Genomic DNA, 144,179 nt, shown 5'->3' with positions numbered 1-144,179 from the left:
TTGGGCCTGTGCTTTTAAGAGGCATCCTTTTCCCTACTGCTGCATGTTTGTGCTGGAAACAAATTTCACCTCTGGTGACATCTGGTTCTATTTTCAGGCCCAGTTTCTGATATGATGTGCTTATCTTGGTTTTGAGGGTGGTTTTCCTCCTTTTTCCCCTCTGGTGTGGCACACTCCTGATTACGTAATAAGGATTTAAGGACTGTGCTGTTGACTGAGACCAAAGAGCAATCTAGTCCAGCATTTCGTTTCCAAGAGCAGCCTGCCAAATGCAAAAGTATACTTCCTGTAAACATCAGTGCTCCACTTAGTTCTTGTGGCTGATACCCACTGATAAGCCACACATTTGTTTAATCCTTTTTTAAAAAGACAAATAGCCATCTCCACATATTGTGGCAGTCATTTCAATAAGTTAGCTATGTGTTGAATGAAGGTTTATTTATTTTGCCTTTGCTGAATCTATAAGAACATCATTCCAGTGGATGGGTCCTACTTTGGCAAAAGTCTTGATAACTTTCTGAACCTTCCAATTCCATGAATTCCCCCTATTATTTTAAACCATGGGAATGGCATTTAATTTGTAGAGGTAAAGGAGGATTAATTGGCTTTGATTGACTTGATAGAAGAAATTGCAACCTGCTGGGCTTTTAGTTTGTTCCAGGCATCCCACGTTTTCTCATATGCTGCTTTCTTTTGCATTGAAGAACTACAAGTGGGTTGGAACCAGATAATCCTCCTGTTTAAACCCGTCATGCTGTTTTGCAATTTCCTTGCGGGGGGGGGAGGGGAAATGGCTGTTTCTCCTTGTATGGGCATCAACTGCCGTCGCCGCCGCCCCCCCCCCCCTTTACTATTGCAGATTGGCTGTTCTTAGCTTTGTTGAAAGTGTTTCTTGCCAGAGTGGCTGTTGGCAGAGTGCAAGGGGCAGATAGAAGAGACTGTTTGATGTGATTTGACATAGACAGCCTAGGATTGGAGGTAGCTCATCTTTAGGATAGTCAATCTCTCTCAGCTTAACCTACCTCATAGGAGAGTAAATTTCGGAGCCAGTTTGGTGTAGTGGTTAAGTGATTGGACTCTTATCTGGAGGAACTGGGTTTGATTCCCAACTCCTCCACTTGCAGCTGCTGGAATGGCCTTGGGTTAGCCATAGCTATCGCAGGAGTTCTTGAAAGGGCAGCTGCTGTGAGAGCCCTCTCAGCCCCACCCACCTCACAGGGTGTCTGTTGTGGGGGGAGAAGATATAGGAGAGTCAGAGAGAAGGGTGGGTATAAATCTGCAGTCGTCTTCTTCTTCAGAGCCACCTTGAACTCCTTAGAGGAAGGGTGAAATAAAAATGTGACCTTGCTGAAAGGTGATTTTATATCTTTACTCCATTGCTTTCATTTCTGTCTTATCCCTTCCCAATGGTTTGGAGCAGATTGTTGTAGACAAATAGCCACTTAAAGTAAATATGTTTAATTATGGCCATTTAAGGACAGTCCAAGGAGGAAAGTAGGCTTTTCCTCCTTACTGTTCTTCTGGAAAACGCGCAGCCTTGGATATTGATGGACCTGTAAAGGTAGCTAAAGATGTGGGGCAGTTACTTTTGCACCTGGTGTGTCTATGGTACAGGCAGGAAGATGCTCATCAGGTTGTTACGGTATAAGAGAAGAGGGTGCTCAGCAAAGGTGTGAAAGGCTTTGTTGATGACAGTATCAGCACCTTGAGCAGTACCCAGATGATGACTCAGATGATGCATGCTTTGTGAACATCACATCCCAGGTTTGTAGCTCAGTTATTCAGGCAAAGCAGGAACACTATATAAGGTCCCAGGTTCACAGTTCAGAAGTTGAGTGCGTGCTTTGCTTCTAGTGTGGTGTAGTGGTTAAAGTGCCAGACTAGGATTTGAATCCAATGTGCTAAGGAAGCATTCTGGATGACCTCGGGCTGGTCAGCCTAGCCTACTTCACAAGGGTGGTTATTGAGAATAAAATAGAAGACTGGAGGACATATATAATAAGACATTTTGGATCCCCACTCGGGAGAATAGAAGAGTATAAGAATAGTCTAAAAATAGACATTGGTCCCTTTAAGTAGTTGGTATCTTAGTGTAATTAAGGAATATGGGAAAGGGGATTTGTTTAGTTGTACGGGAGGGTGTGGCAAAGGAATATTGCATGACAGCAAAAAGGGTCTGTTGTCCTGGCAGTGCATAGTATAATCCCAAGACCCCAGGCTGACCTCATCTGCTTTTGCTGATCTGCTGTGTCTGGACCACTCCCTCACCATGGAAACTGACTCTGTGGGTCTGAGTCTTCCTAGTCTCCGTCAGCTGCTTCATCCAGTTTAAAATTACCATAGCAGTGATATGCTTTGCTGTGCAGGTCGATTCCACATTCTTTGCTTCTACCCAATTAAATTAAGAGGATTGACATCTGTCTCTGGACTTCTTTATCCAGTACTCCACATTATTTAATGTCCTTCTAAGTTTATATCCTGCTTTTCAGACAGCCATCTTCTCCCAAAGCAGCTCATGTTAACAAAGAAAGGCAATTATATTGCATAGTTATCTTGCCTGCGTCCTGAGGAGCAGTTTAGGATCCCTCTTTTTTACTCTTTTCAATTCCTGCCCTTTTCTTTTCTACGTTATGGTATTGTGTTCCTAACCTTTATAGTTTTAGAGAAAAGGTGAGGCATGTGAATAGTCTGTTGTGAAGGTTAGAAATGTAACATTTACTGAAATTTTCAAGCCACAAAGATTAATTTCCCTATGGTGTTTTAAAGTAGAATATGGGGAGGGGAGGATTGGAATATAGATAGTACTTTTCTTTCAAAGCTAATGTTCTGACTAAACAACATAGCATGGGTCAGTTCTATTAGCACCTAAAATAGTAGTATTTGGCATCTTTATGGAAATTAGAACTATGAATGTCCTTTTTTTAAAATAAGAAAAATTGCAAGTATAGCCACCACTTGAGAAATTGTTGCAAACTGCTGTACCCTATACCACCTTAGCCATCTTAGCACATGTATCTTAATTGCTGCCATCTGAAAGGGAAGAAAAAGAAAAGTTGAAGGCAGAAAGAAATATATGTTGTAAAGAAAATCAAGTGTCTGATTCGAACAGAAGTACTCATATAGTCACAATAGGCAGAGCTATCACCATATGTAAATATTAACTTAAACTTTATAACACAGAAAACACCAAACTCTTTAATAATGTATTAGCATTAAACATATTGTAGTGTATTGATTGTTGCCAAAATTATTTAAATTTAAACAAGAACACTGCTTGAAAATTTTGTGTGTGCGTGTAATATACATAGAATGATCATTATCTAATGCTGTAGAAAGTGTTATTTACTACATATTTACTTTCATTTCCCTTATTTGAAAAGGAAAAAATAGGAGTGTTTTCAGTACTCCCCCCAAATTTCCCAATTTTTCACCACAGAAATGGAGAGTATGCTTGGAATTTTCATACTATCTGTTTGGATTGCATGAAATGCTTTTTAAGACAATTCAGAAACAGAAAATATTTCATAGGAGTTGTTCTTCCTCTGCTTCATAAACTTTCCCAATTTTTCTGTCAGAAAAATTTGGGAAAAGACCATGAAGTCCCTCATACCTCTAGAGAAGGTAAAGAAACCAGAGGCATTAAGAGAGGCTGCAGTTGGATCATTCCAGACAGTCTTTTTCTGTCTTTTTCCTTCCTTGCAGATTTTCACCTCATAGGTGTTTTGATCCCCCTCCCTGCCAGCTGTGCTGCAAGAAATAAGCTCAACAAGGAGGTCATTGAGGGGAACAGGGTTGTATGTGTGATTTGCAGCAGTGCTGATGCCTTTCAAGACCCTTCCTACCATTCTTTCCTATGTGTATTCCCTCCTTCCCCTTTTGTGTTATTTTTGAGAATGTCTATCCGATCTGTTTTTATCCCTCTAGAGAACTGAGTGCTGCTTACATGAGTTTTAACTCTTCTCCTCACAACAACCGTTAGTTAGGCTAATATGAGAGTGTGTACACCTGGCAAGGGTCACCCAGTGAACTTCATGGTACAGTAGTAGGTCAAGTCTTAGTCCAGCACTCTATTCCTATTTGCTGAGGTAACTTGTAGCCTCCTTTTTTGTAGTGTTTCTGAGTTAGCTACTGCTGTCTCTGAATAAAGGGTTTTATCAGCTAAATTGTGGGGTTTCAGCTATTCCCCTCCACACACCATTGCATCACATTCCTGTCAAGCATGCGGGTTCAATGGCGAGTTGAAGTTGATACAAAGACTACGTTTATTGATAGACTGATACTTTAGCAGAAGCCATTTTTTGAGAGTAATGAAACTGATACATTGATACAATACTTTTAAGGCATACTTCAAAGGGATTCCAAGGGAGGGGGGTGCGGGAAGCATTCACACCTAAACTGTTTACTTTCCCTGTCTCATCCTCCCTCGGGAGACTATATGGGAAGGTGCTGATTACTTTGTTCCCTTCACACTACTCTAACTTAACAGCCATAAAGCGGGAAAGGAAGAGGGGAAAGAATAATAAACAAACAGACTTGGGTCCTCCATGACAATTCACAGATCAGATTTGGGCAGACCCTAAAACAATCAATTGACAATAATATTCAGCCATGCTTGACAATTCCCTGTTGAATGCCGTGAGATTCTGTAAATGGCTGTTTTTTGTCCTCCTCCTGAGCTGCTTTGTTGTCCTCCTCTTGAATGCTCCTGCTTTATCACTGCAGGTTTCTTGGCTCTTTGGGGACCATCATCATCAAATGCAAAGACCTGCGGATTATTCAGCTTGACATTCCTGGCATGGAGGAGTCTCTGAACATAGCTAGCTCCATTGAGGTAAGGTGATCCATAAGAGTTGGCAGGATGGAATGAAGACCTCATTCCTTCCAACTGAGATCTTTGGAGTCTGAAGTGGTGCCTGGTTCTCAAGTGGGATATTTTTGGAATGGTAAAGCTTGACCAAGAATTTAGTCAAGCATTTCCATTTCCTTTCTTGATTTTTAAAGTGGACCGTGAGTGTAATTGGTTGCGTATAGTTGAGGTATTCCATTTATTTAGTATAGAACTCATTGTGTTCAATATTAACAGATACACATTCTCTTGCTCCTAAAGGTAGTTTCAAATGTGGTAGGCTGAAACCTGGGCACATATAACCATCAGTTAAGCTGCTGTGATGATGTGCACCAACTTCCTGAATGCTGGGGAAACTGTCAGTAGTAGAAAGTTGACAAATGCTGTAGCTTCAATAAACAATTTGAAAAGAGCACGTGGGCTGGGAAAATTCACGTTTTCAGAAAAAGGACAAAAAGAGAATTGTGCAGCATTGTGCATCTGCCTATACCAGTGTTATTTTAAGAGTAGTTCTGTTCAGGCCAGATCTTGACTACTTGTTTTGAAGGTTCCATTGTATCTACTATTCATAGTAGCTGAGCCACTCCCAGCTGCTGTGTTCCCATGGCCAAAGGCTTTCCTCTTCTCATATGAACCTGCCTATCTGTTGCAGTTTTCATTGGAAACTTTGGCTCTGTCTCCAGAGATTAGATAGGGAGAGATCATAGACAGGGTCTTTTAATGAGGAACACTGTAATGGTTTTATTTAGGGAATTTATATCCCACCTTTCTAATATCAATAATACTCAGTGAAACTTCTACAAGATTACTTTGAGAATGCTTACACTGACTATTTGTTTCCATTCTCAGAGTTGGGGCCATGGCTCAATAGTAGAGCATCTGCTTGGTGTATATTTATTTATTTATTTTAATTTGTATTCTGCTCTTTCCCGCAAGTGGGCTCAGGGCAGATAACAACAAAAGTTAAAGCAATTAAAAACTACAAGCTAAAACCATAGAATACAATAAAACAAATAACACATATGTCACAGATGGTGGTTTCCACTGGGCGCATTCTATATATCAGTACAGCAGTGGGCCCAGAGATGAAATAATAAATTAAAGTAAGACAATATAGCATCATGACAGGCAAGGGAGGTCAAGCAGATGGAAATAAGGATGTCCGCTGCCTCAGCCAAAGGCCCTAGGAAGTTCCAGGTCCAAACCCCAGCCTCTCTAGTTAAAAGGACCGTATAATAGGTGATGAGAGACCTCTTCCCTGAGGCCTTGGACTTCCCTGAGTAGACAGTGTTGACCTTGAGGGACCAATAGTCTGATTCAGGATAAAGCAGCTTCATCTAGTTTTAACCTTTAAAGACTTATATGACCTGATGCCCATGTATCTGAAGGGAGCTCTCTCTTTATGAACTGGTGCTCCAACTGCATTCATCAGGCCAATTTATCCTCTCTGGCCCATCTTATGTGAAAGGCCATTCCAGGGCTTTCCTAGAGGTTTGGAATGGGCCACTGGTTGCTGTGTCTCTCTTTTTCCACCAGCTCAATAAAATGGTCATCTTTGAGAGGGCCTTTTATCTGAACTAATCAGGTAGTCGGACAGCTGTCAGATTTGGTGGTTTGTTGGTTTTAGGATGCTGGTTTTTCTAGCATTGGAATACTAAATTTTAGGGCTATTGAACTGCTTTATATTGGAGGTGTGTTTCTATAGACACAAGCATTCTTGTGCTTACTGTGGAATGGCAGAAGGTAGCACAGAAGTGGGTTGATAAATAATGTCAAAAATATACACAGAAATTCAATAACAGCAGCCAACAGAAATCTGAAAATACACATTACAGCAGTAAAAGTTAAACTTAATAAAACTTGTAACCACTAGAAAAAGCAAGAATGCTAAATCAGCAATAAGACAATAGGGGACGGGCTTTAGATGAACCAGTGGTGCAGAGTGAAAACTGCATCAGATCAAGAGGCCTTTTTGGAAAGCCAGGAGTGAAGAGCTCTGGGATGTATGAAACTCACTTCCCTACAGCAATCTGGGAACCACAGCTGAGAAAGCTCTGTCCATTTACCTACCAGCCTTACTCTAGCTGATGAAGGTATACAGGGCAGAATACTGGAAGCTGATAGTTTGGGCAGGCCTGTGTGAGTGGAGGAGGTAATTCAGATGTCATGATCTAAAGCTGTTTAGGGCATTAAATGTCAGATTAGGACTTTGAATTAAGCTAGGAGACAAATCAATAACTGGTGCTTTTGGACTAAGATGAGTGTTTCATAGTCCTTGTGATGGGTTCCAGTTAAAATACATACTGGCATGTTCGGGACCAGCTAAAGGTTCCCACAATCCTTTGAAGGCAGTCCTAGGTAGAGTGTTTTATAACCGTCTAATGTGGATGATAATGGAATACATTCTCTAGAAGCACCACCTCTCCTGTGGTTTGCAGCAAGATAAAGTAGCTTTATTTGCTGTAGTGTTTGGTTGTTACTTCCTCTTTAACCTACTGCTGCATACTAACTACTGAATCAGAGTAGTGATAATTTCTGTGTATACAGCAGCAACATACAACATATTTTTTAAGATGTTGATTGTTTAAATTTGACTAATTTCAGGGACAAAGTATATGCTATAATGCTTTCAGTGCTATAAACTGTGATACATAAAACATGGTATTTGCCTTCCTATTTCTGCCTAAATAATGCTGTTTCGTTTGTTCACTACAAAAATTGTTTCCTATTTTATGTTTGTTACCTCTCAGACAGCAAAGGTGCTAAGGTAGCACAGAGTCAAGCAATTAGCAGTGCTGCTGCTCAAATATTGGGTATATTTTCAGCTGTGCTTGTGCATAACTAAGACATTTTTATTTAACTCATAAATATGCCAAGTAGTACAATGGTAGTCTGTAAGTTATAAAAAACCTATTTTATGCCGTTAAAGCAGTAAAATCAGTTTAGACTCACTAAAGAAGCTCTGCATTTATTTTAGTTTTCTCCGACATTTTCTTATCCTCACCCCTTATGATTTTAGAATTTTTGGACATTTTATATCTCTAGTTCTTAAGAGAACATAGCTGATAGGCGGTGCATGTGGATGGACATTGTGACCAGTAAAGGTTATAGAAACAACACTAGAGGTTAAGGGATGAAGATGAAACTGAGCTTTAGAATTCCTGGTTGGGCTCATTGACCTCTTGAGGAAAAGAGCATTCAGCCAACAGTATGTTTCTCTTTCTTCCCGCAGGCACTGTCCACCTTAGATTCCATCACCCTGATGTATCCTTTCTTTTACCGGCCCATGTTTGAAGTCATTGAAGATGGCTGGCACTCCTTCTTGCCTGAGCAAGAGTTTGAGCTTCTCAGTTCAGTAGTAAGTCCTATTTGATATAGGGGTGTGTGTGTTTTAGAAAGATTTTTTTATCGTACTGTTTTGTTTGGCTCTTGACTGTTAGCCAGCATTTAAAAGGGATGTGCCATATCTCAGCTGTGCATTATGTTCTAGCCTATAGACAGGGGCTGATCCTGGGCCCCCAAGGTGTGTCTTCCTCTGCCTTCCAACAGTTATCAAAGGGCCACTGTTAGAGGGCAGAGATCAGCCAGGTACCCTCTCCTGTGCCTGAAGCCAGTTCAGCTAAGGACTCCCTCAGTTGCAGAACTGTTTGCCTTGACTGTTATCATTTGTATTAGATTTTGATTCCTGCAAGCCATTTTGGTTGCCTGTGGTATCTGAAGAGCATGGGGAGAAAGAACATCTGCTTGTTTACTATTTTGATTTTTGATTGATTGTCAACACTCTATAATCGGCCAAAAATGCAACTCTGACTAATCAGGCAGCAGATTTTATTTTTAATTATAATTTTTAAAATACCAGAGTAACTGTTGATACATTCAGGAGCTCAGAGAAATAGTTGGTTGCAGGAGCCTTCTGAGAACAGGCATTCTGTGTCTGGCATGTATCTGTGTTACCTGCTTTTATGCGCAAGTGGTTTAAACTCAAATGTGACCTTCTTGGGCATGACTAAATATCTAGCAGTATGTAAAACTGGGGAGGAGAATGTGCAAAACAGTCTTCAAGAGGACATTTTTAAAAAGCAATGAGAACTATAGTAGAATGAACAGCCCAGAAGGGCACTTGCAGAATGGAATTGTCTTCTGCAGTTGTAAATATCACATGCTTTTACTGCATTGTCTTTACTTTGTAACCCACTTTCTTATAGTATATCTTGCTTTTGATAGTTTGTTGTTTTCCTTATTCTCTAATGCTGTAAGCCTGGTCTTACTGCACTGTTCATTGGTTGTCTTATGCAGACTCATTGCACTGTTTATGTCCTCTAATATATCTCCAGTCTCAGTGAGAAAGGCGGATTATTAATAATAATTAAGAAAGAGCATAGTGAGTGAGCACATGTGAAATTGGGGAAAGCAAACAATATTGAAAAGAAGTCCCCGTTGGAAGAGTAAGAATCCCAGGTATTGGGGTACCTCCGCATCTTGAAGTTGATTGTTTAAAATGGCATTTATTTTTATTGATCCACCAGGAAACCATCATCTTGTTGGTTATCATCATATTTTACTAATTATTTTTATCCCCCAGACAAATGAATGGAGACTGAGTTATGTCAACAAAGACTTCTCCGTCTGTCCATCTTACCCACCAATTGTCACTGTCCCTAAATCAATTGATGATGAATCTCTTTGTAAAGTTGCCACATTTCGCCATGGCGGACGCTTCCCGGTGCTCAGCTATTACCACAAGAAAAATGGGATGGTAAGTTGGAACTTGAATATATTCTGCATCAGTATGCTTGGGTTTTCCTTGAATAAACTCAATTATTAACATTGATTTGGAAAATTGTCAACTCTGGGACAATATTAATGTATTCATGCCATGTAGATAACTGTCAGGGAACAGTAAGTATCATTCTTGTAACTCCCTCTCTTTCCTTTTGGGCCACAGGCAGCTTTTCCTCTGTTAAGTTCAAAATGTTGCCCTTGTTTTATTCATACAAGAAAGAGAAGGCATCTCAAGTGCAGTCTTCTAAGTGTCTGTAAAGGATTACATGTCCCCTTGAATGGGTTGTCTGGCAAGGTGTATCCCTGAGGAGATGTCTGTGTTTGCACTGCTGCTAACAGGCCATAATTTTGACAGATTGCAGTGATACCTCAAGTGGACATAAATTTGGCCTTTGCAACCACCACAGTCATTTTCAGAGGTGCCAGGAAGCATGTACACCTAGATCAACCTTCAAGGCAGATTTCACATTGCAGTGGGGTTTTTTTAAATGAAAACATCCTGTAGATAATAAAAACCCTACCATGGTGGCATATCTGAGGATATTCATTAGTTGGATATGAGCTACACAGGATTGGCTTGCATTCTGTCTCTGGCAAGCCACTGGCTAATTCTGCTGTCCTCCACCCACTGCCGACCCCACCAGGCAAGAACCCCACCAGATGGCCACTGATATCTGAGGAAGACAGTTCTCAGCTGACAGATTCTCCTGGAGGCTTACTCATCACTACTGCCTCTCCTCAGGGCCCGTTGTAGGAAGTCTGCGACAGTCTGTCTCACCCCTTCCCACATATGAACAATGCTACCATGAAGCAAACAGTAAATTTTGAGACATGTCTGAGAAATAGTTTCAGTTCCGTCTCTTCAGTTGTCAAAAAGGGATGTTCATTCATAGCAGAGAGGGGCCAGTTCAACAGCAGTAGATAAACAGACTGACATTATACAATGAATCAAGCCCCCTTTCCACCTGCAAACACTTTCTATTCAAAGATTTCAGGTTTTCACAGCTGGTAACATCATTAGGGTTTGTAGAATCTTTCGGGCTCAAGTGCCGTGTTCTACTGGAGAAAGTTTTTCTTCCAGACGTTTTGTTCTCAGCTGTGGAGAACATCCTCAGTGGCGTTGCAGCCAGAGCAGGCGCTCTGACCTTCTTGGCTTTCTATTCAAATTGGGCTACAGTGGGTTCATATGATAGAATGGACTCTATTCTGTCCTGTGGGTCCATAAGACACAATGGGCTCCATTCTGTTCTGCCAGCCCATAGGACAGAATGGACTCAATTTTGTCCTATGGGCCCATTGGACAGATTGGAGTCCATTCTATACTATGAGCCCACTGGGCAGAATGGACTCAATTATATCCTGTGGTCCCATAGGATGGAATGGACTCCATTCTGTCCTATTGGCTCAGGATACAATGGAGTCCACTCTGTCCTATGGCCCCATGAGATGAAATGCACTCCCTTTTGCTTTCCTCCTGCCTGCAAACAGGAGGGAGTGAAAGGGAGGCTTGCAATGGCTCCCTCCCTCTTACAGCCACTAGCAAAGTGGGGCCGCCTGTCAGCTGCTTGCATTAAGAGGCGGGGAGCTGTTGGAAGGCTCTGTTTTGCTCCCTTCTGCCTGCAAGTGGGAGGGGGTGAAAGGGAAGCTTCCAGTGGCTGCCTACCTGCCTGTTTGTGTGTCTGTCTTCCTTCCTTTAATTTTCCTTTCTTTCACTCATTTCTCCCCAACTTTTTCATTAACACTCCCTTCCTTCCTCTGATTCTATGTCTTTTTCTTTCATTCTATCTTCCTTCTTCTTACTCCTTTGTCCCCCCCTTTTTAACCTCTCCCTTGTGCTTTCTTTCATTCTTTGTCTCGTTCTGTCTTTTTATTTCATTCTCTCTATCGTCCTTCCTTTCATTTTTCATTCTTGCACTCCTTTCTCCCCATCTTTTTCCTGCTTTTCCCCTCATTCTTTCTTTGTTTCTTTTTCTTTCATTCTGTTAGTCTATCTTCCTTCCTTCCTGCTATGTACACATTCATCACCAACCCCACCCCCACTATTTTTATAGGGCCTATTGTATTTCTTCCCACAATGGGCTTTACTGCTAGTACACACACAAAGCTGCCCAGTTCTGAGTCAGACCTTTGGTCTGTCAAGGTGAGTATTGTCCATTCTCAGCAGCAATGGCTCTCAGAGGCCTCAGGCAGAGTCCTTCACAACATCTGCTAACTAATTCTTTTTAAAACTGGTGATGCCAGGGATTAAATTTGGGCTTTATCCAATCACTGAGCCAGAACCCCTTCCCTGTAGAAACCAATCCTGGGTTAAACTGGTATTTGACCTTTAAATGTAGGGCTATGTCCTCAATCTGTATTTTAGCTTCCTTTTTGACATCTCAGTGTTCAAGGAAAGTAACACCCAAACAAACAGCCACACAGAAAATAACTGATGCCAAATAGCCAAGGCCTCCTTTGATTCAGCCAATGTTTTTGCCTTTGCTGCTGCCTGGTTGAGCTGCTGTTCTTGGATTTTATAATTTTTATTGATTTTAAATACAAAGGGGAAAAAAAGCAGAGCAAAAAATACATAAAAGGGGGGAAGGGGCATTTACAGAATGGGAGAAACAGAAAAAAGTGCAAATATATCAATTATAATTCTACCTCCAAATGAAATACCCAGATCATTTTACCTGCAATATAAATGTCTCCATATATTTTACCATCCTTTCTTTCATTACAGAATTTTTTTTACTAAACTAGTACTAGCAATATGAATCTAAACAATTCTTCTTGAACACAAATAAGTATATAACGTTTAAAAAAAAATTCAAAACCATCTCAACATATATTTGTCTGATTTAGCTTAACCCTGTTATAAGCACAAACTAATTTGTTGGTTTAACAATACCCTTACAAAAATAAGCACAAAAATAAGCATATCTTTATCATTAACAAATTTTAAAAAAATACAACTTAATTTGTCCATCTCAGTATAAACAGTTTCTCCAAAGGGGCATATTAGAAACAAATCTACTAGATTACAAAATATCTGCCTTTTTAACAATTAGTCCAACTCTTACGTCAATATGAGCAATTTCACCAAATAAACATACTAAGAATAAATCTGCTATGTAAAAATAAATGTGTTGTCTGCACTCTTTAGCATTGATCCAAATTAACTGTATATTTAACTAAAATTTTAACAACACCCTTCCTTCCTTAGAATCTCCCTTGTTCTTTTAAAATCACATATCAATTCATTATTAATGATTCCATATTTGTTTACCCGCAAGAAAAACTAAAACTCAGGAATCCTTCTTCCCAAAATTTAAAAACTTTTGAATTCCTTTAGTTTCTATATCCATATTACACCAGAGAAAACCAATTTAATGTAACCCAGACATCACACTTTGTCTTTTAAAATCGCATGTCAATTCTTATTGAAGGTTCCATATCCAACCATCCACAAAAAGGGAAAAAGTTCAAGAGTCCTTCCTGAAAGATTTTCATATCTTAATTTGCTGATCGGGATGCACCTTCTCTCTTCTCAATGTGGCCTGCCCTCTCGATAATGAGAAGAATTCAACGCCATTTCTTCCTCTCAGCATGACTTCACTCAATCTTGATTTCCAGTCTTGTTTTGTAAGTGCGCCATAGGGATCCATTTTGGTTTTCTTTTGTTCATTTCAGAGTGGATCACTTCCCCATTCTAATTCTGCAGACGTCAGCAGAATTTCTTTAGCACTCAGCTCCTGTAGATTTGAAAGTTTGCTAGCTTTCAGCATAAAAGCTCCCACTTGCTTTCTAATCAGCTGCATTAATGAGCCAAGATCCTGTCTCAGAGAAGTAATATTCCATAAGATATCTTTTTTATAAGACATTTTGCTTGGCAGTGCCATTTTTCTCTGTCAGCAAACTCAGTCTCTTAATCCAAGTTGAAAGGTAGCTTCACGATCCTGTTAAATCAACATTCCACATTAGCTCCAGCTGAGATTTCAAATGTTATCATTTCAAATGCAGTCAGGAGACAGGGACAGATCTCTCTAGAATATATCTCATTTATGTTCAGATCATATTGCAGCCAAATAACAGTCTCTTTAACATATGTCTAATTATAATCCGGGTCGATTTAAGTATTTGTATTCAATCCAATTCAAGTAATTACCGATACTTAAGATTGCTCGTAGACTTTTTGAGGCCTCATTTGCAAGAGGAAGTAGGCATATAATCCACCTGTATCCCTTCCTTTGAGCTAACCTCTCGTTGTTATGTAAAACGACCCATTAGCCAGTGGAATTGAAAGTTCACTTACTTGTCAAGTAGAATTGCCACAATAGAAGTAGAAAGACACTACATCAAAAGCTTACTGAGAAAAGCGAAAGAAAGCAATCGGGCGGTCACCTTTTTCTGCTGCTGCACCAGCTATCATGGCTGCAGAGCCTCGGGGCATGCAGGAAGCACAGGGGCAGCTGCCGCTGTACCCCTAGCTCCCCGCAAAAGTCCCATGCCGAAGAAAAACCCATCCAGTGCTTTCCTATGGAGGCGCCACGTCTGTGACGCCCCTCCAACAGCCAGATTCAGAGGTGCCACAGGAGGATGATCTGCAGACACCCCTGAAGGCAAGATGACGTAACCTGGAAGCCCTTGAGCTGATGTTCTTATGCCAGTGTTCAATATGTAATCCTTTAATCACAGAAATCAGACTAAAATTACATGACTACTATCTTCCCAGGTGATGATGCGTAGTAGTCAACCACTCACGGGCACTAATGGGAGGCGCTGCAAGGAGGACGAGAAGCTGATCAATGCCACTCTTCGGGCAGGCAAACGTGGCTACATCATTGACACCCGCTCCCTGAACATCGCCCAGCAAGCCCGAGCCAAAGGTGGAGGCTTTGAGCAGGAGGCCCATTATCCTCAATGGAGAAGGATTCACAAGTCCATTGAGAGGTGAGTGTGAGAAGCGATCAGCTGTCAGGAATATCCTTTCAACTTTCTAAAGATTAGAAGTTGGAGGATAAACTGAGGCTGCTGAAAGTAAAGCTGATGATGATATTGGATTTATACCCCACCCTTCACTCTGAATCTGAGTGGCTTACAATCTCCTTTACTTTCCTCCTCCACAGCAGACACCCTGTGAGGTATGTGGTGCTGAGAGAGCTCTCACAGAAGCTGCCCTTTCATGGACTACTCTGCAAGAGTTATGGCTCACCCAAGGCCATTCCAGCAGCTGCAAGTGGAGGCATGGGGAATCAAATCTGGTTCTCCCACATAAGAGCCCACATGCTTAACCACTACACCAAACACTCATTTAACCACTACACCAAACAGGATTGTTGCAATTACTAGCCCACCTTTTTATGGACAATGCCCTAAACAGAGTCCATGTGGTGAATTGGCTGAAGTGCTGGACTTAGACCAGGGAGACATGTTTTCAAAGCCCTGTTCAGTCCCAGTCATCGTGGGAATGGTCACACACACTCAGCCTAGCTTTTTTCAAAGGGCTGCTGTGAAGCTAAAATGAGTAGGGGTGTAGAGAAGCCAAGTAAGCCACCGTGGGCTACTTAGAGATAAAAGTGTAATTATTAGTCATGGGGGGAGACATTCTGCTGGATATGCACAGGTATTGTACTCCGTGCACAAGCATGCTTGCAGTACAGTTTATTGCCCAATTTCATGCTGCTGCATTAGCTGAAAGGAAATTCCTAAATTACCCAAGGATGCATTGCTAAATGAAAAAAACCTCTTGTCCTGTCATGCATTCTCACCTTCCTGTCAATCTTCCCCCTTGAAGAATTCAATCGTGGTGGCCTGCGAAGAGAAGACAAGGAGAGGTGACCATTTAAATCCATCAGGCCACAAAATTCCTTCCATGACCATGGGCTAGTTAGTGTAACCTCTTTTTGCACATTATACCCCATGCTTCAAGAACTGCTGAGTTCAGTATCAATACTGAGTAAATGTGCATAGTTTTGCATAATATGTGCTCCTGCTAGCCTTGAGGAACAGTGAAGAAAGTAACTTAAATTTCTTACTGGTACTTTATGTTGAGAAACTCAACGCAGAAGTTGGGAGGCGCCACTTTTTTTTGCTGGTTCTCCATATTGACCTATGCAAGCTTAATTTCACACGTGTTGAGGAAAGGGCTGTGAAAGCCTCTGAGGTCCTGTGGTGTGTCTTTTGGACTTACTTAGCTCTCTTCTAGCATTTGAAATCTCCCCAGGAATCATGCATAGATGCACTTTCCATCTTTTATAGCTTTATGATGTTACTAATTCCTTTTGTGCTTAAATCCTCATCCGAACAAGAAATATACTTCATTAGCTGAGTGAGTGAAGGGGGTGAATTTATCCCATAGGAAGTTGCAGATTTTTTTTAATGTACTTGAAATTTGCAAAGCAAGAGTGGATATTCAGGATCTCTTAACGGTTAAGATATAACTAATCCATGGAAAATTATCTGGAATATGCACTTCAGTTTAAGAACATAGTTGATCCAGCACTCCGCTCTGTGACACAGTCCTCAGGCATATCTATTTAAAAGGGTCTAGGATTAGCAGGGCTGGAGTGAAAATCCCTTCTGGAATTCCACCTTTGGCAGCTGTTGCCAGTTGGAGTCAATACTATGCTAAATGCACAGCATCACCATAAAGTGGTTTCATTTGTTCATTTAGGTTTTACTTCGACAGACCAAAATAATAGGTCTACTTATTTTTCATCTCTCTTTCTGCTTCATTGTTTAAAATATTTATATGCTTTTCTCCTGGGTATCCTAGGCAAAACAGCTACCAAAATAAACATTAAAACACATTTAAAATAGCTTATTGTCTCACAATGGCATGGACAATGTTGAATGGAAATTTGCTAGCCAGGGTTAAGGTGGTTGCAGCAGCCATGATAGCAAGGGAATGTGGCATGTTATAGAATCATAGAGTTGGAAGGGATCTCACGGGTCATCTAGTCCAACCCCCTGTACAATGCAGGAAACTCACAAATACCTCTTCCTAAATTCACAGGATCTTCATTGCTATGTGGCAGAGGATTAGCCTTCTCTGCCTAGTTTAATGATAGGTCTGCTTGAGGATCTCTTATTTTGAGGCTGTTTCCCTTCCAGTTTTCCATGTCAGTAATTCCAGGACTTCCGTGCCATCCTGAAATCCAGCTTGTCCTTATCTCTGGCTCTATTATGCTGGCACAAGTGAAAAGATAAGATTAATAAGACAGCACTGCATATGGTAGCAGAAAAGCCCCACAGTGTTGATCAAACATGTTTCACAACAAAAAGTCCAAAGAGAGAGTGGGGGGGGACTCTTGTTCACTTCTGCCATGGGTGCAAGCTCCTGAACCAGATTCACTTTGGTTGTAATGGCTGGATGTCTGGTGGTCTGGGTAGTGTTTCAGCCTGTTTCTTCAAACCGTTAGGCGGGGGTATTAAAATTATGTTTATATAACAAATAATTCTTTACTATTTCTATGTAGGTACAATATCCTTCAAGAAAGCCTCATCAAGCTGGTGGAAGCCTGCAATGACCAGTCACATAATATGGACCGCTGGCTGAGTAAGCTGGAGGCATCTAATTGGTTGACCCATATTAAGGAGATTCTGACCACTGCCTGCTTGGCTGCTCAGTGCATTGACAGGTAGTTCCTTGACATGTCTTTCTTTCCTCTGTCAGGCTTTTCATTATCAGGAAATTTAATAAAGGAACCCATCAGAGCCAGGTCGACCTACTTCAGCATTCTATGTTCTACTGGCCAACCAGCTGCTGCTGAGAAGCCCAAGTGGGGCATGAAGGCAGCAGCTCTTGGGAACATAAGAGAAGCCATGTTGGATCAGGCCAATGGCCCATGCATTCCAACACTCTGTGTCACACAGTAGCCAAAAAAACCCACCCAAGTGCCATCAGAAGGCCCACCAGTGGGGCTAGAAGCCCTCCCATGTTGCCCCTCCAAGCACAAGAATACAGAGCATCACTGCCCCAGACAGAGAGTTCCAACAATAAGCTGTGGCTAATAGCCACTGATGGACCTCTGCTCCATATGCTCATTCTATCCCCTCTTGAAGCTGTACACTTTGGCATCTACTGAGGAGACATACTGCCTCTGACCACAGGGGCTTCATTTAGCTTTCATGACTGAGTGCCATCAATAGACTTACTCTCCATAGGTTTGTGGCAGAAAGTCCTGTAAGATAGTTTCAAAGGGTAGCTGCCTTGGACTGCAGTAGAGCAGCTGATGGCAACTTTGACTCTTGAAAACTATACCCCAAAAGCCCTGTAAGATAATTCTGCCTTACCTTTAAAAAGGTATTTTTACTTTTTGTCTACATGTATAAATAAAATTTACCAGGGTTGAACTTAGGGAGCTTTTGCAGATTTTTTGTTTCATGGTGGTTTAGCGGCTCATGAAGATTTAAGAGATTCTACCCTGTTTTTGGAACCTTGTCAGATAAGTGTTCTATAAATGTTGGAGAAGAGTAAATGGCATTTGGTGCAAAGTAACTCAGCTGAACTTCATAACTGAAAGGATTGGAAGCAGATCTTGATGATTCAAAGCCACCATTCTACCACAGCGTGCTGCATTGCACTGGCTCTTGGTATATGGCATATTTAAGTTTGTCCATCTGAAGTCTTCTTATTTATTTGGGTTTTTTCCCCAGAGAGGGAGCATCTGTCTTGGTTCATGGGACTGAAGGAACTGATTCAACACTACAGGTGACTTCCCTGGCTCAGATTATTTTAGATCCAAGATGCAGGACCATATGTGGCTTTGAAGCTCTGGTTGAGAGGGAGTGGCTGCAGGTAAGAAGTACTGGATGCACATTCACACTAGGAGAGCCCAAATGCAAAGAAAACCTTTCTTCTGTTGCCTCTCAATCCTATGACAAAGAAGCTGCTGGCTTAGGTGCTATACCCAATTTAAAGCAGGTCCTAGGAAAGCAGTTATCTTGGGGCCAGTGCTTCTTGTGTGTTAATGAAGGCATCCTGCATTCCATTATCATAACAATTTTCTTCACAGTTGCTGTAGACGCTTAGTTAAGTTATAATGTAGTTTAGTGCATCTCTGGGTATATTTCTAATTACAGCTTGAATAAATATTTGAGTAGAAATAATTTACTTTTCCTAAATATATCTAACAGTACAAGTTTTTAGTAACAAAGTTACACATGTTACATTATCTTCCTGTTGAAGTACTCAGGTAATGTTTGAAGCTGATAAAAACAAGTACTGCATAATACTCACTTTCCCCAAAAATGTTTTTCTTTTCCTTGGGGAGGGGGGGGGGGAGGGAAAGACAGTGAAAAAAGGGTTCTCATTGGCTTCTGTACTTCCAGACATTTTACTTTTTTAATATATATAGACTGTTACATTGAATAGTTTTAACTCTTTCCTTTCATTGCACCTTTAATATATGTCATGGAATGTTCTTTGTCTTCCTCCTGCAGGCCGGTCACCCATTTCAGCTACGCTGTGCACAGTCAGCCTACTCGAATAGCAAGCAGAAATGGGAGGCTCCCGTCTTCCTGCTCTTCTTGGACTGTGTCTGGCAAATTCTTCGTCAATTCCCTTGTTCTTTTGAGTTCAACTATCATTTCCTCATCATGCTCTTTGAACATTCCTATGCCTCCCAGTTTGGCACTTTCTTGGGCAACAATGAAAATGAAAGGTAAATGGGCGTCTTGGAGGTTGAGAGGAAGGGACACTGCAAAATAACCATTCACAATTGCACTCTACATTATGGATAAGGAACTGAGCAACCATTTTTCTGGTTAGGAGTCTGGATTTTGAGACTTTAAATTATATTTTAAGTTGTTGTAGACATGCAGGGTTGCCTTAATCTGGATCAGTATAGCTTGTCCAGTATTGTCTACTCTGATTGACTGGCAGTGGCACTCTACAGCTATCAGCATGAATCTTTTTCTAGCCACTACTACCTGACATCTTTTTATTGCAGATGCCAGGGATGGAAAATATGACCTGTTGAATGCAAAGCATGTGGTGTACCTCTGAGCTAGAGAGCCTGCAGCAGTAGGGGCAAACCTTTAATGACAAATGATGCTATAGGTCAGGTTCAGAGTACTGCACTAACACCATGATGTGTTTTATTGTTCAATTTATGTTATGGGCCCGTTATGGGAAAGGGTGGAATATAAGCCTAATAAATAAATGAAATAAAATAAATGATGTGCAGTACAGCACACATATATGCCCAGTTCCAATAGCAGGAAGTTCAGCCTGGGCTTTAGGATTACTGCACCCACAGGTTTTCATGTTCTTGTGCAGGTATACAGCAAACCCCACTGTTAACTGTAGTGCAGCCCATGACATCTATTCTGCTTGGAGATTTAGAAACAGAATAAGTTTGTGTTAAGATATCCTTACCAGACATTGGTTCTTTAATTCTTTGCCAACACATAGCAAACAGAATATCATACATGCCCATAGGAATTGCAAAAGCATATGCCAAGCAAAACATGTTAATTGTCTGATTCTCAGGTATTGTCGTGGTGGCCCTTCCCAGTTCAAGCAAGTGGAAAAGTCTGAAAGGATCAGTAGATGGGTGGACCTTTTTGTTTTGTCCTGTTCTGTCTTTAAGCTGCAAGGGAGAAAATCCAAGGACTTGGGCATGCAAAGCCCGCACTCTCCTGGGCAGAGCTCTGGACACCATCCAATTGACTCCTGTGACTGATCTTTGCTCCCACCCAATTCATTCTGTTCTACAATGCATGTTCAACAAATGGCTATTAAGCATGGGATTTCTCTCAGAAAGCAGTGCCTTGTAGATTGAGGTTTCTGGGTTATATTTTAAAAAAGCATCTCTGAGATGTCAGCCTTTAATTTGACTTTTGTATCCTTTAGAAAGAACTTGTTTTTGGAAAAACTGCAACAAACTATTCTAAGCTCATAGGTGACAGCAAGAAAAATCTAAATGAGCAAAGAGAGCAAGTTGAGATCAGTAGGACAGAACATTGTGGAAATCAGTATTCCATGTATAAGATACCAGATTATTTGCCTTGCCATTCAAAGCTTTGCTTGGCTGGAGATGTCAAACAAAAAAACCCTGGCTATTGGTGGGCTCCTTCAAAGAGTAGATGCTTATATCTTCCAAGGTTGCCTTGCTGTTATCCTTCAGCTGTTTCTTCTTTATTTGTCAATCAGCTGACTTATCCATGTTTGGTGGGGGTTTTTTTGATGCTTTGATGTTTCCTGCCACAAGAGGGAACTTGTGTGTTGCATTACTGAATGCTTGTTTTGAAAGGTCATATTTGTTTACCCAGTGAATGTAAAGAATGGGGGATTTCGTCTCACTCTCTACACTTCCTCTTTCTTTTATTATGTGTATTTACACACAAAACAAGGCCAAGTGCATTGTATGTTTTTGTCTCCACCATTATTGAGCAAGGTGCTATTTCTCCCAAGATCATGAGTGAAGTCTGGTTTCACAAACTTTTAGGCTGGTTTAGTAGCCAAGAATTATTTTGAGTCACTACCAGCCCCTTCCACCACCCCCTTTTTCAGGTCCTTTGGCATATACTGGAGAACTCCATTCTCTCCCTTCATACTAGTATTTGGAGATGGCAACAGCAGTGAGAGAATTGTGTTCTGTCTTCCCAAAGAGTCTTGAGCAAAATGAAGTGCAACCTGAACACTCAGATAAGAAGGGTAGTAGCATTTGGGAATGGAACAGATGCCTCTTTTGTGGCTTTGTGCCATGTTACTACTCTTTTTCCTGCACACAGAAGCCCAACTCCTTGCTATCCCCTGCCCTTGATGTCCAGTGCAAAGTGAGTGTGTATTGTTTCAGGTGCTGGTGAAGTGACCTGGAGGTTTTCCACTTCTGTCTTCTTTCTCCATCTCTCCAAGGCCCTGGATAAAGTAAAAGAACCACTCTTTCAAGTCTGTTCTCCCCCCCCCCACCCCGAGAACTTCTACTTGGAATTTTCGGTGCTGGCAATATACAGCAGTTGAGTGGTTGTTGTAGTGGGGAAGGGGCCATTACCTTGGTAATTGCATTTTATATAATAGTCCTGTACAGGGTATTCCAGTGTTGTTCTTGTGGCATTCTGCCCTCTTCTATATTTCTTTGCAATTGGTCACTGACTGTAGTCCATATATATAACGTTTTGCTTTCAAGAGGCAGGAGTCCTCTCTGTGGTGGTGGGCAGGGGTATCCTGGGAAAGTCTGAAGAGGGTTGTCTTGAAATAATGTCATAAAGCACCAGTTTCAGGAGTCAAGGAATCTACAGAGGTTCAAAGAAAAATACTTTTGCGTTCTTCTCATTTTTCCTGCATTGAGTACAGAACAACATGTGAAGAAGGGATTTGTGTAAAACCTCTCAGATATTTCATTTCTTGTGTTAAAACTCCTGACTTCACTTGAAGCTTTTCAGGTGTTCTCCAGAGTTCATCTTGAATTTAAGTGTAGATGAAAGTTGGTAGCTATGCCGCGTAAGAATTTGCCAAAGGAACACCCGTGCTCTTGCCAGCCTTCCTTCCTTCAGCAGTCAGCCGAACAGAAAAGACTCTGGCCCCTTAGGATTCATTTGGCAAATGGAGAAGATGGCTGAGGGTTTTGTTTTGTTTTTTCAAAAGAGCAGACGAGTAATACTGATTTCTCTGCCAGGTGTAAACTCAAGCTGCCCCAGAAAACAATGTCCTTGTGGTCCTGGGTAAATCGGCCTGAAGAGCTCAACAGGTTCAAGAATCCTCTCTTTGAGGCCAACAGCCTGGTCATCTGGCCCTCAGTTGCACCGCAGAGTCTGCAGCTCTGGGAAGGTATGACAGCCTGAGTCTGGGATGTGGAGCGAGTGGGTTAATTGAGTCATTTAAATACTAATTAAGCAGCCAGGTTGTTTACCTTCATGGTAAGCGTAACATGCAGCTCAGCCCTCACATTGAGCCCAGATGTACAGCCCAAGACTTCTTGTTCTGTTGGCAGCTTTATAGAGCTGCCTGGCCTCCTGACGTAGATTGTCAAATGCATCCCCTGGCAGAAAGGCTTGACAGTGTCAGGGGACTCTTGCTTCTGAGAAGGATCCAGATGTACATCTTCTTTCTGAATGCAAGAAACCAATTGAGTCTGCAAGAAACCAATTGAGTATATTATCATGCCTTTTGTTATGCTTAAGGGAAGAGAGTGTGTGGCTGCTGCTGTTTAATACTACTATTTCTCTGTTGCCCCAGGTGTCTTCCTTCGTTGGAACCGATCCTCCAAATTTTTGGATGAATCTTATGAAGAAATGATCAATATCATCAAATATAACAAGGAACTCCAAGTGAAAGTGAATATGCTGAGGAGGCAGCTGGCAGAGCTGGAGACAGATGACAGCACACAGGACGATGGGATGCCAGAGAGCCCCTAATGTTGCACTGGACTCGCAGCCAAGGTCATCCCCACTCAGTTGGGCGAGTTATCACTACACTAAGCACTCAACACAAGACTTGCATGCACTCAAGCTCCTTTTTGGTGCAGTTGATTTTGAACCCTTTTGCTTCTCAGTCCCTCTCTTGGCACTTAATAGTCATTTTGCACCCTAATGGCATTGTTTCTTTGGTTTTTTTTCATGGGAGCAAAAGTGTCCTAACTGAATTAATCTTACTGTCCTCTCCTGGCAAATTCTGCAACTTGTAATAAATAGTATACAATTTCAGGGTCAACTCTGGCTCTGGAAACACTGTTAAACCTCATCATCATGATGGCCAGTAATAAGAGTTCCTTTTGGCATATACAAGAAAGAGATTTCAGTATGAACTTTACACTAGCTTTTTGCAAACCATGAAGTTGGGGGGGGGGGGTTGTCTCTGTATTGCCCTGTATTCTGAAGGGAAAAAATGTTCTTTAATTTGTCTCTGAAAACCAGAAACAAACAGCTGCTTCCATTAGGTGCCAGTTCAGCACTTGAGTTGCAGCAGAGGAGTGTTGGGGGTGCCCTGAAAATTTACTCTTCCCTCCTCAGGACACTCCTGCACTTAAAACTATTGTTACAAGCCTGGCACAGACTACAGTCTGAATATCTGGCTTTGAGTTAATTGGGATATCTCTAGTAAAGCACATAGCGAACCCTCCGAGGTACCACTTCACACTGCATTTTAGATATTCTCCATTAGGGGTGCAGGTCAGAGAGACAAACACAGAATCTTCCATGGCAAGATCTAGCATAAAAAGCAGAATTCGTCTTGTTGTCTCATGAGTTTTCAAGCAGCAGGGAGTTTCTATTAAGGAAAAAGCATTAAAACGTGTGATCCTGCAGGTAAGAAGTGGTATGATCTCAGAAAGGCTCGGCTAACTGACTGTTAGCTGTGTGCACTGAGAGAGACTGGTGAAGACAGAATTGCTCAGGAGATGAATGCCAAAATAATTGATCCAGCCCCTTGAACTGGAGTGGCATTAACTTGCATCCTTTCTGCCCTGGACAGAAAGTTTGGATTAATCCATGGTTCCAAGTTGTAATACATCGCCTACCAGCTGTTGCCACTGAGACTATTGCTTTGCCACCAATGCAGAACCTGGAATGGGAAAAGAGAAGTAAAGAGTTGTTGCATCTGTAGCTGGAGACCCATAATTTCTACCTATGATAGGAGCAATATCCATTTCTTGCTGTTCTGCAATTTGTGGCTGGTAATTGACATTAATCTTGATTTACAAGTTAATGCAAGCCTGGCATAATGGTTGACCTCCCTTCCCTGATGCCAGAAATGTTTCATGCTCATGAAACTGTCAAAGGATCAAGGGGATATGAAACTTTTCCATATCCGACCTTGTAGGTAATCTTGTCACTTAATGTTAGCAGAGGCATCTGTTTTAACTTGCTGCTGCTGATGGATTAACTCAGAATCTGACCCTAGTCTAAGCCAATTTGAGAGTGGTCCTCTGGAAAGATCTGTACTTTGTAAATGTGATGTCAGTTTTTCCTTGTGGTTGAATTAACAAAGCACTGCTTTTTTTGGTGCATGGGCAAAAGCTTGCTCAGCCTTTGGAAATAGTTATTAATGCTTCATGTCATTGTTATAGCCATGTTTGATTAAGGAAGCTTGTAGTGAATCAAAGGCTTTGGGAAAGTAGTGTTGGGGAGTATTTTTTTAAAGAAGCTCCTCCCTTTGTTTGCAGTCTTTATAAGTAAGAGGTTTTTTCCCGTGTTTTGGTGGCTGGGGTCTCTATTTCTAAGACTGCCATCTGTGCTAATTCTTCCTTGCTGGATCACTGCCTGCTTTGTCCTATTTCCAGCTAGTCCTTTCCTTCTCCCTAAGGCTTATATTCACCATCACCATCCTGAATGTCTTTCTAATTAAGTTCTTATTTCTCTGTCTCTTGTGCTGTCCTTTCCCTCTCCCCCCCCCCCCCCCCAGCCTCAACTCATTGTTTACTATGGACCTTTTTTTCAGCCTCCTTGCCTCTGGGTTCCTTCTCCTTTAGCCATTTTATGTCTCAGGGACCTCTTTCCAATCCTCAGCCTACCTCTGTGTGACGTTTTAAACCCAGCCAGCCTGACAAGATCTGCTTTCTATCAGAAAGTGGACTGCAAGTTATTGTGTTACCTGAGCACTGTCTCCCACTGCATTATTTCAGCCACTCAGTGTCATGCTTCATCCCACAAGGGCAACACAATGGAGATTATTAGTTCCAGCAAGTGGCAACCTCATAACATCAGTCACTGCAAAATATGTTTTAATGTGACAGTACTAATAACACTGTCTATGTTACAGTTTGTAAAAAATACATTGAGATAGGTACAGTCAGTATAGTTTTAAAACCTAACCCCAGTATTAGGGAGCCCTCCTAAATCCAGAGTGGACAGTTCACAATTTAGCCTTCTAATGTCCTTGTTCTCCCCTATTTCATCATACATAAACACTCCCTGAGGGTTTAATAGAGCAAAAAATCCCTGCATTTACATTATGGAGTGAAAGGGTTCTTTATGCTGCAGTAACTCTGATTCCCAGTAAGATGTCTCCTTTGAGTCTTATGATGATGTTGACCAGTGCAGAGGAAGTTGGAGGTTGCTGCATGTTTTGGCTCTCCGTTAATATTGTCCTGTGGCATAGAGGCACAGAGCAGGGAAAATGTAAGCAAAGAGCAAGTTTTCCCATCGTTTTTCTGGAGAGTGCATCATAGAAGGAATTTAATTCTTCCACCCTAAGTCATCTTGCTTCAAAATGCATCTCTGTGTGCCGAATCCTAAAGGACTTTGTATACAATAGCGAAAAGACAACTTGTGTGTCATCTTTGAAGGCTGGCTGTTGTGATTCATGATTTTGATTGCACTGTTTAGGAATTACTTTTGGTGCTTTTTAATTTTTTAATGGATTTGGTTGAAAGGGAACTGTACATACTTTATTTATATTTTTCACAATTTATTTGCATGATTTAGAATTTGCATTGTGTGTGTTGGGGGTTGTCACTAATTGTAGCATTCAGTCCTGCTAAAAGAGTGTTGGTGCTTAATATGCGCTTCATCAAGATCAGGGATTATTGAGACTTAATTTGGGACTCCACAGAAAGCTCTTTTCAGGTACCATTATGCATTATCAATAATCTGAGAATGAGTCTTTTAACTGTTACGTGTGGAGCCTTCATAGAACTACATTTCCTAGAACTTTAGCTTTGGCGCCATGATTCTATTTGAACTGGGTTAAACTGTAGGATAAACCTGTCCTAAGCGGCATTCTTGTTCTCTCTTTGTCCCCCCCCCCCCCCCGTTAATGTTCTGATCATCCGAATGCTGTGCAGTTGGCTAACTGAACTTTGCCATTTTCTCTGAACATAAAGAATATTTCTGTGCACCTACACAAAATGGCAGAATCGCTTCTGAAACATCTTGTGATGGATGTGAGATCATGCTACCTTGCATTTTTTTTAAAAAAAATCTCTCAAATACTAAATCATTTGTTTCTTTCTGAAGGGTCTCTTGAAATGAGTTATGAATTAGTGGAGCTGAATGCTATGCAGAGTACTGGAGAAAAACCTTATTGGTGCAAGCAAACTGACCTCACTATTAATTTCTTACTCAGCTTATCTGATAACAAATGTCCCCTTGAGATCTGCACATCTGAGGAAACTGGAGAACCTGCCATGCCCTTGTCATGTTGCTAGTATGTCCCACCCTGCTTTTACTTTATAGGTTTCTCCTCCCAGGCTTATTTGAACCTGCTCTCCTGTAGCCCAGCATTAAAACAAGACTTTACTAATTTGATATTCAGTATACATTTATGAATTTACTAGTGTCCTAATTGGGCTGATTTTAATATACTACTTGCGTATATTTTTTGAGATCATATTCCAAGATACCAGATTGTGGCCAGTTGCTTGTTTTTCAAAATACTGTGGTTTTGTTGTTTTTGTTTTTAAGAGAAAAATGTTGAGATGATATAGGATACTTATTCTTGTACACAAATGATTATTAATCTTTATTACATTTTAGCCCAAACTGTATTGCTAAGGCTGTATACATTTTATACACAGTTGATGCCAGAGGTCACCCAAGTCAAGCAAATGCCAGGGATTCATGGTTGGTGAGAAGCCTGTTGAGCTGAGTGACCCATAGCACTTTGTGCTAGGGCCCCAAAAAGTCCAAGGAGGAGCTGGATCTCATTTCACACTTACATTGGGACCAACTGAATATGTGAATGGACAGAGGGGATGTAAAATGAGAAAGAGAAGGGGCACGTAGAAGCACTTTGCTGGCCCATTGGCACCATCCATCTTTCACTGGTTGAAAAGAACCACAGATTTTTGCCCAAGGAGAGTCAGATTCCTAAGATGTTCATGTTGGTTTCCCAGAATTCTTTGAGTTCATGTGACTTTAGAATACATAGTCTTATATAAACAATCCTCATCCTTCCCATCAGATCTGCATATGTCTGAGTATGATCCAGAAAGAGAAACTTCAGTTGTCCCATTAATCACATTTCCAACCAATAGTTCCAGCATCTACTTTATGTTTAATTAGCTTTGTTGGACCATCTTGAGAAGAATGTAAAAAGCCCTGCCAAAGGAAGAAATGTTGTAACAGAGAGTCATCTTATATTTCTGCTTTGAATGTCAAGTGTGTTCTGATTGTACTCCAGTTTATATATACCCTACCCATTCCACAGTGCCTTGTGCTGTGGTTCCAACACCTGCTACAACTTGGGATATTGTATCCCTGCATGCAGAAGAGATAGGACACTTCCCTCACACTCCTAAGTGTATGTCAGTTGATAAAACATAACATGAGCATTGCAAAAGGAGTCCAGCACCTTTTGGGGGTAGAGCTACATTTTGATTGTGTTTGGGATTGGATTTTTTTAATGTAGCAATCTGTTTTTAAGTGCACTATTATCTGTGTCCACATTTCCAATGTTTAACTTACATATTGGTGTCTTTATTGAGCCTTGCAAACAAAATATCTTTTCTGTAAAGCAGGAAAATGCCAGTCTGTTAGCAGTTCTGTGTGCAGCTGAGTAGCACTGTTCATAATCTACTGCAGGCTACCGTATCCATTTACTATTACAAGCTACATGGTGATTGTATCCTGGTCCAAAATCTGGGCCTGCTGCTGCTTCAGAGTTTTAATCTTTAAATGAACCAAACTGGCAGCACTTGAGAGGAAATGTGTACTAACATGCTGGGGTACATTTGCTGCTGTTCTGGACTGCAATCCTGAATAGTACTACACTGTCCTTATCAAAGAGATATTAATAAAGAAATACAAGGAGGAAAAAATTGTCTTCTATTTGTTAATATTTATATCCTGCTTTTCTGACAGTGGTATCTCAAAAATAAGGTATGTGAGGGAAACAGGCAAAAGATGAAGGTCAATCTGTCCAGTTGGGGCCGTGCTAATCTTCCTTAATTGATATTCTTGCTAGGCACAAGGTACAGTCTTAAAGGGTATCTTGAACCTCTGGCTATTAACAGAAGTTGGACTATACCTGATCCCCTCGTCTGATGAAGTGTGCTTAGAGAGCACACGAAAGCCTACGTTCTGAATAAAACTTGGCTGATTTTAAAGGTGCAACTTGACTCCTGCTTTGTTCAACTACTTCAGACCAACGTGACTGCCCACTTGGATCTATCCTTCCTCTTGTCTCTCTGGTAGCTGCCATTGACAGCAGTTGTCTTCTAGTATGGAGAATGAAGCAACCTTCCAACTGCTCATTTTCTGTTCAATGGCTGGAGGCCAGGCTGATCTTGAAATGGTACCTTTGCAACCTTCCTATAGCCCTTAGACTTCTGGCCAGGAGCAAGGGTTAGAGTGTCCTAATTTCTGCAGTCCCTGGCCAGGTGGCAGTGGAAAGAGAGCTGTAATGATAAAGAATTGCATATTTTAAAGATGTAGTATGAAAGATCTTATTTAAAACGTTAAAGATTTTATGAAGCTGCTGTATTTCCAGTTTGTTTTTGCCAGCCTTTCAAGTTAATTTGCTTTGCTTATGGACAGGTTCTCATTCAAAAAAGTGTGTGTTTTAGATTAAGTTACTATATCTCAGTTCCTTTGAGCTTAGGGTGGTCCCCTTCTAAACTGATGCCTCTTAAGACCTTTGAGCCCAACACTAACCATCTGTTTCAGATGCATGTGCTTGCAGCTTACTGCCATCTGCAGGGATCTGTGGGTTGACACACAAATCCAATATGGGCCATAGAAAAGGGAGTAGAACAAAGTCACAAAGAGAATGTCTTGAAGTCACAAATGGGGAGCTCTCTTTAAAACAACTCTTCCTGAACTTCCTTCCCAAACAATGTTTTGGATCAGGGATGTAGAACTGATTTGTTATGAGGACTGAATCTGACATAAATGAGACCTTGTTGGGACAGACCATGTGTGTACCTATTCAAGATTAGGTAGCAGAGATGTAAACTTTATAAAGGACAAACACAAAGATTTTTTAAAAACTTAAAACATGCTTAAAACATTAGCACTTGTTAGTCTTAAAGGTGCTTTCTTTGTTTTTCTCCCCTGGGCAAAGGAAGTTCTTCTTTCCCCAGGGGACCAAGAGGGAGAGGAGCCTCAGCCAATAGAAGGAAGAGAGGCTTGGCTGAGTAGCTCTGCTGTGTGATTGAGAGAGCCTGGCAAAGCAAGCTGTCCTTTCTCCCCAAGGAAGGAGCCTCAGCTTATGGAGAAAATAGGTTTTGCTCTGTAGTTCCTGTGTGATTGAGCAAGTCTTGCAAAGCGAGCTGTTATGCAGAAGAAAGCAAGAGAGAGAGAGAAGGAAGCAGATGATAGTCAGTTGCTTGGAGGCCTGATTCAGCCCATGGGCCGCATGTTTAACACCCCTGTTAAACATGCGGCCCATGTTAAACTGGAGAGCCAGTTTGGTGTAGTGGTTAAGTGTGCGGACTCTTATCTGGGAGAACCGGGTTTGATTCCCCACTCCTCCAATTGCACCTGCTGAAATGGCCTTGGGTCAGCCATAGCTCTGGCAGAGGTTGTCCTTGAAAGGGCAGCTGCTGTGAGAGCCCTCTCCAGCCCCACCCACCTCACAGGGTGTCTGTTGTGGGGGAGGAAGGTAAAGGAGATTGTGAGCCACTCTGAGACTCTTCGGAGTGGAGGGTGGGATATAAATCCAATATCTTCTTCTTCTTCTCCTCCTTCTTCTGTTCTAGATGGTGGTAGAGCAATGATAGTGCAGCTCACTTCCTGTTGTGACTTCAGCACCTCCTATTCACCCCCAGCCCTGCTTTGTATCACTGGCTGCAGATGCTTGGGCAACAGAAGTAAAATTAGTCATACAAACTCAACAAATGCAGTTTCCTTATCTTGTTGTAAATGGTGACTCTGGATTGATTCTTTTTTTGATCTAGACAGGCAGATAGGATTGTGTCACATCCCCATCTTGCATGATTTAAAATGTGATACAGTGGTGACTAGATTTTTTAAAATGTTTTTGTTTTCTACTTATTTTTGGAGATTTTATATTAATAGTTTTAACTGGAGGACAGTAAAGTTGACAGCCATCTTGGAAACTTCCCTCCCCACAAACTGAGGGGACCTGTGAGAAACCATAATGGGGAGAAAGGGATATAAACAGTTGGAAATCAGATTGCCTGGTCCGGGTTGGGAAATAGGTGGAGCCTGAGGAGCGCAGGGTTTGGGGAAGAACTTCAATGGACTATAATGCCATAGAGTCCATCTTTTGGAGATCAATTGTAATAGCAGGATACTGTCAATTACCAGTAGGGTTACAAGGTCCCAATGATGCACAGGCAGGGGTGGAAGGAAGCCTTCTGGAAGTGGGGTGGGACTCCACGATGTGATGATGTCACATGGAAGTAACTTCTTGCTGATGTCACATAGCAGGACTCTGGTTTCTGTGCTTTATGGTTTGAGGGTGATTTAACCATAGAGTTTTGTCCAAAAACCAGAACATCACTATGCAACATGATGATGTCACTTGTTTGGGGGCAGGGTTTCCTTCATCGGGCAGCTGGTGGGCAGCAGGCAGAAGCCCTAAAAACTGGGGATCCCCCAATGGGACCTGGGGAATGTCAAGTCTAATTCACCACCTGGAGGTTGGCAACCCTAGTTGGGTGACTTCCTTTCCTCTACAGTACATAAATGTGAGATGGATGATTTCCAGGACTAAATGAGGTTTTGCAAAGCTGAGCAATCTCACACCATGATACAACTGCCTTGTTGCAATGATTGTTGAAATTTACAGTTAAGTAAGAATAGGAAGTTGATAATCTTATTCCAAACATGACCAATTCAGTGTAGTGTGTGTTTTTTTTAATCCTTTTTTTTTATTAACAGAGATTGGAGTAAATTTAATTTGTAAATGTGTAAATGAAAAAAACTGCATGATATATTTGAAGATGAAAAAAAGGGTTTAGGAAACCTAGAATGGCAGCTAAGGAGAAAAAGGAGGAGGCTGAAGATTCTGATGTCATAGGCTATATGGAGCGACTTTCAGAGTAATTTTCTCAACAAATGCAAACATTCAACAAATGAAAACAGCCACTCTTCAAATATAGCAATCTGAGCAAAATATACAAGAAAGCAGGGTTTTCTTAAGCTTTTTTCCTAAATTATTCAATATTATACATGAGAACTTACCAAATTTGCAGTACAATCCTACAAAGAGTTACACATTTCAAAGTCCATAGAAGTCAATAAATTTAGAAAGGTGTAACTCTGTTTAGGATTGTGGTGTTGGAATGCCAATTTATGGTGATCCCACTGTTTTTCTCTACCTTAAGAAGTCTCAAAAGTGATTTACAATCTCCTAATCCTTCCTCTCCCCACAACAGGGGCCTTGTAAGGTAGGAGGGGCTGAGAGAATTCTGCGAGAACTGTGACTGGCCCAAGGTCACCTAGCAGGTTTAATGTGGAGGCGTGGAGAATCACACCTGGATCTCCAGATTAGAGTCTGCCACTCTTAACCCCTACACACTGGCTCTCAGAGGTGATTTGCCATTCCCAGCCTCTGTGTAACAACCCAGGACTTCCTTCTAAACTATCATGAAATCAGGCTAACCCAGGTGAGGCACTTGACTTGCGGGCACTTACATAGGTATGCATATATATTGCTTTGTCATGTTGAGAAAGAAATTGTATAGAAATGCATTTTGCCTACAGGTGAATGAAGGAGTAATCTGCTCCCCCCCCCCTTGTCTGATCAAAGGGTCGCATTAAGATAACTGATGTTTACACTGGGTTTTGCTTCGCTGCTGGTCAATACAAAGCAGGACTATGAAGCCCTGGAGTGAAAATAAAGACTCTTTAAAATTCCTAACACCAGTTTAAATTACCGGAATATCATCTCAGGCAAGTCTGATTGCTTGTAAGGAGTACAGCAAAGTAATGTTTATGGAAAAATCTGAGGACTTCTCTCTCGGCTTGGCTTCGCGAACGAAGATTTAAGAAGGGTGCAATAGTCCACGTCTGCTGCAGGCTCGCTGGTGGCTGACAAGACCAATGCGGGACAGGCAGGTCCGGCCACAGTGGCTGCAGGGAAAAGTCTGATTTAGGGTTGGTGCTGTAGCAGTGCGATTCTTCCTCAGTCTCCTTTTGTCCTCAAGACCAGCTATGCGTGCATTCTCAAAGGAAGAGACAGCCTGGTGGATGGTGTGTCTCCATGCTTTGCGATCTGAGGCTTTGCGATCTGAGGACTTCTAAGTGCTCTATAAATAGATGGAATAAGCTGCTGGTCAATACAAAGCAGGACTATGAAGCCCTGGAGTGAAAATAAAGACTCTTTAAAATTCCTAACACCAGTTTAAATTACCGGAATATCATCTATCAGGCAAGTCTGATTGCTTGTAAGGAGTACAGCAAAGTAATGTTTATGGAAAAATCTGAGGACTTCTAAGTGCTCTATAAATAGCTGGAATAATAATTACTGCTTATCAGAGATAGAAAGCACATGGGCAGACTCCCCATATGTGCCCTGGAGATCACTATGATCTGGCACACAACACCTGCTGACCATCCCTGGCCCAAAGGACGTCCAACTTGCCTTAACCAGGGCCTTTTCGGCCTTGGCCCCAGCCTGATGGAATCAGCTCCCTCTAGAGATCTGGGCCCTTAATGAATCGTTACCTTTCTGTAGGGCCTGCAAAACAGAGCTATTCCGCCAGGCCTTTGGTTGAGACAGCGGGCATCCTATTCCATCGGCTGGCCCTACGCTACGGTACCATCTCTGATGTAATATGAATTTTATCCTATCTACTGTTTTAGACTCTCAGTTTATATAACATGTAAGAGCCTCATGGTGCAGAGTTTTTAAAAGCTACAGTACTACAGTACTAAGCTCTGCTCACGACCTGAGTTTGATCCCCAGTGGAAGCTGGGTTTTCAGGTAGCTGGCTTGAGGTTGACTCAGCCTTCCATCCTTCCGAGGTCGGTAAAATGAGTACCCAGCTTGCTGGGGGGGAGGGGGGAGTGTAGGCAATGGCAAACCATCCCATAAAAAGTCTGCCATGAAAACGCTGTGAAAGCAACGTCACCCCAGAAGCAGAAACGACTGGTGCTTGCACAGGGGACCTTTCCTTTTCCTTATATAACATGTGCCCAATTAAGCCGCTATTTATAACTTATTATGATTTATCAAATAGTATTGTTCTTATTGATTTGCTTTTAACTGTTGTTTTATACTGTTTTTAGAATATTGTGATCCGCCCTGAGCCTGTTTTGGAAAAGGACGGAATATAAATTGCCTAAATAAATAAATAAATAAAGCAATTCCAGACAGGCGAGGTGCGGGGAGACATACACACAGCAATTGAGAGGAGGGGTATTCCTTCTTCATATTTCATCTCAGACATGAACTTGCTGGATAGAATGGTAACTATCGATCAGCCTCATCCGCTGCCACCACTTCTGCTTGCAACACGCGCAAAACACTGATCTGCCTTCCAGTTATTGAAAGAACTGGGAAGCGTTCTGCATACCCACGATGCTTAACCGTTGTAAAATATCTACTCCAATATTTGTCTCAGCGTTCTAGAGCAGGTTGCGGCCATTTCTGGCTTCGGAAACCCCTGAAGATTGCCTGTGAAGGTCTGTGTTTGGGCAGAGAGCTGAGTGGGGATGCGATGCTATAGCGTCTGTCCTCTGAAGCGGCAGTATTTTGTATGCTATGTACATGTACAGACGCACAAAATACTGGCACTGAAATTGAATGACTCCCACAAGTCGCACGCTACGCAACAGAACTACCGTCAGAGGGAAACGATGACGTCACTGCCGTCAATTGTGCTGGGGATGACGTCACATCCCCGTCCTTTCTGCACCAAAATAGTTCGGTCCGTCACCATCGGAGCCGTTGGACGGAACGGTTTCCATGGCAACCGCCAAGAACCGTTTTTACGCGCCGCGAGACCATCTCCTCCGATAGGGTGAGCTGGGCGAGGACCGGGGGAAAGAGAGATTGCAGCGCAAAATCCCCCCTCCGATACTCGAATACTTACGGCTTTTGTCGTTGAAATAACGACCCTCTCTTATCCTATCAGAAGACAGAAGCTGAGGTGCGTGTGGGCGTGGCTTGCTGGTGCGAGCCGCTGTAGGGGGGTATAAACAGGTGCCAGGGGGAGCCTAGCATTTGTCCGGAGGGGTCTTTCAGCGGGTGTCCTGAGACTGCTGGTTGCGTCAGGCGGCGGTCTAACTGGAGGTAAGTGAGGGAGGGAAACCATGCCTTCCTTCCCCGCTGAAGGATGCTTCTAGCTTTGCCTTCTTCGCATGGTGAATCTTACAGCTGTCAAGGTATTGCTGGAATTTCACCGTTAAGATTTTTTTCGGAGGGCGGGGGGGTAGTTATATGTAATGCTCCCTCTGAACTGCGGGGTCTTGTAAGCAAAAATTGTACTTCGTGAGCTATCGGCACAAAAGTTGTGAGCAAGCATTTTGGCTACTGCATCAATTAGTTTGCTCTGGGGCCGTCCTTTCTGAGCTAAGACAAAAATGTGTGAGCTGGAGGCTAAAAAGCTGTGAGCTAGCTTACACTCTGCTTCTAGGGAACACTGGTTATGAGGTGGAGAGATATGGGTAGTGCCAGATTAAACTCTGTGGAGGCTCCTAGGCGGTCAAAATCTTGGGGGCCCCCTTGCAAATTTATCTCAGAGTTGGGGTGCCCACCCCACCGCCCATAACCCCCACTGTAGCCTGCAGGGACGTTCTCAAAAGCCCCTTTAACAAAGCTGTGGGGGAGAGGCAAACTTGGTGACAACACCACCAGCAGCCGCATCAGGCAAGCTGGCAAAGAGTGGCTGAGTTGCTGGCTGCACGTGAAGGCTCCGAGGACTGCAGTCGGGGGAAACCGGTGTGGGGGGGAGCTGGCCTAGGGCCCCTAAAGGTGTGGGGGCCCATAGGCCAGTGACTACTTGGCCTAATTGTTAATCTGGCCCTGGATATGGGTTGAGATCAGTGTTCCCGCTAAGCTGAGTTAGCGTTCACAGATTTTTAGCCTCCAGCTCACACATTTTTGTTTTAGCTCAGGAAGGATTACCCCAGAGCACAATAATTTATGTAGTAGCTCACTAATGCCAGTAGCTCACAAAGTAGAATTTTTGCTCACAAGACTCTGCAGCTTAGAGGGAACATTGGTTGGAAGCAATACTCCCTCTAAGCTGTTGCGTCTTGTGATCAAAAATTCTGCTTCGTGAGCTACTGGCCTTAAAGTTGTGAGCTACTGCATAAATTCGCTCTGGGCCATTTTTCCCGAACTAAGACAAAAATATGTGAGCCGGAGGCTTAAAAACTGAGCTAACTCACATTAACTCAGTTTAGAGGGAACACTGGTTGGCAGATACTCTAGATTACTTAGTCTGCTTCAGCCCTTGGAACTGTGCCTAGTTTGTACTGGTATCTGATGCTTCTAAGAAATGTCCCCCCCCCCCCCCCCCCGGTTCTTTGTTGGCTTTACTTTTGTTTTTACACACTTTGCTGTTTAGGCTTTCTGTTTAACTCACTCACTTCCTGAGTGGGCCCTCTTTTATCTCTTCTGACACACACACCCACTTTCAGGTAGTTAATAATTTATTTTTCTGTTGTAATTTTTCTGGTTGTTTCATTTGTATAACTTACATTATATTGGCACTTTAAAGGGCCTGTTTAAACAACAGTTTTCTCCCCACCTGACCTGCCCATCTCTGTGACTCAGAGCACAAAAAGTATGGGGAGGGAGTAGCAATAACTGAAGAAAGGAAAGAAATAGAAAAGGCTGAGGTGAGAACGTTGCTGACACGGATAGTATACAGAGAACTATTACCAAGTAGTTGATATCAAGATTAATCCCTAAAAGCATCAAACACATATTTCTAAGACTTCCTGCCAAGCAGACAAGATGATTAGGGATTTCTCATGGCTTTCTTTATGCTCCTTTATTCAACTTATCTGTGTTTTCTTCCCTATGACTTGCTTCACTTCTCTTCCTCTCCAAATGATAGCTGCCTCTCTAGACTGAACAGTCTGGAATAACTGCCTTAATATCCCTTTGAAATTCCCTTTCCTGTCCTCTTGGTATACCGGGGAGGGGGAACTGTCTTGCTTAAAACAGCCCTCCTTTTTAATGTCCTACTTTTCAAGCACTCTCACTCTTTCTTTTACACACAGAGTGTGCCCTGATCTTTCTGATTCCCAGACCTTTTCCTTAATTACTGCTTTTCCCCATGAAGCTTTACTTGATGCACAACATTACTCTCCAAGGTGCCTTTTTATTATTCTTTAAATAGCATCTTCAGTTCCTCCTCCTACTTGTCTTCCACTTCAAAGCCCTGTATTTCTTTGCCTCTGGCCCCTCAGATGCTGTCCCAGCATCTCCTCTGAAAAGCTATTATCTCCTGCCTGCTCTCTCTTCTTCTGCAGTCTATGCCAGTTCCGGATGCTGCCCATAGTAGCTTTCTCCCACAGCCTGCCTGGTATAAACCCTTCTCTCTTTATTAGGTGTAATAGAGTTTCCTTTACTTTGGGGGAGAGGTTTGGCTTAATTTCTACTTGTGCCATCAGTGCCTTCCTGTCTAGCTTCTTGTCACCTCCAGAATCAAACTTGCCACAAAAAGATCTCAGTACACCTGAACCTGTTTTAGGTACCTTTTCTTATGCTTGCTAGTTGTCTCTTTCCTCAGTTGCCTGTTTGAAGTGCTGTTTGAAAGTATTGTAGTCTTTCAGTTGTTCATGCATCTGGTTTATCCTTGCAGCAATGAACTAGTCAAAGATGTTTCCCAAAGCAATCTTTTTATGCTGCCCTTGAAGCCTTCTTCCTCCACCCTCGCATCTTTACTGCCTAGCTTTCACAGGTGACAAGGTGTCCACTGTATTTCCGCTTGGCATATCACTGACTATCCCTAGTCAGGCTCATTGCAGCAATGCCCTATTATTCCTTTGCTAGCTTCGTTCCCTGTGATCTCCTTATTCTTCTTGGTAATCTTCTCTGTCACTTCTGCTAGGCACAGGGCTCAGTAATAGTGTCTTTCTGAACCATCTTTGTTTCTTATTGGCTTGCCATTGAGCTTAGGTTGTCAGATTCTGTAGTCCTAGCCTCTGCCTCTTTGTGCACTGTTTCAGTTTCTTATTCCATATCCCTGACTGTTATGTCCCCTGCTCCCCATGCAGGACAGTTGTACATGACCAACTGATCTTCCTTTGCAGAACTAGCAGAAATATGATCAAGCACAAAGTTACCAAGAGGTTAGCAGCTTTATTAGCACAGTATAGACATATGTCTCTGAATGTGTGTTTACATATATTTGACAGATTGGCATGCTAAGGGAGAGGGGGGGATATCAAGAAAGCAATATTTAAACTTTTTTCTTTGCAGCTTCTTATTCCTAGCTTTCCTAGCTATGCCATGCTTCCCAATGCCAGGGCACCAATTTGGAGGGCAGTCTCTCTGCTTCAACTGAGAAATGCCTGGCTTGAGCAGGGGAGATCTGGCACATAACCTGTGTGAAGCATGTGAAAGCAGGGGGGCGGGGCTTGCTAGATCAGTGTTTCATTTACTTGTGATAATTTGAGCTGTGGGTGAGAGGAAGGTGACAGCTGGCCTTGGGACTGACTCTCTCCATGGATCACACCTCAGTTAATGTTTCTTTCTCCACCATGGAGATCTCCCATTATTACAGTTGATCTCCAGGTAAACAAGATTAGTTCCCTTGGAGAAGAAAATGACTGGTTTGGAGTGTAAGCTGTGTAGCATTGTATCTTGGTGAGGTCCCTCCCCTCTCCAAACTCTGCTTCTCCCCAGGCTCCACCTCAAAAATCTCTGTATTTCCTAACTCATAGCTGGTGACCCTAGCCCCTTATCCAAACAATCTACCCGTCTTCCTGTTTCAGCTTCTTTGCAAGGGGTATATGGCTACAGAAAGTTGCTGCTAGATTTTATAACTGTGCAGAAAACCCAATGTCCTGCTGGAGGAGAGAGAGAGGGTGTGTGTGTGTGTGTACATGCTTTCAAAATTCCCAATTCTCCACCTGCTATGTTGCTGGTCAGTAGTTCTCTTGCAGCTTCAATGATCCACAGGAGCCGGACTGAGCACACATATTCCAAGGCCAGTTCTTTTTTCCTCCTCTGGGCAGTCATGGACATAAGATTTCCAACTCTAGGTTGAGAAATTTCTTGAGATTTGGAGGTGAACTATGGGAAGGGGGAATTTTGGGAAGGTGAGGGAGCTCAGCAGGAATGTGATGACATGGAGTCTCTCCTCTAAAGCTGGCAGTTTCTCAAGGGAAATGAATCTGTGTAGTCTGGAGGTCAGTGAAATTCTGGTATCTCTCCAGGCCCCACCTGAAGTTTGGCAGCCTTCGGTAGACAGCCTTAAAATAGCCCCGGAGCAAGCTCAGCTAGATTGCCTCTTCAGTGCTGCTGGAGTGAATCAATACAGACTCAGGCCATAGTGATAAAAGGTCTCATTATCATTACTTGTGTCTATGGCATAAGGCTATCTGTGGTGCTTCCAGCACCTGTAGTGGGTCTGCTTCTAGAACAGTAGCCTACTGGGACCCTTCCAGTATGTTCAAGGGCCAAACCAACCCTGTAGCCAGTTCTTTCTCTAGCAAATAGCAATTTGTGGCAGTTACTTATGGTTTAATTGTGGGCATGATCATTGAGCAAGTGCAGCTGATGATGTGGGAACCCAGGGTGCCACCCTTTACAGGACTTCCTCTGTTATAAGGAATTCAGTTATTGTGAGACAGCTGAGTTACTTTTTTGTAGCAAAAACAAGATGCTTATGGCACCATAAACATTTATTGTGGTGACAGAGATTGTGCAATGTGAAGTTTAAAAAGCAACGTTCAGCAACCACTGGAAGAAAGCATTTGCCAGGGTACTCGGCTGCTTGACCTGAAAGTCACTACTCTTCAACAAACGGAGCCTCTGATATAAGATTGTTGAATCAGGATTTATCAGTAGGTCCAACCGTATCAAACAAGATTTAAAAAGAGATGACACTGCTTTTTCCTCAGCTATGACAGTTGCTATATAAGTGACTTTATCACTGTATTCTTGCTATTATAGTTGTTATAAATGGCTACTATGGTATCCTTTTAAGTTTTGCATAGAAATGTCACAAATTGTATTAACAGAACAAAGGGACAGGGAGAGAAACAGTTCTCCCATTTCTTCCTTTCCTGTTCTGCTTGGCAGAAGTCGTTAAATTTCCTCTTTGATAGTATGTTTGGATTTGGAAACTCTATGGTAGAATGGCAGCAGACGTCTAGAGATACTCCCTTGACACATTTTCTTCCACCTCAAGAATCTTTAGACACTGGATCAAAGTGAATACAGTATGGAAAAGTACCAAGTGAAAACAAAAGTGTGACACTTTTAATTCTGATGTACAGGGTTTATTAGGGCGGGGGGAGAAAAGAATGTTGCACAAAGGGGATGTCTGCTGTGGAGGAGGAAATTCCTTCAGAGTAGCAATGCAGCAGGAAAAATTCAAGTCCAGTAGAATGTTAAAGACTACTAGATTTTGAATTTTGTGCTACTACAGACTTGAGATGGCTACCTGCCTGACTCAGCATAGAAAGGAAACACAAATATAATGCTATCTCTGCTGACTCCAAATAGTTGCATAGCTGCATGTCTGTTAGTTCTCTCTCAGGGCTGGACCTAGAATGTTTGGCACCCTAGGCAAGTCTAACTACTTGCGCCCCCACCACCACATTGATAACCCCTCTTCTAGCATTGCGCTGCAGCAGCAGCCTGATCTCATTCTGTCCTATAGCCCATAGGATAGAGTGAAGTCCTATGGAGTTCCCAGGGCACGAAACAGGAAGAAAGCCCCTGCTTTTGGAGTGCAAAAGCAATAAGAAAGTCCCGCCACCTGCACCCCAGGGTGCAAAAGTAGGAAGAAAGCTCCACTGGTCTGGACGGTCCAATTCTGTGCCCCTGAACCAGTGGTGCCCTAGGCGACCACTTAAGTCACCTAGTGGGAGGTCTAGCCCTGCTCTCTCTTTTGGTGTTTTGGTAGTGTGTGTGTGTGCATGCACACATGTATTTCTGTCTGTACCTAGAAGTCAGGGCGTCTTCTGGTGACTGACCCCTACTGGGGGCCTGGGGGATGTTCAGAGAGGTGGTTGAATGAAGCCTGCCCCTGTCCTCCCAACTACTAGTATTTCAAGGAGGTCTCCCATCCAAGTGCTTGCTTAGCTTCCAAGATCTGATGAGATGGGACTTGCCTGGGCTATCCAGGTCAGAGCCTATTAGTTCTCAATTGGTCTTGAAATTCCAGTGACTACCGTACCATAACCCAAATGGACACACCCACACCCTCACAAGGACAGTACTTGATGCCACCTTGCATGCTCTGTAGGAAATGTACATAGATGTTTCTTTGTCCTGGGGTTTTAAAAAGAACTAGCAGAGATTGGGAGCTGTCAGTTTGTAGGAAATGTACATAGTTGTTTCTTTGTCCCGGGGTTTTAAAAAGAACTAGCAGAGATTGGGAGCTGTCAGTTTGATGCACAATTGGTATTTCTTCTTTTTGGGGAAGAACAGCCAACATGACCATGATCAGTTTTGGAAATGAAAGAGAATGGAGTTTTCACCTGCCTGAAAAAAAGAACTTTATTTAAAATATTTTATGGTGCATTTCCACCAGATCAGGGTCCCCAAGATGGTATACATAAAAACATTAAAATATTTGTGCAATTAAAATCAACATTTAAAATTATAAACTAATTCAATAAAATACAAACAAGACCAGGGTCAGGAAGGAGAACAAATGAAGGGTATTTAGAGTGTATAAACAAACCAAAAAAGTCTTCACTAATAAGCGGAAGACACTAATAGAGGGAGACAGAAAGATATCCCTGAAATTCTGTATTACTCATACAGCTGTTTCTGGGGCAATAGTACAGCCATATGCATTTGTGGGAAATTTACTCAGTGAGAATCATTAAGCATGTAAGGAAATTATTACAATGTGCCTTAAACCCCATTGTTGTCATCTCCCTTTCTACATGTAAATATTTTTGTCTAATGATGGAAAATTCACTCCATGCATCTGATGAGCTGGCCTCTAACCACAGAAGCTTATGCTATAATGCATCTTGTTTAAGGTGCAACGAATTCCCTCTTTGTTTATGTAGCTACTGTTATTGTGTCTGTTGGTTTGTATAAAGGGTGAGGTTGAAAGGCAAGTGACTCAGCAGCCTTGAGGAAGTTAGCAGGTCTGGATGGGGTACTGTCAGGAATCTGAGGTGTGCGTGCCTTGTGCTTCCTAGAGGAAAGTTGGGGTATAAATTACATATTCATTTACTTTGAAATATATATACCCTGCTGTTGAGGAGTCCAAAGCTGAACCCTATGGGTCCCCAGTGCTGTTGCATACAAGTTCTTTATTTTATTAAAATATTGTGAGGTTTTATTTAATTTCTGTCAAAACACAGACTTATTCTACTGGCAACACAAAGTCATACAGCAGAAAAATAAGAAAACTAACACATTTTTCAAGTCATGTGTTAGATGGCACAGACCTTAAGTTCAAGAATCAAAGGCCACAGCTAATTCATTAAATTCTCTGTGTTGCTATTGCAAAATAAACATATTGTAGTCTAGGCCTTCACTCCATCAGAATCCAAGCTAGCCTTTTCCCCCAGGTCCTTAGCTCAATTATAGTTTTTTTGGGGAGGTAGCATCAAGTGATGATGACATCCAGTCAGCACAGAATCTTGTCGGCATCCTCTAGGAAGTGACCTCATCACTCCTGATCTCCTCCCTCCCACCTGTGGGCTGCAGATTCTCATGAGAAGCTAATTACCACTTTCCAGCTCTGGCCTTGAAGATGATAAGGACTATGCAGGCTGAGAGATCAATTAGCAACACCTGCAGGATGGAACAGGCCCCTTACCATTCACATTAACCCTTGAGGAAGGGAGTCAGGATTTCTTCACCTCACATAAGCTTACGTACCTAGGCAAAGCAAGTACAGTTCTATTAGGCAAGGCAGATCAAGGTGTTCATAGCAGCATAAGCTGTCTTTGAGATGCAACAGGTCTCTTCTTTGTTTATTCAGGGATTATAATTGTGTCTGTTGGTTTGTGTAAGGGCTAAGGTTGGAAGGCAAGTGAATCAGCAGCCTTGAGGAAGCTAAGCAGGTCTGGGCAGTATCTGGATGGGGTACTGCCAGGAATCTGAGGTGTTCTTGCCTTTGCTTCCTGGAGGAATGCTGGGATATAAATTACCTATGCGTTTATTTTAAAACATGTATACCCTGCACTCCCAGAAGGACTCTCTGTAAGTAGTGTCAACAGAAATATGTAAACATTAATCAAAAGCAGCAAATACAGAGAGCTGAATTTTCCCATTAAAATGACTGAACCAGCATTTTATTTTTAAAATAAAAAAACAATTTTTAAACTCTATCACGATGAAAGCATAAGTCTATAATGACACAAATAAAGGATAATATCACTGGGGAATGACATCCCATTGAATGGAGCAGGAAGAGCAACCACTGCAATTGACAAGGACAGATCAAAAATTTAGGAGCAGATTGGTGCTGACTGTTAACAGTGTGTGTGTGGGGGGGGGGGGTGGAGTCTGAGGTAAGCAGATCCAGTGATGCTATCAGAGCCACTTGGCTCAGCTTGCTCCTGGCAGCCAATGGCCCTCCAGGAACATTTTTGGTAAGCCCCCTAGCACTACACTGAAACTGCTTGCTTGCCTTTAGCCTCATCGCCAGCTCCAGCAGCTAAGGGGTTACACCTCCATGCTGCTTTCTGCTGTCGGGCTTCAAGGACTGCACATGTGTACTCCTTTTTGGCTTAGACTGTGATCTGATTGGGAAGGCGGGGTTTTAAAAGACATATTTTTGCTAGAGATATTTATTTGTTTACTTGATTTATATCCCAACTTTCTCCCCAGTAGGATCCTAAGGCTGAGAATGTTATGACTGGTTCAAGGTCACCCAGCAAGCTTTCATGATTGTATGGGAATTCAAACCATAGCTTTCCCAGATCCTACTCTGACACGTTATCCACTTGGGCTTTCCTTTGAAGGATTCTCTTTTGCCTGGGCCCCTTTTGGGCTCCCAGCATGTCTAAATACTATTCAAATATATATATATATATATATATATATATATATATATATATATATATATTATATTACACTGAGAAAAATTCTGTAGTAAATCTTCATTTATTCTCCATCTCCTAGTCTTTTTCACACTTTTTTGCAGATTTGGGGAGGGGAGAGGCCTCAGCATGGTATAATGCCAACCATTTTTTCCAGGGGGAAAGATAGGGTTGCCAATTCCCAGGTAGGGGCAGGAGATCCTCCGGTTTGGAGGCCCTCCTCCCGCTTCAGGGTCATCAGAAAGCGGGGGGAGGGGAGGGAAATGTCTGCTGGGAACTCTGTCATTCCCTATGGAGATTTATTCCCATAGAAAATCATGGAGAATTGATCCGTGGGTATCTGGGGCTCTGGGGGGGCTGTTTTTTGGGGTAGAGGCACCAAACTTTCAGTATAGCATCTAGTGCCTCTCCCCAAAATACCCTCCAAGTTTCAAAAATATTGGACCAGGGGGTCCAATTCCATGAGCCCCAAAAGAAAGTGCCCCTATCCTTCATTATTTCCTATGGAAGGAAGGAATTGAAAAGGTGTGCCGTCCCTTTAAGTGTGATGGCCAGAACTCCCTTTGGCTCCCTTGTCGCAGCCTTGATCTTGGCTCCACCCCTCATGTCTCCTGGCTCCACCCCCAAAGTCCCCAGATATTTCTTGAATTGGACTTGGCAACCCTAGGGAAAGATGTCTGTAGTTCAGTTATATATTTCTGAGGAATCTCCATGTCCCACTTGGTGGTTGGCAGCCTTGGGGTAACTTGATGCCATCTGACTTACATGACTCAAGTAGGCCTCTGAGGCCATGTAGGCCATGCTGAGGTCTCTCACCTCCCCAAATCGGCATTCTTCAGACCTCATCACAAAATCTCCAGGGATTTCCCAACTTGGAGATAGCAACTCTAGCCAAGCCTGGCCCCAATGAGCTCACTTGAAAACCAAAATAGGGCTGGAAAGGGCCTTCCCCCTTCCTTTACTGACAGAGGCAAGCTTGGAATATTATGGTTGCCTAGCAACAGGTAAAAGGACAGGTCCTCTTGTGGATCAAAAACTGGCTAATTAATAGGAAGCAGAGAGTGAGTATAAATGGGCAGTCTGGTCACCGCACCTCAAAAAGGATATTATAGCATTGGAAAAAGTGCAGAAAAGGGCAACTAGAATGAGTGGAGGACGGTAAGCAGTGGAGTGCCGCAGGGCTCATTACTGGGTCCCATGCTCTTTAACTTGTTCATAAATGATTTGGAGTTGAGAGTAAGCAGTGAAGTGGCCAAGTTTGCAGATGACACTAAATTGTTCAGGGTGGTGAGAACCAGAGAGGATTGTGAGGCACTCCAAATGGATCTGTTGAGGCTGGGTGAGTGGGCGTCAACGTGGCAGATGAGGTTCAGTGTGGCCAAGTGCAAAGTAATGCACATTGGGGCCAAGAATCCCAGCTACAAATACAAGTTGATGGGGTGTGAACTGGCAGAGACTGACCAAGAGAGAGACCTTGGGGTCGTGGTAGATAACTCACTGAAAATGTCAAGACAGTGTGCGATTGAAGTAAAAAAGGCCAACGCCATGCTAGGAATTATTAGGAAGGGAATTGAAAACAAATCAGCCAGTATCATAATGAAGAAGAAGAAGAAGATATTGGATTTATATCCCGCCCTCCACTCCAAAGAGTCTCAGAGCGGCTCACAATCTCCTTTACCTTCCTCCCCCACAACAGACACCCTGTGAGGTGGGTGGGGCTAAGAGAGCTCTTACAGGAGCTGCCCTTTCAAGGACAACCTCTGCCAGGGCTATGGCTAACCCAAGGCCATTCCAGCAGGTGCATGTGAAGGAATGGGGAATCAAACCCGGTTCTCCCAGATAAGAGTCCGCACACTTAACCACTACACCAAACTGGCCCTTGTATAAATCGATGGTGCGGTCTCATTTGGAATACTGTGTGCAATTCTGGTCACCGCACCTCAAAAAGGATATCATAGCATTGGAAAAGGTGCAGAAAAGGGCAACTAGAATGATTAAAGGTTTGGAACACTTTCCCTATGAAGAAAGGTTAAAATGCTTGGGGCTCTTTAGCTTGGAGAAACATCGAGTGCGGGGTGACATGATAGAGTTTTACAAGATTATGCATGGGATGGAGAAGACAGAGAAAGAAGTACTTTTCTCCCTTTTTCCACAATACAAGAACTCGTGGGTATTCAATTAAATTGCTGAGCAGTCGGGTTAAAACGGATAAAAGGAGGCACTTCTTCACCCAAACGGTGGTTAATATGTGGAATTCACTGCCACAGGAGGTGGTGGCGGCTACAAGCATAGCCAGCTTCAAGAGGGAGTTAGATAAAAATATGGAGCAGAGGTCCATCAGTGGCTATTAGCCACAGTGTGTATGTAATATATAAATTTTTTGGCCACTGTGTGACACAGCGTGTTGGACTGGATGGGCCATTAGCCTGATCCAACATGGCTTCACTTATGTTCTTAAGTAAGCATATATTTTAGAGATTACTCCTTTTGCATTGGTCACATGTTGCATTAGGATTTGTTCAGATTTCAACAACATTTTGGCCATAGTTTGCTTTACTGTAGAGTTTACAATTAAGTAGTGTAGTTGATATAGCAGAAACTAATTTAACTCTCCTTGCAATATTTTCTTCTAGTTGCATTACAGTAAGGGGAGTCCCATCTTCATAAAAGTCTCTCATTCTGTAAATACCCTTTTATTTCCATTTAACATAACTTTTTGGTTTATCCAAACAAGAAAAATTGGGATGCAGCATGAAAGGAAGCAAACTTTTTGTGTGCTGTATAGAAAGGGGTTCTCTGCCTATTTAAATATCCTACGTTCCCCCAGCAAAGACAATTTTCTTAATTCATGTCAGATTTTTCCCATCTGCCTCCATGCCCACCCATGACTTTATCAAAAGATCCATTTAAGTATGACACTAAAGTTCTCAATTGGTTTGCCTCATAATATTTGCTTATATTAGGTTCTCCCCATTCTCCTTGATCCATCCACTTGTATCTTATAACCTTAATAAGTCTTGGTCTTTAGTTAATAAAATTGGTGATTTTTTTTGACACCTGGCCAGGTCCTTTGGTGTGATAGTTATGGGAAGCATTTGAAAGAAATAATAATACTTTTGGGAGCTCCATCATTTTTATGGCCCAGCACAAATTCTATCCAAGATTGTCAAATGTATCTGGGACCATCTTTTAGTATCTTCTATTTGTAGGATAGCTGGATGAAAATTTAGCTGCTGTAATTTATTTAGATTCTTTGGAATAATAACTCCCAGATATTTAAATGAGCTGCTTTCTCAAGAACAGTTCTCTCGGAGCTCTCTCAGCCCCACCTACCTCACAGGGTGTCTATTGTGGGGAGGGGAGGGGAAAGGAGATTGTAAGCCGCTCTGTGATTCCGAGTAAAGAGCAAGGTATAAATCCAGCCTCCTCTTCTCTAATGCTTTTGTTCGATGGTTTTTTGATAGGAATATTGTTCTTCGAAAACATGATGATAATATTTTTTTTTAAAAAGTAAGCCTGGCAGCTTGCTGTTGTTCAACAGCAGCCACCCTGTGAGAGCCAGTGTGGTGTAGCATCAGAGTAGGGTCTGGAAGACCATGTTCAGATCCCAGTCTTGCTGTGGAAGCTGACTGGGCGAGTTTGGACCAGTTACATGCATTCAGCCTAATTTACCTCACAGGATTCATATGTGGATAAAAAGGAGGAAAGCATAATGTAAGCTACTTTGGACCCCACTGTGGAGAAAGGAAAGCCTCCACTGTGCCCAGAGAAAAGGTGTAGGATTCCCGCTGGTATCACTTCTATAGTCTCCCCCTCCACACGATTGTCTTTCATTTCATTTTGTGGCAGTGTATATGGGGCTATGGTGTCTGTCCTGTTGTTTGTTACAAGTCTTGTATTCCATTACCACCCCCTATTTTAAAAATCTCCTTACTCATACTACAGCAGAAGGACTGTATTCCTGCAGCAATTGAAGAGGCAATGGGAGACCTATTAATCCTCTAGTTCTGCTGCCTGTCGCACATAGAAACTGCTACATAGGCAATGTTATCCAATACAGTTCATGAACTGAAGTCCAGGCTGGTGTTTAGATGGAGCTATGCTGTAACTGAAGTGTCTCAAAATTAAAACCGGAATTGCATTGGTATGGCGGTTACTGGGAAGTGACTATTTGTAACTTATCCGAAGACGAAACATGAGCACTGCTGTCTAAAAATGTAGGGTGAGTTTGCACACTTCCTACTTCATACACTTCAAGTGGCTAAAAATAAAGCTCTGCGACTGTCTCCAGGCTAAGCTGGCAATTCTCCTATTCTCCCTTTCCAGTGCAGGCCCTCTTCGTGTCATTCCTCAGCGTTCTGTAATTCCCAGTGTTAGGCAAATTGCCCTAAAAATAGGGTTTGGGGGAATTTAGAGTGGTAGGCAATCTGCCTTTCAGCGAGATCAAAACCCTGTTTATACAGGAGGTATCTTCTTTGGAAGTTACCCAATAATGAGGCACTATAATCTAATAATCACAGGATTTTATTATAAAATAGAGGCAAACATACAAGGTTATAAAATCACACAACAACATACAGTCCTAATAAAGATAGGGTTGAAATAGACAGGGGTAAACACAAGGGTTGACAAACAGGGTAATAATTACCTATCATAGTCTTCGAGGAAGGCTCCAATGGCGACACAAAAGGAGATGGGGGATGGACCTTCAACTGATCAGGTATCGGGGGCGTATCTAACAGCGGGGTATGTGGTACTGTCAGATGCACACGTGTGGGATGTAGGGTCTGAGCTTATAAGGTCTCCCTTAAGCCCTTAGGGGGTAGGAGGGCAGAGGATTATGACACCGCGTCAGATGGGGCATGATGCGGTGTCACATGGTGTATTACCTCAGGAAAAGGGGAGGCTCCAGAATGACAGTTAGGGCAAGGTATGTGTGGAGGTGATTAAACAAGCTATTCAAATGTATCTGAAAGTTGACAATAGAGGGCCAAATTGGTACCTATGGTGACACCCGATTTACACAAAGAACTCTGGCTCTTGGGTGAAGCTGGTCTTCCTCTTCTGCTCTTCTGGCTAGCACCGTCCATTGTCTACAGTTCCGTTTGACAAAGACTTGGGCAGTCTGGCAGGATCCACGCCTAAGCTAAGCTTGATTGCCCTATGTAGATGTTTGAAACAGCTGTTGAGTACGTGAGCTTCTCGCTTCTCTGTCATGGAGTCTGGCACTGCAGGAAGATGGTCACTGATGATGTTAGCCTACCAACATGGCTTTCATGGTTAAAAGCTGGAAACCGCTTGCCCGGACAGTTCCTGGCGACGCGACTTCTTCCACTGCAACGGCTGAGATGGTGCATGCACAGAGTGTCTGGAAACCCATCTGTACTTCTGGCTAGCACTCTTCCAGAGATATAGAGTGCTGTTGTAATGCTGAGGCTGTTAGTATTCACATAAGTCTCTTTTAAAATGGTAGATAAAACCCACGTTTCACAGCAGATGTGTGTGAGTTGAATCTCCAGGCACCCTGGCAACCAAACGGGTGATTACGATGTCTGTATATAACTGAAATTTGAGGTCTCTTGCTCATACCAGAAACAGCATTTTGTGCATCAGTGTACTGGAATATCAGGAGAGAGGAAAGAAAATTCCATTCGGCCACTGGGAAGTTTAGCCTGGATCAAATCCTTGGTAGTAGACATATAAACCTAAAGTGCTTCCATCAGTATTGAGTAATCTCTGGGGTGTGATTCAGGTGAAATTTAAATGCTAAAATCCCTTTGGTTTTTAACAAGAAAGAACATGCTATAGGTAGGATAGCATAACTTCAACCGGATCCCTCCAATGCATCAATTAAAATATTGCTTGCAACAAGTAATCTGAAGATTGTACAATCTATGTATAAAATACAACTGGGGGTGGGGGAGGGAGACCATATTGAACACTGTCTGGTTCACATGCCCATACTGCTTTCCCAGTGTCATGTCAGTCATTTTTTGTTTGATTTTTGAAAAAAGAAATCACAGGTGACAATCCTGTTGTGGGGTGCAGGGAGAGATGTGACTTGTCTATTTTCCTTGTCTTGCCCATTTTGCTTTGGGTCTGTATTACAAATAGTTTGTACATGTGCAAATACTCTCACTGCTCTTCCATCGTTGTTCCATGCCCATATCCATTTGTCTGGCACATCCGACTGGAAAAAAGTAACAAGCAAAATATGAGCTTTCCTTGATTGCCTCAAATCTGTCATGATGGGGAAGCTCCATGCCTTGTTTCTAGTATTCCAGTTTTGTCTGTCTTGCCTGCCTGCCTGATAAACTGAGTATTATAATCAATTTGTCGTACTTTGATTTCCTGACCTAGATAGCTCAGGCTAGCCTGCTCTTGTCAGATCTTAAAAGTTAAGCAGGGTCAGCCCTGGTTAATATTTGGATGGAAGACCACCAAGGAAGTCTAGGATTTCTATGCAAAGGCAGACAATGCCAAATCACCTCTGAATATCCCTCGCCCTGAAAACTTGGTGGCACTCTTCAACCCTACTACTTTGATTTCTACATTCTTGCAGGGCCACCATGGAACTGTTGTTCTAAGTTCTGAGGCTGTAAAAGTTGCCAGAGGATGTAGTGATGGCCACAGGCATAGACAAATTTAAAAGGGATTCATGGAAGATGGGTCTATCATTGACTACTAGCCATGGTGACTAAAGGGAACCTCTATTTTCAGTTAACCTCTGAATACTAATGCCAAGAGACAACATTAGGGGGAGGCCTTGGGCTCTATGAACTGCTGTTGGCCCTCCAGCATAACTAGTTGGTCTAAGATATGAGACAGGATGTTGAGCAACATGGACCACTGGTCTGATCCAGCAGAACTCTTTTTATGTTCTTACGATGAATGCTCGGCAGTGACTGATGAATATCACCAAATATGCAGGCACAAGATGTTTGCTGTTAGTTAACTCAACTACAAACAGCCTGAGGGAGAGGACATAGTTTAGTGGCAGAGCATCTGGAGATTAGGTCATGTAGAAGATTACAGGTAAATTCAATCCCTGGCATTTTAAATTAAAAGAATTGAACAATAGGTCATGTGGAAGACTTCTACCAGAGGCTCTAGAGAGCTTCTGTCAGAGTAAGTAATACATATTTTTATGGACCAGTGGTCTGATTTATTGTTTGGCACTTCATGCGTTCAACAGGCTGAACATTGCACTGATCCTAGCTGGTGGTAAATGAATTTTTTAACTGGGTGCTGTAGCATTATACGCCACTGATGTCCCTCCCCTGGTGTCATACCTAACCTATTTGGTGCCTGGGGAGCATAATTTTTTAACACCCCCCCCTCCTCCCCCCTCCCCTGGATAGGCCCAGATAGTCTCATCTTGTCAGACCTCAGAAGCTAAGCAGGGCTGACATGGAGGCAGGCAATGGCAAACCACTTCCCAAAGTTTCTTGCCTTGAAAACTCTACAGGGTTACCATAAGTCAGCTGTGACTTGATGGCAACAAGCAAACAAGCAAAATCCATCACACCACTCATGTTCTGATCAGGCACTTGGGAGGGCTTTTGTTCTCCATTTTCAAGCCCTAGAGCTGACCACCCCAAATATCTAATAAGGCATTTTTGAGACCTAAGAATTTGCCTTTGTACTAACTTTTACCAACTAATCCTAACAAAACCATCACAAAATCGTGATCACAAACTTCATCAGACTGAATGTTAAGAAACACACTACCCCTCAAATAAGGTGCTCCCATCGTGCCCAAAGTTAAACCGAGAATCTCTGCAATATAAATTGAATGGAAGGGGGGGGGGATTTTGCATGTCCAGCAGTACCAGTGCAATCATAGAATGCACAGCAAAACCCAGTGGCATTGTAGCAAAAATTGTCTCCCCTTTTGCCGGGAGAATTTTAGAAGGGATCTAAACCTGAATTATCCCTGCCAGTGCTAACCCACTTTGTCACCCTGGTAATTCATAGGCTGGGCGGAGAATCTTAAACTGTTTCCACACAACATGGTAATGCATCTGTTAGAGAGCCAGTTTGATGTAGTGGTTAAGTGTGTGGACTCTTATCTGGGAGAACCGGGTTTGATTCCCTACTCCTCCACTTGCAGTTGCTGGAATGTCCTTGAGTCAGCCATAGCTATCGCAGAGCTGGAGGGCAGCTTCTGCAAGAGCTCTCTCAGGCCCACCTACCTCACAGGGTGTCTGTTGCGGGGGGGGGGGAAAGGGAAGGTATTGTAAATCGCTCTGAGACTGAGATTCAGAGTATAGGGCGGGGTATAAATCCAGTATCTTCTACATTGGATCAAATCCTAGAAGGTGAACCGTGTTGATGTAATTTGGCAGCAGATGAGTATCAATGAGAACAGATATGGAAACCCTAAGAAACAATCTGACTGATACGTTATATAATTTATGGCATATGAACATTTTTTCAAAAACACTGATGCTTTAAAATGTCTCTGCAGTTGTTTCTTTTAAATTAACTTTAATGCATTCTAAAACTTACCCCCCCCTCCCCCAGGCAGACATCTAGAATATAGTTCCAGAAGAATCAATACTTTCCATGAAGACTTCTCCTTTCCTCCTCCTGGTCAATTATGCCAATTTCCTTGGCTACTAGTCATAGGTGGGAGAAATCATTCTTCCATTTGAGCATGCTGAATTACCTCCTGCTGAACTGATCAGGAACCCTTGAACTCCGGAGAAAAAGAAAATTTTAAAAGGGCTAGAAAAATCACGGCCGCCATTTTGTCTATTTTAAAAACTTTAAAAATTAATATCTCGGACTAGGAAGCCCTGAGGACGGCGATTTTGGGTGCATTGAAAAGGGCATCTCCCAATCTTTAAGATCCAGTGGTTTATTTTTTAATTTGGAGAGATCAACTCGAAAGTTCATTTTGGCAGTAAGGGGAGTGGAATGTCAGAGCAGAAGCTGCCAAAACTGACACGCGCAAGGACTGCTTCACTTGCGGAGGGAAAAATGCCCAAAATACAAGAACAACTAGATACCATGGAGGCAAGACTGATCAAAGTGATGAAGGAGCTAATAGAAAATAAAAAGCAAGTAGTTAAAGAACTAGAGGTGGTGAAGTCAGAAATAAAGAGATTGAAGATCTTCGAAAGGACTCACAAACAATGTTAAAAAAAAGTACATGTGGTTGAAAATAAGATGAAAGATCAAGATTCCATGATTAATAAATTGCAGGAGAAAGCAGCACTGCAAGATTGCAAGTTAATGGAAAACCAGATTCGTTTGAGAGGAGTGCCTGAAAAGGAAGGTTCTGATTTAAGGACATATATAATAATAATCATTGCTGAGTTTTTAGAAATAGACTCTGATGAATCCAGTTATTTGTATGACTATATATATAGGGTTAATTCCCTGTATGCCAAGAAAAATAAATACCAAGAGATGTGGTAGTCAGATTTATTACAAGAGATATGGTGGGAAAGATCTTTAAAAAGCAATTTGAAAAAACACTGGAAATTGAGTGAAGCAGAGTAAGAATCATGAAATAGTTGCCAAGAAAAGTTAAATGACAGAAGATTTTATAAAAAGCTAACAGATAAGTTGCGGGATATGGACGTGAGATACAGATGGATACTGCCAGAAGGTCTAAGTTTTGAACATGGAGGAAAAAGGATTACAACTACAAATGTACTGGAACTGCGGAAGTTTTTTGAAGAAAATAGGGGATTTGGGGATACAGAATAAAAAGAAGAACCATTATGGATTACAAATTAATCTCTTGGAACGTAAATGGACTAAATTCACCGCAAAAAAGGAGGGCTATATTTTAATGGATAAAAAAACAAAAATGTAATATAATTTGTCTACAAGAAGTACATATTAAACAATTGGATTACAAATTTTTATGGAATAAACAATTGGGGGAAAAAATTTTTCCTTGGCCAAGGAGAAAAAAAAGGGGTGTGATTTTTTATGTTAAACAAGAATTAGATCCAAAATTGATTTTTAAGGACAGTGATGGCAGATATCTAGCTGTGGAAGTGACGATGAATGATAAAAAGATGTTGTTGTTGGGATTGTATGCCCCAAATGGGGCAAAAGATTCTTTTTTTAAAGATATCATGCAAAAATTAGACCAAGTGATCTATGATCAAATAATGATAATGGGAGACTTCAATGGAACAATTATAAATGATTTGGACAGATCAGGAAGAATAAGTAAGTAAGGAGGGAAAATTACCAAAGTCATTTTTTGATTTAGTGAAGCAAGAAAATTTGGAAGATACATGGAGGAAATTTAATCCCAAGGTGCGTGACTATACTTTTTTTTCAGCAAGGCATAACTCTTAAGAATTTATATGTTATGGACTACAAAAGATCTTGGATTAATGACGAAAAAAATAAAGATTCTTCCTAAAGTTGGGGCTGATCACAACCCACTGATGTGGTCAGCAAAAAATGTGAAAAAGACTAGGAGATGGAGAATAAATGAAGATTTACTACAGAAAACAGAGACAGTAGTGTCTCTAGAAAAAGAAACGAAAGCTTTCTTTCAAATAAATGAAAATGAGGACATTCATTTCCAAACTGTGTGGTATGCATACAAAGCTGTAATTAGAGGTCTTTTAATTACAATGAATAATAAAGACAAAAGACGTAAAGAGTAACAATTGCTGGATATTCAAAAAGAGATTGGAAAAAAGAAAAGGAACTTAAAAAAAGACCAGGAAAACAGAAAATAATAAGGGAAATTACAATATTGCAGAATCATTTGAGACATTTGTTAAATAAAGAGATAGAATGGAACCTTAAGAGATTACAACAGAAATCCTTTGAAGGAGCAAATAAACCTGGAAAATATCTGGCTTGGCAAATGAAAAAAAAAAAGGGAAAGTAAATTTGTTACTAAAATTGTATTGGAAGGTAAAGAAATAGTTGACCAAGCAGGAATTAAAAGGGAATTTTTAAAATATTATTCTAAGTTATTTCAAGGTCAAAAGGTGGATAAAAATAAAATAGATGCATATTTATAGAAAATTCAAGTAAGCCCCTTAACAGAAAATATGGAAAAGGTCTTAAATGAACCAATTGAAAAAATTGAAATTGAAGCAACGATAAATTTAATAAAATTGGGAAAGGCACCAGGTCCAGAAGGTTTCACAGCAAAATTAAGTCCTCACAGAAGTGTTAATACCAAAACTTCAAAAATTGATGAATACTATAAGGATTGATGGAAAAATACCAAATGCATGGAAGGAAGCAATAATTTTGTTGATACCAAAAGAAGATAGAGACACCACAAATGTAAAAAACTATAGACCAATTTCATTACTTAACAATGATTACAAAATATATGCTAGGATACTAGCAGAATGACTCAAACAGCATTTGAACAATTTTGTTAAAGAGGAACAAGCAGGATTACTCCCCAGGAGACAAATTAGAGATAATATCAGAATTGTCATAGACATTGTTGAATATTATGAGAAGCATCCTGAAAAAGAAGTGGCATTATTCTTTGCAGACACAGAGAAGGCCTTTGACAATGTGAATTGGGACTTTATGTTTGCAGTGATGGAGAAATTAGGACTTGGAAAGCTTTTATAAGAATGGTTAAGGCGATATATACTGAGCAACAAGCAAGACTCTGTATAAATGCAGATTTGACAGAGAAAATGATAATTAGGGTTTGTAGAATCTTTCGGGCTCAAGTGCCGTGTTCTACTGGAGAAAGTTTTCCTTCCAGACGTTTTGTTCTCAGCTGCGGAGAACATCCTCAGTAGCGTTGCAGCCGGAGCAGGCGCTCAGACCTTCTTGGCTGCTGTGCATTGAATGGGGCCAGGGCTGCTGGAGAGCTGCTATTTCTAGGCTGGAGGGGGTGTGGTGAAAGGGCAATTGGTTTGTGGATGTGCCCATTGTTTGGTGGGGCTTCCTGGAAGGGTAGTGATAAGGAAACTTATAAGTTTCTCCGCAGCAGGATGTTCTCCGCAGCTGAGAACGAAATGTCTGGAAGGAAAACTTTCTCCAGTAGAACACGGCACTTGAGCCCGAAAGATTCTACAAACCCTAATGATGTTACCAGCCGTGAAAACCTGAAATCTTTGATAAAATGATAATTAGTAAAGGCACAAGACAAGGTTGCCTTCTATCTCCATTGATATTCATAATGACGCTAGAGATACTATGCAAATACAAGAAGATAAAGGAATAGAGGGGCTGAAACTGAAGGGTTTCTCTTATAAATACAGAGTGTCTGATGATGTAATGTTTATTAATGAAAATCTCCTATCTATGACACCATTGCTGCTTCATAAAATTCAAGAATACGGAGAATTGGCAGGCTTTTATATAAACAAAGATAAATGAAAAATTTTGTGTAAAAATATGACAAAGAGTCAACAGGAAGAACTGCAAAGAGTAACAGAGTGTGAAGTTGCTTCAAAAGTAAGATATTTGGGTGTGGAAACTACCATGAAAAATATAGATTTGTATAAAAATAATTACGAAAAGCTTTGGCGGAAAATTGACAAAAATTTGATAAAATGGAATAAACTGGTCTCTGCTGGGCAGAATTGCTGCAATTAAAATGAATGTTCTACCAATGTTCGACATATAAACTGTTTTAAAATGCCGTATAGATGGTACATGACACCTAAGAAACTGGCAAAAATGAATAATCAGGTGTCAGACAGATGTTGGAAATGTAAAAAACGGAGAGTTTTCCAAAACAAGATAGAACGATGGTGTGGTATCTGCAAGGATATTGTATGCACAGTTATGGAAGCAAGATAAAGTACCAGAAAAATGGGATTGGATTTTAAAAGTTATGTCATGGAGTGAAATGGACAAACCGACAAGAATCTTAAAAGACTATGATTTGGTGAAGTTTAGGAAGGAATGGGAGAAATTTCAAAAATATGTTGAAAAACAATGGAAAGTAAAGGGACATTTAGTGATTTTTGATAATAGATGAATGGAGTGGAACAATGGACTAAAGTTTGCAAAAGGAAAATTTTTCCTTTGAAAAATGAAGATGAACTCATAGAGTTAATTCTTATTTTATGTTTTTATTTCTTCCATATTGTTATAAGGTTCGTAAATGGAGATTCTTGATTTGTTAAGTTACCTTGTTGGGTTTTTTAATTTTAAGTAAATACCGGTGGGGTCAAGATAAAGGGAGGGAGGAGAAGGGGGGGAAAGCGATGTATTGTTTTTATTCTGTATTATTTTTAAAATTTCTTATGGACTTTTATAACAATATATTGCAAATTAATAAAATCGTTTTAAACAGGAACCCTTGAACCCCAGAGTCTAATGGGGTGAGATTTTAACGTTCTTCTCATAACAACAAAGATGGATAAGAAATGGAATGCCCCTGGTCAAGTGCACACAATCATTATTCTGTCCCTAGTGCATCCTGGACATAGCCTGGATCAACATAGAGTCACCAACTCTGGTTTGGGAGATTCCTGGAAATTTGGTGGTAAGTCCTAGTACAGTTGCCATGAAACCAATGGGGGATGGGAGGACTTACCAGGAGAAAGAGAAAGACCCAGGTCACGTCACCAGCATCACTCAGGAAGTGATGGCAGCAACTTCTGGGCAACACTCTGGTATTTGGGCAAAAGCCTTATCGTAAAACTGGCTTTTACCATAGAATTTTGCCCAAATACCAACCTGGAAGTCGCTGTTTAGATTATGTCACTTCATGTGCAACCCCACCAACATGGTCTAGGCCTTTCTGTTTCTACCGGTAAGTCCCTCTACTAGCCAGCTAATCAGTGGTTGAGCCAGCAGGGTGGGGTTTAGGAAGAAGAGGGAGCTCAGCAGGGTATAATGCTCCAAAAGCAGCCATTTTCTCCAGGGCAGTCGATCTCTGTCATCTGGAGATCAGTTATAAACCAGGATATCTCCATGCCCCACCCGGAGGTTGGCAACCCTACATTCACATGAACAAAATCTTGCAGTAGCTTGCAAAATTTCAACCTGCTTGAGGTGAACCAGCTGGGCAATCCAGTTGCTCCAGGCACAGGTTTGTAAACCAACTGCAGCCACCACAAGAAACATTCCTTATAGATGGGAAAGCAAGTGTGTAAGTGTGTGGGGTGGAATTTTCCCAGAAAACTAGCTGGAGGAAACAGCATTGCGCAACTCTTTAATTCCACCTCCAAAAGATAAAATGGTATGATCTCATGTCTGCTGACCTGAGCACCGTGGAGCTCAGGGTGCTCAGGGTTTACAGATTATGTGGGGAAACAAATGCTGATTTCCTGACTAGCCTCATGATACCTCATGGTATTTCTCTCATACACAACACTCCACAAACACCCACAGCTGATGCTCAAATTATTTGTGCATTATAAGGTTCCAAGAGGCTGAAATGCATGAAGTTCCAAAAAGCTGCATTTAAAACCACTGCTTTGTTTTGCAAGTTTGCAGAAGCATAGTTCAAGTGTGGCTTTTGTCCAGCTGGGTTTCTGCTGTTCTCCGTTGCCAGTCTTCCCTCCTGGCCCACAGCTTTTTAAAAAGTGTGACAAAGCAACACACAACATATGTATAGGCTTCCCAAATTCTTACAAGTTTCCTTCCTATTTGAAGATTTCATTTAGCTCTATGGAACATTTAGGAAGTGTACATTTAGGCTGTACATAATTTGCTGTACTGTGTAAAGATGCTTGGTGAGGGCAAGGAGGAGGAAGCCTGATATACTCAGAGCCTTTGGCATTTTCTTCTTTCTTTTCTCCCCACCCTCTCTGATTCTTGGTGTTTATCCCTTATATGAGCACATCAAGAGAGCCTCAGGGTCAAGAGGAAAGAAGGGGAGAGGCTGTGGCTGTGCGCCTTTTGAGTTCTCTGCCCTTTATATGAACCCATTGTACTTTTGTGAATGATCTGCTACTTTGCATAAATTTTGAGAACTCTGGCATGAATTTATTGAGCAAACTAAAAGCCTTCATTGGTGCTTTCCTTATGTAAAATGAATGAATTTATTTCCAGGATATGTTTTATATGCTTAACTTGCTGCGTATATAGGTGACCAATGTCTCCTGCATCTCTCATTTTCTATGTTCTTTTAGTTCCTAGCTTGGGTTTGTGGCAGAGTAGAAAGTTGGATTGGGGTAGGTTTATCTCTGTTTGTTTGTTGTGTATTGGAGTATTGCTTGGTGGGAATGTTAAGTTCATGGAATAGATGAAAAGGATAGTTTCTGTTAACACTACTCTCTTGCCTATCAATTCTGCTCCTGGATACATGAGCCCAGCCTACGTTGCCAGCCAAGGGCAAATGGCCTTTGTTAACAGTGCAGTGTGTTACTTCCAGCTGCATAATCAGAAGTGATGTCACCCGTTTAGATTTACCCAAAGCTTTGCAGCAGGAAATGGCATTGTGATGCTGGTAGGCACCATTTTGCTTCCCCATTGGCTTCTCATGTCCTATGGAGCAGCACTGGGTAACAAAGGTGACTGGCCTGCTTAGCTAGCCCGTTCCCAGATCTGTGCTTTCTAAGAGCAGGTTACCCTAGGTTCCGGTCTACTGAAATCCCATGGAACTAGCTCATGGTTTTTTTTCCTCCATTGAATTCTTAAGCGGTATTTATGAATAACTTTGGGCCTGTGCTTGAAGTAAAGCTGAATTTGGCACAGCATTTCATTTTTCCTGATACAATGTATGGCCTCTTCCAGTTTGATTTCTTCTTCCTTTTACAGAATTACACCCTTGCACAAGACCTTTCCATCTTACAAGAGTTACAAGATGGATAAATTTCTAAGCAGAGCAGGATTTATGCTCCAACTAAGTATAGTGTAGTTTGGGGTTCAGATCATGAAGGGCTCCTAAATATGAAAAAATACTAAAAATTACCAAATTACTATTTTCTTTGGTACTGTTATGGAGCCTTGACGTGTCCTATTTGGGCACTGTCAGTCCTGATGCCCCAGTCATTTGATGCATGGAAGCAGCTGACTTTACTAGTGATATGTAATAGACAGAGTATCAAACTAGGATGTGGGAGACTTCTGCCATGGAAGTTCTCTGAGTGACCTTGGGCCAGTTACTCTTTCACAAACTAATCTGTTTCACTAGGCTATAGTGAAGATGGAAATGGGAGTTGAGTCATGTATGTCACTCTAAATGGGAAAGTAGGGGTTAAAATTCTAGCAGACATAACTGTCGGGGCTTTTTCTGCAGAAAAAGCCCAGCAGGAACTCATTTACATATTAGGCCACACCCCGTGGCATCACCATTGTTTCACACAGGGCTTTTTGTGGGAAAAGCCCAACAGGAACTCATTTGCATATGCCCCGAGACAGCTGTAACTGCATTCCTGTGTGTTCCTGCTCAAAAAAAGCCCTGATAACTGTAGTCCCCGGATCCAACTAAAGATCCCTGTATTGCTGTCCATATCAGAAAGGCCAGGGTTAGCCTGTATTTTTTATCATCACCTAACACCTTTGTTCCAGTTGTAACTTCCTGTTTCAGTTAATAAGACTTGATCCCTTTGCATCCATAATGATCAAGATATATTGGTTACCATTTTACCTAGGGAAGGAACCATGACTTAATAAGTAGAACATCTGCTTTGCATGCAGATAGTACCAGATTCAAACCCTGGCAACCACTGTTAAAAGGATCGGGTAGCTGATGATGTGAAAGACCTCTGCTCAAGACCCTGGAGAATTTCTGCCAGTTAGAGTAGACAAGAGTGGCGTTAACATTCCAATGATCTAATTTGGCAAAAGGGCAGCTTCAGGTGCTCACATTTTTGGGACCCTGGTAGTTTCAAGTCCAAGAGCACCTTTTGAGGCCAACAAGATTTTGGGAATGTAAGCTTTTGAGAAACAAAGCTTGAAGGGAGTTTTGACTCTCAAAAGCTTATATCCCCAAAATCTTGTGGGTCTTAAAGATGCTACTGAATCCAAATCTAGCTATTCTACTGCAGATCAACAAGCTACTCTCTGAAACTGACAAGATTGATTGTGTTGCCATTGTCAGCCAGATAGTGTTGTATTGGCATGGCTTTTTTGGGGTAGAAAAAAACAAGTAGGAACTCATGTGCATATTAGGCCACACCCCCTGACCAAAAATTATAGTTTGTGAGCTATTGCATAAATTAGTTTGCTCTGGGGCCATTTATTCTTAGCTAAGACAAAAATGTGTGAGCCAGAAGCTAAAAACTTTGAGCTACCTCACATTAACTCAGATTAGAGGGAACACTGCCCCTGATCTCACCATTTTTCCACACAGGACTTTTTTGTAGAAAGAACCCAGCAGGAACTTATTTGCATATTAGGCCACACTCCCTGACACCAATCCAGCCAGAACTGCATTCCTGTGCATTGCTGCTCAAAAAAAGCCCTGTGTATTGGACTTTTCCTGTCTTCAGAGAACCTTGTTTGCTATGCGAGTCTTATGGGTCCTAGACAAATTCTTAACACTCTGTGTTACCTAAATAGGCCCTTTTTTTTAACCTGGCCAAGAATTTTGGCCTCTCCAAAGTGTGTAACAATTTCACTGTGGTAAAACATAACTTCTTTTAGTTTTTTGGCACAGTGAGCTGTCATGTGCTTACTATTTATAATTTCTGAGTTCTGGGTTTACTGACAGAGATAAAGTAAGATTAAACTGTATTGAGAGGATATTTTAAAAATCCCCATAGTGATTAAATGTGTGAATTTGGTTTTGTATCCAGACACAGTATTGATACCTTGGTCCTCGCTTTGTAAATGTATTTGTTATTAACATGCAGGACTGGGTTATAAAACGTATTCTGTATCAGGAAGCATCTCATTTCTGGAAACCAAAAATTTGATGTGTCCTGTTTCCTTCTCCTGGGCAGCCATTCCATTTTGCTGCTGGTTGCAAACCAGTTCTCTGTTGTTCTTCAAGTGATGCTTCTTGGAGAATACATCTGCATTGCATTGCATTGCTTGTATGTGGGAAGTCCTCTTGCAGCTTCTGTAACTTCTTGGCTCTTTGTCCCTAAGCTTCTTAGAACTAAGTAGCTCTTCTGGGAAGAATGCTGTGTTTCTTTACAAACTTCCTCCCATAGAGATAATGGTGGAAAAGGTCTGTGGAGTTCACAACTGCCTTGAATTCTTTTAGAATGGAGCAATAGTTTTTCTCTGCAGCATTAAAATTCCTAAATGAACCTTGTGTTTAAGCTATGTTGGTAATTCTGGGTCAGTCAATCAGCAAGCAGAAAAAACTGAATAATAGTCTACCCCAGGGCTTGGTCCTTACTCCTGTCCCCCCACCCCCCACATTTTTACATCTTTGATGTTCCTGAGATGCTATCCAGAAAGTTTGCTAATGCTAATGTCATGGTGATTGCAGTAAGGCATAAATCAATCGAAAGGATTGAAGAAATACTGACTAGGGACATCAAAATTTTTGCTGACTTCTACCATAAATGGCGGCTTATCCTAAGACCAGGAAAAACAGAATGTTCTTGTTTCCATCTCAATCACAATCTTAGCAACTGTGATTTGAATGTCTACCTTAATGGAACCCAAATTACACACAACCATATAACTAAGTACCTTAGCATTATCCTAGACAGGACTGGGAGCTATAAACACCATCTTATCAATGCAGTAGCGGAAACACGCCTACAAAACAACATTCTTCAAAAATTATGTTGCACATCTTGGGGTGTGTCTGCTGCAACACTTAGATGCTCAGCTTTGGGGTTAGTGTTATAGTACTGTGGAATATGATGCTTCAGTGTGGTTTGACAGACCCCACGTCCACAAACTTGATGTCCAACTCAATACAACAATGAGAAGCATCTGTGGATGTATTAAACCCACTCCAACCCATTGGCTACCCATGTTTTGCCATATTGCTTCCCTGCATCTCCCAAGAGAAAATGCTCTTCTTCATGAATATAGAAAGATAATTGAAAACAGAGAGTTGCCCATCCACAAAGACACGGCTGACAGGAGCCTATCCTGATTAAGATCCCAACACCCAGCAATAAGATCTGCACAAATCCTGTAATCACAAAATGTTGATCTAGGGAATGAATGGTGTAAACATGGATGCAGTCAGTTCCACCCAATACCTATAACCTGATAATCCAATATCCATAACTTGAGAGGCTTGCCATGTAAAGTATGGAAGATGACTAATAGAATATGGTCTGGCTTTGGCAGCTGTACAGCCTTGTTGTTTAAATGGTGCAAAGTACCAGAACCCAAATGTGATTGTGATGCTGCCTGCCAAACCATTTTCCATCTGTTACAGGAATCTGAGCATTGTACTTTCCAGGGTGATGTGGCAGGGCTTCCTGAACTCTCTCCAGCTGCGATTGAGTGAAAATTTAGATATTAGTCTGCATACCCGTTGTATCAACTTGGTTACATATTTTTATATTATTATATGCTTCCTATGTATAACTCAGCTATATGATAAATAAATATTTATGAATGAAGGCAAAGAGGCACTGTCCCATCTGCTTCTTCACATCGGCTCCTCAAGAGAGACCTTGCATCCCCAAATGTTTTCTATTCAGCCAACTTGTAAGAGAGATACATAGACCTTCTTCAACCTTTGGCAATCTCCTTCAAATATTTGGAGAGATCTCCCACTCAGTAGACTCAGAAATATAGTATAGTGGTTAGAATGTCAGACTAGTATCTAGGAGACCCACACTCATTTAGATAACATTAGCTGCCAATTTTGTACTGTAGTTTAACAAAAGAACAGTTGCCTATAACACTGTTTAGTTCCCATCTTGTTTTAGTCTTGGCTTGATTTTAATGTGGTATTGGCATGTGTTAGAACTTTTTGTTAAGGAACCAAAGCTACAACATTTCTTACTACCGCTTATGAATCATTAACTCTCCATAAATAGTTCCGTTGATACCGATGAAAGTCAAAGGACTGCAAAGTTTTAAAACCTGTTTTTGGTTCATAAGTGGGCGGCAAGTACTAAAACTACTTTGTCATTGTGGCAATCATGTCATGTTCCACCCAAGGCTAATATCCTTTGTTAGCTATCTGCCAACTAGGATGTTTATATAATCTTGTTTTTATAGTTGTCGATCTCTGTTTTCTACTGCCTTGGAATGGATTTCTGAAAAATTAAGGGCCTCTTCATTGCTTGCTTATTTAAAGTCTGCTCTCTCATTTTCATTTAAAAAAAATTAGGACAGCGTAGTTGTTTCTTCATTTGAATCCCTGGGGGGGGGGTATCCCATAGTAAAAGGAAACTGCAATCGTATTTCACGTAAAAGTAGTCTTTATATTGGCCAAGATCTGTGCTGATGATAGTCTGTGTGCTTTGTTCTAGGAAGTGTAGAATATATTGGGTTGTTTTTTTAAAAAGATCCCTCTTCCACACACAGCAAGTTCCTACTAGTCTGTTTCACATAGTTAATATAAGATAAGAATGCAACAACCAATGTCCTTCTAGTCCAGCATCCTGTCCCATGCAGTGGCCAAACCAGTTCCTCTGGACAACCAGTAACAGGGCATTGAGGTTGAGGCCTTCTCCTTATATTGCCTCCTGGCTCCGTGATTCAGAGATTTCATGCCTCTGATTGTGGCACTAAATGTGCCAAGTTCCCATTGATAAACTTATCCTCTATGAATCCATCTAATTCCCTTTTAAAGTTGTTTGTTCCTGTGGCCATCACTAAATCCTCTGGTAGCAAATTCCACATTTTAATCACTCTGTATAAAGTAGTGTTTGTTCCTGTGGCCATCACTAAATCCTCTGGTAGCAAATTCCACATTTTAATCACTCTGTATAAAGTAGTGTTTCCTTTGTGTGTCTTACTGCCCATCAACTTCATTGGATGCCCTCGAGTTCTAGTACTTTGGAAGAGGGAGAAAAAGTTTAGTCTCTTCACTAGGGATGAGCACAAACTGAACCATGAAGCATAATTCATCACAAATGTTGCCCTATTCGTGGTTCATGACAGGTCTACTGTCATGAACTCCCATTAACTTTTAAAGTAGTTTCTGGTGGTTCCTGGATGGAGCAAAAAGCAGGGGTTTAAAGGAACTCCATGTCCCTGCTTTCTGTTCCCCGCACAACACAGCTGTTTTTCAGGCTGTCTTCAGTCCCTTTAAAGAGCAGCTTGCTCCCTGTTGTTCAGCTGTTTTTCAGGTTTTCTGCAAGTCCCATTTCTTTTCTTTGTCAAGCTGACTTGGCTTCAGGTGATCCATAGTGGGGCTTGAAGGGATGTTCAGAGGTGGCTTTTTATTGCTTGCCTCTGCCTCAGCCAGTTTGGTTTAGTGGTTAAGTGTGTGGACTCTTATCTAGGAGAACTGGGTTTGATTCCCCACTCCTCCACTTGCAGCCGCTGGAATGGCCTTGGATTAGCCACAGCTCTCACAGCCCCACCTACCTCACAGGGTGTCTGTTGTGGGGGTGGAAGGTAGATGAGGTGGTAAGCTGCTCTGAGATTCAGAGTGAAAGGTGGGGTATAAATCCAGTATCATCATCTTCTCACAACCCTAGTATTCCTTGGAGGTTGCCCATCCAAATACTAGCCAAATATCACCCTGCTTAGTTTCTGAAATCTGATGAGATTGAGTTTGCCTGACCTATTCAAGTTAGAGCTGGAACTGCAGTCCCTTTTAGTGGGGTTTACAGGGCCATGATCCAATTAGGTTCACAAACATCCTGGTTTGGTTTGTGGTTCAGCCATGACTCACATGCTGAACCACATTTTCCCAGTTAAAACAAACATATGAGGCTGCCTTCTACTGAATCAGACCCTGGGTCCATCAAAGTCAGTATTGTCTTCTCAGACTAGCAGCGGCTCTCCAGGGTCTCAAGCTGAGGATTTTCACGCCTACTTGCCTGGACCCTTTTTGGAGATGCCAGGGATTGAACCTGGGACCTTCTGCTTCCCAAGCAGATGCTCTACCACTGAGCCACCGTCCCTCCCCTGCTTAGTTCATGCCTATCTGTACTCTCCACCCCATGCATAAATTTTCAAAACATCTACCATGCCCCTCCCCCTTCATCTCTTGTCTAAATGGAAAAGTCCCAGACTCTTCAGTCTTTCCTCATAGGGAAGATGCTCCAACCCCCTAATCATATTGGTTGCCCCCCTCTGTACTTTTTCCAGATTTGCAATGTCCTTTTTGAATACAATGACCAGAATTTTACACATTATTCCAAATGAGGCCACATCATAGATCAATATAGGGGCATTACAATATCTGCTTCTTTATTCTCAGCCTCTTTTCATAATAATCTATAATATACAGTTTGCCTTTTTCACCACTGCAACACAGTGGGTTGATACTTCATTGAGCTATCTATTATGACCTCAAGATCTTTTCCCCTCTCAATCTCAGCAAGTTCAGACCCCATTCACCTATAGTTGAAGATGGGATTTATTTTAACCATATTTTTATCACAGTTCTGCCAGACATGATACTTTTGTGACTTCGATGGTAAATTTTAAATATTTTATTTATTTTAAGTATTTATAACCCAATTTATCTTTGTGGGCCCAAGGCATCTAACAGCAACAAGAAATTGCAAGGAACCAAAAGACAACACAACACTCCGTTAGCAAGATTATGAATGTAGCCAGATCTGCCAAAACAGTTTCTCTTCTATTCAGATAGATCCAGGTGGGCAGCCATGTTGGTTTGAAGCAGTAGAGCAAAGCAGGAGTCAAGTAGCAACTTTCACACAAAAGCTTACATTCTGAATAAAACTTTGTTGGTCTTAAAGGTGAACTTGACTCCTGCTTTGTTCTATCCCTTCTATTCAGTTGCCCTTGAATTGAAACTGTTTTGCCTTCCTACATGCAGCAAGTGAAGTTGCCATATACACCCCCTTTGGTAGGCCATTCCAGAGGCCTAGAACTATATCCCCGCCCCGACAAAGCTATAGCTTGTTGCTACACAAACAATCTAAAGAGAGGGCATCACGAGAAGGCTTTCTAAGAAATTAATGAGCATGAGGCAATATACTGGGAGATGTGTTTTTGACAAGTACAAGCTCCCTAAATTGAGGAGAGCTTTAAAAGTAATAGCCAGCACTATATTAATAACTATAATTATTTTTTAAATCCCAGCTACCTAAAGAGTATTCAAAGTGTCATAGAAGTGAACCCAGCTGTGCCCAGACAGAATCTTGAATGCCTAAAAGTGATGCTGTCTTCTAAGAAACGGAAGTATATTTCTAGCCCATCCATATGATCATGAGTCAGTTCAGATGTAATGTTAATCAGAACTAGAACATACGGTTCCATTGCCTTTCTCAAAACCACAGTCCAGTTGTGAACAATGATTGAACTGAGTTGCAGTTCTGTTTCTGGGAAAACCTCTGTTTGCCTGGGTCATATATAACCACAAGCTATGATTTTCTGAAAGAAAATAAGGGAGTTTGAGTATCCAAGGATGTGATGGAGGCATACCCAAACCCAAGCATTGCTTAGGAAATTAACTGAGGAGCATAGTTCAATCTGGCAAAATGCTATTCGGAAAGCAAATAGAAAGAACTGTAGGGCAGGAATGACCCTAATCTCCTGGCCACTGCCACTATCATGTGCTGTGATTCTCAGTTGGGGTTGCTGCTGCTGGGAAGGGCTTCTTCTTTGTCTTGCGACCATGAGCAGAAGAACAGTGTCGAGGGGAACTGTCCCTTGACCCAGCCCTGTAGCATGAGCATCAGACATAGACAGGAAAGTGAAAATCTGTGGGAGGGGACAGAGAACTTGGGAGGTTTTCTCCCCCCCCCCAAGGACTCTTTCATTCTCTCCCAACCTAGCACATACACACCCAACTTTCTAGCATAGGTGGTGCTGTGGAAAGGGCAGAGCTGTGCTCAGTGGAGAGACTGAGTTGTGTGGTGTTCACACTTGCTAGATTTCGGCTGGGTGCTACAAAAAGAACTTTTCTCAAGGGCTGACTGCCTAGCAACCTAGGATAACCTTTTCTAACTTGTTACATGCATTTTTGGACTGTATGATGGTATAGCTTATTCAGTCAAGATATGTCTGTTGTGTAGATTGTGTGGGTCAATCTGTACACATATGCACCAGAAGGATAGTCCTGTTGCAACAGGTGACTCTGGGGGCTTTTGGTCTCTTTCATTTGGTTGAGTCCAGCCCCAGTTTATAGTTCAGAAGCATCATTATCTTTTGCTGCTGCTGCAGTAGCCACAGAGTAGCAGCCAATCAGTAAGGGTTGATTGACCCTCCTGTTCCCTGAGGCCATCATGTAGTTATGACTCTATTAGAAAACAGTATGCTACATGCTATCAACAGAATTCTCTGCCTGTGGTGCGGTGACGTTATTTTAAATCAAACAATCCGGGCTGCTATGTGTCTGCCTTGTGCTGATATCATGTGTGTGCACATAACCTAGTGGACAACTCCCACTTTCTCCAGACTTCTGATTGGCTTAGCAGAGAGGCTGTGCCCTATAAATACCCCTCTTGCTCATCTATCTTCCCTTTTGCTTTGCAAAACCACTGGCAGGAAAGGAGGTAAGCTGAACAGGAAAAGTGAGAAGTGCTTGGTCCCGCTGACTCATATTACTACTCTGGAAGGGGTGTGGGGAAGAATGCAAGCCTTTTTAAAAGAAGATAATAAAATGCATTATTATTTTAAGTAAATAAATTGTCTGTAATTTTAGTTTCTTCTCAAGGAAACCAGATACTAAAGGTGGAATGGCCGGGTTGCAGCTTTAGCAGAATCGTAATAACTGAGGATATTTTTCCCTGCTAGGGCTGATTGCTTATCTTATCAGTGATCTATATGAAAATTTTATATTTGATCAGATTTGAGCCCTTTCTGTCAGTTACTGTTTTAGCTAACCAGCATTCTAGTTTGGAAGCACCTACAGAAGGATTGTATCAGAGCTATGGTGATGGTATTCCTACATGTCTTAATTCCATGGCTCTGGGGAAAGTTGCTATTACTTCAGCAGTGCTTGGGATCAGCAGTCTGAACTCTTCACCCGTGCATCAGATTTACAGCCAACAGGTGTAATCTTGCTTGTTCTGGTTGGCTCTGAAAACTAGTAACTCTGATACATATTCCAACAGATATGGGAAAGAATGGAGCATTGTGCCTTTCCAAACACTTCATTAGTAACCATTAAAAATATTTCTGATTAGAAATGCAACTTTGAAAGGTGCTGCATATTTTTAATGTGTTTTGTGCCTGTTCTCAGATAACTTTAGTGTTTGACACAACTTAACTATCAACCTTTTTTTCCCTTTGGTTCCTGCAAAGTTGTGCAACACTTTCTGTCAATCAAGTTAATTGCACCAGTTCAGAAAAAAGGTGGTGTGAGATGATGCATAGCTTCTACCTCTCTAACATAGCACCTGTTTGTTTCCATGATCCTTGTGCAGGAGGGTGACTGACGGCTTGTGTCTCTTGTTTGTCAACAAAAAGTATGTGATTGGGATTTTCCACCTACTGTTTTGGGCAGGCTCTATAGTTTCCCCTTTGTTTGCAGGAGCTAGGGGAACAATTGGCAGAGTTGCAAAATGGCTTTGGTTTATGGCAAGTGAATGCAGTCCAGTATACAACTGAATACTAGCTCTATACTCACTCTATACAAATGGTTGTCAGCAGGGAAATCCTTAAGCAAATAACATTACTGAGTCAGAATTTTCCATAGGAATATCCACTGCTGGCTTTTGTGTTAATTCTGGCATATCCCAATCAGGCAGTTGTATGCAGAGGTTGTCCATTTTAGTTTATAAAGCATATTGGTAATTCAGAGAAGCCTGGGTTTCCCAAAACAGTAACTTAATGTAAATGTTACCATACAGTAAAGTTTGGCAGTTGTTGAAATGGCTTATTAAGTGACTGTAACTTTCTGCTTTCTTTCAGGGCAATTGAAGTGGGTACAATGCCAGTCATTAGGAGCCTAAGCCGAGCGGTCAGACAGGTTTTGCAGAGACCAGGCTGTGGCTGTCAGGTTGCTGTCGTGCCGGTTCGGTGTCATGGTTTCTCACCCCGGCAGGTAACCTCAGATGCCAGTTTTCATTCTGTATCTTTCTCAGAAACAGATCATCCCAGAGTATTAATTACAGGTCAGTATACTTTACTACTGTTGCAGACTGTTTTTCTCTGAAGTATTCGAATTCCCTTATTGCTAATCATATCAAGCCACCTTCATTGGTTTGTATGAAAATGTATGATTAGGGAAGCGATGATGATCTCATAGGCCACCTCCTTTTGCACAAGGTAGGCCATATGCATAGCCTAGACAAGGATAGCAAAAGTAGAGAGCAGAACTAAACAAGGAATGTCGCTCCAAGCATCTTGTTAAGTAGGTAGCTCTTGTATTCTTCTTTCTAAATGTAGGCCTAGTCTCCCATCAATATGCAATGCTAAATGGGTACTATAACATTTGATTGATTTTCAGTCCTAGATTATACGTATGTGTTGCAGTTTTCAGCTGTAGGAATAGAACTACTAGAAATGTGTACTCTTTGAGCCAATATGCTAGATTGGGCTATAAAGCAATTCCCATAAAATAGGGTACTAATTGTTTTGCTGCTCATTAGCACTCTGTCCTACCACATGGTGGTAGTATAAATAAAATTCCTGATCTGATCATTAAAAATGGCCATTGCAAGTGGTGGGTCACAACTGGAACAGCAGCAGACATTTTGATGTTCATTGTGTTTCCTTAAGAGCAAATGCTGACATTTGAACCATGCTAAGTTTGATCCTGGTTGTAGAAACAACTCAAAAAGGGCTTCAAGACAATAGCTACACACTGAAGTATTCTTAACTTCTAGTCTGTTTGTCCATACAAATATAGTCCCAGCAGAAATATACAGATCTTTCTCCAGTAATTATTTGTGCAACATAACTGCCTCCCCCGCACCCCCAGCCTTAGGGTTTGGCAAGCACTGAATTAATTTATTTTGATTTACCTCCTCTCGTTCTTGACGTTTAGGGGGACTAGGCCAGCTTGGAGTAGGACTTGCTAAACTCTTGAGGTAAGTTGTAACTTCTTGATTCTTCTGACAGATAGTACCTTTACTGGCATAATAAAAAACATAGAATAACATTTGAAATCAATATACAAGTCTGGTCATATATATATGAAAGTTAAATACATATGGTTAAAAAGAAAACAAATTTTATAACAGAATATTATTAGATCTAATTTTCAGAATATCTTCTAAAAATTTTACAACTTCTGTAGTTATTTCCACTACCAAAAACGACAATTGTTTCTTAGATCAATTACATAGGATAAATTTTTAAACAAGTTTCTGTGTAGGCTCTTGATTTATAGCAAAATATGTGTTTTAGGACAAGATTTCTGTTAACCTTCAAATCAGTTTTTTATGTTCTGGTCACCGCACCTCAAAAACGATATTATAGCATTGGAAAAAGTCCAGAAAAGGGCAACTAGAATGATTAAAGGGTTGGAACACATTGAAGAAAGGTTAAAACTCTTGGGGCTCTTTAGCTTGGAGAAATGTCGACTACGGGGTGACATGATAGAGGTTTACAATATTATGCATGGGATGGAGAAAGTAGAGAAAGAAGTACTTTTCTCCCTTTCTCACAATACAAGAACTTGTGGGCATTCAATGAAATTGCTGAGCAGTCAGGTTAAAACAGATAAAAAAAAGTACTTCTTCACCCAAAGGGTGATTAACATGTGGAATTCACTGCCACAGGAGGTGGTGGCGGCTACAAGCATAGACAGCTTCAATAGGGGGTTAGATAAAAATATGGAGCAGAGGTCCATCAGTGGCTATTAGCCACAGTGTGTGTGTGTATATATATATATTTTTTTTTTGGCCACTGTGTTGGACTAGATGGGCCATTGGCCTGATCCAACATGGCTTCTCTTATGTTCTTATATGTTCTTATGTTACAAATGCAGGCGAATCGTACCCTTATTGTTTTATGTATTCCTAAACTGGCAACAAAAGGGTAGTCTCCAAAACTGACCATGCTTACATGGCCATTTCAAGGTATATTGTCAACCCAAATGGTTGTGGTGATGGAGGCCCAGAAACCTACACCAATGTTTCCTCTGCCACCAATAACGGGGAGCAAGCTGGATCCCTAGAGCATTGGTGCCTTCCTCATATACCACCCCAAGCAACTACTTGGATGGCTGGCCTGGAAAGCCAACTCTGCAGGCTTAGTAGACTGATCTGGGTTGATAACAGGAATTTGTAGATTGAACTATACTTAAGTAGCTCATATCTTCTGTTGAGAGATGTTACAGAAACTTCCATATTTTGGAGTGTCTTCTGAAAAAGACTTTTCTAATTGGAATGAATGCTTTGAGAAGTGTCCTGAGACTAATGGTATTGTCTTCTTTAGAAAACACTTTGGGAAGAACAATGTGATCCTGTCAGATATTAGAAAGCCACCTGATAATGTCTTCTATAGTGGTAAGTGGCCGCATTATAAGCAGACACATTTTCTTTACAGTCCAGCAAATATGGCTTTCTTCCTGAAAGAGCGAGTTCTCTTTGCGACGTAGCCATGATAGTATCCCTCATAATCATCTTTAAGTGGATTCTTTAGGCGAGGTCATCTTTAAGTGGATTACATGGCTGGAGTCATGGAATGATAGAGCATCAGTTTTGCATGAGAAGGTCCCAGGTTTAATCCCTGGCATCTCCAGTTAAAAGATCAGGTTGTGCATGATGTGAATAACTTTTGCCCAGCACCCTGGAGACCAGTGCCAGTCAGAGTAGACAAGACTTAGCTTGAATAGGCTAAAGGTCTGGCTCAGGATAAGGCAGCTTCATGAGAGGGAGGGCAGGAAGGGTTGCATCGGTGTTTAGTTCTCATAGCCCTTTCTTACATGCCCAGGGAAATGCTGATCTCCACTTTGGGGTCAGGCAGCAATTTTTCTCCAGGCCAGTTTGGCCAGGGATCCTGGAGGGGGTTTTTTTGCCATCTTCTGGGCTTAGAGCAAGGGTCACTGGAGGTGTGTGTTGTTGTTGTTGTTGTTCAGTCGCACAGTTGAGTCCGAATCTTTGTGACCCCATGGACAAAATCACTCCAGGCCCACCTGTCTTCCACCATCCTCTGAAGTCTGCTCAAATTCGTGTTTGTTACATCAGTAGCGCTGTCCAGCCATCTCATCTTTTGCCGTTCCCTTCTTCTTTTGCCTTCTGTCTTTCCCAGCATCAGGATCTTCTCCAGGGAGTGCTTCCTTCTCATTTGGTGGCCAAAGTATTTGAGCTTCAGCATCTGACTTTCCAGGGAACAGTCTGAGTTGATTTCCCTGAGGACTGACTGATTTGATCTTCTTGCAGTCCAGGGGACTCTCAAGATTCTTCTCCAGCACCACAGCTCAAAAGCATCTATTCTTCTGCGCTCGGCCTTATGGTCCAGCTCTCACAGCCATACATTGCTACTGGGAAAACCATCGCTTTGACTATACGGACTTTTGTTGGCAGGCTGATGTCTCTGCTTTTTATTATACTGCCCAGGTTTGCCATAGCTGTCCTTCCAAGGAGCAAACGTCTTTTAATTTCATGGCTACAGTCAGCATCTGCAGTGATCTTGGATCCCAGAAATGTGAAGTCTCTCCCTACTTCCATATCTTCCCCTTCTATTTGCCAAGGTGTGATGGGCCAGATGCCATGATCTTAGTTTTTTTGATGTTGAATTTCAAGCCTATTTTTGTGCTCTTCTCTTTCACCTTCAACAAGAGGTTCTTTAGGTCCTCCTCATTTTCTGCCATTAGAGTGGTGTCATCTGCATATCTGAGGCTGTTGATGTTTTTCCCGGCAACTTTAATTCCAGCTTGTGCTTCATCCAGGCCAGCATTCCGCATTATGTACTCTGAATATAAATTAAATAAGCAGGGTGACAATATGCATAATTGTTGAACTTCTTTTCCTATTCTAAACCAATCAGTTGTTCCATATCCTGTTCTGACAGTTGCTTCTTGACCCTTATACAGGTTTCTCAGAAAACATGTGAGGTGGTCTGGTACTCCCATCTCTTTAAGGACTTGCCACAGTTTTCCAGTACCTTGAAGTTTCCTCCAGCTCTCCATGTCAGCTTATGATTAATGGCTGCCCCCTCCAGATCTTAGTTAAGAGTTCCATCTGTGCTGATGGACTCCACACACAAAAGTTCTTCATCCTTGCTTGTCTGAGTTTTATCACCTCTCTTTCCCCCACCCACTGACAAGGTCAGACCTGACATCTCCAGAAATTTCTTCCTGAAGTCTTTTATTAATTCCTCAACGTCTCTGTTCCCTGCTTGGGGGAGGGAACTGGCCTATCCAGTTGTCTCTAGCTAGACCTATTAGCATTTGTATGAAGGTGGGCTGAGATAAGTCTGGAAAGCAATTACATCGACTTCCCTGGTTCCTGCCTGTTCTCTGCCCAGAGAGGAGGAAAAAACTTTTAAAACTCAGAATGAAGGTTTTGCTCATCTTAAACCTCCAACAAAAGAATGCTCTTCTTCAGAGGCTGCAATAAAAAGGGGAATTGACCAAGACTGAGAAAAACAACTGACTAGATCCAAGCCAGTAATATGTATATGAACGTTTGTTTCTGCAGAGAAACGGCGATCTGGTCATATTTCCTTTAAAAGTTGTTTTTTGGCTCTGCCTATATCAGGGAGTGAATCATTGCATCTCAGACTCTTGACTCTTGTAATCATGATATTGGAAATGTGAAGCCAGATTTGTGCAAATTTCTTACATTTAAAAATGAGTCCCTCTGCCAGTGCATTCCCTACACAATTCCAACACAGTGCCCAGTCAAGCCACAGATCTCTTGTTTGTGTATGTGTGGTCTGACATAAATGAAATACCAGCTGCATGGAATGTTCCCTCACAGATGTTTTCTTACATGCCCAACATCATATGGCTCAAATATTCCACTTTGTCAGTTCAGAAGTAAGTCAAAATCAAGAGGAAAAGAGAATTCTTTGAGATCCTTCAGGCATGTGGTGCTCCAAGAACCAAAATGCTGCCATGAAATAGTTTGGCATCATGGGCTGCCTAGTACTTTCAGGCTGTGTACCATTAATGAGCATTTTAGTTAGCTGGAGGCACCTTTACTGTGCAGTTATCATTGTTCACTGTACATGCATTCATTTTTCTATTCTGCTATGATCTTCAGTGAAATCAGTTTTCTTAGCATTTTTAACTAGAAAAGCTGAAACTGGTGCCAGAAATGTGTCCCAACCCATCTTCAAAGTAGACTATTTTAGGTGTATTGTGGGTACCATTGTGAAAGCCAATTGTGAAAAATGTCACAAAAATATACACACAAAGTGCTTGGTGCAGTTTCTGAATTATTTACAATTTTATAATTGTGTGGAAAGATGTAAACTTCTGCTACAAATATGCTAGTAAATAATTCTTCCAAGAACAGCAGTGGTAATTGCTGAGATGCTGGTTCAATCAACATATTATCCCTTGCAAGCTATTCCATGCCCTTTCTCCTAACTCATCTTCACCTCTTTTTTTCAGGTCCTTTTATCTACTCGGACATTCTGGACTACAAGAACCTGCGTGAGATAGTAGTGAACAACCGGATTACGTGGCTGTTTCATTATAGTGCTTTGCTCAGTGCTGTTGGAGAAGCCAATGTCCCTTTGGCAAGATCTGTAAATATCAATGGTGGGTAGTGTCAGCTGGCTTACTGTTGTTTGACTAACTGTTCATGTTGCCCAAGGGAGCCTAAGACTGGTATAGAGGCTGATATCTCTGTTTGCCATTCCCAGGATTGCACAACATTCTTGACATTGCTGCTGAACACAACTTACGACTCTTTGTACCCAGCACAATTGGAGCATTTGGACCCACCTCCCCTAGAAACCCAACCCCTGATCTCTGCATCCAAAGACCAAGGACAATCTATGGTGTCTCCAAAGTTCATGCTGAACTCATGGGAGAAGTAAGTATTCCTCTTCAATCTGTGTGGTTGTTTTGTTGCTTCAACATGTGAAGAAGCTTCACCATGAGTGTGGTTTAGTATAAATTTTAGAAGGGATCAGTAACCTGAAACTCAGTCTAGACAAGATGGAGATACCATTGGAAGGAGAGAAGATCTGTATGGGATATGTCTTTCCTGTACATTCTCCTGAGGGATCAGATTTGCAGCTTAGTGCTGTCTTTTCACTGATCTGAGTTGGTTCACCAGCTACAGCCTTAACTGAAATAGCTTAATCTTGCCACCATTATCCATGTTTTACAGTGTAATCCTAAAGCAAATATACATCCTTCTTAGTCCATTGGAGAGGTGTAATTTTGCTTTGGACTGCCCTGTTCATAGTGGCCAAGTTAAACTACAGCAATACATTTTATATGAGACTGCCCACGGAAAACATTTGGACATGTTACATGTTTTAATATATAGTGACCTAATTAACTGCATCATTGCTATCATCTTGACAACGCTGAGTTTCATTGTCTTCTAGTTCAAATGGCATGCTGAAATTGTTGACTTTGACCTTTAGAGTTCCTAAATGTCAGGGACCTGGGGTAAACTGGCGACTGTTCCCAAATGAGCTTGCCCATGTTTTAAGATCATCTGCCACTTCAGAACTGAGGTATATGGATAACAGAGATTGGGCATTTGCAATTGCAGAGCCCAGATTGTTGAATGTCCTTCCTAGGTACCTAGGCAGTTGTTCAGTTGACTTCTAAGCATTTGCTAAAGACTTTTCTTGGTTACTTAAGCCTTGGTAACATATGGCTTTTTGCATTTTGTGGATTCTATTTGACAATATTTGAATGCACCCATTATTTCTTGCTGGTTTCCCCCCTTCTAGTCTGATGCCTTCAGGGTTTTTATGCTATATATCCTGTAACATCAAAAATTAGACAGTAAGAATACATTGTAAACATTGGCAAATGATCATCTACTGTGGAACTTGTTCCTCCAGTGCAATTTGTATTGTTGCTCCTAGTTCACCTTACAGTATTTTATTGCTCCTCTTTCACTTAAAAATAGTCTGCAGTCAACTGTTTCAAAATATTTGTTTCAATATGGAATAAGTTCAGTCTGCCCAGGTTCTGTAAGGTTTGTTTGACATAGAATTGGTGTCAAAATTGTTTTATAGCTGTGGAAGTGCATTTCCACAGGCCAAGGAGGGCAGGGCAATTTTTGCCAATTCTTACTTCCTCCTCCATATCTATATGTTGGACTCAGCACTGTATCTGGGGGACCTCTGACTTCTAGGGACAACATTTAGGAGAGTTCAGGTGGCTTACCGTGGGAGAGAAGTCCATTCTGTTTATGATGCTTTGGACTCATGCTGTAATATTTTATCCAAGTTAGCTAGAGTACTTCTCAGGTACTCCTATTGACTGCATGTTGCGTTGTTCTTTTCAGTATTACTATTACAGGTATGGGCTGGACTTCCGGTGCCTGAGATATCCTGGCATTATCTCAGCTGATTCCCAGCCTGGTGGTGGAACAACTGGTAAGAGAGCAAACAAATTGTTATGTATCTGGTCAGTATGTGATTAGTTTTCAGATACATCCTGATGGGGAAAACAGGCTGCATGTTATGATTGCCAGAGGGATTTGCTCGTTGATAATTCTAAGGCCTTCATCCAAGGCAGAGGAAGGTGGAAGAAATAGAAATCGCTCACTCAAGGGTGGGAGCACTGTCCACTGCTTCTGTTTACTGCTTCCTTCCCCTTGTGCTGCTTGCTCCTGTGTGTAAACCATAAGCAAGGCAACTGAAAGTGAACAGCTGAGGGGCCACAAGAAAAATGTTCTATTAGTACTTCTGTTGTTGCACTGGGAAGGAAAGAATTGAACGGGTCTTTGTCTTGCATAGAAGAGGGCCTAAAATAGAGCTAAAGTTGATGGCTTTGGTTAAGTTAAAATCTGGCCTTTGTCTATCCTAAGATGGCAAGGAAACTCAAAACACTCATCTCAGCCAGCACACATACAGTTGATTTGACAAGGGCTGTTTTGATATGGCAACTATTTTCTGTGTAGTTATTTTGGCGTTTCACACACAGGCATTCACACTGGCAGAGTGTTCACACAACAGTTTTCTGAACAATTTCCTATGATATGAGCCCCCCACCCCCTTTCTTGTCTTGGCCACAGCCATGTGGAACAACTCCATTCTGCAAACAGCCTTTTCCAACTCGGGACCTTTCCTTTATCAAGCTAAATGCATCCAGTTCCTTAAGCGAGACCAAACAAGTAATAGGAAACCAAACTAGTGAAGCGATGTGTTTGGTACATGCAGGAACATTGTGCTTGTAGTTGACACTAAGGGACAGGGCATTGCAGTCATGTTGAAACTTTCATTCCTCCAGACTATGCAGTCCAAATCTTCCACGATGCTATAAAGACTGGCAAGTTCCAGTGCAACCTAAAACCAGACACTCGCCTTCCAATGATGTACATCAACGACTGCCTGAGAGCTACCTTGGAGATCATGGAGGCACCTGCTGAGTCACTGAGCATGAGGACATATAATATTGGAGCCATGAGTTTTACTCCTGAGGAACTGGTTCAGGAAGTCCAGAAGCATATTCCAGAACTTGAAGTTACCTACAACGTGGATGCAGTCAGACAAGCCATTGGTTAGTCCTTGTCTATTATCTTGTGGCTATCTATTGAAGTATCTTGAGTGCAGGAGATAGAGAACCTCCTGTTGGTACATGTTTATGATCTGCTCTTGCCTCCTTTAATATTAACTGTTCAGAGGCAGGGCCTTGAGCCAATATGTGATTGACCATTTCTTACACACTGAGTGATGAAAGTTGGCAAGCAGAGGGTGAGAAGTTGGCAAGAGAAGGTGAAACAGGGCTGGAAAGACCTACAGAATCTAATGAGACACTACTAGTCACAGCAGACCAGACTATGTATGGGCCAATAATCTGACATATAAAGCGAGTTCCTCTGTTCATAATTGAGCAATGGAGCTTCTGCTGCGTTGCTCATAGAAGAGAGGGCCAGTATTGAGAATATGGTATAAGAAATGTTCTGTTGGAATTTGGGACTGGATCTCCTAGTGCTTATTTTAAAGTTGATAAAAAGGTAGCCAGGGGATCAGGTCCACATCAGTGTTGGGACAGGATATCAACTCTCTGTTCTATTTCCCTAATATGAATTGCCCTTGAGAACATTCCATAGAGGCCTGCAGCTACAGGTGTTGCAGTGGGAATATTCAGCCTGCTCTTGGAGGAACACAAATGAGTGGAGCTGTACTTTATAAAGTGTTTTAGGAGTTCACACTGGTAGAAAGAGTGCTACATTTACACCTAAATGTCATGTTAACTTGATTGATGCGTTTCACTCCAGACGGCTCTTAACATAAGAACATAAGAGAAGCCATGTTAGATCAGGCCAATGGCCCATCCAGTCCAACATTCTGTGTCACACAGCGGCCAAATATACACACACACACACACACACACACACACACACTGTGGCTAATAGCCACTGATGGACCTCTGCTCCATATTTTTATCTAAACCCTTCTTGAAGGTGGCCATGCTTGTGGCCGCCACCACCTCCTGTGGCAGTGAATTCCGCATGTTAATCACCCTTTGGGTGAAGAAGTACTTCCTTCTTTCTAGTGAAAAGCATCTTTGGAGGGGGGTGTATGACTTTGATTGTATAAGTGGGGAGGTAGTTTTAAATCTTCCTTACCTATTTCATCCTCCTTACCCCCTTTCACACACAGGGCATTAGATCTGTATTTTACCCTTGCAAATGGTGATCTGGAAGTCACATTTTACAGAGGGGAGAGTTTAGGCATCCCCTCCCTTCTGGCACTTCTCCACTGAAAGATGGTCATGACCTATACTGCATTGCTTTATGAAAAGCAGCCATTGGGATTTAAATACACACACACAAACATTTGTCATGTGCAGTTTGGCCCCCAGGTTCAACATATTTTTCTTTGTTGTTGCTTTTTTATAGCTGACAGCTGGCCCATGGTTTTTGATGACAGCAACGCACGCCGAGACTGGGAATGGAAACATGATTATGACCTTCCGGACCTGGTGACCACAATGTTCAACTTCCTTGGCTCTGCATCCTCTGTTACCAGGATTGCCCAGGTCAACTGACCCTCCTTGCGTATTGCAGTCCCAATGATCAATGTGACTGGACCAAGGCCAAATGAAAGATTCCTCAGTTTCTAAGTCTTGAAGCAGCCCTGCCACTGTTACACTTCCTACAAGTGTGTTGGGTGACTACTTTCTCTTAGTTCACCTTTCTTCCAGTTTTTATCAAGCTAGCTGAATATGACTTGGTAGTATACTGAGAACAATGTTTCAAGTATTCCTGGTTGCAGTCTAGCTATTGGTCTTGTGGGCCAACATTATTTTTATTTCTATAATTTGTTTCCCCTTCTAAAACAAAATGCTTGTCTGATACCTAGGATGTTCTTATTTTCTTATTCCTTGGTGCTTCTTCATATCTTTTTGTTGGTTATTGGCTTAAAATGTAGAGTTAAATTAACGTTAGCAAATGTAGCGTTGGGACCACATATTTGCTGAGATAATGGGAATGTGGGAGCCAGGGGGCATTTACAAGGGAATCAGCAGATAGGAGAAAGGGGGTGCTTAACCCTTTCCTACACCAGCCAGTTCTCTTCTGGAAATGCCACTCAGATCCTCAATATTAGCTTTCTTTCCCTCATAGCAGTCCCATGAAGCTGATTATGCTGAAAGAACAACTGGCCCAAGGGAACTCAAACGCAGGACTCCTCAGTCCAAGTTCAATGCTTTAACCATGTCATCAGCTCTTTCTACTAGGTCCTCCAAGGTGTAGCTTACAATATACAAAATCATACCAGAGGCTTATTGCTGATTCATGCTACCGATGCATAATGTATTGTTTCAAACCCAGATCAATTTTTGTCTCACCTGGGTTGGATGTGCATGATGATGTTAATGTAAAGGAACAGGACAGCCCACCTGCATTTCAGGTGAGCACCTCTTGACCTGGACACTGATGACTTCTTGGTGCCACATTTCTAAAAGAAGGTGCCGTGGTTCCTTGCAACATTTATGCAAATGCATCAGGACTCTGGCAACAGAAACCTAACTGAGCAAAAAGGAAATAATATGGCAGCAGAAGAGACAGAGAAATGGAATGCCAGTTGGAGATACAGGTGACCTGCTAGGTGCTTGTTCTGCCAGGGAAAAACTGTATGGTAAACTGGTCATTTGAGATGCTCACCTGCCCCAAGGACAGCTTGCCAACCAGCCAAGCTTTCACTGAGGTTGATCTTGGCCTAAGTACATTTAGATCTTCAACCCGTTTTTTGCTCAGTTCCTCCAGCAGTGAAGCCATGATGCCCAGGGGAGTGAGCGTAAAAAGGGGCATCGATCGGCCTGCAGTCTTAGAGATGTGAGTCAAACAAAATGGGTAGGAGAACAGAGGTAGGGCAGAGGGAGAGTCTGCTTCTACATGGCAGCTCTTCTCCCTTTTTTCCACTTACAAACTAGAGCACTTTTTGGAGCTTCCATATCCTGTCATGGTCTAGTTGTGTCATTTCCACGCTTTGCTCAGTTCATTCTTTCTTAAATCTGCTTTTACTTCAATCTTTTGGGAAAGAATGTAATCCAAGTGCATTTGGACTAAGTTGCAAGAAATGGTGCATGTTTTCTTGCCTGTGAAGATTCTGCTTAGATGGCACCATTTCCCTAACCATCAGCCCCTTACAGATGCCATTTTCCCAGCATTTTTTCCTGTTGTGGAAACATAAGAGCTGGAAAGGATCCAAAGGGTCATCTAGTCCAACTCCATGGCAATGCAGAAAATTCACAACTACCTCCCTCCACTCCCCCAGTGACTCATGCTCTATGCTCAGAGCCACGGCATAGGAGGATTTTTTAAAAATAGTTATAATTGCACTGTAATGGTCTATTGCTATTTAATAATTTACTTTCAAGTTTAATAGAACTATTATGGTGCTACAGTGCATGTGTGAAGAAAAACAAAACAAAAAAGTAATGATTTGCCACAACAGACCCCCCCAAGAGTAACTGTGGAGCCACCTCAGAACATACGTGGAAAGGGAAGGTTAGAAAAAGAGACAGAGGAAAGTGCATGAAGAGCTCCTGATGTGGACACTCCAGTGGCAACGTCATGTCTGGTCATTCAGATTGGAAATGAAAGCAACGTGGACAACCCTTGCCATGCGGAAGCTGGCAAAGATAGCTAAGAAGCCAAAGTTAAACTGCAAACCAGCATTTTTTCCCCTGTATGATGTAGTTGTGCACTCCCCTTGGATGAATAAAAATCTAGAAGTGTTTCTTGGAGTGATTTGAGCGGTACATGCTTGTGGTTCACTATTGGCAAAAGTGGGCAGGAAGGCAATGGCTATAATCCGCATGTGTTCCATTTGTCTCCTTTATTGTAATATATGTTCTACAGTTCATTCTGAATGAATGTAATGCATACTAAGGTCCATGAACTGGGCAAGGGTACTGTCAACTTACCATTCAGTTTGCTGCCTCATAGTCTCCTTCATGGTCACAAAATCCATTTTAAAAAGCTTGAACAATACCCACCCATCCACACTCACTCACTCAAGGGGCCTGTAGATTTCTGGAATATCTTTCACTAGTCTTTTGACAGAAGCATTAACTGTCTTCAGAACAGAGTTGAACAGACTTAAATGATTGACACCATAATGCTGAAATACCTTCTGAAAACATGGTACAGTCAGATATTTTTAAGAAGACCATTGTATTCTGGCATCCTTACAGACTTAATACTTGTGTAACAATTTCAGTGGTATTATCTTGCAATCCTGTAAGGGAGGCAAATATTACCTCATTACTGTAGCTAGGGAACTGAGAGAACACAGCTAATATGTGGCACGGGGATCTCCTGGATCAAAGGCTCACATATCTATTCCCACCTCCCAAAACCTGCACCACCTCTCGTGGTGGCAGCAACTTATTCTTTCCCCAGAGGAATTTGGAAACAATTGGTGAAGGGGCTAGGATTTCTCCCAGAATTGTCACCACCTCATCTACAACAGATTCCAGAGTTCTTCAGGAGAAAGGAAAGGAAAAGTCCCCTGTGCAAGCACCAGTCGTTTCTGACTCTGGGTGACGTTGCTTTCACAATGTTTTCATGGCAGACTTTTTATGGGGTGGTTTGCCATTGCCTTCCCCAGTCATCTACATTTCCCCCCCCCCCCCCAGCAAGCTGGGTACTCATTTTACCAACCTCGGAAGGATGGAAGGCTGAGTCAACCTTGGGCCGGCTACCTAAATCCAGCTTCCTCCGGAATCGAACTCAAGTCGTGAGCAGAGAGTTCAGACCACAGTACTGCAGTACTGCTGCTTTGCCACGGGGCCAGGAGAAGCCATGGTCATTAACAAGGTCAGCTAATGTAAGCCAAAATGCCCTCAAAAGAGGTTCGGGAATTGACACGTGGGCACCTTTGACTTAAAAAGGATCTAGAATCTATGTATACAGGATTTCACTTCCAGAAATTATTGCTAAATTAACCAAGGACACTAATTAAGTAAAACAATTATGATTTTATTACAGAAAAATATAGAACACACACATACAAGATAATAGACTCATATAACATACATACAGACCTAATAAAAATAGAGAGAAATGCATAAGGATGGACAAACAGGGTGATAATTACCGATCGTGGAGATGGTGCATGCACGGAGCGGCTGGAAATCCATCTTTCCTCCTGGTTAGCACTCTTCCAGAGACACAGAGTGCTGCTGCAACGTTGTGGCTGTTAGTACTCACATAAGTCCCTTACGGTCTGGTAGACAAAACCCACGTTCTCCTGGCAGATGTGTGTGAGTTGAGTCTCCAGGCACCCTGGCAACCAAACGGGTGACTACGATGTTCTGAAATCAGGGGGCTTCTTCTCGCACTAAAGAGGTGACTTGAGGAAGTTGCCTGAACCTGCAGGTTTTGGTTAAATATTATTTTTTTGAAAGTTTTCCATACATAAAAAGAAAAGAGTTTAAAAGGGGGAACAGTCAATAATAGAAAAAATCAGACAAACGTATCTTGAACAATTAAAAAAAATTCTCAACAATAAAACCAAATATACTCACTTATTTGCTTATTGTTACAATTACAGTAAACACATGAGCACTTACTCATAACCAATCAATCATCCTAGTTTTCTAAAATTTAAAGTTCTTTTTACTCCTCAAATTTACAGATAGTTAATTCACTTTTTTCATTTGAGTTCAGGAAGTCAGTGAGGGGCTGCTAGTTGACAATGAAGAAGAAGATATTAGATTTATAACCCGCCTTCCACTCTGAATCTCAGAGTCTCAGAGCGGTCACAATCTCCTTTACCTTCCTCCCCCCCCCCCCGCAACAGACACCCTGTGAAGTAGGTGGGGCTGAGAGAGCTCTGACAGCAGAGCTGCCCTTTTAAGGACAGCTCTATGAGGGCTATGGCTGACCCAAGGCCATTCCAGCAGCTGCAAGTGGAGGAGTGGAGAATCAAACCTGGTTCTCCCAGGTAAGAGTCCACACACTTAACCACTACACCAAACTGGCTTTAAAGGTAGATAATGTATGTTGTCTACAACAACTAATAAGTAGATAATATATTTTCTTTAATCAAAAGAAGTAAGTTTAGACATTTCTGCAACCTGTAGGTTTTGGAATGCAAAAGCTCCCATCCTGCCCGTTGCCAGTCAGATGCTCACCTGTCCCCCATACTAGCCCAGGAGCTAAAGGCAATAATCCCCCCCTCCAAATCATAGAATTGGAAGGTACCTCCAGGATCATCTAGTCCAATGCCTTGTACAATGCAGGAAATTCACAAATACCATCCCCCACTGACTGAGTGAACCCTGTTCCACACCCAGGAAATGCTGCTTTCTACAGAGTGATTAAAATGTGAAATTTGCTGCCAGAGGATATAATGATGGTCAAAGGAATAAACAGCTTTAAAAGATGATTAGATAGATGAATGAAGGATAAGTCTATCAATAACACTCAGAGGCACTAATCCTCTTACTCCCAGAGCCAGGAGACAATTTTTGGTCAGGACTGTAGAACCAGTTTAAGAAAAATATGGTTTAAGCGAAATATTTGGCCCATTGTGTCTGTGAAGCTGCTCCTCATCAATGTAGTGGAAGGTCTTTTGAAGCTCTTTCAAATGCACTCCTTTGCCCTCACAGTCGTCACTGCTGCCTTAAAAAGTAATCCTACATCCCCCTCCTCCACTGTATAACTGTGTTCTATAAATGTCCATGAGTTGCTACAGCGTTTAAACACCACCCCTCCCCCCCCTATAAATCATACAGCAATTCATGGGGGGCAATTTTGCTGTGGCAGAGGAAAGTGCATGCAACTGCTCAGAGCAACATAAATTTACCACAAATTTTGCAACATTGGGGACATGGGTTTAAAGACTATTCAGAAGTAGTTGCCGGTACCAGAATCCTCCTGCCAACACAAAACGCACCTGAATTTGGGGCTTGTTAGATGCTAACCTACCAGAGATGAGTAGGACTTCTAATTAAGTGTGTTTGAGGTTATTAGGATTGCAGCGGAGAACCAGCTTGACAGAGTACCAAATGCCAACTGCTTTGTTTAACTGGAATACATACCATAGAGCTGAGGGGAGGCTCTTAGCATATCAGTTCTGTTCCACTATAGAGAAGACATTGGGGTGTCTTTCCCCCCTCCAATACTGGAAGTCATCAATAATGGCTACTTGAATAAAATTCAAGTGAGTAGCTGTGTTGGTCTGAAGCAATAGAACAAAGTTTGAGTACACTGACACCTTTAAGACCCACAAAGTTTAATTCTGGAAATAAGCTTTCATGTGCATGCACACTTCAGATATGTTAAAACAGACTTCCTCAAGCATTATATATAGACAGAGTGGGGGGGGGGATTAGTTGTCAGGAAGGGCTAAATAGAGTCACTGAATAACTGAACTATAAATATAACTAAGATTGGATTAATGCAGTTGGTAAGACCTGTGGATAGCAGCAAATTAGCATACAGATAATTAAAAAGTTAACAACAGATGTGAGAACCAAGTTTGAGTTCACTGGCACCTTTAAGGCCAACAAACAAAGGTTAATTCTGGGTATAGGTGAGAACAGAGTGACTTAACAGATTGTAGCAGCACTATGATGTTAGTCCATCATCCCTAAATTCATTCCTAAAATTCATGGTAATAATAATAACAACATAGTGTTGAACTTGGGAGGAAAAATTACATCTCAAGTTCAAAAGCAGCTGTTGAGAATTCATTATCAGTAATTGATACGGAAGAGTTATGTTGTTGTCATGGAGACTTTGCTCCGAGTGACCGTTGATGGGCCAGTTGCCTACTCAAAATTCCAATCTTGAAATTCTATTACCAGCTCAAGTGTGAAACAGGTGACTGACCTCCAATATTCAGCATTATTGGGAAATACCAGTGAATGGATTTCTAGTATGTCATTTCCCACCTTAAAAAGAGGGTGTCACTGTAGAGTTTACCAGCAGAGGGCCTTATTTTGCCCTCTTAAACTGCTCCAGGATGGATTTAGGCTTGCACTGGCAATGGATTTTAGACCTGAGTTTGGTCCCTTTAAAAATGCTGCCATGGCCCACAACACAGCAGGGCCAAGCACTCTTGTTTCCCAACTCCCAAGCCTTTTCAAGTGCCAAAACAGTCATTTTGGCACTTGAAAAAAAATAAGGAAGAATAAGAGTGTCTTGTGTAGCATTGCCGAGTCCCTGCTGGCCACCAGCAGGGGATGAGGGGGGAGGGTTGCCAAGTCCAATTCAAGAAATATCTGGGGACTTTGGGGGTGGAGCCAGGAGACTTTGGGGGTGGAGCCAGGAGACATTGGGGTGCAGCCAAGGTCAAGGCTGTGACAAGCATAATTGAACTCCAAAGGGAGTTCTAGCTATCACATTTAAAGGGACAGCACACCTTTTCAATTCCTTCCTTCCATAGGAAATAATGAAGAATAGGGGCACCTTCTTTTGGGGCTCATAGAATTGGACCCCCTGGTTCAATCTTTTTGAAACTTGGAGGGTATTTTGGGGAGAGGGACTAGATGCTATGCTGAAAGTTTGGTGCCCCTACCCCAAAAAACAGCCCCTCCAGAGCCCCAGATACCCGCAGATTAATTTTCCATGATTTTCTATGGGAATAAATCTCCATAGGGAATAATAGAGTTCCCAGCAGACATTTCCCTCCCCTCCCCCTGCTTTCTGATGATCTCCAAACCGGGGGATCCCCTGCCCCCACCTGGGGATTGGCAACCCTAGGGTGGGGTAGGGTTACCAGATTCAGCTTAGGAAACTCCTGGAGATTTGTGAATGGATTCTGGGAAGGACAAGGACCTTAGTGGAGTACAGTGTCATAGAATTTACCCTCTAAGGCATCCATTTTTTCCAGGGGAACTGATCTCTGTAGTCTGGACTGGAGATGAGCTGTAACTCCAGAGGATCCCTCAGGTCCCACCTGAAGGTTGGTAACCCTAGCTCTGGTCCTGCAGCGCTGTGAGCCCTCACAGCATGTTCAAATGGCTCAAGTTCTGCTCTAAAATGGCAGCAGCATCTGCAGGTTGGACTCATGGATGCCAGCTAGTTTGGCCCTGAATCACCTCCAATACAGAAACCACAGCATAGGCACTGGAAGGTAACAAGGCCAGGATATTTCTCTTCCTGAGGGAGCAAGCCGGAAGGAGTCAGGGTTGCCAGTTTCCAGTTAGAGCTGGGAGTTTCCCCAGAATTACAACTGATCTCCAAACCACAAGGATTAGTTCCCCTGGAGAAAATGGCCAGTTTGGGGGGCAATTAGGGATGCCAGTTTCTGGATGAGACCTGGGGATCCCCTGGAATTATAGCTCATCTCCAGATTACAAAGGTCAGTTCCCCTGGAGAAAATTGATACTTTGAAGATTGGACTCAATGGGATTGTACTCCACTAAGGTCCCTGTTCTCCGCAGGCTCCATCCCCAAATCTTTAAGAGTTTCCCAACCTGGATCTGGCAAGCTTACCTCCCCATCCCATGCCAAAGGCTGGGGAAGGAGGACCTGGCATCCCTAACTGGGCATTATACTTCACAGAGGCCCCTCCCCCAACTCCACCTTTCCCAGGCTGCCTCCCCCCAAAAAATCTTTAGGAATTTTCCAGCATGCAGTTGGCAACCCTAAGTGGGGTAGGGAAGATTTTTGCTGGCTTGCAGCAGCTTAGTTCCATCTGGCCTAAGTTTGCCTTCCTCTTTCTTCAAGTTCTATAAAGCTTGGATATGGGCAGAGGCATGATCCCTTGGCCTTTCAGTTAATAATTTTTAAAATAAATCTCTGGTTGGATCATGAGAACTGTGAGCAGAGTTCTGCTCACATAATCAATATCTCTCTTCTCCCCTGAGCATCTGCAACCACCCTCTGCCCCTTCCTTAAAACTCTGCTCCTGTTCACTGGGGGAGGGGTCCCTGAGAACATGAGGGCTTCAGTCTCAAGAGGGACATTTGGGAAAGTCACAAACACCCTATCTCTGGGACAATGACGGTTCTTTTTCCTTACAAAAGGGTTATGTTGGATCCAATCCACTACTACCGTTATTCCCATATTGCTGATGTAAGACTAGGTGGAGAGTTCTTGGCAGAAGCAAGGGGTTCCCCAACTGGCAGTTCATTCATTATCTTTTCTGTACATAGAAAATGGAAGATACTCTATTGTATGAGTGCCTTACTCAGCTGCAGAGAGACATGGACTGGTGAGTGGTCTCCCATTCTGGTGCCAAGTTATTTATATTTATGCTAGAACATTTTGCCAGACTGTAGAGTAATTTTGAGCAGGACAACCAGTGTGGCAGGAAAAGATGTAGCCCTTCCCTTTTCTCCCCTTGTACTACCATTCCCCCACAGTCAGGATGGGCCCATGGCTCAGTGTCAGAACTTTGCAGACAGAAAGTCCTGGCTTCAGTTCCCAGCATCTCCCAACAGCAGGTGATGTGAAAGACCTTGGAAAGAAGCTGCTGGTCAGAGTAGACAACACTGAACTTGGAAGAGCAATGATTTGAGTCCAAGGTTCATGTGGTTAGTTCCAATCTTCACTGAGGACCTGCACACCAGTTATTTAAACAACTGGGGGGCACTGGGAGCTCCATATATCTAACTCCTCCAGTATCTTATCCAAATTATATAGCAAAAACACCAGGCAAACAAACAGGCCAAAACCATTCTTATGCTAGATGTGGGTTTGCCCATCATTAGTCCTCCCATCCTGTCTGATTGTTTTAAAGAGAGATCTTGCTTTACTCCTTTCATTCATTGTTTTTTAAAATGAAAATGAGCAAAATGAATCCAGGAGCTGAGAAGGGAAGTATTGTATGATTTCATGGGCATTAGTCAATCAGCAGTGACTGCAAATAGCTTCTGCTCCAAGTGGCCTCCAACCTGGATGGGGCCAGCAAGAATAATACATTAACTAAGGTGTTAAATTGAAAAATTAAGCTAAAAAAAATCGGTATGTTTACCTTTATAACATGTCCTGTCCCAAAGACTTGGGGACTTGGAACATATATTAAGCGGGTCCCGGGCCGTGGCAGCCATTCTTGTGATGTACCACTTAATAAAGTACATTGTCTTCAACACGTCTCGTCTCCGAGTACATTACACTGGCGACGAAGGTGGGATCTAGCTAGGCAGGTGTCCCCGAGGGGAACCTGAACTGGCTGGAGGAGAGGAAGGCACCGCACCACAGGAACAGAGAAGCCTGCCGCCACCATGGCGAACTCTAGCGTAACGATGGGCCATCTGGCTGAATTCAACCCAGACCATCCCAAGCGGTGGGAAACATACACTGAACGGGTCGACTGCTACCTGCGGGCCAACCTCATTACAGATGACAACAGAATGAGGGACGTCCTGTTGAGCATCTGTGGCGAGGCAACCTTTGAGATCGCACGCGGTCTCTCTGCCCCCGCGAAGCTCACAGAGAGGACCTACGGGGAGGTCGTCAGACTCCTCACTGGGCATTTCTCGCCCCAACCATCCATCGTAGCCCGCAGATTCCTGTTCCATAAGAGGGATCAGAAGCCCGGGGAAACAGCGGCAGTCTACCTGGCAGCGCTCCGCCAGATCGCCGGGAATTGCGAGTTCAACAAACGGGAGGAGGCCCTGAGGGACCGGTTCGTCTGGGGCCTCCGGGACGAGCGTCTGCAGCAGAAGCTCTTTGCCAAAGAAGAGCTTACCCTCTAGCAAGCCTTCAATGAGGTGATGGCTTTCGAGAGGGCCACCAGAGCCTACAGCCACCCCAGAGGAGAGATGGTCCACATGGAAGAAGTGGCACCGGAGGATCGAGAGGAGGAAGAGGCCTTCCAAATCTGGCGGCCACAAGGATCGGACTCAAGACCATCAGCGAGGCCCAGAGCGACGGAGAGAGCCTCCACCGTCAAGTGTGCGAGCTGCGGCGACCCCCACGAGAGAAGGGACTGCCCATATCGCAACATGGACTGCCGAAGTTGCGGGAAGACTGGCCATATCGCGTGGGCGTGCCGGGCCAAGAACAGCCGGCGGCGGCAGTCAACACATCACGACTCCACTGAGGCTCACACAACAGCATCAACCAGCCTGCAGGTACTGAACTTGCCCCTCTCCGCCCCTGACAAGGTCAAGTTGATGGTCCTCATCGAGGGCAGCCCATGCATAATGGAAGTGGACTCGGGTTCCTCCATCTCAATAATATTGGAGGAAACCCTAAAGAAACTGTGCCCCCACCGACGCCTCCAAACGAGGCCGGCCAATTTTGTTCTGAGGGACTTCCAGAAAAACCCGGTGCACATTGTGGGCTGGGCCCGGGTACGGGTAGAGAGAGGGGAGTTCCGAGGGTCTCTAGACGTCTTGGTGGTGAAGCGGCAGCTCACTACTTTGTTGGGGCTGGCCTGGTTCCAACCCCTGGGGATCCAGCTGGTGGGGTGGATCAAGTGCAGGCGGGTAGCTTTGAAGACGTCTGCCGGGAATTCCCGGCTGTTTTCGATGGGTCCCTAGGAAGTTACAAGGGACCACCCATCACCCTGCCGCTCGACCCTATGGTCAGGCCAATCCGGCTTAAGGCGAGACGCGTCCCGTTCGCCTTAAAGCCTAAGATCGAAGCGGAGCTGGACCGCCTCACAGCTCAGGGGGTCCTCGAACCCGTGTCCTACGCGGCCTGGGAAACCCCCATAGTAACACTGGTCAAACCTAATGGGGACATGAGGATATGTGCGGATTACAAATGCACAATCAATAAGGCCGGACGCCCAGCAGTTCAGCAGCTGCCTGAGAGAAGTACTCCGTTGATTCCAAGCGGCGGGGCTTAAAGTCAAAAAGGAGAAGTGTTTACTGGGGGTGCCGAGGGTGGAGTTCCTGGGTTTCTCGGTAGACGCAGCAGGGATTCACCCGACGGAAGACAAGACCAGAGCCATTGTCCAAGCCCCGGCCCCCACATGCAAGGCAGAGCTCCAAAGTTTTTTGGGGTTACTCAATTTCTACCATTCTTTCTTGCCCCACAAGGCAGCCATAGCGGAGACACTCCACCAGCTGTTAGACAAACAAGCCCCGTGGGTTTGGGGGAAGAGACAAGCAGCGGCGTTTCAGGCAGTAAAAGACCTCCTTGTCTCTAACGCAGTCCTCCACCATTTCGATGAGGCTTTACCGCTGGTCCTGGCCTGCGACGCTTCGCCATACGGGGTGGGCGCAGTCCTGGGGCACCAACTCCCGGATGGGAGGGAGGTACCGGTAGCTTATTATTCTAGAACCCTCTCACCGGCTGAGCGCAACTATACGCAAATAGATAAGGAGGCTTTGGCTATTGTGGCGGGGGTACACAAATTCAATGATTATCTCTAGGCGCTTCACCATCGCCACTGACCACAAGCCACTCCTGGGTCTCCTTGCTCCGGACAGATAGACCCCACAAATCGTCTCACAGCGGGTCCTGAGGTGGAACCAATTTTTAAACTCATACACCTACACCTTGGTACACCGGCCCGGGAAAGCCATGGGCCACGCAGACGCACTCAGTCGCCTACCCCTTCCCTCAACAGAACCCGACCCTGCACCGGCCCACATGATAATGTTCCTGGAGTCCCTGCCCGAGCGGCCCTTCCACGCCGCGGAAGTAGCCTGGGCCACGAGCAGAGATTGCACACTCGCACAGGTTCTGGACTGGGTGGGTAAGGGGTGGCCAGAGGGCAAGCTGGATAGCGTGTTCTGGCCCTTCGCATGTCGCAGAGACGAGCTGTCCTCGCATAAGGGGTGCCTGCTATGGGGAAGTAGAGTGGTGATCCCTCCCCCGCTGCGCAAACAGGTCTTAGATGCATTACACGAAACCCACCCGGGGATCGTAAGGATGAAAGCCCTGGCTCGCAGCTACGTGTGGTGGCCAGGCATGGATGAGGAAATAGAGGGGTGGGTGAGACGGTGCCAACCGTGCCAGGAGTCTAGACCCCATCCGCCCAGCGCACCAGTCCACCGCTGGGAATCCAACCGATGGCCGTGGTCCCGCCTCCACCTAGATTTTGCCGGGCCGTACCAGGGGCAGATATTCTTTATCCTGGTCGACGCCTACACAAAGTGGCTGGAGGTAATTCCCGTAGCCTCAACCTTCACAGCAGCCGCGGTCAGAGCTTTGAGGAGGGCGTTTTGCACCCACGGGATCCCCGATACCCTGGTCACGGACAACGGGACCGCATTCACCTCGAGGGAATTTAGGGAGTTTCGCAGCCGGTACCTTATACACCACATTAGATCTGCCCCCTTTCACCCGGCCACCAATGGCCAAGCCAAACGCATGGTGCGGACCACCAAAGAGGCACTGGGTCGCATCATACAGGGGGACTGGGACCACCATCTGGCTGCATTCCTGTTCCTAAATAGGGTCACTCCCAACACCGTAACAGGGTCAAGCCCCGCGGAACTCCTGATGGGACGAAAGCTAACAACCAGGTTGGATAGGCTCCACCCAGACCAGGCTATGGATGCCTGCAGCTCACCAGAAATCAGGGAAGCCATGCAGGGGTTCTTCCCGGGGGACCCAGTGTTCGCAAAGAATTTCGCGAGCGGCCCGGAGTGGGTAGCGGGCAGGGTACTGAGAGTCACAGGGTCTAGGTCGTATGAGGTAGCGACCGAGGGGGGACAGATCCTGAGAAGGCACATAGATCAGATGCGCCGCTGCACCTTGCCCGAGGAGCCGCTGGGCTCAGAGGAAGTGGAGGACAGAGACGGGCCGGCAACGGACACCCCAGCCACGGCATTGCCGACCCTGCCAACATACGATGCCCCGAGACCGGCCGATCCCGAGCTGACAGCAGAACCGGCCAGTACCCCAGCGGAAAGGGAACGGCAGGGGGAAGACCCCTCCACGGGGGCCGCCCCGACTCCGCAAGCAGCCCCAAGACGATCGACGTGAGAGTGCAGAGCACCTGCCTACTTACAAGACTATATACATTAACTAGGGGGGGGGAGTGTTGTGTATCGGGCTGAATGAAGCACCGCGTGGCACAGGCGACCAGGGGAGGTCCCAGGTCGTTGGGCGAAGCGCGGGAAGGCTCTCCGCCAATCACGATCAGTGGCGGGAAATTGGGCTGGCCAGTCTGGGGGCCGTTCTGGGGGGAACATATATTAAGCGGGTCCCGGGCCGCAGCAGCCATTCTTGTGATGTACCACTTAATAAAGTACATTGTCTTCAACACGTCTCGTCTCCGAGTACATTACACTTGGCATGAACAGCAACTATTTATTGTCAGTCTGTATATTATTAGCCACCCATGACTCCCATTTGCAGATAGCTAAATCTGCAGATTGGGGCCACATGGTGGCTAAACAGATTTTTCTGCAAATTTGGGGCACTCCCTAGGTTTGCAGAAAAATCTGAAGTCAACGTTAAAGTGGGGGGAGTTAAAATCTCCTCCCAATACAGTAGTGTCATCTGTGCATGCACAGACAGTGCTTTTACTTGTTCAGAATGAAGCTGTTACAGCTTGGGCCACTGGTAGCTACCAGCAGCTATGCCAGCCCAGCCCTGATGGTGGAAGATGCCTGAGAGTCGCTGTGGCCCAGCCTCATTAGAGGAAGGCCCCTGGCAGCTGCTGCAGCCCAGCCACAGAGGCACCTGACAGTCCCACCAGGCCAGGCTGTGATGGAGGATATGCAGTATGATATCCTACTTACTCTCACCTGATCCAGCAATTGGCAGGAATGAGGTGTGTGTGTGCTAGGGTCCCCACCAATTGAAACAAATGGGGAATACAATTGTAGAACTGGATTGGAAACCCTGTGTTGGTGGCCTTATACCTCCTGGGGTTGCCAGCCTCCAGGTGGGGCCTGGAAATCTCCAGCTGACAGAGATCAGCTCCCTGGTGGAGACAATGGTTGATTTGAAGGGTGAACTCTATGGCTATATTAAGGCCCCTCCCTTCCCTAAGCCCCATCCTTTCTTGGATTGACCCCCAAAGTCTCCAGGAATTTTCCAACACAGACCTGGAAATCCTACCTCTCTCTGATGCTGAGCAAAAAATGCAAATTACCATGACATTACTAGGAGAATCCAAAGAAAGACTATGACAGAAAGTTGCTCTCATTTTACCCACAGCTCTGTGTGTACTTTGCATAAAAATTGAAAACATTATTTCAACACCTGCTTTTTTAAACCAATGGCATTCTCTTTTCTAGCAAGCTGTTTGAGAAACTGGAAAATGCGGTGAGTAGAAAAATTATGGCCTCTTAAGAAATGCTCCACACTTTATTTTTGCTGCCTGGCCATGCCTGTAGCAGTTTCTGGATCAGCTCTGGTAGTGTGCCACAGGCTACATTTAGAATCAAGTAGAGCTCTTGATAGACAGTTAGCCTGAGTGGCTAAATTAAATCTCCATGTTCAGCAGCAGCATACCTCTTAATGCACATTCTGGGAGACAGCAGTTTATAGCATTTCTACAAACAACACTTTGACAATGAAAGAAAAATAAACTTTAAATTGGTAAGTTGTCTAGCAAAACTGATAATCAGGCTTCAGTGCATAACGGACACAGAAGCCTTGAGCCCTATCCTGCAAACACAACCTGATTTGATGGTTTTGTTTTGCTTTTGCTGCTGGATAATCTTTTTCTTGATCAAGCTTATAGTGAATTATCCCCTTGGCTAACATACCCGTTTCTCTTCCACAAATCCAGTTGTTAGGATTCACTGATGTGGTGGAAAATGATCCACTAAATACTCAGGTGAGAACCAGAAACTGGGCAGGCATCAAATGCAGGCACTACTGGGGCAGGGTGGGCCTTGGGTAGGCTCGCCATCGGGGAGCATCAGTGATCACAGCCTGCCCTTTTCCTTTGGATAATGGCAGGAGGCACTGGGCCACTCTATAAAGCCTGAGGACTGGACCTACTCACCGCTCCTCCTTCCCTTGACCTGTGCCCGCCTTCCACAGATGAACTGCGATTGTGCACCTCCTTCCCTACCAGAGATTCAGAGGGTGAATGACAACGGCTGCTGCTTTCAGCAATCTGCTTGCCTACCAAACTGTGCAGTGATGGCTGCTGGAACCAGGAGTAAAAACTGAAATAGGAATCATAACAACAGCTAAGATCAGCAGCTAGGAGAAATGACAGCAGCTCAGAGCAGCAGCTAGAATTAATAATCGCAGTTAGAAGAAATAGCTAGGAGTAATGGCCACAGCTAGAAACAGCAGCTGAACTCCTGGAATGCAATCCTCCAGGTGGGGCCTGGAGTTCTCCTCAAATTACAGAAGTTCCCCTGTAAAAAATGGAAGCTTCAGAGGGTAAACTCTATGGAATCACATCTCTGCTGAGTTCTTTGTCCTCCACAAATTCTGCTTTCCTCAGATCTTGCCCTGCAGGGATTTCTTAAATTGGAGTTCATAACACTAAGCAGCTCAGAATGGCAGTTATGAATAACAGCAGCAGTTTGGTGTAGTGGCTAAGTATGCTGACTCTTATCTGGAAGAACTGGGTTTGATTCCCCACTCCTCCACTTGCAGCTGCTGGAATGGCCTTGGGTTAGCCATAGCTCTCGCAAGAGTTGTCTTTGAAAGGACAGCTCTGCTGTCAGAGCTCCCCACCTTCCTCACAAGGTGTCTGTTGTGTGGAGGAAGAAGATGAAGGAGATTGTAAGCCGCTCTGAGACTCTGATTCAGAGAGAAGGGTGATTCTGATTCAGAGAGAAGGATAGGGTATAAATCTGCAGTCATCTTAATAATAGCAGAGGCAGCTAGGAGCAGCAGCAGCTAGGAGTGATAGCAGCCCCTTGAAGTGGCAGCTGGGAATAGCAGCAGCAGCAACTAGGAGTAATGGCAGCAGCTCCCCCTGGACAGATAAGCAAGAAGCAAAGGACTGCTGGGCAGCATCATACCAAAGACCCCCAAAACTTGGAACTAGCCCTGAGGGGGAACCACTGAAAGATGTTCATGCTATGGCTTTGCAAATTAAGGAACCTTCATTTCTGCTTTCCCCCCCCCTCAGAAGCTGCAAGGCCTTGAATCCAAGCCCCAAGAGACAGGAAATGCTGAGTCACAAAGCGGCAGCAATGATTGCTAAACTGATATTATTAAATGTAAAGAAAAATATATAAATAATCAGCACAGTGTTATTCATAAGAGAAGGCAGTCAAGTTAAAAGCAAGAACTCCATGGAAAAGTCATTTATTAGTTTGTTTGTTTTTTCAAAAAATCCATCACAATGGACTAAGATTAAAAGGCATTATTTCAGTTGTGCTGAGGGTTTTTTTCTCTCTCTCTTGAAAACATGCAAAAGGGAGGGGGTTAACCAAAATGATCACGGGGTTGAACTACATTTGCTGAGAGGAAAACAAAAGCATTTACCCTAATTTTGGTTTGAGGAGAGGTGATTAATGGGAGACATGGCAGAGACTAATAAAATTAAACACACTTTAGGCAAAGTGTACTCCTCACTCCTCCCCACTCCTCTACTTGAAGCTGCTGGAATGGCCTTCAGTCAGCCATAGCTCTCACAGATAAGGTTGCCAATCCCCAGGTGGGGGCAGGGGATCCCCCGGTTTGGAGGCCCTCCCCCCGCTTCAGGGTCATCAGAAAGCGGGGGGAGGGGAGGGAAATGTCTGCTGGGAACTCTGTTATTCCCTATGGAGATTTATTCCCATAGAAAATCATGGAGAATTGATCCGCGGGTATCTGGGGCTCTGGGGGGGGCTGTTTTTTGAGGTAGAGGCACCAAATTTTCAGTACAGCACTTAGTGCCTCTCCCCAAAATACCCCCCAAGTTTCAAAACGATTGGACAAGGGGGTCCAATTCTATGAGCCCCAAAAGAAGGTGCCGCTATCCTTCATTATTTCCTATGGAAGGAAGGCATTGAAAAGGTGTGCGTCCCTTTAAATGTGATGGCCAGAACTCCCTTTGGAGTTCAATTATGCTTGTCACAGCCTTGATCTTGGCTCCACCCCTAATGTCTCCTGGCTCCACCCCCAAAGTCTCCTGACGTCACCCCCAAAGTCCCCAGATATTTCTTAAATTGGACTTGGCAACCCTACTCACAGACCTTGTCCTTGAAAGGGCAGCTTCTGTGAGAGCTCTCTCAGCCCTACCTACTTCACAGGGTGTTTGTTGTGGGGGAGGAAGATAAAGGAGATTGCGAGCTGCTCTGAGACTCTGAGATTCTTCTACTTCTCCAAAGAGGATCGAGAGAACATTTCCTCCCTCTCTCCAAATTTTGGAAATCAGGGGTACCCCATGAAGTTAAACGGTGATTCAGGACAAAAGGAAATATTTATTTGCTTAATGACTAATTAAATTGTGTGATTCCTTTTAGAAGTAATGGCTATGAGCATAGATTAGACTGATTCATGATAGTTCAATAGTAGCTATCAGCCATGACGGCTAAAGGAAACCTCCATGTTCAGTAGTAGTATACCTTTGAGGGCAGGGGAAGGCTTCCGCCTCTGTGCTCTTGGTCTGTTTGGCTCATGAACCTTTACGGCATCTGGTTGGCCACTGCAGGAAACAGGGTGCTGGGCAAGATGACAGTAGAGCAGGGTTTCCCAAACTTTTCTTTCCTGTGGCCCGGTTATTTTTACACTTCTCCTTCGTGGCCCACTAAAATTTGGGGGTGGAGCCAAGAGACTTTGGGGGTGGAGCCAGGAGACAGGAATTATGTCATTTCCTGTGGTGTCAAGGGCCAAGTGATGTCACTTCTGGGGCACACTGAACCAAAACTCCACCTTTTCTTGTGATGTCACTTCCAGGGCACTCCCCCAAACCTGCCTCTTCTTCTGAAGTAACTTCATTTTCAGAAAAATCTCTCTGAAACTCATGCTGAGCCAAAATGGGAGTGGAAAGTGGGCGGTCCTCTCTTTCCACTCCCACACCTGCATGCACCTATCTGTTTGTGTGTTCTTCTCCAGCTTGCAAGCACTCCTAATGCCCATGCTCAATTGCCTGCACCACCTACTCACCCCTTCCTCAGCAACACTGGCCAGTGTATGCAGTTGGAAGTGCTGTTGCCATTGCCATCAGGAATGACAGCACTGTGTATCACCCACACTGGGCCCTGGCAGCTGCTCTACCTTAAAATATGCTGAAACATTTAGTAGGCCCTTCCTTCAGCTCCTACTGGAACCCTGCCTCAAGCAATAACCAAGCTTGCTTGGTTTCAAGAAAATCTTTCGACAGCTATTTTTCATACTTTTCTTTGGCTGAAATGCTGGGAAATTGCTGTGAAATGTAGCAGAGAATTATACTGCAATTAATGAATTAATTTCAAGTTATATGAAGTTCATACAAGCTTTTCTGCAGTTATCCCAAAAAGGATATTTATGAGGGGCTTGCAGCTTTTTACTGGCTGTGTTTCCCATGCCCTTAAAAGCAACCTGTTTTGCAGATATTTAGCCAGTTACCTTCTTCTATCCTTTTAAATATCTACAAGAGAAGTTTAATTTTGGTGTCAGACAGCTGTTAAAAGCAGGACAAGTAAAATGGTGCCAAATTCATAGTACCATCACTTCCAGTGCTGTTGAGATATACTGCAGTAATCTTCAATAATCTCTTTCTGCCCCACACTTCTCACTCTCATTCACTCACACAGAAATCTCATAGAAAGGCCTGCTGGCTACAACTGGGGGTGCCAACTTTTCATTGGCAGAGCTTTTATGTCTGCAACAACAGTATGATGAATAGAAAAGTTTCATCCAGTAAAAATGGAAGGAAAGAAAGAAAGGGAAAGAAAGAGAAAGGGAAAGAATGAAATGGAAGGAGAGGAAAAGAAAGACATGGAAAGAACATAAGAAGAGCTATGTTGGATCAGGCCAGTGGACTATTCAGTCCAAAATTCTCTCATACAATGCTCAAAAAGCACCAGAATGTCCACCAGTGGGGCCAAGCACTAGAAGCCCTCCCACTGTTGCTTTTCCCCTCCCAGCACCAAGAATACAGACAGAGCATCACTTGCAGGGAAAGAAAGAAGGGAGAGGGAGGGAGGGAGGGAAAAAAAGCCTGTCTCACCATCCGATGACCCCAGCCAGAAACAATTCTGCCCAGGGATCATTTGGTAAAAAAAAAAAATAGCTACTGGAATGCCCACTCCCTGCCCGTCCCAGCTGAAAAAAATACACACACTCTTCTTTGCCGCCTAGGCCTCCTGGGGAAATCTCCTCAAAAGAGCATACTGCAAGGCACATGAAAGCTCATACCTTGAAGAACACTTCATGGATCTAAAGTGCCAGTGGACTCTAGCTTTTCTCTTAAACACTGGGAGGGGGGAGAAGGAAGGAGAGGTAGCCCAGCTCCTCTCTGCACAACACAGAGACGGGGGAAGGAAGGAAGCCAAACAGCTCAGGCTTTGCAGCCTGTGTCAGTCTTCAAGGCTAGCTTTTCTCTGCACAACAGAGAGATGGGGGAACAAAGCAGAGCAGAGGTCATGCTTTGCTGGGGGCAGGGCTAGCTTTGGCTTTTCTTGTGACCCGGTAGTGAGGCTTCTGTGGCCTGGTACCGGGTCACGACCCTGCAGATGAGAAACACTGCAGTAGAGGGTCTGATCCTACAGGGATCTTCTTAAATTCTTACTATTCAACTGGCTCACTTGTTTTAAAAGGACCCAACATCTTGGCAAACATTCCAACATGAGCAAATATGAGGTGTCTCTGTGCAGGTGGAACTGTTCTAGATTGTCTGCCTCAAATACCAAAATGCCTCAGTCCAGCTATGCCTGGTGGCTAATCCAACTCTGAACTGTTGTTTCAAACCCAAAGAAGGAAGGAACAAGAAAAGGAGCCTGAGAGTTCATGGCTAGGTTGCAGTAAAGAAAGATCAGGTTTCTTGCTAGCTATTGATCATACATAGCTGCCTTATGCTGCATCAGACCACTGGACCCTCTCTAAATATAATCTGATCAGTACTGGATGTCATAGGTCTCAAATTACACCAGATATAGGAGATCCAATGTATTTATTTAGGTTATTTCACACCTGATAAATGCCCAAAGCAACTTACACTCATTACAATCTAGTTGCTTTTATACCGTCATAAATACAAGGCATTAAAAATAAACAGTTTTATAGATTCCCAACTGTGTCTTCTGCTTTAAAAATGGTAGGGGTCAATTTGACCATGTGACAGACTTGAAAACAGTCTGTGCAGCCAAGCTTGGAGAGAGTTAAATAGCAGATTCACTGGGATTGGCTGGACTGCCTCCTAGCAACCAAAGAAACTCAAATAGGGGGCAGGGCAGAGACTAGGGGCTCTTTGGCTTCAGTCTGGAGTTGCACGGTCAGGGAAAAGACCTGTTTGAGCATTGAGAGCTGTGAGGGACAGAACTAGTGATGAAATAAGGCTCTGTTCTGAGGAGATTTTCTTTTCTTTTTAGAGGTCAAGTAAGCCTCTGATGACAGCTCTGTTTTAGGAGTGCTGACAGGCCAGTAGTCAGACTCCTGTGTAAAATCAGAACATCATACACACATTGATAGCTGCGGGGCTGAAGCTGGGTTATCAGAGGAGAGATTCAGGATAGGCAAAGGCTTCTGACCAAAAAAGAGACTTGACTCTGAAGTTGTGGGTTAGTGATAGTACCCTGAGAAAGAGTCAGTGTCCAGGGGTCTAGAAGCAGGGTCTGAGGTGGACCTTCAGGGATAACCAGTACCTCAGGGCATTAAGTGCATTTGAGTGTGTGGGACAGTATAGTGCCAGCCAAATTTATACTGGGCACAGCCGATTTTTGCTTTTATTTGGGTTATCCAAACTTAGGATAACTTCGCTTTCAGTTAGTTTGTTTGACGGCTCAGCCAGCCTTGATAAGCACCCAGAGGGAATGCTGTGTTTATTGTGTATACTGTTAAATTCTGCCAACTGATTTACTTTATTCCTTCATTTTATTTCTGTAAATACATTTCCATCCCCTGCCTTTGAAAAAGCAATAAACCTTTTCTTTTGGTTTTAAAAATTAAAAACTTGTGTGTGTGCCACTTTCTGCTTAGGGTATTTCTGTCAGACGGCCAGGCTGGTCTGTGAGGAGAAAAATTTTATTAAGTGACTGCCTGGGCTGGGAAGAAGCCTCAGCTGGATAAGGGCTTCCTCACAGACCACATTTATATTTCTATGAGGTTTTAATATTTTTAATGAGGGATATTTTTGACCCCAATTTCAAATTTTACTCTCCTCTATCCTGCATTTCTGAAGGAAGTTATTCTAGAGGCCTCATTTTTTTTTCTTAGTAGCTAATGCCATGACTGAGAGAGCCATCCATTTTTTTTGCTCTAATGTGAGGTCACTTTGACCCCTATGCCAAAGTAATATAGTTTGGGGTATTTTTTTCTTTGGGAGAGTTAAAAATTAATAGCAATAAATCCGCAATATAAAACCAGTATAGGCATTGGTTTTAAAATGCTGTTCAAATTGAAACCGCTTTTAACTGTCTTCAGACAGAGAAGGCCTGTGCTGTAAGGGACTGTGACTGCTGGTGCAGGTGCAAAATGAGGATTTTGCACCTGCACTGCCAAGGTCAGTTCTGTCATGTGGCAAGCAAGTAGACAGGTTAAAACGGATAAAAGGAAGTACTTCTTCACCCAAAGGGTGATTAACATGTGGAATTCACTGCCACAGGAGGTGGTGGCGGCCACAAGCATAGCCACCTTCAAGAGGGGTTTAGATAAAAATATGGAGTAGAGGTCCATCAGTGGCTATTAGCCACAGTGTGTGTGTATATATAAAATTTTTTGCCACTGTGTGACACAGAGTGTTGGACTGGATGGGCCATTGGCCTGATCCAACATGGCTTCTCTTATGTTCTTAAGTAGAACAGGGAGGCTGGAGTTATATGTAAATAACGAAGAAGATTTATTCATTTAAAGTTTGTTTTAAGAACAGACCAGCAGCACAGGTTTCCAGGTAATCAAAGGAAAAACCTGGCTGAGGAACATAAAGTTTAAACTAACTATGGCTTCAGGGTGTGGTTTGAATTCTTTTTAATGCCGGGGTGGCCAATGGTAGCTCTCCTGATGTTTTTTGCCTACATCTCCCATCAGCCCCAGCCATCAGCCATGCTGGCTGGGGCTGATGGGAGTTGTAGGCAAAAAACATCTGGAGAGCTACCGTTGGCCACCCCTGCTTTAATGCTTGCAGATACAAACAGGCTTTCACTTAACTAGCCACCAGACTGAATCCTTTCACACACACTGGCTTCCAGCCAACTAGCCTGTCCTTCCCCAAGAGTCAGAATAAATGGTACAAGGTCTGCTCATTTTAAGGGACAGGCAGGCCTAACAAACTACCCTGCCACACTATCAGGCAGAGCTTACTTTCAAACTGTCTGCTCTTTGGATGAGGCAGACCCCAAACAATCACTGCATTCTCCCTGAGGCAGATCCAAACTCCTGCAGTGATTCCCTCTGACATTCCAACCTTCCTTGGAAAGGTGATTGGATACTGGAGCAGCACACCCATAGAGAGGGCTGACCTAGGGGTAGAACTTGAGGAGGGCAGGGTTTGGGGATGGGGGGGGGGACTTCAGTGGGGGGGGGATGGTATGCCATAGACTTCACCTTGAAAGTGGCTATTTCTTCCAAGTGAACCAACTTCTGTCACCTGGAGATCAGTTGTAAACCCAGGAGAGATCTCCAGCTACCATAGACTGTGCTGAGTGGCTGTTTTTCCCTTCAGGAGCAGGTCAGCCTCTTGACCCTCACCAGAATAAAAGCAATTCAAAACTATAGAATTCCCTGCTCAGGGAGATTTGTCTGTCTCTGTCTTACTGTCTTTCATGATGGAATGAAAACTTTTTCTGCTTTGTTTGGCATTCCCTCACAGACCCTCCTTCGCATGTATGTATTTTATTTAGTTGTTGCTTTTACATGTATGCATTTTCAAGAGTTTTAAAGCAAGAGGCTTCCTTTAGTCCTAGGGTTCTTATACCAGTGGGTACACAACTGTCAGTAGGAAACTGCAAGACTTTTAAGGTGTTACTGATAATTAAATCGTTTATTGAAAACATTACTGCATAATATACTACAAAAGCAAACTTCAAACTGAATCAGATGAATGGGAATATATAGAATCATAGAGTTGGAAGTGATCTCCAAGGGTCATCTAGTCCTACCCCCTGCACAATGCAGGAAACTCACAAATACCTCCCCCTAAATTCACAGGATCTTCATCGCTGTCAGATGGCCATCTAATCTCTGCTTAAAAACCTCCAAGGAAGGAGAGCCCACCACCTCCCAAGGAAGCCTGTTCCACTGAGGAACTGCTCTAATGGTCTGGAAGTTCTTTCTAATCTTGCCAGAAACTCTTTTGATTTAATTTCAACCCATTGATTCTGGTCCTACCTTCTGGGACTACAGAAAGCAATTCCACACCATCCTCTATAATACATGACAGCCCTTCAAGTACTTGAAGATGGTGATCATATCATCGCTCAGCCACTTCCTCTCCAGGCTAAACATGCCCAGCTCCTTCAACCTTTCTTCATAGGACTTGTTTTCCAGACATGAAAAAGGAATAGATACAAAATCATCAGTACAATTCAGATGGTTAAAAAAACAATATTAAGCAGATACATAGGCAGTGCTGAACCATGAGTAAATGAAGTATAATTCTAAACCAGTTTTACACCAGAGGACACATGGAAAGATGAACCACAGACACCCTATGAGGTACGTGGGGCTGAGAGAATTCTCAAAGAAATGTTCTTGAAAAAACAGCTCTGTATGAACTGTGGCTGACCCAAGGTCACCCAGCAGATGCATGTGGTTCTGCCAGATTAGAGTCCGTGCACTTAGCCACAGGGGTGGAATTCTAGCAGGAGCTCCTTTGCATGTTAGGCCATACACCCCTGATGTAGCCAATCCTCCTGGAGCTTACAAGGCTCTTTTTTGTAAGCTCTCGGCGGATTGGCTACATCAGGGGTGTGTGGCCTAATATGCAAAGGAGCTTCTGCTAGAATTCCACCCCTGCTTAGCCATTGCACCAAACTGACCCTAGTTCATAGGGTCATCATAAATCAGGTGACTTGACAGCACATAGAGCACAGTGATACAAAACTATGCATAAGCCTCTCTAGAACCATAAGAATTCTCTGGAATTCTTCCCCAGTCTGGATACAAAGAAGTAAGGTGAAACAAGAAAAAGAGATATTTCAGACCATGCTTTTGAAAGCCTTTTCTTGTCAGCATCTCAGTGCTTAATATCATGGGCAAGTAGAAACACACTGTGCTCTGGTATTAATTGGTTTTAACCTCATAGTGCTCTAGTTCCTATGAATAAGAAAATAAATGGTGTTTTCCCACTGGAAAGGTCAGCAGACTTCTTTGTATCTCTCAGATATCACAGATCCTTTATAGACCAAGAGTAAATGCATTACTAGACAGTTATTGTATTAACAATTTTGGAGATAAATTTGAGCTGATACATTAGGGTTGCCAATCCCCAGGTACAGGCAGGGAATTCCCAGGTTTGGAAGCCCTTCCCCCACTTCAGGGTCATCAGAAAGGGGAGGGGGGTGGAGGAAATGTCTGGTGGGCACTCCATTATACCCTATAGGGAATAATGGAGAATTGATCCATGGCTATCTGGAGCTTGGGAGGAGGCTGTTTTTTGAGATAGAGGCACCAAATTTTCAGCATAGCATCTGGAGCCTCTCCTCAAAACACTGCCCCTCCAAAGTTTGAAAAAGATTGGACCAGGAGGTCCAATTCTATGAGCCCCAAAAGCAGGTGCCCCTATCTTTCATTATTTCCAATTGAAGGAAGACATTTAAAAGGAGTGTGACTGCAGAACTCCCTTCAGACTTCTGTCATGCTTGTCACACGCTTGCTCCTGACTCCACCCCCAAAGTCTCCTGGTTCCACCCCCAAAGTCCTCAGATATTTCTTGAGTTGGACTTGGCAACCCTATGATACACTGTGGCGTACAGTCATAATACATCCAAAATGGGTAATTTTACCTCATGTTGTCAGTAAATTCTTATATACCTATTCTTGAAGTTGGGATTTTTTTGTCCCAACTTGCATCACTACACTTATTCTGTTTTGGATTGCACTGTAAATCAGAACAGGTTACAGGAAGAAGTGCGAGCTGGTGGCTGTATTCAGCTTGGTATATTGAGATCTGGGCCACTTGTTAGAGCTTTCCTGCAGCCCAACTAGCCTGCTGTCATCCTCAGAATTGTTACGCCCATTGTCCCCACTCCATGGGTGAGTCTGTTATCATCTTAGTCTACACAAGGGGCAGAACAATGTGGAAGGAGGTGGCAGACTGTGCTGTATCATTGCAGGAAGAAAGGTGGTTTTTTTTTTAAAAAGCTCCCAAGTGCAATAAAGCTGCCTGCAAACTGAAAACTAGTATAGCAAGAAGCAGGTTGGGAGATGAACTTTTTTCTTGCCTTACTTGTTTTTAATATACTTTTTTATTTTAAAAAATCGACCCATGCAGCACTTTTGTTCACATTCAAAGGATCTGTGCCTTGACTTTCCCTCTCTCCATTATGACACACTGTGAAAAGTTCCACTCTGCCAGCTGTATTTGTTTACTCTGTGGTAACTGCCGATTTAAGAGCAAAGATGGTGTTTGTTCTCTTGGCTAAAGATATAGCAGAAAAACATAATTTTCAGAAACATATGAGCAGCAGTGGCTGCAAAGCATGAACTGGCAAGCTGGAGACAGCCACTTACTGCTCATGCACATGTATTGATATTGCCCCCACTTGCCCAAGAGATCACAGTGTAATCCTAAATAGAGTGGCACCCTTCTAAGTCCACTGAAATCAGTGGACTTAAAAAGCTGTAATCAGGGCTTTTTTTGTAGAAAAAGCCCAGCAGGAACTCATTTGCATATTAGACCACATCCACTGACATCACTTCTGTTTTACAAGGGGCTTTTTTGTAGGAAAAATCCAGTAGGAAATAATTTGCATATCAAGCCACACCCTCTGACACCGAGCCGGCCGGAACTGCGTTCCTGTGCGTTCCTGCTTTTTTTTTTTTTTAAGCTCTGGTTGCAACTCTGTTTAGGACAGCACTGTTCAATTCTATAACAAATCTGGGATCTTTCAAGGAGTGAGAGTGAAAGAGGAGATACACGATTTTTTTTATTGAGTAGAAGGATTTCATTCATGTGCTCATACTCACAGATCCATCTGTTGGATAGTTGGCCAAAACATGACTAGTTGCTGATATGGAAGAGAAAATAGTTTGCATACTGTGTTACCAGGCTAATGTCAAGCTGTTGGGTGATTTCTCTTCAAATTGATTCAGTCTTGGTCTTTCTCTTATATGCCTGACTGTGTGCCTCCCCACATTCGTCAAGAGGATGGTACCTTTGCAGAACCTGGCTGAAACTGGTCAGCCTGAAAACCTCAATGTCTGCCACCTATTGCTGACTCACAAGAGAACTGTGTCTTCTCATCCTTGTTGGAAGGGGGCATATATGTCCATGTGTGATGTGGTATTTTCAGGGCTTTTTTTTTGAGCAGGAACATACAGGAAGGCAGTTCCAGCTGGCATGGTATCAGAGGGTGTGGCTTAATATGCAAATGTTCCTGCTGGGTTTTCCCTACAGAATAGCCCTGTGCAAAACAATGGTGACATCAGGGAGTGTGGTCTAATATGTTAATGAGTTCCTGTTGGCTTTTTCTAAAAAAAAAAAAATAGCCCTGGGTATTTGTAAAAACATGGTACCACTGGCATAATTGGATGTAGAGGTGCTAGACTGGAGTGCTTTCTGAGGGCTCTGCTCTGCTCATGTATATATGTGTATTCCACAACTGGGAGCAAAAATGAGAATGATTACTACAGGAATGAGCAGTGAGATGTAGCATTGCAATTATTAATGATTTTACCTTTTCTTTGCCCTGGATAGCCCAAGTTAGACCAGTCTCATAAGATCTTGGAGGCTAAGCAGGATTGGCCCTGGCTAGTATTTGGATGGGAGACCTCTAAGGAATACCAGGATCATGGTGTGGAGGGAGGCAATGGCAAGCTACTTCTGAACATCTCTTGCCTTGAGAACCCCACCAGAGAGAGAGAAAATCCTTTTCTTCAAGGAACTCAGGACAGAATGCATACCCCTTTCCTTTTACCCTCATGACACCCTTTGAGGTAGGTTCAGGGGACGACAACTGGATAAAGTCACTCAGGGAACTTCATAGCAAAGTGGAGATTTGAACCCAGGTCTCCCAAGTTGTCATCTGCTATACCAGGGGTGGCCAATGGTAGCTCTCCAGATGTTTTTTGCCTACAACTCCCATCAGCCCCAGCCATTGGCCATGCTGGCTGGGGCTGATGGGAGTTGTAGGCAAAAAAACATCTGGAGAGCTACTGTTGGCCACCCTGTGCTATACAAATCATTGCACCAACCTACCAAGCTTCTGAAGATGGGTTTTGATAAAGTGATTGTTCCTGAAGACAAAGAAGAGCCACAGAGAACTGCATTCTGGGGGGGGGGGGGGAAGGGTTTGATGACAGACAAAACATGCCTATAAGTCACAGGGGTGGCCAATGGTAGCTCTCCAGATGTTTTTTGCCTACAACTCCCATCAGCCCCAGCCAGCATGACTGGGGCTGATGGGAGTTGTAGGCAAAAAACATCTGGAGAGCTACCGTTGGTAAGAGACTTAAGTTGCATGTTGCAATTCTAGCATGTCAAAGATCATGTTTCCAGTTTAGTTTTCTTTTCTTTTCTTTTCTTTTCTTTTCTTTTGGCACTAACTTTCCACCTGCAGGGGCTTTTGATCAAGGGGAAATTGCATTTTGAAAGGAGTTTGATTTAAAAATCTTGAAGGTAATTAAAATGTATTGGGTTCGAAGCATGAGGATGCCCAGGAGATAGTGAATTCAGCTCTTTATTAAGTGATTCAGCATAGTAAGGTAAAAACGGAACTGCCTGGCAGGACCAAGGAGGGCCCTGCTTATATTCATGTAAAAACCCCACCCAAAACCCATTACACACAACTATAGGCTATCCTCCTTCCTGAATCCAGGTGGCTATTGTTTTAGGGTTTCAAGCTCAGCCAAGTCTCTGCTGGTCCTAAGGCCAAACTCCAGTCCCTACACTCAAACTTTGTTCATGTGACTCTCAGGATATTATGAATGTACAGAGAAGAATGTGGGATCTCATTAGCAGACCTCACCCCTGTCTTCCATGCATTATGTTTTATTCCAGTCTTTTTCAAAGGCAATCAGAGGGTATTATAATGTTACCTTTCTTCCACCATTTTGTCTTCACAACACCCTTGTGAGGTATGTGAGCTTGAGAAACGGTGACACTGGCTCAAGGTAAGCTCCTTAGCAGACTGGTGTCTTCCCTATCCTTGCTCCAAATAGCAAACTATGACATCATTTCTATACTATGTTTGCTCACATGGGTGGTTTCCAGGCAGATGGTATCAGGTCACTGAGTCAATTTCTGCTGTTGTGAAATCGTGGGCACTTTCCCTGAAGCGTGTAGCAATGCATTCTCCAAATGTTGCACTGACAAAATTACAAAATCAGCAAGCCAGGCCCTGAAGTGAAGATCACTGTTGGAATTCAGAATCAATGTTGTTGGATGGTTCCTCTTCCATTTATTGCCTGCTGTGATAGGAAAATAAAGATCCATTCCCCCCCCCCATCCTCCACACATACACCAATCTGCACCCTGTCAGCTCTCTTAATATCTCCTGTAATTTAAAATCAATACATCTTCTGATGAAAACCACATAATTGATCCAGACACACTTGAAGACAAATCACTGTAAAACCAAGTTTTTCTAACTCAAATTCCTATTTATATTATCCTACATCATTTCCCCCCAAGCTTTCTAGATTGCTGGATAGATCCAGGTGAGCAGGAATGTTGGCCTGAAGCAATAGAACAAATTTTGAGTCCTCTGGCACCTTTAAGGCCAACAAACATTTATTTGAGGTAAGAGCTTTTGTGCAGAGGCACACTTCCTCAGACACATAAAAATGGAAGTTAATGTGTGTTTGTGAAGAGAGAAAAAGAGGCAGATGCCCCTAGAAAACTCAGAGCAATTCCCCCCTTGAGGACATTGATTTCTTATAGCCTTAAACATGCTAAACTCATTTGGTCCTTACATATGCATTCATACCAAAAAGAGCTAAACATCCTCTGTATTTTAGTGCATTTCTTTTTTGGATTAGTGTATTGGGATAGTGAATATAATGCAATGCAAGGAATATAGGAATGTGTTCCTCTGACATAACACAGCACTGGATTCCTCATCTGATGAAGTGTGCTTTAGAGCACACGAAAGCTTACGTTCTGAATAAAACTAAATTGGTCTTAAAGGTGCAACTTGACTCCTATTTTGTTCTACTACTTCAGATCAACACAGCTGCCCACTTGGATCTAACCCTACCTCATAGGAAAGGATGCTTTCAGCTAACTCCATGCTTGAGAGGAGACGTAACAGCAGAGTCTCAATTACTCTTAACAATTAAGAAGGATACTTTTACACATTAGTCTCCTACTTTGACATATTTATTGCTCCACTGTTTTCCCCTGTAATTAAATCCAAACATATAAACCTATAAACTTAGCTTGTTTTTGCTATTTAATCTTTGCATATGTCAAAACATCTTCAATAAGTTGCATGCTAAATTCACGTATGTAGAGGTAAAAACAGTCTGTGGTTCATGTTTGTGTTCTCCGTTGGCTTCAGTCACCTTTCCTTGTCCTGGTGAGGAGGGATTCTTCACCAGAGCATCCTCCTGAAAGCCCTTTCTGATGGCCCTGATCCTGCTTTGGACTTTCAGATTCTGAAGGCCGCAGCTTGACATCAGCATCTTGAGTCAGAAGTGTATGAAATGCTGGTGAAGGGGAACATTAAAAGGCACTTCTTTACACATGAAAGGAACTTCTCTGCACACGCTTGGGAGCACCTTCTCTATCATGAGTCCACAAATTTGAGAACTGGCACTGGAAAACAAGAGTCGAGGGCTGCCCTGCTGGCTGAGACTAGGGTGCCCAAGCTTCAAGTGGGGCCTGGAGATCTCCTGGAATTACAAGTAATCTCCAGGAAATGGCAGCTTCAAAGGGCAGATGCTATGACATCACGTTCCCACGGAGCTCTCTTCCTTCTCCAAGCACCACCATCTCCAATCACTGCCGTCAAGTCTCCAGAAATTACTCAATCCGGAACTGGCAACCCTCAGACTGATCTTGGATCTATGCTATGCCAATTGATTTTTTTAAATAATAGCCATGCTCTTTTTCTGATTTGTTCAGAAAAAGTACAAGTTACCTCAGCTATTATATTTATACTTCAGATTGCATAAATAGAAACACCAACAGACATTATTGAGCACTTTTTTTTGCCTTACTTGGGTCAAAAGAACATGAGTCTCTGGCTCCACCTGCTGGTGCAACATCAACAATTTAAAGATTTCAGGTTTTCACAGCTGGTAACATCATTAGGGTTTGTAGAATCTTTCGGGCTCAAGTGCCGTGTTCTACTGGAGAAAGTTTTTCCAAGAAAAACTTTCTCCAGTAGAACACGGCACTTGAGCCCGAAAGATTCTACAAACCCTAATCAACAATTTAATTTATTTCTGTGGTAACATTTAATGCTGAAGTCACGTCATTCCTCCAATAGTTCATAGATGAAACTTGGAATGCTCATACATACTTGTAACATCCTACACTGTATTGGCTGAAGTGCTGCAACAATAATGCACTCTGTTCATGACATCCTGAGGGCTCTGAATGGGGAGTAGGGTTATTAGGTTCCCCCCTAGCCACTGGTGGGGGATAAGGGGTAGGCTTGGCAGATCCAAGATGGGAAACTCCTAGGGATTTGGTGATTGAGCCTTGGGAGGACAGGGAACTCAGTGGGGTACAATTCCATAGATCCCATCCTCCTAGACATCTATTTTCTCCAGCGAAACTGATCTCTGGAGATCAGAGATGATGTTTGGAGATGATCTCTGGAGATCAGAGATGAGCTGGAGATGAGCTGTAATTCTGAGGGATCCCCAGGTCCCACTTGGAGGCTGGCATTTTAAATGGGGAAAGGATTTGCTGAAGTGAGTATTCATCTAGGGTTGCCAACTGACCTGGAGAAGACCATGTTAGTCTTTTAATAGAGACTTGTTTATCAGGTGATGTTAATTCCCTCTATGGTATGAAGAGCTTCAGCTGTCCTTTCCTACACATTAAGTCTTGGTAAAAGAGATGGGGCATTTTTCTCCAGGCTGGCTGTCAGTCCTATCATTAAGAAAGAAGGCAATCAGCATGAGGTGCCAAAAGTGGCCCTTGCTCAGACTTAAAACTGAGAAAAGTTCTTTAAGAAAGGCCTTACATAGTTTGTTGGACAAGAGGATCCAAATGCTCCACATCACAGACACTGCCAATGAAAAAATGAAACTTGCAAACTTCATCTCTAAAGAAGAAGAAGATAAGAAGATATTGGATTTATATCCCACCCTCCACCCCGAATCTCAGAGTCTGAGAGCGGCTCACAATCTCCTTTATCTTCCTCCCCCACAACAGACACCCTGTGAGGTGGGTGGGGCTGAGAGGGCTCTCACAGCAGCTGCTCTTTCAAGGACAACTTCTGCCAGAGTTATGGCTGACCCACAGCCATAGAAGAAGAAAAAGACTGTAGATTTATACTCCGCCCTTCTCTCTGAGTGAGAGGCTCAGAGCACCTTATATAATCTCCTTCATCTTTTCCCCCCACAACAGACACCCTATGAGGTAGGTGGGGCAGAGAGCTCTCACAGAAGCTGCCCTTTCAAGGACAACTCTTGCGAGAGCTATGGCTCACCCAAGGCCATTACAGCAGCTGCAAGTGGAGGAGTGAGGAATCAAACCCAGTTCTCCCAGATAAGAGTTCACACACTTAACCACTACACCAAACTGGTCAGGACACTCAGAGGAAATGCTTCTTTTGTGACCTTACGCGCTGAGTGTTCAGGCCCTACTTTGTGGTAAAACAGCATCCTTATGTTTGTGCCTGTTGTGCCTTTGGATAAGTGCATGAAGAGGTACAAAGAGCTTATAACTTCATTTTGATACAACTCCCTTAAAATGCACGTACCTCATTTGTTCAATACCTGTGCCATGTACCGCAAAGGCCCTGGTAATGCTTCTATTTGAAAAAAATGCGGTAAGAGAGCAAAACCAGACAAAACCACTTGCAAGCACTTTGGACCCAACAACATGCAGCTGTTCTCTTTCCAGCTGTTCTCTTTCCATTTCCATCATGATTATGAGAATGTTAAAAATGTTTAAAACAATGTTAAAATGTTAAAAACAAATGGAGTGTCCTGCTTCTTACCTGATCTACATTTGTTTGTTTGTATATCTATACCCCACTTTCCAAATGAACATCCAAAATAGCTACCATAACATTCATCCTTCTTCCAGTTTATCCTCATGACAACAACCTTCTGAATGAAGCTGAACTGAGAGTTTAGTGGCCCATGGTATTTTTAGGATTCAAATACATTGAACTTGAAAAATATTGGTGTTTTCTGATATTCCTGAATCCACATATCAGTATAATATTTGGATTTGGAAAAGATTCAGGAAACTTGTTTTTTTCAACTCCCTTATACCCTATAGATACCATTAGAGTCAACAGTCCCCATATGATATAGTGGAGAATTGATCTGGGGGTATCTGGAGGGGAACTGTTTTTTTTAAGACAGAGGTGCCAAATTTGCAGCATTGCTCCTTAAAAAAAGGCCAAATCTCAAAAAGATTGGACCAAGGTCCAATTTTATGGTCCCCAAAGAGGCTGCCCCCATCCTCCATTGCTTTCAATGGAGGAAGGAAAATGCATTTAAAGAGATTGTGGTCCCTTTAATTCCTTCTCCAAGCTATGCAACTCTGTGGTGAGTGAACTCCTAAAGTGTTTGAAGGGTTTGCAGTCCCTTTAAACACCTCCAAGTGGCAAGTTCATCTGGAAGACATTTAAAGGGACTGCAAGCCCTTTAAACACCTTTGTTCACATGCTGCAGAGTCGCATAGCTTGGAGAAGGCATTTAAAGGGACCTTTATATGCTCTTTATTTAAGTTCAACCATCCAGCAGTCCTGAAAATCCTGAGTGTCTGGGGGATTTTCAAAGTTTGGTCATTTCAGATAGCTGAACAATACACCAAATCTGTATCTGGCTGAAACAATATCTTTTTGGATATTTTTTTTTGTTTGGATTTAGCCAAACACTCACCCCTAGCCCAGGGTCACTCAGCAGGTTTCTATGGCAAAGTGAATATCTGAACACAAGTGTCCTAGATTCTAGTTTGATACTTGGGGATCCCCAACCTTTTGGAGCCTGCAGGTGCTTTTGGAATTCCTGACAAAGGGTGGTGGATTCAACCACAAAATGGCTGTCAGAGGAGGTGGACTTAGCTACAAAATGATTGCCACAGGAGGCAAGGAGTGGATTTATGAATAATTCTGATGGTAACTCTTCAGTTATTTCAGGCAGAACAGGAAAAGCAGAGAAGCTCTGTTTAACAGAATGCCTTTGAAAACATATATAATGTTTAAAATATTTCCTTGCACAGTCACTGTTTTTCTTCAGTCATGCACTGAAGAGCTTTGCACTATGGTGGCAGCAGCTGCCAAAACAACATTTAAAAAATTCTGCACAGCCAATCAGACCTCCAGTGCCAATCAGAAGCTCTGCTGAGCAAAAGCCCCAACTGGCTATGGGGCCAACCCAAGGCCTCCAGTGCCATTTCAGAAGAGAATTTATTTCTCCCAAGAGACTTGAGACCCTACCTGGAGGATGGCAACCCCATGGGCTGAGGGATGCAGAAGAACAACAAGGCCCATTTCATAACTGAGAGTGGCTTGAAATGTTTGAAACCAAGGGTATGAAGATGTGTACTTCATGCTAGCCCAGTACAGGATCTTCTGATTTGCAGTGGCCAGGGTTGGCACATCTATATAATGTCAACCCAGTATATTTCACAAACTCAAGGATACCTCTGTATCATTACATATTTAGCATTCCAGCCAGACATCAGGGGAGATTATGCTTTCCATTATTCGTTGGAATTCTGCCAATCCAACCACACATAAAGGGAGATTGCATGATGTGTGATCTTCTTGACACACATGGTTGACATTTTGCACTTTGTTACACACAATTGGAAACCCAGATTCTTGAGGGTATATATTTGCATGTACCAAAGCTGGAACATATACATATTGCACTATTCATACAATGTGCTGATTGCTGAAAACTGCCTTTTCTTTTTAATAGTTACTTCATTTATTTTATCTTAATTTCAGTTTGAAATAATTCTAAAGTGACCCAGTGTTGAGCAAAACTGTTCAGGAAATCATTCACATTATATGCCAAATGGTTAAAAGTTATAATAATTAGTTACTGTTCCTTTTACATTTTAATTCCATTATTTCACAATTTCAGTTAAATAACTTGTCTTTGTAATTAGATAAGTATCAAACCTATTGGTGATCAAAGTATTTTTTTTGTTCTGCTATAGTGGTTGCTTTAAAAATACTTGATCATTATTTAATGAATGAAAAGGCTTCTTTCCTACACTGTTTTCTTAAACCAAAATGGGTGTAAGGGGCTCTGTTTACCCCACTGTTGGGTGCCATATCATGCAGCTGGTACGTGTGCTGGCCCATACTTGGGCATCAGCCCTCTCACAGCTGTTTTAGCTTTGGAAAGTGGCAGGGGAGGGAAGGCTGAAGCCCCTCCTCCTCCATCTTCACTGTACTCATGAACCAAATTAGGCCCTGTAGCACTAGGGAACATTATTTTCCACATATTGTGTGTGATATTGAATTTGGAGATTCTACTGGGATTGCTAGTGGGTAGCAAAACAGAACTCAGAATATTATAGTAACATTGACCTTGTTTTATAGAGACTTACAACGCCATCATAAGAACATAAGAGAAGCCATGTTGGATCAGGCCAATGGCCCATCCAGTCCAACACTATGTGTCACACAGTGACCAATATATGTGTGTGTATGCACACACACACACACATATACTGTGTCAAGCATGAGATTTCTGAGCATTAACTTAGTAAGCATTTTGTATTCACACTTCCCCCCCTTTCTTTCTGCTACCCCTCTTTTCTGAGTAAAGATCTCTCTTCAAAGTTCCCCCACCTGTGGGCTCTCAAGGATGCAGGATATGCAAGTAATCTCCATGTTGTAAAGTAGAAGTGCCTCCCCCGAGGTCACATACATATCAGCAAGTTAGGAATGTGTGGGAACCGAGGGATGTTATAGTATCCAAATGAGTAGTTGATAGTATGCTTTGAACCTTCTATGCAATTCACATCTGTATGCTATGTTTTGAAGTTATCTGAACTCTGCCTTTGAAGTAGCCTTTAAGATGCCATGCCATGTAACATTTTGTATCACTTCCAAGGTATCGTACCTTGGGCAAGTATTGGATTATCAATAAAATAGGTTTTTGATTCAAACAGTAGCTCAATTATTCAAAATACTAATGCTTGACATACTGTGGCTAATAGCCACTGATGGACCTCTGCTCCATATTTTTATCCAATCCCCTCTAAAAGCTGGCTATGCTTGTAGCAGCCACCACCTCCTGTGGCAGTGAATTCCACATGTTAATCACCCCTTGGGTGAAGAAATACTTGCTTTTATCCGTTTTAACCTGACTGCTCAGCAATTTCATTGAATGCCCACGAGTTCTTGTATTGTGACAAAGGGAGAAAAGGACTTCTTTCTATACTTTCTCCATCCCATGCATAATCTTCTAAACCTCTATCATGTCACCCCGCAGTAGACATTTCTCCAAGTTAAAGAGCCCCAAGCGTTTTAACCTTTCTTCATAGGGAAAGTGTTCCAACCCTTTAATCATTCTAGTTGCCCTTTTCTGCACTTTTACCAATGCTATAATATTCTTTTTATGGTGCGGCGACCAGAATTGTACAGAGTATTCCAAATGAGACCGCAACATCGATTTATACAGGGGCATTATGATACCGGCTGATTTGTTTTCAATTCCCTTCCTAATAATTCCCAGCATGGCATTGGCCTTTTTTATTGCAATCGCACACTGTCTTGACATTTTCAGTGAGTTATCTACCATGACTCCAAGATCTCTCGCTTGGTCAGTCTCTGCCAGTTCACACCCCATCAACTTGTATTTGTAGCTGGGATTCTTGGCCCCAATGTGCATTACTTTGCATTTGGCCACACTGAACCTCATCTGCCACATTGACGCCTACTCACCCAGCCTCAGCAGATCCCTTTGGAGTGCCTCACAATCCTCTCTGGTTCTCACCACCCTGAAAAATTTAGTGTCATCTGTAAACTTGGCCACTTCACTGCTTACTCCCAACTCCAAATCATTAATGAACAAGTTAAAGAGCATGGGACCCAGTACTGAGCCCTGCAGCACCCCACTGCTTACCGTCCTCCACTGCGAAGACTGCCCGTTTATACTCACTCTCTGCTTTCTATTAATTAGCCAGTTTTTGATCCACAAGAGGACCTGTCCTTTTACTCCACGACTCTCGAGCTTACTGAGGAGCCTTTGATGAGGAACTTTATCAAAAGCTTTCTGGAAGTCAAGGTAAACAACATCTATTGGGTCCCCTTTGTCCACATGTTTGTTCACCCCCTCAAAGAACTGTAACAGGTTAGTGAGGCAAGATCTTCTCTTAAGGAACCCATGCTGAGTCTTCATCAATAACTTGTGTTCATCAATGTGCCTACCCATTCTGTCCTTGATAATGGTTTCTACCAACTTTCCTGGTATTGAAATCAGACTGACTGGCCTGTAATTTCCCGGATCTCCTCTGGAACCCTTTTTAAAGATGGGAGTGACATTTGCTACCTTCCAGTCCTCAGGAATGGAGGCAGATTTCAATGAAAGATTACAGATTTTTGTCAGGAAATCCACAAGTTCAACTTTGAGTTCTTTCAGGACTCTTGAATGTATGCCATCCGGACCTGGTGACTTATTAGCTTTTAATTTGGCAATCAGTTCTAGGACCTCCTCTCTTGTCACCTCAATCTGACTCAGGTCTTTCAACACCCCTTCCAAAATTAGTGGTTCTGGAGTGGGCAAACACTTCTCATCTTTCACAGTGAAGACAGAGGCAAAAAATGCATTCAGCTTCTCAGCCATTTCCCTACCCTCCTTCAGTAATCCTTTGACCCCTTGGTCATCCAAGGGCCCCACTGCCTCCCTGGTTGGTTTCCTGCTTCTAATATATTTGAAGAAATTTTTATTTTTGGTCTTTATGTTTTTTGCAATATGCTCCTCATAGTCCCTTTTTGCCTGCCTGATCACAGTCTTGCATTTGATTTGCTACAGCCTGTGTTCCCTTTTATTAATCTCACTTGGACTAGCTTTCCACCGCTTAAAGGAGTCCTTCTTATGTTTTACAGCTTCCATTACTTTGTTTGTTAACCATGCAGGCCTTTTCTTATACCTGTTTGTGCCTTTCCTAACTTTTGGTATATATTTTATCTGAGCTTCTAGGATTGTAGTTTTAAATAGCCTCCAAGTTTCCCCGAGGGTTTTGATTGTATTTACCTTTCCTTTCAGTTTCCTCTTCACATGCCTCCTCATCTCAGAGAATCTCCTCTTCACATGCCTCCTCATCTCACATGCCTCCTCATCCCCTTTTAAAGTTAAATGTGGTTGTGCTTGTCTTTTGGGGCAACTCCCTATTTATACAAATGATGAAATCAATAACATTATGGTTACTGCTCCCAAGCTGTGCGATCACTTTTACATCTCTCACCAAGTCTTGAGCATTACTTAGGACCAAATTCAGGATCGCCCCACCCCTGGTAGGTTCTGTGACCATTTGCTCTATAGCACAGTCATTGAGAGCATCTAGAAATTCAATCTCTTTCTCTTGACCTGAACACGTATTGATCCAATCAATCTGAGAGTAGTTAAAATTACCTATTACAACACAGTTTTTACGTTTAGCTGCTATCTTTAATCCTTCCATCCTAAGCAGAGTTATGCTCTTCTAACTCCATTGAAGTCATGTAAGGATGAAGTCATGTAAGGATGTAAAGATGCTTAGGGTGTAACACACTGTTAGAATATTGATCACCTTATGTGCTGAAATAAGGAGCTGAAAAACTGCACAGTATATGAACTGTGCATATACTGAATTATGTAATTTAAGAGTTATAAAACCAAGAGGCAGCATAACTCCACAGAGTCAATTAATCCTTCAGATGACTTATACCCTAGGTAATCAGTATGCTATGCAATAGATATTTTGTGCAGTCAATGGGTTGTGCAATTAATAGGATGTATATGTGATACCCTGAGCCATCTGAATTCTGCAACTGATACAGCACACAAGTAATAGGCTGCACAATCAATACTCCAGGATATTATCAAGCTGTGCAATTGACATTCTGTGCAATTAACATGCTGTGTTAGTGCTCTTTTGTACAACCAGTGGCTATACAATTAGTTGTGCAATTAATAAGTTGTGTAATTAACCAACAGTACATTTAATGAATGAATTGCAAGGCCAGGAGGCTGTGGAACCAATTGATTGCATAATCAGTCATTCCCTCACAGAGTGATAGCTAAAGCTGATGGAGACAGAAGAAAAAAACCTCTCCTTTTCCCCCCTCCTTTTTTTTGTGTGCATGTGAGTAGGTGCCTGTGTCTGTTCCTGGAAGTCATGGCAATCTCTGGCAACTCCTATGGGGGCATGGAAGTCATTCAGAGAAGTGGCTTGGTAGCCTGCCTCTGCTTCCCCATTCTGGTATTCCTTGGTGGTCTCCCATCCAAATACTTGCCAGGGTCAGCCCTACTTAGCTTCTGAGATCTGACAAGATTGGGCTTGCCTGGGCTATCCAGTCAGGGCAAGACATAACAAAAAAAATCTTGCACTGTAAAGTAGTTGAGACCTGTTTCTAGTTGCAAGGTAATTTAAGTAGGGAGTAAGCTTTTCCAACACTGGATGACATAAGAAGAGATTTTAAAATCATCTTGAGTCCACAGAAGCGGAAGAGGATGATTAAAAGTGCCCTAAAATAAATAAATAAATAAGTGGATGGGTGGAAGGATTTAACAAAGGATAAATTAGGTACCACTGGTTGTCAGTATCATGAACACAGAAAAGTAGTTGAAACAACTAGAAAAAAATATGACAGTTTAGCAACAGGGAATTAATAAGCTATATAACATAAGAGTAAGCAAAAAGAGTTCAAATGGAAATAATGATTTTAAAAACTTCTAAGGAGCTTTGAAATATCTGCTATTAACACTGAACAGAACTATGCTGGAGGAGGAAAACGAAAGATCTGGATAATGAAAGGGGGGGGATCTGAAAAAAAATGGTCTAAATTGTATGATCAGATTCCAGTGAACAAGCACTCTTCAGTACAGTTTATAGTATTCATCATATTGATTTTGGTGCTGTCCAAAAGAACTCTTAAAAGTATTCTTAAGAAGGTATGATCAAAACAAGTAATTATGCAAGAAATAAGGGGAAATCTTATAGGAAACTGCAGTTTTTCATGACATTCTATCTATTACCTTATGGAAAAGATAGGTGCTTTCATGTTGATGGAAACGTTGTACAGTGAATGCGTGGAGGGGGAGCTCAGCATGTGTATGCATATTGGGTATTGTGCACAGCTTCAACAGCCTTATGGAACTCAGCAGAGAGAACAACAGGTGTAATCCTGCTTCTCCAACACATGTCTACTAGCACTGTATTTAATGTCCATACACCTGAAAGGGGCTAAAGCTTCAACTTTTTACTGAAAAATCAAGATGCTTGGGAATGCATCTCAAATGGGCAAGAATTCCATTAATGTAAGGATTAAATGTAAGAGAAAGGACTGTGATATTTGGTATGCTGAAGAAGAGATAGGGTAGCCAACATTTAGGCCCCTCTAGCAGCTGTGGCTGTGGTCTATGCCATGCAGGGCCACCCAAGATGGACAGGCTACAGCTGAGAACCCAAACTAAATGTGATCCACTGGAGAAGGAAATGGCAAACCACTCCAGTATCCTTGCCAAGAAAACCCCATGAACAGAAACAAAAGGCTAAAAGATATGGCACTGGAAGATGTGCCCCTTAGGTCAGAAGGTGCCCAATATGCTACTGGGGAAGAGCGTTCAAGTAATCACAGAAAGAGTGAAGCGGCTGGGCCAAAGCCGAAAGGACGCTCAGCTGTGGATGTGTCTGATGGTGAAAAAACAGTCCGATGCTGCAAAGAACAATAGTGCAACGGAACAGAATGTAAGATCTATGAATCAAGGTAAGCTAGATGTGGTCAAACAAGAGATGGCAAGACTGAACATTGACATCTTGGGAATCAGTGAACTAAAATGGATGGGAATAGGTGAATTTAACTCAGAGGATCACTACATCTATTATTGTGGGCAAGAGTCCCGTAGAAGAAATGGTGTGGCCTTTATAGTTGACAAGAGAGTGAGGAAGGCAGTAATGGGATACAATCTCAAAAATGACAGAATGATCTTGGTCCGTATCCAAGGCAAACCATTCAATATCACAGTAATACAAGTCTATGCCCCAACCACTGATGCAATAGAGGCTGAAGCGGACCAGTTCTATGAAGATTTACACCACCTTCTAGAATTAACATAAAAAAAAGATGTCCTCTTCATCATAGGGGACTGGATGTCAAAGTAGGAAGTCAAAAGGTGACCAGAACAACTGACAAGTTTGGCCTTGGAGAACAAAATGAAACCGGGCAAAGGTTAATAGAGTTTTGACAAGAGAATAAGCTGGTCATAGCGAACACCCTCTTCCAACAACCTTAAAGGCAACTCTACACGTGGACATCACCTGATGGGCAACACAGAAATCTGATTGATTATATACTCTGCAGTCAAAGATGGAGAAGCTCCTTACAGTCAGCAAAAACAAGACCTGGAGCTGACTGTGGCTCAGATCATGAGCTACTCATCGCAAAATTCAGGCTTAAACTGAAGAAAACTGGGGAAGCCATTAGGTCATTCAGGTTTGACCTTGATCACATCCCTTATGAATATACAGTGGAGGTGAAGAATAGGTTTAAGGAACTAGAGTTGATAGACAGAGTGCCTGAATAACTATGGATGGAGGTTCGTGACATTGTACAGAAGGCAGCAATCAGCACCATCCCAAAGAAAAAGAAATGCAAGAAAGCAAAGTGGCTGTCTGATGAGGCTTTACAAATAGCTGAGGGAAGAAGGAAAGCGAAAGGCAAAGGTGAAAAGGAAAGATTCACCCAACTGAATGCAGATTTCCAGAGAACAGCAAGGAGAGATAACGAGGCCTTCCTGAAGGAACAATGCAAAGCAATAGAGGAAAATAATAGAATGGGAAGGACAAGAGATTTCTTCAAGAAAATTGGAGAAATCAAGGGAACATTTCTTGCAAAGATGGCCATGATAAAGGACAAAAATGGTAGGGACCTAACAGAAGCAGATCAGGAAGAGGTGGCAAGAATTCACAGAAGAATTATAAAAGAAGGATCTCAATGTCCTGGACAACCATGACAGTGAAATCGATGACCTTGAGCCAGACATCCTGGAGAATGAAGTCAAACGGGTTTAGAAAGCATTACTAACAACAAAGGGAGCGGAGATGATGGTATCCCAGTTGAGCTATTCAAAGTCCTAAAAGATGATGCTGTTAAAGTTATGCACACATTATGTCAACAAATTTAGAAAACACAACAGTGGCCACAGGATTGGAAAAGATCGGTTTATATTCCAATCCAAAAGAAGGGTAATGCCAAGGAATGTTCTAACTATCACACCATTGCACACATTTCACATGCCAGCAAGGTCATGTTAAAGATCCTACAAGCTAGGCTTCAGCAGTATGTCAATCGGGAACTACCAGAAGTTCAAGCTGGGTTTCAGAGAGATAAAAAAACTAGAGATCAAATTGTCAACATTTGATGGATTATGGAGAAAGCACGGGAGTATCAGAAAAACATCTATTTCTGCTTCATTGACTGTGCTAAAGCCTTTGATTGTGTGGATCACAACAAACTGTGGCAAGTCCTTAAAGAGATGGGAGTACCAGACCACCTCACATGTCTCCTGAGAAACCTGTATAAGGGTCAAGAAGCAACTGTCAGAATGGAATATGGAACAACTGATTGGTTTAGAATAGGAAAAGGAGTTCAACAAGGATGTATATTGCCACCGTGCTTATTTAATTTATATGCTGAGTACATCATGTGGAACGCTGGCCTGGATGAAGCACAAGCAGGAATTAAGGTTGCTGGGGAAAACATCAACAACCTCAGATATGCAGATGACACTACTCTAATGGCAGAAAGTGAGGAGGACCTAAAGAACCTCTTGTTGAGGGTGAAAGAGGAGAGCACAAAAGTAGGCTTGAAACTCAACATAAAAAAACTAAGATCATGGCATCTGGCCCCATCACACCTTGGCAAATAGAAGGGGAAGACATGGAAGTAGTGACAGACTTCACATTTCTGGGATCCAAGATCACTGCAGATGGTGATTGTGGCCATGAAATTAAAAGATATTTGCTCCTTGGGAGGACAGCTATGACAAACCTGGGCAGTATAATAAAAAGTAGAGACATCACCCTGCCAACAAAAGTCCATATAGTTAAAGTCATGGTATTCCCAGTAGTAATGTATGACTGTGAGAGCTGGACCATAAGGAAGGCCGAATGCAGAAGAATAGATGCTTTTGAGATGTGGTGATGGAGAAGACTCTTGAGAGTCCCTTGGAATGCAAGAAGATCAAATCAGTCAGCCCTAAGGGAAAATTTGCATTGCTACGTTATAATGTAACCACGCATATGTAAAAAAAAAGGGGGGGCATGTCCAAGGAAGGGAGGAGGGAAGGGACTGCGGGAGCAAAATCAATGCAGAAACAGAACACGTGCGGCAGATTGGGTATTGAATCCGGGAAAAATCCTCTAATATGGAATCGGGAAATCAGACCCACATGCAACAGCCCTGCAGCGATTGGGAGGCAAATGCCAAGTGCGGAATCAGCCTCAGTATGGTCTCAAATTGGTCTTTGGAGTACAGGTGAAATATTTGTTGTTTCTCAAGAAGCAAGTTTCTAATGCACAATGACTGAAACACATAAGGCATAAGAGCTTTTCTGGAAGGCTTCCAAAAATAAGTTTGTTTCTCTTGGTTTGTTGGTTTTGGAATATCCATTTTTTGGCAAGCTGTTTTTTCTCCCTAGAAGAGCCAAATGACCTATCATTAAAGGTCTTGCTTTAAACAAGCAGGGGTAGAGAAAACAAAGTGTTTCCTTTTTCTTTGCTGGCCCATGGCGTACATTTCAGATGCAGAAAACACACACACATTTGAGGGAGTGGGAAGGTGGTGATGTTCTGTATTCAGATCAAGAGGTTGGATCCAGACTACATTTTTCCTATGGCAATTTTCTGCCTCTCCCCTCCTGCCACAGTCTACTGATCACCATGGGATGCTGCTACTGGGTGAGAGGGGACTCTGGTGGGGAACAGTGCCAGGAGGTCTGCAGTGGGCAAGGGAAAATTGGCAGAAATCTCATGGGCTGGAATCTCTGAGTCACAGAACTCCTCACTGTTTTTGCTATAGCTGACTTAGTGCAGTCGTATGCTGAGTTACCTCATGGACTTCAATTAATTTAGACGGGTATAGCTCTGCTTAGGATTGCACTGTAACATTGCTACTTCTCTATTTTCCGTCCACTTGAATTCAACAACATTCCTAACTGTGAATGTATGAATTACATTTGCAATTTTGCAAACTGTGTCATGTTGAGAAGGTTTGAGCATTTCAGATTTTTTATTTTAAAAAATAATGAACTAGCCCCATCACTCATCTTCTTCAGCATTTTATCACACTTAAATAACTTGAAATCAATGAACTTAAAGCAGGCTTATGTTGACAGACCTGTGTGTTCTAACTTTCTGACCATTGAAAACTGGGGCTTCAAGCGTGGGAGGCCACTGCTGTACTCGACAGTTTGTGGTGGAAAAAGCTGTTAGCTGCCTGCCCATGCCGCTTCCCTTAACAAAAGTGATGTGGACTGAAAAGCTTCCTGTTTTGCACAATTTCATGAGAAGCTACATCAAGAAATGCTCGTCACAAAGGTGAATGTTAATGGAATGCTAAGAAGTAATCACCATAGCATATGGACAAAAGCTGGACAGCATTGGACACAAGATGCTAGCCCACTGGTATGATTCACCAAGGCTTGTCATATTCTCTTAAGTTCGTTTGCACCCCACAGATACATCCTGTTGCTTCCAGTCTACAGAAACTCATCCGACTTCCACTGGACAAATATGTCCACCCATTTACTGATAAGCTCAAGAAATTGGCTCATGAGATAAACAAGACATTATAAATGTACTTGCCTACTTAAATTCCATTTTAGGGTGAGTTCAGATTTTGCTGTCATGTGTTTATTTCCTTTATTTTTATTTTCTTTCGCTCAGAATGCTCTAAATGTTTGCTCAATACTTATAATGCTAAGTAAAAATGAATATTTTTTGTCCCATCTATATGATTTTGTGTGGGCTTTTGCAGTCTCCATACACAAATCTCCAGGGGTCCACACTAACAAGGGAGAAAATAGGGACAGTAAAAATAGCCCCTTTCTCAGATAACTAATTACCCGTGCTAACTTGGCTCCCTAGAATTCTTCCTACACTCTGAATAAAATAGGATAGCCAGGGAAAGTCTCTGGATCTTAATTCAAAAAAGGACTTTGAAAGAGTGAAACAGAGATGGCTTCCTTCCACCAGAACCAAACTGACCTTTTAACCTAAGTGGCAAAGTAAGGCAGATTTCGCACTCACTTTATGCCGCTCTCACGACTGTCTTCTCAGAGTGGCATCCTCCCGATTTCCCATTGATCGATTTCGTACTCACCCTTATGCCGCTCTCACATCTGTCTTCTCAGCGTGGCACCCTCCCAAATTCCCACTATTTGTGCCAGGGCTGCAGCAAACATTGTAGTTTTCATGCGGCAAACGGAAACCACTAAAAAGCAGTTTGCTGCGCGAAAACTGCAATATTTGCTGCAGCCCCAACACAAATAATGGGAAATTGGGAGGATGCCATGCTGAGAAGACAGACGTGAGAGCAACATAGGTGACTGCGAAATTGGCCATTATTTGCATTTTCTCTGAGTTCAACTTGTGGCCATTTCCCTTTGTGACGGAACGGCCCTGGTTTGCCTACCAGACCCCGTTCCCCTTTTTGGAGGGAGCTATTTCTTCTCCAACCACTTGGGCTCGCTGCCACCACCTGCTCAGTCTAGGAGTTCGGATTGAGAGGAACAGGACTCCCAATCCCCCTCTCCAGCTCTGAGGCTAGGCCTCAAGGTCCTCTGCCACCCTGTACTAGGGTAGCACAGAGACCACAGCACTTCTTCAGGGAACCCCTGGAGGATTGGCACCTTATCCAACTACATGCCTTCCCCCTTTCCCCAGGGCCCCCTTCATAAAGCAGTGTGGTCTAAAGCGGTTGGGGATCTATGTGGCACAAAGTTTGACTGCCAGCATTCAAAACAGTAAAAATATTTAATTAGAAGAGAAAAACAAAACAAAACAAAAGCAGTTGCATGTAACAGTTTAGCACAGCACCCGAACAGCAACCAGAATGACAAATAAAAGGTGGATTTAAACGCATCCTCCCGTACCTGGTCTAAACGTGCCCTGCCTTGTGGATGACTTACTCGGTCTGACTGCCTGGAGTCCTCTCCCTCTTGAGAAGGCCTCTCCCACAGTCAGGAGCCCACAGACTGACAACCTCTCTCCTTGAGGGCCAGCCAAGAACTGACCTTTTCCCGCCTCACTCCAATAAAACAAAATAACTTCCTTCCCCTCTAGGAGGCTTTCCCCCTAGAGTTGATGGTTTAACTCCGGAAGGAAGGAGGGAGTGAAGGGAAGGGAAGGATAGGCCACAAAGCCTGCCTTAGCAGTTTCATGTTCCCTCCCAACCAAGCACCACCATTAACTAAGATGGTGTCCCCCTCCTTAAATTCCTTAAATTCTGAGTCGGAGGGGTTGCCTCCTACAGAAGTAACCCCGTAGCCGAATCCAAACAAACAAGGAGAAACCCATTAACCAAAATATTACACACAAATTCGGGCATTTCTCCAATACATGAAGGCTGACACCTTAAGTGTCATCATCCTTTCTGGACAGAAAGTCTGCGATCACATTGTGGTGTCCAGCAATGTGCTCGATCTTCATATTGTACTCCTGAGTCCTCCAGGACCATCTCTGCAATTTAGAATTGGTGTTCTTCATAGTCTGTAACCATTGCAGAGAGGAGTGGTCAGTCAGGAGGGTGAACTCTTGTCCCCACAAATAAGGGCGAAGTTTGTCTACAGCCCACACGCCTGCTAGACACTCTTTTTGTACTGAGGACAGGTTCTTTTCTCGAGGAATGAGCTTCCTGCTCAGGTAAGCTACAGGATGTTTGGTCTCATCCCAGTCCTGCATCAAAACAGCCCCAATCCCATGGTCTGAGGCATCGGTGGCAACAAAGAACCGTTTATCAAAGTCCAGAGCTTTGAGTACCGGCATGGAAACCAGAGCTGTCTTCAGCTGCTCAAAAGCTGCCTGACAGGTAGGAGTCCAGGCCACCTTGTCGGGTAGATATTTCCTGGTGAGAGAGGACAGTGGGTCGGCGATGGATACAAAGTCTGGGACAAAGCGCTTATAATAGTTAGCCAGTCCCAAGAAGGCCCTGACCTGCCTCTTAGTCTTTGGGGCCTCCCACTTTTGGATTGCCTCCACTTTGTCCCACAGTGGAGTGATTCTCCCACTCCCCACCTTATGTCCAAGGTACACCATCTCTGACATTCCAAACTGGCATTTGTTCAGTTTAATCGTGAGGCCTGCTTTCTGGATTGCCTCCAGCACTTTGACCAAATGTTCGAGGTGAGAGTCCAAATCCTTACTAAAAATGGTGATGTCATCAATATAAGCTACAGCATAGTCCGACATGCCACTTAACAGGTTGTTCACCAACCTTTGGAAGGATGCGGGAGCATTTCGGAGGCCAAAGGGCATCACCCTGAATTCAAACAGTCCATCTGGGGTGATGAAGGCTGACTTGGCCCTTGCCTCAGACTCCAATTCCATTTGCCAGCAACCTTTGCACAGATCCACAGTAGATATCACCTTAGCTGAGCCTAGCATATCTAGCAGGGTATCTATCCTGGGCATAGGATATGCATCTGGTTTTGTGATGCTGTTTAATTTTCGGTAGTCCACACAAAACCTAATTGAGCCATCTGGTTTGGCCACCAACACCACTGGAGCTGCCCACAGACCGACTGAGGGTTGTATGACTCCCGTCCTCAGCATCTCTTGGCCCTCCTTCCGGATATCTGCCAACACCTTACCGTTGACTCTGTAAGGGGGGCACCTGATAGGCCCCTGAGTACCTGTGTCAATCCCATGTCTTGCCAGGCCTGTTCTTCCTGGCTCTTTCTTGAAAATATCCTTAAACTGGTGTAAAACCACAAGGATCTTTTCTTTGTCCGGCACTGGTATAGTTGCAGACCATGGCAACTCTTCCCACTGTACTGGTTCTGAAAAATAGGCTAGAACATCTAATGGGTCATCATCTATCATCTCAAGGTTTCCTTCCTGTCTGGTTATGTGCAGCACCATGGGCCTCTCTAAGAAGGGCTTTAGCATATTCACATGCACCACTTTAGTCTTTTGCCCAGACCTCTCCATAGACATTGCATATGTGACATTGTCCAATTGGTCCACAATTACATGGGGACCGTCCCATGCAGCTTTTAGTTTATTAGTGTGCAGTGGCAGGAAAACCATCACCCTATCCCCTACGTCAAAAGTTCGGGATCTGGCTGTTTTGTTATACCAACTGTTCTGATTGCTTTGAGCAGGTTCTCCCTCACCAGATCCATCATCTTTCAGTTGTTCCCTGAAAGACAACACATAGTCCACTACTGACATCTTAGCCTTTGGGATTTTCTCCTCCCATCTCTTCTTGACCAGGTCTAGAGGTCCCCTGACCCTTCTGCCAAACATAAGTTCAAAAGGAGAGAACCCGGTGGATTCCTGGGGTACCTCCCTATAAGCAAATAATAATTGGGGCAGTTTTTCATCCCAGTCTTGGGGATGAGTATCAACATAGGCTCTTAGCATTCCTTTCAAAGTCCCATTAAACCTCTCAGTTAACCTATTTGACTGAGGATGGTAGGCTGTGGTTTTCAGATGTTTCACTCCACAGCATTTCCACAAACACTCCATTAGTTCTGACAGAAAGTTACGCCCCCTGTCTGTCAGAATTTCAGCAGGAAACCCCAGTTGACAGAACACCTTGATCAGGGCTTCTGCTACTACTGGAGCCTCAGTGGAGGCTAGAGGCACTGCTTCTGGGTACCTGATTGCGTGGTCCACAATAGTTAATATAAACCGTTTGCCTCTCTGAGTGGGTTTTGGGAACAGGCCCACAATGTCGATTCCTACCCTTTGGAATGCCTCTCCCATGATAGGAAGGGACTGCAAAGGAGCTTGTGCTTTGCACCTACTTTTGCCCACCTTTTGGCAGGTTGGACATGAATTGCAGTAGTCCCTCACATCCTGAGCCAGCTTCGACCAGTAAAAATTCAACAAAAGCCTCTGTCTGGTCTTGTTAATCCCTAAGTGTCCAGCACACGGTATGTCATGTGCCAGCTCCAAGAGCTTCAGCCTGTATTTCCTGGGAACCACAAGCTGTTGAACTGCTTCCCAAGTCACTCGTCTACCAGGTGGCAACCAGAGCCTATATAAGCGACCCTGCTTCCATACCACTTGTTCAGTCAGAGCTTCTGAGATCTCCACTTCCTGGTCCCTTGCTACCTTACGCAGCAGTTCCAGACTAAGGTCACTTTGGATCTCTGACAGGAAAGTTTCTGGTTCCCCCAGACTTTCTGCCCTCAGCTCCTCCAAGCCACCCATAGTCCCAGTATTCCCGGGACAGTCAGCCAAAGTATGGTTTGGGTTCTCCGCCCCCTCAGTTGGTTTTTCAGTGTCAACCAACTGAACTCCTTCCTGCCTGGAAGGCTCTACAGCATCCTGCTGCCCTTGGGTGAATTGGCACCCCTCTTCCCATTGGGCACACCCTCCTTCAGGGCTTGGGACAGGCTGGTCCTCTCCCTCCTGGGTGACTGACCTCTCTTCGTCCTCAGTAACCTGTGCTATTTCCCCCTCCCTGGTTGGTGGTGAGGTGGCTTCCCTAAAGTTGCCTTCCTCCTCCCACTTTCCTCTGAGGGTTTGGCTGTGAGTTACAGCATTGATAGTGTACTGGCCAACCAACAAATCCCGGCCCAATAACACTGGAACTGTCTGTTCTTTCATTACCCCAACCTCCATAAGACCTGCTGATCCTCGCCATTCCACTGGCATCCGGGCCACAGGAATCTTGGTGGGTGGTCCCAGAACCTCCTTGATTCTGAATGCCATATCAGGGACAATGTCAGCTTCTGACACCAGATCAGCCCTCACAAGGGTGACTGAAGAGCCAGTGTCAGCATATCCCAAAACCAACCAATCCTTAAGCCTTACTGGTTCAACAAAATCACTCCAGGCCTCTGCAGGCTCCATTCTGGTGAAAAGACATTCATGGCTTACCACGGCCACATACTCCTCCTTCACCTTTGGAGTGACTGGTGCTTTTGTTGTGTGTTTGAGGGTTTCAGCTTGCAGCTCTGGGCAGGCTGACCTTAGGTGTCCAGCCTTTCCACAGTTGTAGCACGTTCGAATCTGGGGCCGATCCTGATTAGTCAAATCAGGGGATTTCCTCTTCCTGGGCAGATTTCCCTTCCCTTTTGGGTGACGGGTGTTCCTTCCCACCCCTTAGGGACCCCTTTTGTCCCCTTCCCAACTGGGAAGGGATCCAATTCAACCTCTCTCTGTTCAGCACCAGCTCGTCCACCTGTTCTGAGGCCTTTGTAATGGTTTTAGGTTTCCTATCTTTTACCAGGCATTTCAACTCTTTGGGAAGTCGAAGTAGAACTGGTCTAAAATCAACAACTGAAACAAAGCCTTAAAATCCTGGGCTTTTTCTTCCTCTACCCATCTCTTCCCAAGATCACCTAGCTTTACCCCAAATTCAGCATAGGATTTAAATTCTGGTGGGGCTAAACCCCTGAACTGCTTTCGGAAGTGGTCCGCCCCCAGTTTAAACCGTTTAAAGACAGTGGCTTTATAGGTTGCAAAAGTTATCCCCCCATCTTCCATGGGCATGCTGTGATAGATGGCTGCAAGTTCTCCAGTCAGGATGCTACAGAGGTAAGACATATAGTCTTCCTCTGCAATTCCCCACTGTTTGGCTGCCTTCTCAAAGTTGGAGAGGTATATTGAGGGGTCTTCTCCCTCTTTGTACACTGCAAAGTCTGTGGGGGTGACTTTGATCTTTTTGCTTTGTTCAGCTTTCAGACGTAGCACCTCAAGCTCATGGTGACGTTGCTCTTCCTGCTCCCGTCTGCGGATCTCAGCTTGTCTTTCATCCCTCTCTCTTTCCTCCCATCTGCGGTCTCAGTCCGCCTCGATACGCATTCTCTCCAGTTCCACTTGTAGCCATAAGGTTGCTTCTGACTGGATGGGGTGCACTTCTGCAGGTGCCCCTGCACGCTGATTATGCTCCAACAGGAGGTCTTACATATCTGCTACCGTCATGTTGTCACACTCTAGCTTTTGCTTTGCACACTCTTCCTGGAGCTGTGGCTTTGTCATCTTCAGGATGTCCCATCTCTTGGCACGCTCCATCCTAACTAAACTAAACTTTCCCTACTCCAGTTGACCCGAAAATAAAACAAAACCTCTGTTGCTTCCTCTGGGTGCTTGCACGTATCAAAAACAAAAATGCCTAGCCAATCAAGTTCTTTGTTTGTTCTTATCCCACCGCTGCCACCAAATGTGGCGGAACGGCCCTGGTTTGCCTACCAGACCCCGTTCCCCTTTTTGGAGGGAGCTATTTCTCCTCCAACCACTTGGGCTCACTGCCACCACCTGCTCAGTCTAGGGGTTTGGATTGAGAGGAACAGGACTCCTAATCCCCCTCTCCAGCTCTGAGGCTAGGCCTCAAGGTCCTCTGCCACCCTGTACTTGGGTATCACAGAGACCACAGCACTTCTTCGGGGAACCCCTGGAGGATTGGCACCTTATCCAACTACATGCCTTCCCCCTTTCCCCAGGGCCCCCTTCATAAAACAGTGTGGTCTAAAGCGGTTGGGGATCTATGTGGTACAAAGTTTGACTGCCAGCATTCAAAACAGTAAAAATATTTAATTAGAAGAAAAAAACAAAACAAAACAAAAGCAGTTGCATGTAACAGTTTAGCACAGCACCCGAACAGCAACCAGAATGACAAATAAAAGGTGGATTTAAACGCATCCTCCCGTCCCTGGTCTAAACTTGCCCTGCCTTGTGGATGACTTACTCGGTCTGACTGCCTGGAGTCCTCTACCTCTTGAGAAGGCTTCTCCCATAGTCAAGAGCCCACAGACTGACAACCTCTCTCCTTGAGGGCCAGCCGAGAACTGACCTTTTCCCGCCTCACTCCAATAAAACAAAAGAACTTCCTGCCCCTCTAGGAGGCTTTCCCCCTAGAGTTGATGGTTTAACTCCAGAAGGGAGGAGGGAATGAAGGGAAGGCTAGGCCACAAAGCCTGCCTTAGCAGTTTCATGTTCCCTCCCAACCAAGCACCACCATTAACTAAGATGGCGTTTCTCCACAACCTTACATGTATTTCTGGTTATTACAGCATCCTTGTACCCTGGGGCAACTGTTGGGTGAAACTGGGCTGACCTCAACTGTTTCCATTGCCTCTGAATGACTGATGCCCTTGTATATATTTCTATATAGCTAGGTTGCCAGATACTTTTCCAAATCTGGAATCAAATTTGGAGTGCTTTATTTTCATTCTCAGATATTTTCTAGAATGAGGTGAGGTGAGGAGGAGAAGAGGAGCGAAAATGATGGACCTGGGTACAAGAATTACATTGTGCCACTGCTGACTGGGCTTCAGCATGGTAACATGTCTGCTCAGCTCTTGCAATACCAGAGCCCCATTCTGGTTGTACTAGAAAAAAGCCACTCAGAATGTATACCTAAGGCTAAATCCAGCCAGGTTTCCTGTTGGAACTTGGTCAATTCCTCATCTTACTACACCCCCATTATGGATGCAGGTTCTATGATTACCAGCACAATCTTTTTGATAGTCAAAGAGGAACTTTCCTTCCTTTTTCATCAAAAGAGAAGCTAGTTGGGTCATCCAACCATTGGCATGCCTCTTACCACTGAAGAAACTAATATTGAGCTATAACAGCTGTTCAGTATGGAATTGCCACAAGTGTGGAACTTCCAAGAAGAGGCAGGTTATTGCCCTAAGAGTAGCAATTTGGACAAAGAATGACACTTAAAAGGAAAAGAGGTGAAGCCCTGACCTGGGTAGGCCAGACAAGTCCAATCTCATCAGGTCTCAGAAGCTAAGCATAAGAACATAAGAACATAAGAGAAGCCATGTTGGATCAGGCCAACGGCCCATCAAGTCCAACACTCTGTGTCACACAGTGGCAAAAAATGTTATATACACACATACACTGTGGCTAATAGCCACTGGTGGACCTGTGCTCCATACACTGTGGCTAATAGCCACTGATGGACCTGTGCTCCATATTTTTATCTAAACCCCTCTTGAAGGTGGCTATACTTGTGGCCGCCACCACCTCCTGTGGCAGTGAATTCCACATGTTAATCACCCTTTGGGTGAAGAAGTACTTCCTTTTATCCGTCTTAACCTGTCTGCTCAGCAATTTCATCGAATGCCCACGAGTTCTTGTATTGTGAGAAAGGGAGAAAAGTACTTCTTTCTCTACTTTCTCCATTCCATGCATTATCTTGTAAACCTCTATCATGTCACCCCGCAGTCGACGTTTCTCCAAGCTAAAGAGTCCCAAGCGTTTCAACCTTTCTTCATAGGGAAAGTGCTCCAGCCCTTTAATCATTCTAGTTGCCCTTCTCTGCACCTTCTCTAAAGCTATAATATCCTTTTTGAGGTGCGGCGACCAGAACTGCACACAGTACTCCAAATGAGACCGCACCATCGATTTATACAGGGGCATTATGATACTGGCTGATTTGTTTTCAATTCCCTTCCTAATAATTCCCAGCATGGCATTGGCCTTTTTTATTGCAAACGCACACTGTCTTGACACTTTCAGTGAGTTATCTATCATGACCCCAAGATCTCTCTCTTGATCAGTCTCTGCCAGTTCACACCCCATCAACTTGTATTTGTAGCTGGGATTCTTAGCCCCAATGTGCATTACTTTGCACTTGGCCACATTGAACCGCATCTGCCACGTTGACGCCCACTCACCCAGCCTCAACAGATCCCTTTGGAGTTCCTCACAATCCTCTCTGGTTCTCACCACCCTGAACAATTTAGTGTCATCCGCAAACTTGGCCACTTCACTGCTCACTCCGAACTCTAAATCATTTATGAACAAGTTAAAAAGCATGGGACCCAGTACCGAGCCCTGCGGCACCCCACTGCTTACCGTCCTCCACTGCGAAGACTGCCCATTTATACTCACTCAGAGTCAACTCTGGCAAGTACTTGGAGGGGAGACCTCCTCAGAATACCAGCAGTTGGGAGGCAGGGACAGGCTTATTCAGCCACCTCTCTGAATATTCTCCAGGCCCCCAGTAGGGTCAGTCACATGACTTCCAGGTGCAAATGCACACCCACGCCCACTCAAAAAACTAGAAAGAGAGAGAAGGGACTGACTTCATTCTCCTATCTAATTGTCCTCTTGCTGCCCCCTTTAGGGTCTTCTCTTCTTGTTTGTACACCAGACATTGCCTATTCCAAGAATACTGAGATAGACCATTAGTCTATCAAGGTCAGCACCAGTGTTCCCTCTAAAATGAGTTAGTGCGAGCTAGCTCACAGATTTTTAGCCTCCAACTCACACATTTTTGTCTTAACTCAGGAAGGATGACCCCAGAGCACAATAATTGTTGTAGTAGCTCACAACTTACATTCTGCATAAAACTTTGTTGGTCTTAAAGGTGCAACTATACTCCAACTTTAATACCAGTAGTTCACAACTTTAATATCCGTAGCTCACAAAGTAGCATTTTTGCTCACAAAACTCTGCAGCTTAGAACATTGGAGTTCTGTCTACTCTGTCTCAGGCAGAGGTCTTTTACATTGCTTATTGCACTAACTAGCAATGCTGAAGATTTAATTTAGGACCCCCTATATGCCAAGAAAATACTTTACTGTGGAGTTGCTGCCCCCAATTACTCTGACTTCAATGACAGATAACCAGGTGCTAAGTTCTCCAACTAAAACACTCTAACAAAAGCTATTTTCAAATGTTTACTTCCATGCATACACGGATCTCGACAACTGTGTATACTGGGAGCTTTTAGTACTCATGGATTTTCCAAGGCTTGCAGTAGCCGTGCTGTCTGAACTGGAGAACATTCACATTTTGCATGCTATACAAAAGCTCCAGTTTGTGTCTGTGGGCTTAATTTTCTGGGAGTTGGATGGGAGGAGACTATCAAACTTTAGGTAGACCTGACCTAATCTCCTCCTCATTCGCCCCTCCTCTCCCACCTTCAACCAGTAATCTAAGAGGACTGAAAATCCATCAGGGTTAGAGGAGATCTGCCCCAATATGATGCAGGAGGGAGAATCAGTTCCTGGGCGGGAAATGCTATTGTTTATATTAGGGGTGGCCAACAGTAGCTCGCCAGATGTTTTTTTGCCTACAACTCCCATCAGCCCCTGCCAGCATGGCCAATGGCTGAGGCGGATGGGAGTTGTATGCAAAAAACATCTGGAGAGCTACCATTGGCCACCCCTGGTTTATATTATTACGTTTTTGGATGGGAAGCAAGTCAGTCCTCAGTTGGAGCTTGCCACAGGCTGAGGCAAGTGTAGCCCTGCTTCTGGGCCAGAGATGGTGGCCATTTTGGGAATATGTTTGACCAGCTCACCCCAGAGTAATGAAGCAAAGTTCCTGCCCTCCATACCACCTAGGTAGGGCATGAGTTTAAGGCAGGGAGAGAGATGAAGCGTTTTTGTCTATGTTGTTTTATTTCTTCCATTCACTTCTGATATGCCTGTATATAGTTGTGAATTTTAAATAAATCCTTTGATTGTTGAAGGAGTGAAATCCCTCTATACCACATAATTTCCCCAACTGCTTGGGGAAAACTAGGGGTCAGGCAGAGAATCCCTAGGGAGGAGAAAAGTGGCAAAATTGTCAGTTGCCAACTCTCCAGGGAAGCCCCAAATACCCTTGGGAAGCCCCCAAGGTGGGTTCCTAATGACAGCAGAGAGTGGTTAGGAGGCTCTCCCACCTAACCAGAGCCCAAGATAAGGACAGTGGCGGCAGCAATACCCTGAGGCAGCAGAGTGCCTTTAGGTCAGAATCCCAGGAGTAGGAAGAGCCGGGGCCCACCAGATGGCGCAGGCCCAGTCTGTCTCACACACATATAGATTCGGGTGGGTAGCCATATGAAGCAATAGAACAAAGTTTGAGTCCTGAGGTACCATTAAGACCACGCAAAAGGTTATACTCAGAATTAATCTTTCTCAGTTTAAAGGTGACACTGGACTCAAACTTTGTTCATTTTGCATGCATGCACAACGTTGGAGTGCACAAATCAAAACCCTGAAAAATCCATTGGTTGGTTCATGTATAGTGAAGTTGTATGCGCATGCCTCCCCTGTTCAGATAACATGATGACTGTGCATACTGGAATGATCTACACATGGTTGGGAAGCTCCTGGTACATGTGGATGCAGCACCTGAAAAGGTTTGTTGTGTTGGATCATATTTCTGCTTTGTAACCCATCTGACTATAGAAAAAAAAAACTAGGTCATGGGAGGGTAAATTCAGGAACTAGATGGTAACCACACAGGACTTCTGGAGACCATAGTGCCTGTGTGCAGGTCTGATATTCTCTGCAGCCCACAAATTGCAGATCACTGTATTTCCACTCCTTGGGTGGTCTGAGATGCACCACTGACTCTCTCAGCCCCACCGCATCTCTCATTTGTAATCTGAGAATAATAATTCCTGCTTACTTTACAAGATTTTTGCAAGGATAATAGAGGCTGTGTATGTAGAACACTATTGCTTTGCAAAAGTAAATGATAAATAGGGGAAAATTTTTTTAAAAATCTTTAAAAATGTTTCATAGCCCTGTGCAAGGCCTCTAGAAAAAAGAAACTCAAAGGACTCAATGTTAAAAGTGAAGGATGATGCAACATCTCTCTGCAACAGGCACACCAGTGCTATAGAAGTAGCAGTAGAATGAGCAAGGTAGCCAAGTCAAATTGTTCCATCTTGAGCCAAAAGGAAAGATGGGGTATAAATATTTTAATCAATAAACCATAGCCCCTTTTGTATTGCATTTCTCTGCTGACAACTTTTATTACTCATTGCTGCTCTAAGTGGTGACAGATTTTTAAAAAATTGCTTATGGTGGTCTGCACCACAGTGTCAGTTCTGAAGAATACCTAGAATTGACACTGGGTAGCTCTAGGAATTGCCAGAAACTCTATGGCTTTACTACAGAGTTTTTGGCAATTCCTAGAGCAACTCGATACTGCCAGGTTTTCATGGATGTGATGTCATGGTACTGATGATAATGTGCTCCCCCCCACCATATCCTCACTCCTGAAGCTCTTTCCAGTTGTCAGCATGTTTCTGGAAAGCCCACCAACAAACCAGAAATGCAGCTGTTATCATGGCTGCTACTGCATCAGTGTTTGGCCCAGTGCCTTGCAGAGTACAACACAAATGCTAAATTGGTGGCGGCAAAATAGCAATATTAACAGTGATATCTTGTTTTTCCCTACCCATTGGTCAATTGGCAGGAATCACAGCGCCAATACACAACCTATGCCTGGACTGTATCACTTCAGACTGCAGATCTCGTGACTAGATGTTCCTTCACCCCCACCCCAATTCTTCCACGTACAGAAGTAGTACGTCAGGAAAAAGTTTTCCTAGAAACATCTGGCTGAATGTTACTAGAAACAAAATACTGGACTACATGAAGCCTGGATTCAATTCAGCAGGGCTCCTGTTCTTCAAGCTGGCATCGAATCCTTCTCCCAATATTTTTTTCCTTTTAAGGAAGTACAATTCAGCATGTGAACAAAATGAAGTTTATATGATGCAATGCTGAAAGTTCAGGTGTGCCAGTTTAAGCAGGTGTCCCTCCCTCCTTGACAGTTGCCTGCATTTGGCGCTGTTGCAAAAGATTAGCCTTTTAAGATTGCTCTCTTCAGGACTGAGGGTGCAGCTGGGAGTGGCCCCCTCTATACACTGTGCCCTGCAAAGAATTTAACCCTGGAGGAAGAACTACTAGCAGCCTCAGATGGAGCTGCAAGATCCCTTAAGCCAATATATAGCTTGCATGATTCCTCCATGAAAACAGCTTTATTCATTTCCTAGGAATTAATGGTGCTCATGGACATCTCCTGAAAAGACATTTTGGATAATGGGCATTTTAAGGTATCTTTTATTTCAAAGGGACAGAATTAAATCCCCCACCTGACACCACCTGAGCCCAACTGAAATGAAAAGGTCCAAATCATACACAGTACTCTTTTTGTTCTTCCTATTTAGATTTGACATTTAGAAATCTGTTTTCCCAGTGCATGTCTAAGTAATGCGTTTTCCTAACCAAAGCATCATATACCCATAGGGCTGGATCCTACCAGTTTTCTGCAGATGAAAAAAGAAGGGGTTCTCTTTGACCCTCCCTCCAAATTTATGCTGGGGATTATGGGCACTGAGCAATTATGGGCACAGCTTGTACAAAACCTACTGTATGTAGGTCAGGGGCTGTCGCAAAGAGTAGCATGGGATAAGTAGACTTAGCAACCATATCTCACATCCTGGTGACAGAATTTGGTGGGTGGGGACAGTCTTGTTGGAGTTGTGCCAATGCATAATAATAATAATAATAATAATAATAATAATAATAATAATAATAATAATAATAATAATAATAAAATTTTATTTATACTCGCCCTCCCCGCCAAGGCAGGCTCAGGGCGGCTTACAGAATGTGGCAAAGCCATATTGAACAATAAAACAGTTATACAGTTATACATTTCAATACATTAAAAATTTAGCATTAAGTTTACATAATGTAAAAATCTAAAATCAATCTAAAATAATCTCATCTTATCTTATTGCAATCTTGGTTATGTTGATGTTAGTGATGGCATGGTGTTTGTTTCAGGTTCCATCTTGGAAGGCTAGCCGGAAGAGGGCGGTTTTGCACGCCGCACGGAATTGGCTAATGTCCCGTAGGGCCCGCACAGAGTGCGGAGTGGTTTCTAATGGAAAACCAGAAATGACATAATTTAGTCAGGATAACACACTAGGCTTTATCCAGAACTCTCTGGTTAAAGCATAGGAAAAGGAAAGGAAAGGTCCCCTGTGCAAGCACCAGTTTTTTCCGACTCTGGGGTGACGTTGCTTTCACAGCGTTTTCACAGCAGACTTTTTATGGGGTGGTTTGCCATTGCCTTCCCCAGTTTTTTACACTTCCCCCCCAGCAAGCTGGGTACTCATTTTACCGACTTCAGAAGGATGGAAGGCTGAGTCAACCTTGGGCCGGCTACCTGAACCCAGCTTCCGCCGGAATCGAACTCAAGTCGTGAGCAGAGAGTTCAGATCACAGTACTGCAGTACTGCTGCTTTACCATTCTGCGCCACGGGGCATAGACTTTGGGGTAAATTCTAGGGAACCTCCCCATATCCCCTGCCATCCTGTCAAGTGGCAGCAAGGAATGGGTGGCCCAGGACTGGCCTCCCTATGAGTGAGATTGAGAGGGAAAAGCTGACTGGCTCCAACCCATTGCCTTCTCCCACTGCTCTACTAGCTGAGTCCAACTTGAGGCTTGCTTTACATCTGGCCAGTGGCACTTTAAATCCAGGGAGCTTGTTGCCTTGATGGCCAGGAGAGAGGTGAGCCTATGTGGTGTGCTGCCGTTCTTCTCTGTGCCACCCCAAGCAGTTGCATGGGCAGCTTTAGAAAGGTTGACATTTAGAAAACAGATAGCAGAACTACATGCAGGAGGCTCTATGTAAGCTTATGTTGAAATGAGGTCTTGCTGCTCTTGACACCATGCGGCACCTGTCTGGCTTCCTCCTGCTGTGGTGATCTCTTTAACAGGCTTCCTGATCAGCGAAGCCAATGCTCATTCAGCTACCCACCCACTTTTTAAAGATTTAAAATGCTGCATTGTTCAGTGCCATGTTTGTTTTTAAAACCCCTTAAAACAAACACACTTTATATTTAAAGAGCCAGTTTGGTTGTAAAAGCTGACTCTTGTATGGGAGAACTGGGTTTGATTTCCCCACTCCTCTACATGCACCTGCTGATGTGACCTTGGGTAAGCCACAAGTTCTCTCAGAGCTGTTCTGTTCAAGACCAGTTCTGGGAGAGATTGTGAGCTGCTCTGAGACTCCTTCGGGTAGTGAAAAGTGGGGTATAAATCTTCTCGTGTTCTCCTCCTCCTGAAAAAAAATCCCCTCTGGCAAAACCTCCTTGTGCAGTATAAACCAATTAACAACTTTTGGCAGGCCCCTTAATACATTATAATTTTTTATTCCAGCTTCTGTAACTCTTCTGATCATCCGCCCACTCACTTGATCTTGGCACTGCTTGGTGTATAATCTCCAGCCTGTTGTTGGCTGTGCCGATCATCAGTCAAGCCCTTGATGCCAGGGATGCTGCCTGCTCTGACCTGTTCACCTGGGAGCCTTCTCAAGAGAGAACTCTGTCTGCAGTGAAGATTTATGAGTTCAGGTATGCATATCCAGCCTCTCCTGTGGAATGATTCAAAAATATCATCCAGCGGTAATAACAACTGCATAAAGTTTCACATTCTCAGTTGCATTCCCTAATCGATTCCTATGGTTCTTTGACCTCCTAAAGGAGTCGATCTTGCAATGCCTTGTCGAAGCCCTCGGAGATACATTCTCGTGGTCGTCTTCTTCTGAGAGGTACCTTGTATATGGTTTCTTGCCCTAAGCCAGGTAGCACATGTACCAATAGCAGCACACAAGACCATTTTGCTTGATACACTAAGGTTTCCAGGTGAAGCCTGGAGATATCCTGAAATTACAACTGATCTCCAGACTACAGCGACCAGTTCTTCTGGAGAAAATGGCTGTTTTGGAGGGCTGATCCTGCACCTGGTAATAACAAAGGTTACTGCCCCTGCCCTCTCCTAAGTTTTTGTTTCTTCTAGTATTGATTCTGAGAACAAGGCAAACTCCCCTGAAGCTTCAAGGACAAAGGCAGAAACTTGTCAATTCTATTTTTTTAAAGGGAAGGCTTATAGGGGAGGGGGGGGATCCAGGTGTCTGCTAACCCACAGGAGACTTTGGTGCAGGGGTGGGGGGGATGGAGAGATTGATAAAATCCTAGAGCCCTGGTGATGTCACTTCTGGCATGGGACCTGGATTTTTCAGAAAGAAATAAAGTTTGAATTTGACTGGGCAGTTTGAAAGTAACTTGTTGCCTAAATCTGCTGGGAATGGAACATCTGATATTCCAAGATGAGGAAGTTTTAGCATATTAACAAAGAACAGGATTTGAAACTATGGTAAAACTGTCTTCTTGATGACCATCTTGAGTTGATTGGATGTTGGGCTGCTTCAATGGATCAGAGTTGATACTTAAGTGTTGCCATTAACTGGAAATGCTTCATATTGCTTTGATGAACTACCACTTGAAACAAGGACATGATTGTATTATGCATGCCTTGGGGCTTGGGAGCGATATGTAAAAGCCTTATGTACCCTGTGTCTGTGCTACTAGAATGTGCTCTGAACAAAGTTATCCCAGGTATCCTCATTTAGACCTCCAAGGGGGTGCCCTTCAAAATGAATATGAAGAGACAGGGAATCAAATTGGGGTGTCTCACCTGAGGACAGGAGCTTTGCAGTTACAGGAATTTTTTCTTCTCTCCTCCTGACCTTCACTATCTGGGCAGTGCACTGAGACCTCACGCTAGACTGCTGGGGGACAACTGATACTGAGGGCCACTTCCAAGGCTTCTTCCTATAGGACCTTGAAGCAGTAAAGAGGGGCCTATCAGTAAGCAGCTGGTGAATCTGGAAGATGATTGAATGCTCTTTTGTCTTATATTAGGGTCACTGGCCTTTACAGCCCAGGCCCCAGGTGACAGAACTCATGACCTTCACTTCCAGTTTTCACTTCTAGTTTCTGTTTCAACACTAGCACTGTGGACTGTACTAAGGCTCAAGCACATGGGACAGAGATTATGTCCTTCATTCAGTTTTTAAAACCTCTGCCCTCAACCTGCCTCACTAGTGATATTGCTACAGGACTGGAGAAAAAAAGTCACCCCTGTCCCTTTAAGAGAGGTTTAATGAGACTATTTAACCAGTGATATTATTTACCTTCTCATCATGGAAATTGTCATCTGATGATTCTGTATGTTAAACCTCTCTTAACATGTTTTTCCAGGTCTGTTGAGAACCGTTTGTGCCACAGGGTTGTTGAAAGGATAAAACTTGGGAAGAGAAAACCACTAAGCGCTTTGGAGGAAGGGGAAGATGATTATGGGTCCCCTCGAGAGGCCAGTGCAAGTTAGATTATTGTTAAAAAAGAAATACAGCATAAAGTAGGCAGAGGCCATAGTTGAAGGAGGACAGTGGCGGTAGATGCTCAGGTCATGTTCCTTGGTGTGCCCCAGTTTTTACCTGTAAAATTGTAGAAGAGACAGGAGTGCCTTGTTATATGCTTGTAGCCTACTAAAGGTAGAGGCTCTGGCCTGAAGAGCTCCTGCAATTACAACTGATGATCTACAGATGACAGAGATCAGTTGCCCTACAGAAAATGGCTGCTTTGAACAGTGGCATTATACTCTGCTGAGCAAAGTTGCCAGGTCCCCCCTGACCACTAGTAGGGGGTGGCTTGTCTGATCCAGGTTGAGATACTCCTGGAGATTTGGGGATGAAGCCTGGGAAGTGCAAGAAACTCAGTGGGGTACAATGCCATAGAGCCCACCCTCCAAAGCATCCATTTTCTCCAGAGGAACTGATCTTTATTGCCTGCAGATGAGCTGTAATTCCAGAGGATCCCCAGGTCACACCTGGAGACTGGCATTCCTATGGCAGTGCTGAGGTCCTTCCCCATGGCCCCTCCCCCAATATGCAGGCACTTTCCAATCTGGAGTTGGTGACCCTAGCTAAAAAAGGCCATTTTGTATCCCAGCATTTGTCTTCCTTTCAAGAGGGAAATGAAGGGAAATCCCAGTGGCTGAATTGACCTTCATGTACTAGTTGATACAGTTACAAAAATTCCCTCTTCAGACATGTTAGGATGTATGTCAATTAGAATAAAGGGAGGTTGACATATTCCGGCAATCACTAGCAACTGAGGAGAATCTCCCCATGACTTCATTTTATTTGTGACTGAGTAAGCGTTAGTGACAAAGGAGGATGAAAGAGAAGAATAAAGTGGGAACACAACTGGGCAAAGGAACATGGTGTGAGATACCTTTGCTGTCAAAGAGGTTCTTTACACTCCAGTTCAGAGTTGTAGCTTCTGATCTGTGTGGACTGGCCCCTTCAGGAATTCTGCATCCCCAAATTCTCTGCTCATAATACAGGGTTAAGAACATAAGAGTAGCCATGTTGGATCAGGCCAATGGCCCATCCAGTCCAACACTCTGTGTCACACAGTGGCCAGCTGGAACTGCGTTCCTGGGTGTTCCTGTTAAAAAAAAAAAGCCCTGGAGGCCCCGGGGGGGTGGGAAATGTCACTCATGAGGCTGTTTCAGGTCAGGAAAATGGTATGGGGGGAAAGCAAAAGCCCTTTGCTCTGTATGCCATGATCCCAATCTAAACTGGGATACCAGGTGGGAAATCACAAAATTTGTGTTTGATCAAAAGTTCTTGTAAGACCTGAGTATGACCTGAGGAAACACAGTTTCTCTTCCTTTTCCTTTCAGGTTGGGACATGCCACAAATGTGACCATGCAGATGAGTGTTTTTCAAAGCTTGCAAATTCTGTGGTCTTATTTGCCAGGCTGTTTTGGAACCTTTACTTTTCTCTGACATCATAAAGTGTTCCTCACATGCTCCCAAGTTCTCGAGGCACCACCAGGCTTTTCATTGTAAAGAGTTAACATGCCAACCTGTTATATCAGCTGCCCTGTAGTAAGAAAGGAGAGCTAAAGGCACCACCCCCACTTTCAGGCACAGGGGAAGAAGCAACATGGATCACACTCCGATTCTCAGAAAGAAAGTAGTTGATGAAAATTAGTTTTAAATGTAAAAGTCACTGTTTTGCAAGAAAGTTCATCTTAAAAGCAAATACCTTGATTACCTGAGATCATTTCAGATTCCATCCACAAGAAATGGTCATTACTCATGACAACAAAGGACAAATATTATAGAAGACATGAAGATATTTTTTAAACCAAATGTTTAACCAAATGTCTCCTTCCTGAATTATAAGAACAAAAACTCATCTCCTGTAGTCTGTATTCATTGTGCTTGAGTTAATCATGTTACACTCAATTTTTGCTACAAACACTAACCAACTAATTTTCTTTGAAAACAGGAAACTATCAGATAATTTAACTTGACATTATCACAGGATTCCCCTAAAACAAATAGAATTTTAGGTAAATATGGACTCGGATTTTTGCCACAATATGGATTCAGAAGTTTCTCCAAGAGATTGATCTTTACCACCAGTCCAACATCTGGACAACAGAAGCAAGTGACGTATGATTTAATCTATATCTTTTCCCCCCCTCCCTCCTTGTGAACTTACTCTTTCTCTCTCTCTCCTTTCTGCCACTGCATCTATCCCAAAAACATATTACCAGCCCTCTGCAAGTACTATCCCACAGCACCATCCTACTCTATCTTCAGTCTTTCTCTCTCTCCCTCCTTGGGCACATATATACCCAGTAACTTTCCCTCCCATCATCTACCACAATGAGCTTAAGCATAGACTTAAGCATAGGGGAGGAAATGCAGTGGGTTACAATGACATAGATTCCACCTTCTAAAACAACCATTTTCTCCTGGGGAACTGATCTCTATTGCCTAGAGCTCAGTTGTAACCCCATGAGATCTCCAGCCACCACCTGAAGATTGGCTACCGTAGCACACACACACCTCAGCAGCCTCTTTCTCTGGGTTCCTGCCATTACCTAGTATGCACGCACACACACCCTGCCTTGGTTGTGTCCC

At 43.2% G+C, this 144,179-nt stretch overlaps 2 protein-coding genes and 1 long non-coding RNA gene across 4 annotated transcripts in view; all 3 read left to right on the top strand.

Moving 5' to 3' along the window:
* Nucleotides 1-23,295, top strand: part of MTMR9 (myotubularin related protein 9) — a 25,719-nt gene extending 2,424 nt beyond the window's left edge. Inside the window, exons 3-11 of the mRNA XM_060249992.1 lie at nucleotides 4,723-4,831; nucleotides 8,079-8,204; nucleotides 9,429-9,602; nucleotides 14,343-14,560; nucleotides 17,089-17,250; nucleotides 18,269-18,410; nucleotides 19,055-19,275; nucleotides 22,234-22,385; nucleotides 22,794-23,295. Of these exons, the coding sequence (XP_060105975.1) occupies nucleotides 4,723-4,831; nucleotides 8,079-8,204; nucleotides 9,429-9,602; nucleotides 14,343-14,560; nucleotides 17,089-17,250; nucleotides 18,269-18,410; nucleotides 19,055-19,275; nucleotides 22,234-22,385; nucleotides 22,794-22,972 (1,483 nt within the window). The 3' untranslated portion in view covers nucleotides 22,973-23,295. The remainder of the gene's footprint in view (nucleotides 1-4,722; nucleotides 4,832-8,078; nucleotides 8,205-9,428; nucleotides 9,603-14,342; nucleotides 14,561-17,088; nucleotides 17,251-18,268; nucleotides 18,411-19,054; nucleotides 19,276-22,233; nucleotides 22,386-22,793) is intronic.
* An 11,324-nt stretch (nucleotides 23,296-34,619) lies between these two features.
* Nucleotides 34,620-81,775, top strand: LOC132579530 (L-threonine 3-dehydrogenase, mitochondrial-like). Of its 2 annotated transcripts, none has more exons than XM_060249980.1 (9): nucleotides 34,620-34,697; nucleotides 69,404-69,606; nucleotides 70,482-70,524; nucleotides 71,876-71,946; nucleotides 75,003-75,152; nucleotides 75,257-75,429; nucleotides 76,870-76,960; nucleotides 77,817-78,086; nucleotides 79,432-81,775. In XM_060249980.1, the coding sequence occupies exons 2-9, from the start codon at nucleotides 69,423-69,425 to the stop codon at nucleotides 79,578-79,580; spliced, it is 1,131 nt and encodes a 376-aa protein (XP_060105963.1). In that variant the 5' UTR covers nucleotides 34,620-34,697; nucleotides 69,404-69,422; the 3' UTR covers nucleotides 79,581-81,775. The 2 variants fall into 2 exon arrangements, with proteins under 2 accessions (XP_060105963.1, XP_060105955.1); XM_060249972.1 differs by lacking the exon at nucleotides 34,620-34,697 and adding an exon at nucleotides 68,014-68,043.
* A 6,360-nt stretch (nucleotides 81,776-88,135) lies between these two features.
* LOC132587579 (uncharacterized) lies at nucleotides 88,136-96,011 on the top strand. The gene is made up of 4 exons (XR_009556459.1): nucleotides 88,136-88,207; nucleotides 94,146-94,173; nucleotides 94,643-94,690; nucleotides 95,951-96,011. It is a non-coding gene; the product is annotated as an uncharacterized LOC132587579 (long non-coding RNA).
* Nucleotides 96,012-144,179: the final 48,168 nt, after the last annotated feature.

This window comes from Heteronotia binoei, chromosome 1 (genome assembly GCF_032191835.1).
Source record: "Heteronotia binoei isolate CCM8104 ecotype False Entrance Well chromosome 1, APGP_CSIRO_Hbin_v1, whole genome shotgun sequence".
Taxonomy (NCBI): domain Eukaryota; kingdom Metazoa; phylum Chordata; class Lepidosauria; order Squamata; family Gekkonidae; genus Heteronotia; species Heteronotia binoei.
Note: the sequence above shows the minus strand (reverse complement) of the source record. Positions and strands in the feature narration are given on the sequence as shown.

What these genes read in the sequence shown, in the direction of transcription:
- LOC132579530 (XM_060249980.1), top strand. Translation starts at nt 69,423, where the DNA reads ATGCCAGTCATTAGGAGCCTAAGCCGAGCGGTCAGACAGGTTTTGCAG. An exon ending in TCCCAGAGTATTAATTACAG is followed by an intron (nt 69,607 to 70,481) that starts GTCAGTATACTT and finishes CTTGACGTTTAG; the next exon opens with GGGGACTAGGCCAGCTTGGA. An exon ending in GCCTGGTGGTGGAACAACTG is followed by an intron (nt 76,961 to 77,816) that starts GTAAGAGAGCAA and finishes TCATTCCTCCAG; the next exon opens with ACTATGCAGTCCAAATCTTC.